Consider the following 144,179-nt stretch of genomic DNA (forward strand, 5'->3'; position numbering starts at 1 on the left):
GACATCTACACACCATTTGCCCTGGTTCTGTGAGAGCATATTTAGTGATCTATAGGCAAATAACTGTGCTGCTTTAGGACGGAGCCTCCAGAAAGAGTTAATCTTATGCAATCCCAGAAAGTGATGTCAAGTCTGCAGTTATCGTGGGTGGCAAAATGCCATAACCTAATGTTTATTGTAGCGGTGTGTCTGTGATGTTCACCGACTTACCTTGCAGGCTGCCTTTGATGCTTTTGAAATCAAACACTGGCATTGTCTATTGTGAGCGGGTGGAAGTAGAAACAGGATGAAAAGGTACTATTTGATCCAAGAGTGAGACTTTCAACTTCACACCTAATCAGTGTGAACACTCACATAATGGAATGTTGACCACGAGCTCTACAAAGTAAGTAATGGAGCAACACACAAAGGAGCTGCAGGAACAGCGAGTCGGGCAACATCTGTGGAGGATATTGAATAGTCAACATTTCGGGTCGAGACCCTTCATGATACTGGAAAGAAAGAGGGGAGATTAGCCAGTGTAAGAAGGTGGGGGGGGGGTGGGGACAAGAGCTGGGTGATAGATGGATCCAGGTGAGGGGGCGGGGGTGATAGGCAGGTTAGGGACAATGCAGAGTGGAAGCTGATAGGAGATGACAGTGGAACTTGGAATAAAGGGAAGGAGGTAGGGAGGGAGACCATTGGGAAGAAGAAAGCCCCTTTCTTCTCATGTTATGTTACCACTCGGTAAGTTGTAAACTTTTCTGAAGTAGGCAGATGTTGAAAGCTTGAAAAGCACAAAGAGCGTCAGACAGGTTTTGACCTTGGTTGTACCAAGTTTGGTTATGAATACTTGAACCTGTATACTGCAGGTAAGTTGCAGTGCAAGGTTTGACACAGCAAAGGGAGGACACTACATGTCTGGAACATATTGCAAAGAAAGAAAGAGGCTAACTTCAGCACTATCTGAATTCAAAGCATGCAAAACCTTCAGACAAAAAGATTTATGTTCTTCCTCTGTGTAAAACAAACTTCAATTTTGTTCCAACAGCTTCCACAAAAATAACATCAAAAGAAACATCATCTCAAATAACTTCAGATTCAAAGGAGATTGAAACAAATTTCCAAAACACAAATGGTATGGAAACACTTACAAAAACAAAGGGAGAAGGGACTAGAAGAGGAAAAGACCAAGGCCAAGTTCCAGCATGTAACAGACCAGTACATCAAAAACAAACATCCGCAAGTTCTCCAAGAACCACTGCAGCTAATACAACTTCGACAAGTTCCCCGGAAATAACTCGGGTAGAAAACGTACGAGACACCCAAGAAAAAGGTCCCTCAAATAACAAAAAGATCACTCCATCTCAAAAATCCACACCCTCCACAACTACACCCTCCACAACATCTACACCTTCCACAACTACACCTTCCACAACACCTACACCTTCCACAACTACACCTACACCTTCCACAACTACACCTACACCTTCCACAACATCTACACCTTCCACAACACCTACACCTTCCACAACAACACCTACACCTTCCAAAACATCTACACCTTCCAAAACATCTACACCTTCCAAAACAACTACACCTTCCATAACACCTACACCTCCCACAACACCTACACCTTCCACAACACCTACACCTTCCACAATAACAACTACATCTTCCACAACACCTACACCTTCCACAACATCTACACCTTCCACAACACCTACACCTTCCAAAACATCTACACCTTCCAAAACCACTACACCTTCCACAACACCTACACCTCCCACAACAACACCTACACCTTCCACAACAACACCTACCCCTTCCACAACACCTACACCTTCCACAACTACACCTTCCACAATAACATCTACACCTTCCACAACACCTACACCTTCCACAACAACATCTACACCTTCCACAACACCTACACCTTCCACAACTACACCTACACCTTCCACAACACCTACACCTTCCACAACTACACCTACACCTTCCACAACACCTACACCTTCCACAACTACACCTACACCTTCCACAACACCTACACCTTCCACAACTACACCTACACCTTCCACAACACCTACACCTTCCACAGCTACACTTACACCTTCCACAACAACATCTACATCTTCCACAACACCTACACCTTCCACAACACCTACACCTTCCACAACAACATCTACACCTTCCACAACACCCACACCTTCCACAACACCTACACCTTCCACAATAACATCTACACCTTCCACAACAACATCTACACCTTCCACAACAACACCTACACCTTCCACAACACCTACACCTTCCACAACACCTACACCTTCCACAACATCTACACCTTCCACAACTACACCTTCCACAACAACATCTACACCTTCCATAACTACACCTACACCTTCCACAACAACACGTGCACCTTCCACAACAAAATCTACACCCTCCACAACTATAGCTACACCCTCCATGACTTCATCTACACCCTCCCCAACTGTAGCTGAAACAACAGCTACAAGTTCCCCAAAAATAGTTGTGATAGAAAATGTACAAACCCAAGGACAGGCTCCAGCGTGTAGCATACCAGCACATCAACAGCAAACCACAAGTTCACCAACAACCACTGCAGCTGAAACAACAGCTACAAGTTCCCCAAAAATAGTTGTAATAGAAAATGTACAAACCCAAGGACAGGCTCCAGCGTGTAGCATACCAGCACATCAACAGCAAACCACAAGTTCACCAACAACCACTGCAGCTGAAACAACAACTACAAGTTCCCCAGAAATAATTGTGATAGAAAATGTACAAACACAAGGAAATGCTCCTTCAATTAACAAAACAAGCACCCAAACTTCTACACCCTCCCGAAGTACAACTGTAGCTGAAACGACGTCTACACCATCCACAACGTCTGCACCTTCCACAACAACTGCGGCTGAAACAATGTCTACAAGTTCCCCAGAAATAATTGTGATAGAAAATGTACAAACACAAGGAAACTCTCCTTCAATTAACAAAACAAGGACTCAAACATCCACAACCGTCCCAACAAATGTAGCTGAAAAAACATCCACAACATCTCCACCCTCCCCAACAACCACTGCAGCTGAAACAATGACTACAAGTTCCCCAGAAATAATTGTGATAGAGAATGTACAAACACAAGGACGGGCTCCAGCGTGTAACATACCAGCACATCAACAGCAAACCATAAGTTCACCAACAACCGCTGCAGCTCAAACAACATCTACTAGTTCCCCAGAAATAATTGTGATAGAAAATGTACAAACACAAGGAAACTCTCAATCAATTAACACAGCAAGCATTCATACTCAAACAATCACCCCAACCACAACCATAGCTGAAACAACGTCTACATCTTCTACAACAAATACACCTTCCACAACATCAATACGTTCCTCAACAACCATAGTTGTAACAACAACTACAAGTTCCCCAGAAATAATTGTGATAGAATATGTACAAACACAAGGACAGGCTCTAGCGTGTAACATACCAGCACATCAACAGCAAACCACAAGTTCACCAACAACCACTGCGGCTGAAACAATGTCTACAAGTTCCCCAGAAATAATTGTGATAGAAAATGTACAAACACAAGGAAACTCTCCTTCAATTAACAAAACAAGGACTCGAACATCCACAACCGTCCCAACAAATGTAGCTGAAAAAACATCCACAACATCTCCACCCTCCCCAACAACCACTGCAGCTGAAACAACGACTACAAGTTCCCCAGAAATAATTGTGATAGAGAATGTACAAAGACAAGGACAGGCTCCAGCGTGTAACATACCAGCACATCAACAGCAAACCACAAGTTCACCAACAACCACTGCAGCTCAAACAACATCTACTAGTTCCCCAGAAATAATTGTGATAGAAAATGTACAAACACAAGGAAACCCTCAATCAATTAACACAGCAAGCATTCATACTCAAACATTCACCCCAACTACAACCATAGCTGAAACAACATCTACATCTTCTACAACAAATACACCTTCCACAACATCAATACGTTCCTCAACAACCATAGTTGTAACAACAACTACAAGTTCCCCAGAAATAATTGTGATAGGAAATGTAGAAACCCAAGGAAGTGCTCCTTCAATTAACAAAACAAGCACTCAAACATCTACACCCTCCCCAAGTACAACTGTAGCTGAAACGACGTCCACACCATCCACAATGTCTGCACCTTCCACAACAACCGCGGCTGAAACAATGCCTACAAGTTCCCCAGAAATAATTGTGATAGAGAATGTACAAACTCAAGGACAGGCTCCAGCGTGTAACAGGCCAGCACATCAACAGCAAACCACAAGTTCACCAACAACCACTGCGGCTGAAACATTGGCTACAGGTTCACCAACTATAACTGTTGTGGGTAAGAAAAACAGTGCTGGGCACTTGTCTGTGGAGGATTGAGGATCAAGGTCTTTATGAATCATTACATGTTGATACTTATTACTCAGCAAGCAATCACAGCAGAGATTAGAACAAACATTATTATCAAAATAAACACGGGAAATGTCAGACACAGTGAGCAGGTTAGGCAGCATTGTGGAAAGAGGAACCGAGTAAATAACAAGGGTTGAAAACCCTTCATCAGAACTGGGAAAGTGAACACAAATGGTTAGTTGAAAGTTATAGAGTGGGTGGGGATTAGATGAATAGGGGAAAGGGAATAATTCTGATTGGGTGAGACCAGTGTGCTAACCTATTCCCTGTGGAACTTGCAGCACTCCACTCAGTAAGAACCTCCTTTAGTCTAGTTCCTTCCACTTCCAGTTGTGACATCTTTGATGCCCTCTGCCACATTAACAGTTTTTAGTTTCCTGGTCACAACTGGCTCATCCTCATTTTGACTTGCAGTCTTCTGCACCTACATCCCCACACCACCATCTGCTTCCTCCTTGAACAGATTTCCAACCAGCTCCTCTCCAATTATTCACCTGACTCAACTCTTTTGCACATCAGTCAACTTCTCCAACTCACTCACCTTCTCCAGATCAGAAGTCTGGAATACAAAGACGTGTCCACTGCTTACTGTGGTAGAGAGTTCCACAGGTTCACCGCCCACAGGGTGAAGGAATTTCTCCTGATCTCAGCTCTAATTGCCATACCCACCCTTGCTTCTTGACCGTCCAGCGATCAGAGACATCTGCCCTGTATTAGTCTGTCAGGTTTTGTTAGAATTTTGTCGGTTTCTATGCGATCTCCTCTCATTCCTCTAATCCCCAGTGACTGTAGACCTAATAGATCCAATCTCTGTTCATACATCAGTCCTGCCATCCCAGAAATCAGTCTTGTGAACCTTTGTTGTACTCCCTGCATGGCAAGAATGTCCTTCCTCAGAGGAGACCAAAACTGTATACAAAGGTCCAGATGTGGTCTCACCAAGGCCCTGCACAGCTGCAGGAACTTATCCTTCTTCCCGAAATCAGATCCTGCAACAAAGCCCAACATACTGTTTCCCACCCTAACAGCTTTCAACTACTGATGCACAAGTATTCCCAGGTCTCCTTGCACCTTCCCTTTCTCGATCTATCACAGAGCATCACGTTGTACTGTCAATGTCACTCCATGGCCCATTCTTCAGTCCGCACCAACTGCTCCCATTCCTACAGCACCTTCCCATGCAACCACGGGAGGTGTAGTACCTGGCCACGTAGCTCATCCTTTCCCACCAATGTGGGGACCCAAACAGTCCTTTCAGGTGAAGCAGACATTCACTTGCTTTGGATGTAAAGTGTGCTCACAACTGGTGGCACATTGTAGCTTTCAGAACTGAGTATTAGAACATAGAACATCGAACAGTACAGCACAGGAACAGATCCTTCAGCCCACAATGTCTGTGCCAACCATGATGCCAAATGAAACTAAACCCATCTGCCTGCACATGGTCTATATCCCTCCATTCCCTTCATGTTCATGTGCCTAAGAGCCTCTGAAACACCACTATTGTATCTGCTTCCACCACCTCCCCCGGCAGCCCGTTCCATGCACCTTCCGTTCTCTGTGTAAAAAACTTGCCCTGCACGTCTCCCTTAAACTTTCCCCCCTTATCTTCAAGCTATGCTCTCGAATATTTGACATTTAGCTAAGCCCAACAGTATTTGAATTTCAGATCACTTGCTTTCTCTCTCTGTATCAGCAATTGCCAATTTTTCCAAACCACAACACCCCACCACCCTTGTTTGATGATGATATCTGGGTTGATCCTTTGGGAGCTGAAAGCTGCAAGTTCAAGGGAGTCGGCTGGAGTAAGGGGAGTGGGAAAAGCGAGAAGGTCGATGAATAGAGTCTTGATGACTTCAGAGATCAAATACCTTTCGGACATTTTAACTTGTAAGACAGTCATAACAGTGGGAAATTATCAGTACCTCAGCAAATAATTCACAGTTTGCACCGTTGCTTTTAGTTACAGAGAAGCAAGCACTAAAATAAATTGGGAAGAATTTATTTAGCAGAGGATTCCATGTCTAGATTGGCCATCAAATTATGAGATTAAAAACAGGCTGACAGACACATAATTGGAGAGATAAACAGTCAGACAGACAGACTTTACAAAGCTCTAAGGAATTTGAATTCCAGTTGTCTTGGAATACATCCTTAATTGGCTGTGAGCATTTTAAGTTTGTTCAAATTATTGGAGATTTAAAGGGTTTTGGATTCTTTCAATAACATTTTCCAATTCTTTCTTTAAAATTTTCTTTACAAAGCCACCTATTGTTCCTGTACAAAATAAGCCCATCAGTCAAGAGAATGCAGATAATTCAGCTGCTGTGCTCCATTCACATCAAGTGTGGGCAGCTCCACAAGTTTAGAAACTTAAAGCATTTATAATTCACAAAGAAATGCTTAAAATAACAAGAATGGGTTATACGCCACCCACAATCATTACAATCATTACAGTGAGAGTGAGGTGAGAGATGATCTGCCACTCTGTGATTTATAGCTGTCAGTTTAGTAGAACATCAAACAGTACAGCACAGGTTTTTTGGCCCATGATGTCTGTGCCGAACACAGTCAGATTAGACTGAATCTTTTCTGCCTGCACCTGATTCCTCCATTCCCTGCATCTTCATGTACCTGTCTAAAAGCTTTTTAAACACCACCATCATATCTGCTTCCACTATTCCCGCTGGCAGTCCGTTGCAGGCACCCACCACTCGCTGTGTAAAAGCTTGCCCCGCACATCTCCTTTAAACCTTCCCCCTCTCACCTTAAATGCATGTCCTCTAGTACTTGACATTTCAACCCTGGGAGAGAGAATCTGACTGTCTGCCATGTCTCTGTCTCTCTATGAAGGGTAATCATGGAGTGATGAAGTAGAAGGAGAGTTTTTGATTCCAAAGAAAAGTTAATCAAAAGGGCAGCAAGCAGTGCACATCCTTGGCAAGTCCCAAACCACTTCACAACTATCTGAGCACTTCATGACATGCAGTCTCTGTCTTTAAAAGTTGAACTAAACAGCTCAGAAATTGGACTCCCCAGTCAAGTAAAAATCTGATGGACGAGAAATATGCAAAATGGGCCACCATTTCTGCCAGGTTTCTGTACCATAATTCATTTCAGGATCTGGTATCACTGCCAAGGCCAGCATTTATTGTCCATCCTAATGACCCTGGAGAAGGAGGTGGTGAGCTGCCCTCTTGAACCTCTGCAGTTCTCCTGGTGAAGGTGTTCCTACAGTGCTGTTGGGGAGGGAGTTCCAGGATTTAGACCCAGTGACAATGAGGGACCAGTGATATATTCCTCAGTCAGGATGTTGTGTGACTTGGAAGGGAGCCTGAAGGTGGTGGCATTCCCATGAACCTGTGGCCCTGGTCCTTCTCAGTGGTGGATGTCACACATTGCACCCACTGTGCACCACTGATGGATGGAACGAATGATAAGGGTGGTTGATGCAGTCCAAATCAAAGGGGCTGCTTTCTCCTGGAGGGTGTCTAGCTTCTTGAGTTGTTGGCATGGCACTCATCCAGGCACATGGAGAGCATTGCATCACACTCCAGACTGGTGCCTTGAGGATTGTGGAAGTCTATAGGGTGTGAGGGAGTGAATCACTTGCTGCAGGACACCTAACCTCTGATCTGTTCTTACAGCCACAGTATTTATGTAGCTAGTCCATTTGGATTTATGTTCAATGGTGACATCCAAGATATTGAGGGTGTAGTCCGAGCTACACTAATTCATTTGAATGTCAAAGTGGTCACTTGAACATGAAATAATCTGCTGTCTGATTCTTCAGAAATCCCTATGATTTGACATTTAGCTCACCTGATTTGTATGCTCCCTTTAATCTCACTGGATCCCTGTTACCCCCACTCTCGTTAAATGCCCCATTTCCTGTGCTCTCTTTCAATTCACCAGGCCCTGTTCCCATGCTCCTTTTAATCTCACCAGGACACCTTTCCCTCACTCCCTTTAACCTCACTGGGGCCCCATACAGGGTGCTCCCTGGACATTCAATCCCTGCTCTCACAATGCTTTCAAATTCAACAGGGCCCCTTCTCCTGCACTCCCTTACAGGGGCCCTACTCTGATACTCCCTTTAATGCCCAGAGAACATGAGAACATATACAAATTTGGGATAGCAGCATTTTTGAAGCTGCATTTTTGGTTATTTTCAGGGCCAAAATATCAACTAGCTTGAATTTCATAAAGGAAATTAAAAAAAAGTCCTTATGGTATCTCTGTTTTGATAAACAAGTCAAATGTAGTTCATATAATAACATTATCCCAGAAGTGGGGGGGAAGGAGAAATACTCGTCCAACTGCAGAGTATCCTGATCATCAGCTGACACTGACCATTTTCCAAACACAAATCCAAAGACACCCAGACAGGGTCTAGAGTCTGAGTGACGTCCATGGTACAGCATAAACAAAACTTTCCTTCAAATTTCTAAACGAAAAACAGCATGTTGTTAAAATTACGAAAATAAAAAGCCACCAGAATGAATGACGATAAGCTTCAAAAATTAGAATCTTGACAGGGAAATAAGAGAATTCATTAAGATGTGTGCCGACAAAAATGTTTATATTTATTCACAAACCAAATGCAGTTTTTGATGTCTACTCATGGCTAATGCCAAGAACGATCATTAAATAAGACAGGCAAAATTCAAATTAACAAATTTGGCAAATATTTGCACCAATACATTTGCACATTCATTTGTTGGTTCACGTGCCCAGAATTCCATCAATACAAAATAGATCTTGAAAAATGATAAAATTGTGGTAATTTCCAAGTACTAAATTGTGTCCTCTGTTTCTGCAGTTCCTGTCGAGGAAACAAATCCCATCAAATACAACCTGTCGTTCATTGTGAAAAATCCAACATTTGGAGAAATTAAATCAAACCCATCAAAACAGGCGAACATGATCTCAGCTGAGGTGAGAGAGTTGTACCAGTTAGTTTGCTGGTGATATATTACTTCATTGTTTCCTTTTTATTCCTCATTATGAGCCAATTTTGCTTTGCCCAACAGCTCAGAGACCTGTTCATGAACAGCAGGATCAATGCAACATTCATGAAATGCATCGTGCACACATACAGGTAAAAAATATTGACAATATATTTGTTTAAATTATTAAACAATCACTCTCCATAAGTCATTATGTAAGAGTACTGAGAAAGGTAAAAATTGAAAATCCCAAAATATTCAAAGGATATATCGCAACCATATCAGTGCAGGAATAATAAAACTTTAAGTTTCCTACAAAGTGTTAAATCAAATCCAGATATTAGACATCATCAAAATCTTGTTCTGGCAGAGAAGCAGCAACATTGATTTTGCACAAATATGTTAATCACTTTGGACAAACTTCTGTTGCTTTTCTGCAGAGAGGTAACGGTTGACAGCACCCGAGTGACAGCTAATTGTTCATTCAAAAATGAGTCTGCCATGGAAGGAATCGACAGAGAACTTGTTTATCAAGTATTTGAAGAGGAGACCAAAGATGTTTCCACACTTGGGCCATACGAATTGGAGAACCACAGCCTCTATGTAAATGGTACTTATCCACCCATTCCGTAATGTTTCCCCTTGTCTTCTGCTTCACCCAGTCTATAGTTCATGATGACATGTAGAGGTCACAGCACTACGATCAGGGGCAAGGCAACAAATCCACACAAGTCCTTCACCAGCTCAACAGCTGACTGTTCAGGCTCCCAGTGAAGCCCGGCAGGGCAGACATTTTAATTTACAGACAGCACAGCCGATGGTAAATGAAACAGAATGTGTGTCCAAGGCAACTTTTCATCAATCATGTAAAATTTCAGACAAATTAAGAGGAAAAACCAAAAAAGAATTACATGGCAGATCATGGAATATATAGAATAATTCATTGTTCAGAACAATTAAGAAGGCCTTTGAACTTTGATTATCACCTATTACTTGAGGGATTCATCAAGACCTTTGACACTATCCATAAAACAAGCCACATACAGGAAGACACATGCACACTATCAATATCTACCGACACATCAGCTTTACATTGAGCATGGAGTTATCCACAACACAGACTCACAGGTGCTTTCACAGTCCAATATACTGATCACCAATTATAAATTATATCCAGTGAAAATTTCTTTAAACCTTAATCAACTTAAAACTGTTATGGGCTTGTATATGAACATATCAGGAAGGACTACATACAAAATATCTTGCCCTTTTGCAAAACAAATCTTAAATTAATGCACAGACTTGCTCTTCATGGCTAGTCTTCACACTCACTCTCTGCTTCATTGGTTTGACAGCCCAGAATAGATTCTTACCTCCTGACAAGTGTATAACCTGCAAGTCATATACAAGTTGTTTTGATAAATGACAAAATGAACCTGCATGCTGTTGAACCATTGGAAATATCACGGTCCCGGATGTTGAACATTTAGGAGACTTCACATTTGGCACTCTATTTAAAATTAAATAGATAACATTACTTTCAGGTTGTTAAAACACTACAATAAACTGTAACAGTGTTTTCTGATGACTCAATCTTTGTTTGCAGATTACGTGGAGTTACCCACTGCCATTGGTGAGTATGGGTTTCTAATGCATTTTACTGGATATGTTTGCCCATTCTCTCATTCAAGATGACTGCAACTAACTTATTCTGCAAAATTATCATTGGGTACTCATGAAATGATGCCTTCTGTTTCATGGTAAATAGCTTTACCAGAAGTATTGAGTCCCAAGGCTGTTGAAGAAATGCATGAATGGAACACTTTACTTGCTGATGAAAAAAAACATGTTTTCATTTCTTAACAACACAAATGAAGTTTCAATGTCAATTTCTCATCACTGATGGCATGAATAATTGACAAATCCTCCTGCTGACATCTTGGTGCTGAATTCCACTGAACAAATGGAGCAAACATTTACATCAGATTACATTTGTATTTCTCGATCTGTTGTTGAAGCTGTACAGCATTCCAGCAATGGGAAACTGTTCTTAAAATACGCTACAGTTATGCTACTTTCCAGGTGATAAACTGTGTCCTCTGTTTCCGCAGTTCCAGTCGAGGAAACAAATCCTGTCATATACAACCTGTCGTTCATTGTGAAAAATCTGACATTTGAGGAAGTTATATCAAACCCATCAGAAAAGGAGAACATGATCTCAGCTGAGGTGAGAGAGTTGTACAAGTTAGTTTGCTGGTGATATATTACCTCATTATTTCCATTTTATTCCTCATTATGAGCCATTTTCACTTTGCCCAACAGCTCACGGACCTGTTCATGAACAGTAGCATCAATGCAACATTCATGAAATGCATCGTACACACATTCAGGTAACACATGTGAACATTTCTACTACATTATTAAACTTTCATTCTGCTTAAGTTATTATGTTAGAGTACTGAGATGGACAAAATTTGCCACATCCCAAAATATGCAAAGGACATTTCCCAACAATATCAGTGCAGAATAAGCAAAACTTTTAATCGAGGTTAGTACTGACCATTAATTCGACTCCTGAATTTAAACATCAGCAAAATTGTGTTCTGGCTTAGAAGCATCAACATTGATTTTGCACAAATATGTTAATCACTTTGGACAAACTTCTGTTGCTTTTCTGCAGAGAGGTAACGGATGACAGCACCCGAGTGACAGCTAATTGTTCATTCAAAAATGAGTCTGTCATGGAAGGAATCGACAGAGAACTTGTTTATCAAGTATTTGAAGAGGAGACCAAAGACTTTTCCACACTCGGGCCATACGAATTGGAGAACCACAGCCTCTATGTAAATGGTACTTATCCATCCATTCCGTAATGTTTCCCTTTGTCTTCTACTTCACCCAGTCTATAGTACGTGACGACTTACAGAGGTCACAGCACCACAATCAGGTGCAAGGCAACAAATCCACACAAATCCTTCACCAGGTCAACTGCTGACTGTTCAGGCTCCCAGTGAAGCCTGGCAGGGCAGGCATTTTAATTTACTGACAGCAGAGCCGATGGTAAATGAAAAGGAATGTGTATCCAAGACAACTTTTATCAAACTTGTAAAATTTGAGACAATAGGAAAAACCAGAAGAGAATTACATGGCAGATCATGGAATATATTGGATAATTCATAGTTCATAATGATTAAGAAGGCCTTTGAACTATCACCTATTACTTGAGAGATTCATCAACACCTTTGACGCTATCCATAAAATGAGCCACAAGCAGGAAGACACATGCACACTATCAATATCTACTGACACATCAGCTTTACATTAAGCATGGAGGTATCCACAACACAGACTCACAGGTGCTTTCACAGTCCAATATACTGATCACCAATTATAAATCACTTACATCGAAAATTTCTTTGAGTCTCGGTCAACATTAAACTGTTATGGGCTTGTATATGAACATATCAGGAAGGACTACATACAAAATATTGTGCCCTATTGCAAAACAAATATTAAATTAATATAGACTCTTGCTTTTCAGAGCCAGCCTTCACACAAACACTCTGCTTCATCAGTTAGACAGCTCAGAATAGATTCTCACCTCCTGACAAGTTTACAAGGTGCAGGTCAACAACAAATTCCTTTCATAAAATGACAAAATGAAGCTGCATGTTGTTGAATACATGGAGACATCACACACCGATGTTGAGTAACTAGAAGCCTTGATGATTGGCCCTCTATTTAAAATTAAATAAATAACATGACTTGCAGGTTGTTAAAACACAATAAAAAGGTGCAATACTCCTTTCTGATTACTCAATCTTTCTTTGATTTCAGATTACATGGAGTTACCCACTGCCATTGGTGAGTATGGATTTCTTTTGCATATGATTGGTCCAGGTTGCCCATGATCTGCATTGAAGACAGTGGCAAATAACTTTTTCTGCAAAATTATTATTTGATACTCGTGAAATGATGCCTTCTTTTTGGTACATAGCTTCACAAAAGGTACTGAGTCCTAAGGCTGTCCAAGAAACGAATGAATTGAAAATTTGCTTGCTGAAAGAAAAATATGTTTCTGTGTGTTAAAAGTCAAAGAAGTTTCGACATCTACTTCTCATCACTTATGGCAGGAACAATTGACAAACCCTTCTGCCGACATCTTGGTGCAGAATTCAACTGAACAAATGCAGCAAACATTTGCCCCAGATTACATTTGTCTTTGTCGATCTGTTGTTTAAGCTGTACAGCATTCCAGCAATGGGAAACTGTTCTTGAAATTCGGTACAGTCGTGCTACTTTCCAGGTGATAAATTGTGTCCTCTGTTTCCGCAGTTCCTGTTGAGGAAACAAATCCCATCAAATACAACCTGTCGTTCATTGTGAAAAATCCAACATTTGGAGAAATTAAATCAAACCCATCAAAACAGGCAAACATGATTGCAGCTGAGGTGAGAGAGTTGTACAAGTTAGTTTGCTGGTGATACGTTACTTCATTGCTTCCTTTTTATTCCTCATCATGAGTCATTTTTGCTTTGCCCAACAGCTCACAGACCTGTTCCTGAACAGCAGGATCAATGCAAAATTCATGAAATGCATCGTACACACATTCAGGTAACACGTGAACGTTTCTACTCAATTATTAAGCCTTCATTCTGCTTCAGTCATTACTGCATGTAAGAGTACTGAGATGGAAAAAAATTGCCACATCACTAAAAATTCAATAGATATTTTTTAACAATGTCAGTGCAGGAATAATGAATCTTCTAACACAGGTTTGTACCTACTGTTATTTCAACACTTTAATTTAAACATCATCTAAATCTTGTTCTTGCTTAGAAACATCAAAGTTCATTTTGCACAAATATGTTAATCACTTTGGACAAACTTCTTTTGCTTTTCTGCAGAGAGGTAACGGTTGACAGCACCCGAGTGACAGCTAATTGTTCATTCAAAAATGAGTCTGCCATGGAAGGAATCGACAGAGAACTTGTTTATCAAGTATTTGAAGAGGAGACCAAAGATGTTTCCACACTTGGGCCGTACGAATTGGAGAACCACAGCCTCTATGTAAATGGTACCTATCCACCCATTCCGTAATGTTTCCCCTTGTCTTCTGCTTCACCCAGTCTATAGTTCGTGATGACATGTAGAGGTCACAGCACTACGATCAGGGGCAAGGCAACAAATCCACACAAGTCCTTCACCAGCTCAACAGCTGACTGTTCAGGCTCCCAGTGAAGCCCGGCAGGGCAGACATTTTAATTTACAGACAGCACAGCCGATGGTAAATGAAACAGAATGTGTGTCCAAGGCAACTTTTCATCAATCATGTAAAATTTCAGACAAATTAAGAGGAAAAACCAAAAAAGAATTACATGGCAGATCATGGAATATATAGAATAATTCATTGTTCAGAACAATTAAGAAGGCCTTTGAACTTTGATTATCACCTATTACTTGAGGGATTCATCAAGACCTTTGACACTATCCATAAAACAAGCCACATACAGGAAGACACATGCACACTATCAATATCTACCGACACATCAGCTTTACATTGAGCATGGAGTTATCCACAACACAGACTCACAGGTGCTTTCACAGTCCAATATACTGATCACCAATTATAAATTATATCCAGTGAAAATTTCTTTAAACCTTAATCAACTTAAAACTGTTATGGGCTTGTATATGAACATATCAGGAAGGACTACATACAAAATATCTTGCCCTTTTGCAAAACAAATCTTAAATTAATGCACAGACTTGCTCTTCATGGCTAGTCTTCACACTCACTCTCTGCTTCATTGGTTTGACAGCCCAGAATAGATTCTTACCTCCTGACAAGTGTATAACCTGCAAGTCATATACAAGTTGTTTTGATAAATGACAAAATGAACCTGCATGCTGTTGAACCATTGGAAATATCACGGTCCCGGATGTTGAACATTTAGGAGACTTCACATTTGGCACTCTATTTAAAATTAAATAGATAACATTACTTTCAGGTTGTTAAAACACTACAATAAACTGTAACAGTGTTTTCTGATGACTCAATCTTTGTTTGCAGATTACGTGGAGTTACCCACTGCCATTGGTGAGTATGGGTTTCTAATGCATTTTACTGGATATGTTTGCCCATTCTCTCATTCAAGATGACTGCAACTAACTTATTCTGCAAAATTATCATTGGGTACTCATGAAATGATGCCTTCTGTTTCATGGTAAATAGCTTTACCAGAAGTATTGAGTCCCAAGGCTGTTGAAGAAATGCATGAATGGAACACTTTACTTGCTGATGAAAAAAAACATGTTTTCATTTCTTAACAACACAAATTAAGTTTCAATGTCAATTTCTCATCACTGATGGCATGAATAATTGACAAATCCTCCTGCCGACATCTTGGTGCTGAATTCCACTGAACAAATGGAGCAAACATTTGCATCAGATTACATTTGTATTTCTCCATAGAACCATAGAACACTACAGCACAGAAAACAGGCCCTTCGGCCCTTCTAGTCTGTGCCAAAACTTTATTTCACTAGTCCCATTGACCTGCACCCAGTGCATAACCCTCCAGACCTCTCCCATTTATGTCTCTATCCAATTTATTCTTAAAATTTGAGAGTGAGCCCACATTTACCACTTCAGATGGCAGCTCGTTCCATACTCCCACCACTCTCCAAGTGAAGAAGTTCCCCCTAATGTTCCCCCTAAACCATTCCCCTTTCACCCTAAAGCCATGTCCTCTCATACTCATCTCTCCTAATCTAGGCGGAAAGAGCCTACTCGCTTTAACTCTGTATATGCTCCTCATAATTTTGTAAACCTCTATCAAATCTCCCCTCATTCTTCTACGTTCCAAGGAATAAAGTCCTATTCCCCGTAACTCAACTCCTGAAGACCCAGCAACATTCTAGTAAATCTTCTCTCCACTCTTTCAACCTTACTGATATCCTTCCTATATTTAGGTGACCAGAACTGCACACAATACTCAAAATTTGGCCTCACCAATGTCTTATACAACCTCACCATAACATCTCAACTCCTATACTCAATACTTCGATTTATGAATGTCAGGATGCCAAAAGCTTCCTTTACAAACCTGTCTACCTGTGACGTCACTTTCAGGGAATTATGCATCTGAACTCACAGATCCCTTTGTTCCTCCGCACTCCTCAGGGCCCTACCATTTACTGTGTGTGTCCTACCTTGATTTGTCCTTCCAAAATGCAACACCTCACACTTGTCTGCATTAAATTCCATCTGCCATTTTCTGGCCCATTCTTCCAGTTGGTTCGGATCCCTCTGCAAGCTTTGAAAGCCTTCCTCGCTGTTCACTACGCCTCCAATCTTAGTGTCATCAGCAAACTTGCTGATCCAATTTACCACATTATCATCTAGATCATTGATATAGACAACAAACAAGAATGGCCCCAGCACAGATCCCTGAGGCACACCACTAGTCACAGGCCTCCAGTCTGAGAAACAATCATCCACTACCACTCTCTGTCTTCTCCCACACAGCCAATATCGAATCCAATTTACAACCTCTCCATGGACACCTAGTGTCTGAACCTTCTGAACTAACCTCCCATGTCGGACCTTGTCAAAGGCCTTACTAAAGTCCATGTAGACAACATCCACAGCCTTTCCTTCATCTACTTTCTTTGTAACCTCTTCGAAAAACTCTACAAGATTCATTAAACACGATCTACCATGCACAAAGGCATGCTGACTATCCTTAATCAGCCCTTGGCTGTCAAATACATGTATATCTGATCTCTCAGAACACCTTCCAATAATTTACCTACTATTGATGTTAGGCTCACCGGCCTGTAATTACCTGGTTTACTTTTAGAGCATTTTTTAAACAACAGAACAACATAAGCTACCCTCCAGTCCTCCGGCACCGCACCCATGGCTAAGGACATTTTAAATATATCTGCCAGGGCCCCTGCAATTTCTACACTAGTCTCTCTCATGGTCCGAGGAAATATCTTGTCAGACCCTGGGGATTTATCTACCTTTATTCGCTGTAAGGCAGCAAGCACCTCCTCCTCTTTAATCTCTATATGTTCCATGACACTATTGCCTGTTTCCCTTCCTTCCATATACACTATGCCAGTTTCCTGAGTAAATACTGATGCAAAAAAACTCTTTAAGATCTCCCCCATCTCCTGAGGCTCCACACATAGCCCACCATGCTGATCTTCTAGGGACCAATTTTGTCCTGTACTATCCTTTTACTCTTAATATACTTGTAGAAACCCTTCAGGTTTACCTTCAGATTACCTGCCACAGTAACTTCATGTCTTCTTTTTGCCTTCCAGATTTCCTTCTTTAGTATTTTCTTACTTTTTCTATACTCCTCAAGTACCTCATTTGTGCCTAGTTGCCTATACCTGCTATACACCTCTCTCTTTTTCTTAACCAGATTGGCAATATCCCGTGAAAACCAAGGTTCTCTATGCCGGTTAACTTTGCCTTTAATCCTGGCAGGAACGTGCAAACTCTGCACTCTCCAAAATCTGTTGTTTCAGCTGTACAGCATTCCAGCAATGGGAAACTGTTCTTGAAATATGGTACTGCCGTGCTACTTTCCAGATGATAAATTGTGTCCTCTGTTTCCGCAGTTCCTGTTGAGGAAACAAATCCCATCAAATACAACCTGTCGTTTGTTGTGAAAAATCCAACATTTGGAGAAATTAAATCAAACCCATCAAAACAGGCAAACATGATTGCAGCTGAGGTGAGAGAGTTGTACAAGTTAGTTTGCTGGTGATAACTTACCTTATTGTTTCCTTTTTATTCCTCATTATGAGCCATTTTTGCTTTGCCCAACAGCTCACAGACCTGTTCATGAACAGCAGGATCAAAGCAACATTCATGAAATGCATCGTACACACATTCAGGTAACACATACCAACATTTCTACTCAATTATTAAACCTTCATTCTGCTTAAGCCATTTTGTAAGAGTACTGAGATGGAAAAAATTTGCCAAATCACTAAAACTTCAAAAGATATTTCTCAACAATATCTGTGCATGAATAATGAACATTCGAACAGAGGTTTGTATCGACTGTTATTTCAACACTTCAATTTAAACATCATCAAAATCTTGTTCTGGCATAGAAGCATCAACATTGGTTTTGCACAAATATGTTAATCACTTTGGACAAACTTCTTTTGCTTTTCTGCAGAGAGGTGACGGATGACAGCACCCAAGTGACAGCTAATTGTTTATTCAAATATGAGTCTGCCGTGGCAGGAATCGACAGAGAACTTGTTTATCAAGTATTTGAAGAGGAGACCAAAGGCATTTCCACACTTGGGCCGTACGAATTGGAGAACCACAGCCTCTATGTAAATGGTACTTATCCACCCATTCCGTAATCTTTCCCCTTGTCTTCTACTTCACCCAGTCTATAGTACGTGATGACTTGCAAAAGGCACATCACCATAATCAGGGGCAAGGCAACAAATCCACACAAGTCCTTCACCAGCTCCCAGTGAAGCCCGGCAGGACAAACATTTTAATTTACTGACAGCACAGCTGATGGTAAATGAAAGGGAGTGTGTATCCAAGGCAACTTTTTGACAAACTTGTAAAATTTGAGACAATTTAATAGGAAAAACCAGAAGAGAATTACATGGCAGATCATAGAGTATATTGAATAATTCATTGTTCATAATGATTAAGAAGGCCTTTGAACTTTGATTATCACCTGTTACTTGAGAGATTCATCAATACCTTTGACACTATCCATAAAATGAGCCACATCCAGGAAGACACATACACACTATCAATATCTACTGACACATCAGCTTTGCATTGAGCATGGAGTTATCCACAACACAGACTCACAGGTGCTTTCACAGTCCAATATACTGATCACCAATTATAAATCACTTCCAGTGAAAAGTTCTTTAAGTCTCAGTCAATGTAAAACTGTTATGGGCTTGTATATGAACATATCAGGAATGACTACATGCAAAATATCGTGCCCTTTTGCAAAACAAATGTTAAGTTAATACACAGTCTTGCTCTTCAGAACCGGCCTTCACACTAACAATCCACTTCATCAGTGTGACAGTTCAGAATAGATTCTTACCTGCAAGGTGCAGGTCAAACACAAATTCCTTTTATCAAATGCAAATATAAAGCTGAATGTTGTTGAATTCATGGAAATACCACAGTCACCGCTGTTGAATTACTAGAAGCCTTGACGATTGGCACTCTATTTAAAATTAAATAGATTTCATGACTCTCAGGTTGTTAAGGCAGAATAAAAAGCTGCAATACTCCTTTCTGATTACTCAATCTTTCTTTGATTATAGATTACATGGAGTTACCCACTGCCATTGGTGAGTATGGGTTTCTTTTGCATTTGATTGGATACACTGGCCCATGCTCTGCATTCAAGAGAATTGCAAATAACTCATTCTGCAAAATTATCATTTGATGCTCGTGAAATGATGCCTTTTATTTGGTACATAGCTTCACAAAAAGAATTGAGTCCTAAGGCTGTCCAAGAACCAATGAATTGAAAGGTTTGCTTGCTGATAGAAAAAGATGTTTCCATTTGTCACCAAACCCAAAGCAGTTTCGACATCTACTCCTCATCACTTCTGGCAGGAGCAATTGACAAACACTCCTGCCCACAGCTTGGTGCGGAATTCCACTGAACAAATGCAGCAAACATTTGCCTCAGATTACATTTGTATTTCTCAATCTGTTGTTTAAACTGTACAGCATTCCAGCAATGGGAAACTGTTCATGAAATACGGTACAGTCGTGCTACTTTCCTGGTCATAAATTGTGTCCTCTGTTTCCGCAGTTCCTGTCGAGGAAACAAATCCCATCAAATACAACCTGTCGTTTGTTGTGAAAAATCCAACATTTGGAGAATTTAAATCAAACCCATCAAAACAGGCAAACATGATTGCAGCTGAGGTGAGAGAGTTGTACAAGTTAGTTTGCTGGTGATAACTTACCTTATTGTTTCCTTTTTATTCCTCATTATGAGCCATTTTTGCTTTGCCCAACAGCTCACAGACCTGTTCATGAACAGCAGGATCAAAGCAACATTCATGAAATGCATCGTACACACATTCAGGTAACACATACCAACATTTCTACTCAATTATTAAACCTTCATTCTGCTTAAGCCATTTTGTAAGAGTACTGAGATGGAAAAAATTTGCCAAATCACTAAAACTTCAAAAGATATTTCTCAACAATATCTGTGCATGAATAATGAACATTCGAACAGAGGTTTGTATCGACTGTTATTTCAACACTTCAATTTAAACATCATCAAAATCTTGTTCTGGCATAGAAGCATCAACATTGGTTTTGCACAAATATGTTAATCACTTTGGACAAACTTCTTTTGCTTTTCTGCAGAGAGGTGACGGATGACAGCACCCAAGTGACAGCTAATTGTTTATTCAAATATGAGTCTGCCGTGGCAGGAATCGACAGAGAACTTGTTTATCAAGTATTTGAAGAGGAGACCAAAGGCATTTCCACACTTGGGCCGTACGAATTGGAGAACCACAGCCTCTATGTAAATGGTACCTATCCACCCATTCCGTAATCTTTCCCCTTGTCTTCAGCTTCACCCAGTCTATAGTACGTGACGACTTGCAGAGGTCACATCACCACAATCATGGACAAGGGTATAAATCCACACAAGTCCTTCACCAGCTCCCAGTGAAGCCTGGCAGGACAAACATTTTAATTTACTGACAGCACAGCTGATGGTAAATGAAAGGGAGTGTGTATCCAAGGCAACTTTTTGACAAACTTGTAAAATTTGAGACAATTTAATAGGAAAAACCAGAAGAGAATACATGGCAGATCATGGAGTATATTGAATAATTCATTGTTCATAATGATTAAGAAGGCCTTTGAACTTTGTTTATCACCTGTTACTTGAGAGATTCATCAACACCTTTGACACTATCCATAAAATGAGCCACAAGCAGGAAGTCACGTACACACTATCAATATCTACTGACACATCAGCGTTACATTAAGCATGGAGTTATCCACAACACAGACTCACAGGTGCTTTCACAGTCCAATATACTGATCACCAATTTTAAATCACTTACATCGAAAATGTCTTTGAAGCTTTGTCAACATAAAACTGTTATGGTCTTGTACATGAACATATCAGGAAGGACTACATATAAAATATTGTGCCATTTTGCCAAACAGATATTAAATTAATATAGACTCTTGCTCTTCAGAGCCAGCCTTCACACTAACACTCTGCTTCATCAGTTAGACAACTCAAAATAGATTCTCGCCTCTTGACTAGTGCACAAGGTGCAGGTGAACAACAAATTCCTTTCATAAAATGACAAAATGAAGCTGCATGATGACCTGCAGAGGTCACAGCACCACAATCAGGGGCAAGGCAACAAATCCACACAAATCCTTCACCAGCTCAACAGCTGATGCTTTAGGCTACAAATGAGGCCTGGAAGGAACAGACATTTTTCTGTACTGACAGCACAGCCATGGGAGTATTGAATGTGTATCCATGGCTGCATGTTTTCAGTCATCTCAATTTTGAGATAAATTAATAGGAAAACCAAAAAGAATTACAAGGCATATCATGGAGTTATATTGAATTATTCATTGTTCATAGCCATTAAGAAAGACATTGAACCTTGAAAGATTCACCAATCAATTGATTGATACTATCCATGAAACAAGCCACCTCATGGAAGACACATATGCACACTTCCAATATTTAACATCACACTAGCTCTGCACTGAGCATACAGTTGTCCATGGACACCATCATGTGGTAATCCACTGACATAATTCCACACACATTCACAGGTTCATTCACCGATCAATATATATATGCCAATTGGAAATTACTCACAGTGAAAATTTCTTTAAACCTTAATCACCTGTTTCGGGTATCTACATGAATGGGTCAGGAAGGGATGCTCATGGAATATTCTACCATTTTTCAAAAAGAGTCTGAAACTAATTCTTGCTTTCTACGGCCAGCTTTCACACCAACACTCTGTGTCACTATGTTGATACCTAGAAATGTCTTTTACTTCCTGAAAAATGTCTAAGGTGCAATTGGAAAACAAATTCCTCTAAAAAAAATTTTAAAATGAAGCTGCCTGTTGTCAAATTGATGGATATCCCGCAGCCCCATATTCTGAAGATCCAAGGGGGTGACCACTGATTGCATTCTTGAAATTAAATAGGTAATAGTATTTCTGGTTAATAATGCAATAAGGCCTTCTGATAGCTCAATCTTTCTTTGCTTCCAGATTACAGCAAGGTACCCACTGTAATTGGTGAGTGTGGTTTTCTATTGTATTTTATAGTATATGTTTACCTATTCTCTGCATTCAAGATGATTGCAACTAATTTATTCTGCAAAATTATCATTTGATATTTGTGAAATGATGACTTCTCTTTTACGTAAATTCCTTTACAAAAGAGTTAAGGCTCAAGCTTGTTTGAGAAATGAATGAATTGAAAAATTTGCTTGCTGATAGAAAAATATGTTTTCGTTTGTTACCAAACACAAAGCAGTTTTGATATCTACTTCTTGTCACTTCTGGCAGGAACAATTGACAAACCCTCCTGCCGACATCTTGGTGCAGAATTCCATTGAACAAATGCAGCAAACATTTGCCCCAGATTACATTTGCATTTCTCGATCTGTTGTTTAAGCTGTACAGCATTCCAGCAATGGGAAACTGTTCTTGAAATAGGGTACAGTCGTGCTACTTTCCAGGTGATAAATTGTGTCCTCTGTTTCTGCAGTTCCAGTCGAGGAAACAAATCCCATCAAATACAACCTGTCGTTCATTGTGAAAAATCCAACATTTGGAGAAATTAAATCAAACCCATCAAAACAGGCGAACATGATTGCAGCTGAGGTGAGAGGGTTGTACAAGTTAGTTTGCTGGTGATATATTACTTCATTGTTTCCTTTTTATTCCTCATCATGAGCCATTTTTGCTTTGCCCAACAGCTCACAGACCTGTTCCTGAACAGCAGAATCAATGCAACGTTCATGAAATGTATCATACACACATTCAGGTAACACGTGAACATTTCTACTCAACTATTAAAAAATCATTCTGCTTTAGTCATTATGTAAAAGTACTGAGATAACATTTGCCACATCCTAAAAAATACAAAGGATACTTCTCAACAATATCAGTGCAGGAATAATAACACTTTTAATGGAAGATTGTACTGACCGATAATTCAGTTCCTGAATTTAAACATCTGCAAAAATTTGTTGTGGCATATAAATATGAAAGTTGATTTTGCACAAATACGGACAAACTTCTGTTGCTTTTCTGCAGAGAGGTAACGGATGACAGCACCCGAGTGACAGCTAATTGTTCATTCAAAAATGAGTCTGCCATGGAAGGCATCGACAGAGAACTTGTTTATCAAGTATTTGAAGAGGAGACCAAAGACTTTTCTACACTCGGGCCATACGAATTGGAGAAATACAGCCTCTATGTAAATGGTACTTATCCATCCATTCCTTAATGTTTCCCCTTGTCTTCTATTTCACGCAGTCTATAGTACATGGTGACTTGTAGAGGTCACAGCACCACACTGCTGACGGTTCAGGCTACTGGTGAGGTCTAGATGGAACAGACATTTTCTTTACTGACAGCACAGTTCATGGCAAATGAAACAGTAGAAATAGTGAATGTGTAGCCTTGGTAATGTGTTGTAAATCTTGTCAATTTCAAGACAAATTAATAGTAAAAACCAAAACAAATTACATGGCATATCATGGAGTTATATTGAATAATTCCTTGTTCGCAGCTGTTAAGAAGGAACTTGAACCTTGAAAGATTCACCAATCAATTGATTGATACTATCCATGAAACAAGCCACCTCATGGAAGACACATATATACACTCCCAATATTTACCTTCTAACTAGCTCTGCATTGAGCATTGTCCATTGACACCATCATGTGGCAATCCACTGACATATTTCCACACACACTCATGGGTTCATTCACAATCCAATAAGCACTTGGCCAATTCCAAATTACTCACAGTGAAAATTCCTTTCAACCTTAATCAAGTTGAAACTGGCACGGGCTTCTAGATGAACATTTCAGGAAGGACTGCTCGTCGAATATTGTGCCATTTTTCAAAACAAGTCTGAAACTAATTCTTGTTTTCTTTAGCTGGTCTTCACACCAACACTCTGCGTCACTAGTCTGATACCTCGAAAAGTTTTTGATGGAATGACAAGTTTTTAAGGCACAGATGAAAAACCAATTCCTTTAATAACATTTAAAAAGGAAGCTGTGTGTTGTCAAACTGAGGGAAATACCACAGTCCCTGATGCTGAATATCCAAAAGGTTGACAACTGACAGTGTACTTAAACATAAATAGATGATATTATGTCCGGTTATTAATGCAGTATGCTGAGTTGCAATAACGCTCGCTGACAACTCAATCTTTTTTTGTTTCCAGATTACAGGAAGATACCCACTATCATTGGTGAGTACGGGTTTTGACTGCACATTACAGGATATGCTTGCTATTCTCTATGTTTGTGACAGTTGTATATGCCTTAATCTGCAAGGATATCAGTTGATACTTGTGAACTGATTACTCATCTTTTAAGTAACCTTCACAGAAGACCTTAAGGCTCAAGGGTGTCCAAGAAATGAACAACCTGAAAACTTTGCTTGCTGACAGAAAAACATGTTTCCATTTGTCAACAAACCAAAATCTGTTTGATATCTACTTCTCATCACTTATTGCAGGAACAATTGAGAAACCCTCCTGCCCACATCTTGGTGCGGAATTCCACTGAACAAATGGAGCAAACATTTGCCTCAGATTACATTTGTATTTCTTGATCAGTTGTTTAAGCTGTACAGCATTCCAGCAATGGGAAACTATTCTTGAAATATGGTACAGTCATGCTACTTTCCAGGTGATAAATTGTGTCCTCTGTTTCCGCAGTTCCTGTTGAGGAAACAAATCCCATCAAATACAACCTGTCGTTCATTGTGAAAAATCCAACATTTGGAGAAATTAAATCAAACCCATCAAAACAGGCAAACATGATTGTGGCTGAGGTGAGAGAGTTGTACAAGTTAGTTTGCTGGTGATATGTTACTTCATCATTTCCTTTTTATTCCTCATTATGAGCCGTTTTTGCTTTGCCCAACAGCTCATGGACCTGTTCATGAACAGCAGGATTCATGCAACATTCATGAAATGCATCATATATATATTCAGGTAACACATATCAACATTTCTAAAAAATGATTAAACCTTCATTCTGCTTAAGTCATTATGTAAGAGTACTAAGATGGACAAAATTTGCCACATCCCAAAAAATTCAAAGGATATTTCCCAACAATATCAGTGCAGTAATAATGAACCTTCGAACAGAGGTTTGTTCCGACTGTTATTTCAACACTTCAATTTAAACCTCATCTAAATCTTGTTCTTGCTTAGAAACATCAAAATTCATTTTGCACAAATACATTAATCACTTTGGACAAACTTCTTTCGCTTTTCTGCAGAGAGGTAACGGATGACAGCACCCGAGTGACAGCTAATTGTTCATTCAAAAATGAGTCTGCCGTGAAAGGCATCGACAGAGAACTTGTTTATCAAGTATTTGAAGAGGAGACCAAAGACATTTCCACACTTGGGCCGTACGAATTGGAGAACCACAGCCTCTATGTAAATGGTACCTATCCACCCATTCCTTAATGTTTCCCTTTGTCTTCTACTTCATCCAGTCTATAGTACGTGATGACATGTAGAGGTCTCAGCACCATAATCAGGGGCAAGGCAACAAACCTCCCTGTACATGGACGACGTCACCGTCTTCTGCTCAGACCCAAGGTCAGTCGGCAGATTGATCAGCATCTGCGACCAGTTTGAGTTGGCATCAGGGGCCAGAGTCAACCACGCGAAGAGCAAGGCCATGCTCTTTGGCAAGTGGCCCGACTGATCCAACGCCCCCTTCACCGTCAGGCCTGACTATCTGAAGGTGCTGGGGATCTGGTTCGGAGGGGCCGGGGCGGGCAACAAAAATTGGCGGGAGCGGATTGGGAAGGTGAAGCAGAAACTGGGACTGTGGGAACGGCGCTCCCTATCAATAACTGGGAAGAACCTGGTCATCAGGTGTGAGGTGCTCTCAGGGCTGCTGTACTTGGCGCAGGTGTGGCCTGTTCCTCGCTCCTCCGGCTTGGAAATCACCCGCACCGTTTTCTGGTTCGTCTGGGGATCCAAGATGGAGCAGGTCTGATGGGTCACCGTGCACAAGTCCCTGGACAATGGGGGTAAAGGTGTCCCCAATGTCCCCCTCATGCTGATGACCACCTTCGTCTGTGGCTGCATCAGGCTGTGCGTGGAACCCAAGTACGTGGGCACCAAGTGTCACTACGTACCGAGGTTCTACCTGTCCCTGCTGTTGCGAAGGAAGGGCCTGGCCCCATGGCCACACGGCGTCCCAGTCAGCTGGAAATTGCCGCGCTACCTGTCCTTCATGGAAAAGTTCTTCCGGACCAATCCCTTGGACCATAAGTCCATCAGGAAGTGGTCAGCACGGAACATCCTGCAGACACTGCAGGAGAAGAACTCGATGGACACCGTGGGGTGGTTCCCTGAGCAGACTGTCCAGACCATCTGGCAGAATGCCTCATCGCCAGAACTCACCAACAAGCACCAAGACCTCGCTTGGCTGGCGGTGAGAGGGGCCCTCCCAGTAAGATCCATCCTGCACGGTTGGGGCATCACCCCCAGCGCGTGCTGCCCCCGGGAGGACTGCGCCGGGGACGAGGCGGTCACCCACATCTTTGTGAGCTGTGAGTTTGCGAGGAGGGTGTGGCGAAAGATGCAGGGGTCCTTGTCACATTTCATCCCCAGCAGCTGTGTAACAGAGAATTCTCTGATCAACGGGCTGCTTCCGGGGACACACACAGAGACGGACATCAACTGCTGCTGGAAGGTCATCAACTCGGTGAAAGACGCCCTTTGGGCTGCCCGAAAATTGTTGGTCTCCCAGCACTGCGAGATGTCCGTAGAGGAATGCTGCTGACTGGCACATTCCAGGCTGCAGGAGTACGTGCTGAGGGACGCACTGAAGCTGGGCGCAGCCAGCGCGAGGGTTCGGTGGGGAAGGACGACAGTTTAGGGTTCTTCTGCCACTGGAGAGGGAGGGGCGGGGTCAGGTGAGGAAGCCCCTCAAATGTTGTAAATATGGGATTGGGGTATCACCCCAGGGAGCCACATGAGTGGCATTGGTGCTGTGTTTTTTATATATAAAAAGGTAACACTAAGAATTGAACTGTACACAAATGTAAAGGTTTGAACTGTTTTATTATTGTATATAATGAATAAAGTTTATTTTGATAAAAAAAAATCCACACAAGTCCTTCACCAGCTCAACTGCTGACTGTTCAGGCTACTAGTGAGGCCTAGAAGGAACAGACATTTTTCTTCACTGACAGCACAGTCCATGGTAAATGAAACAGCAAAGGTAATGATAGTGTTGTCAAGGCAACATGCTGTCAGTATTGTAAATTTTGAGACAAATTAATGGGAAAACTGAAAAAATATATGGCAACTTCTAGAATTATATTGAATAATTCCATGTTTATAGACATGAGGAAAGACTTTTAACTTCGATTTTCATCTTGCACTTGAGAGATTAACCAATCACTTTGATTGACACTATCCATTAAACAAGCTGTCTCATGGAAGACACAAACACACTCCCAATATTTAGCATCTCACCAGCTCTTCACTGAGCGTGGAGTGGTCCACAGACACCATCATGCTGCAATCCACTGACATATTTCCACACACACTCACATGTTTAATATACACATTGCCAATTTCAAATTACTCACAGTGAAAGGTACTTTTTTTATAAAATAAGATATCTTTATTAGTCACATGTACATTGAAACACACAGTGAAGTGAATCTTTTTGTGTAGAGTGTTCTAGGAGCAGCCCGCAAGTATCACCACGCTCCCGGCGCCAACATAGCATGCTCACAACTTCCTAACCTGTATGCCTTTGGAATGTGGGAGGAAACCGGAGCACCCGGAGGAAACACACGCAGACACGGGGAGAATGTACAAACTCCTTATAGACAGTGGCCGGAATTGAACATGGGTCACTACACTACTGTTGAGGGCTTCTACATGAGCAGCACAAGGGGCACCACTAATGGAATATTGTGCCTCTTGAAAACAAATCCTAAATTAATTCACAATCTTGCTTTTTGGAGCCATCCTTCACACCAACACTCTGCTTCACTAGATTTGCAGCCCAGAAAATTTTTTTCTGCTTTTTGATGTGTTTAACTGCAGGACAAAAGCAAATTCCTTTAATAAAATGTAAAAATGAAACTGCGTGTTATTGAACTGATGAAATAACACAGACCCTGATGTTGAATAACTAAAGGCTTGATGACAGCCATTCTATATAAAATTAAATAGGTGACATGATTTCCAAGTTATTAATGCAGTACGTTGAATTGCAAATGTGTTTTCTGACAACTCAATCCTTCTTTGTTTCCAGATTACAGGAAGATTCCCACTTTCATTGGTGAGTATGAGTTTCTATTGTATATTATGGGATGTGGTTGCCTATTCTCTAAGTTTGGGACCGTTGCATCTACCTTACACTGCAAGATTTTCATTTGATGCTAGTGAAATGATAACTTGCCTTTTGAGTAAATAGCATCTAGAAAGCATTAAGCCTCAAGGGTATCTGAGCTATGAATGAATTGAAAACTTCACTAGCTGATAGAAAAACATGTTTCTTATTGGTGATCAAACCAAAAGCAGTTTTGATATCTGCTTCTCATCACTTCTGGCAGGAACAATTGACAAACCCTCCTGCCTACATCATAGTGCAGAATTCCATTGAACAAATGGAGCAAACATTTGCCTCAGATTACATTTGTATTTCATGATCTCTTCTTTAAGCTGTACTGTATTCCAGCAATGGGAAATGGTACATGCTTCTTTCCAGGTAATAAACTGTGTCCTCTCTTTCCACAGTTCCAGTCACGGAAACATATCCCTTTCATTACAATGTGACCTTCGTTGTAAACAATCTGAGATTTGAAGACATTCAATCAAACCCATCAGAAAAGACGAGCCTGATTGCAGCTGAGGTGAGAGAGTGTATGAGTTAGTTTTCTGGTGATATGTTTCCTCAACATTTATTTTTATGCCTTATTCTAATGCAATTTTTGTTATTGCCCACAGCTCACAGACCTGTTCAAGAACAGCAATATCAATACAATGTTCTTAAAATGTGCCGTAGAGTCTTTCAGGTAACATATTATCACATTAATATGAAATAATTAAAATTACATTCCACAGAAGTCCAATTGTAACAGCATTTCGATATGCAACACATGCAACATCCAAAAATCTCAAAATGGTATTTCCACCAATAAGATTGCAGAGTCAATATAAATTCCAATTTGTGTTGACCATTCCTTCAGCTCTTGAAGTTACCAACAACAACATTTTCATTGTGGTCTTACTAACCCTGAAATCAACTTTGCACTACAATTTTCAACATTTATCCTAAATTTCTTTTGTTTCTCTGCAGTGGGGTAACGGTTGACAGCACCAGAGTGACAGCTAATTGTTCATTCAAAAAGGAGTCTGCCATGGAAGGAATCGACAGAGAACTTGTTTATCAACTATTTGAAGAGGAGACCAAAGACATTTCCACACTTGGGCCGTACAAATTGGAGAACCACAGCCTCTATGTAAATGGTACTTATCCACCCATTCCTTAATCTTTCCCCTTGTTTTCAGCTTCACCCAGTCTATGGTACGTGATGACCTGCAGAGGTCACAGCACCAGAATCAGGGGCAAGGCAACAAATCCACACAAGTCCTTCACCAGCTCAACTGCTGACAGTTCAGTCTCCTAGGGAAGCCTGGAAGGAACAGACACTTTTCCTCACTTACAACACAGTTCATGGTAAAACAAACAGTGGAGATAACAACGTGTAGCCAAGACAACCGACTATCAATCTTGTAAATCTTAAAATAAATGAATAGGAAGAATGAAAAAAATATATGGCAACTTCAGGAGTCACTGCATTCCAAGTCCACAGGCATTATGAAAGACTTTTAATCTCGATCATCATCTTGCACTTGAGAGATTCAACAATCACTTTGATACTTTCCCGCTTTCCTTGAAACAAGGAAGACACAGACACACTCCCAATATTTACCATCACACCAGCTCTGTATTGAGAATAGAGTTGTCCATTGACATCATCACATGGCAATCGATTTACATATTTTCACACAGACTCACGGTTTATTCACTGTCCAATATACACATAATTGATTCCAAAAGACTCACATGAACATTTCTAAAAAGCTTAATCACTTTTAAACTGTTATGGGCTTCAAAATTAACAGATCAGGAAGGACTATAATTGGAATATTTTGTCTTTTGTAAACAAATCTGAAATTAATTCACAGTCTTCCTTTTTAGAGCCAGCCTTCAAACCAACAGTCTGCTTCATTCGTTTGATGACCGACAAGTTTTCTTTACTTTCTGACAAGTGTTTAAGCTGCAGGTTTATTAAAATGCAAAAATGAAGCTGCAAGTTGCTGAACTGATGAAATACCACAGTCCTCAATGTAGAAGGCTTGATGACTGCCATTCAATATGAAATAGGTTTCCTGATTTCCTAATGCAGTACGTTGAATAGCAATTGCATTTTCTGACAACTCAATCGTTCTTTATTTCCAGGATACACAGAGATATCCACTGTCATTGGTGAGTACGGGTTTCTATTCTATTTTATATGATGTGTTTGCTATTCTGCACGTTTGTGAGAGTTTCATCCCCCTTATTCTTCAAGTTAATCAGTTGATACTTGTGAAATGATGAATTTTCTTTTTAGTAAATAGCATAACAGAAGAAATTGAGGCTCAAGGTTGTCTGAGAAATGAATGAATTGAAAATTTGGCTTACTGACAGAAAACTGTGCTTCCATTGGTTAACAAACCAAAAGCAGTTTCAATATCTGCATCTCATCCTTTATGGCAGGAACAATTGACAAACCCTCCTGCAACATCTTGGTGCAGAATCCCACTAATCAAATGGAGCAAACATTTGCCTCAGATTACATTTGTATTTCTCGATCTGTTGTTTAAGCTGTACTGCATTCCAGCAATGGGAAACTGTTCTTGAAATACGGTTCAGTCGTGTTACTTTCCAGGTCATAAATTGTATCCTCTATTTCCGCAGTTCCACTGGAGGAACCAAATGCCATCACCTACAATGTGATATTCACTGTTAAAAATCGGACATCTGAAGTTTTATCAAACTCCTCAGAGAAGGCGAGCATGATTGCAGCTGAGGTGAGAAAGTTTAACAAGTTAGTTTTCTAGTGATATATTAACTCAGTGTTTCCTTTTCAATTCTAATCCTGACACAATTTTTGTTATTGCCCACAGCTCACAGACCTGTTCAAGAACAGCAAGATCAATGCAACGTTCTTAAAATGTGCAGTCGAGTCATTCAGGTAACACATTATCACATTAATATTAAATAATTAAAATTACATTCTGTGAAAGTCCGATGGTCTTTCCACCAATAACATTGCAGAGTCAATATAAATTCTAACTGAGGTTTGTGCTGAACATTCCTTCAGCTTTTGAAATTACCAACAACAACACTTTCTTGCTAACCCTCCAATCAACTTGGCACTGAAATGTTTGGCAACTATCCTAAACTTCTTTTGCTTCTCTGCAGTGAGGTAACAGTAGACAGCACCAGAGTGACAGCTAATTGTTCATTCAAAAATGAGTCTGCCATGGAAGGCATCGACAGAGAACTTGTTTATCAAGTATTTGAAGAGCAGACCAAAGACATTTCCACACTTGGGCCGTACGAATTGGAGAACCACAGCCTCTATGTAAATGGTACTTATCTACCCATTCCTTAATGTTTCCCCTTGTCCTCTACTTCATGCAGTCTATAGTACGTGATGACTTGTAGAGGTTACAGCTGCACAATCAGAGGCAAGGCAACAAATCCACACAAGTCCTTCACCAGCTCAACTGCTGACGGTTCTGGCTACTGGGGAGATGTGGAAAGAACAGGCATTTTCCCTACTGGGAGAACAGTCCACAGGGAAGCGAACTGTAGAAGTACTGAATGTGTATCCAAGGCAACATGTTTTCATTCTTGTAAATTTTGAGGCAAATTAATAGGAAGAGAGAAAAATTATTTGTCAAATCTAGGAGTTATATTGAACAAGTTAACGTTCACATCCATGATAAAGACTTTGAACCATGATGATCACTTTCTATATGAGGGATTGACCAGTCATTTAGATCGACACCATCCATGAAACTAGCCACCCAAAGGAAGGTACAGACACACTCCTAATATTTACCATCTCATCAGCTCTGCACTGAACATGGAGTTGCCCATTGACATCATCATGTGGCAATCCGCTTGACATATTTCCACTCATTCAAAGTCCAATATACACATGCCCGACTCCAAACTATTCACATTAAAAAGTTCATTAAACCTTAATAAACATTAAACTGTTCCGGGCTTCAACATGAACAGATCAGGAAGGACTACAAACAGAACATTGTGCCTTTTTTCAAAACCAACATGCAGCTAATTTTCAATCTTGCTTTCTACAGCCAGCCTTCACACCAACACACTGCTTCAGTAATCTGACACCCCAGAAAAATGTCTTACTTCCTGACAAGTGCTTCAGGTGCAGATGAAAAACAAATTCCTTCAGAAATGTAGAAATGAAGCTGCATGTATACTGGTGAACTGGGGAAATAAAACAGTCCTGCTTCAATAACTAAGTGCTTGGCCACTGGAATTTTATATTAAATTAAATAGGTGACATGATATTCTTGTTACTAATGCAGTAGGGTCAGTTGCAATATGGTTTTCTGACAACTCAATCTTTCTTCGTTTCCAGATTACGGGGAAATACCCACTGTCATCGGTGAGTATGGGATTCTGTTGTATTTTATGGGATATGTTTGCCTATTCCCTCTGCTACTGACAGTTGCATCTCCCTTATTCTTCAAAATTATCATTTGATGCATGAAATGATGATTTGCCTTCAGTGTAAATAGTGTTATAGAAAGAATGAAGATTGTGTGAAAAATGAATGAACTGAAAATGTTGCTTGTTGACAGAAAAACATGTTTCCAAATGTTAACAACCCAATAGCGGTTTCGATATCTACTCATTCCTTACAGCAGAAACAATTGACAAACCCTCCTGCTGACATCTTGGTGCTGAATTCCACTGAACAAATGGAGCAAACGTTTGCCTCAGATTACATTTGTATTTCTCGATCTGTTGTTTAAACTGTACAGCATTCCAGCAATGGGAAATAGTGCATGAAACACAGAACAATCATGCTAAATTTCAGGTGATAAATTGTGACCACTATTTCCACAGTTCCACTTGATGAAGCAAATGCCATCAGCTACAATGTGACGTTCATTGTAAACAATCTGACATCTGAAGATGTTGCTTCAAACTCCTCAGAAAAGGCAGGCATGATTGCAGCTGAGGTGAGAAAGTTTAACAAGTTTGTTTTCTAGTGATATATTACCTCAGCATTTCCTTTTCACTTCTCATTCTGACACAATTTTTGTTATTGCCCACAGCTCACAGACCTGTTCAAGAACAGCAATATCAATGCAACATTCTTAAAATGTGCAGTAGAGTCTTTCAGGTAACACATAAACATGTTAATATGAAATAATAAAAAATACATTCCACAAAAGTCCTACTGAAAAGACACTACGATATGCATCACATACAATATTCAACACTCTCAAAATGGTATTTCCCCCAGTCAGAGTCAATGCATTTTTGCAGAGTCAATATAAATTCTGACTGAGGTTTGTGCTGATCATTCCTTCAGCTCTTGAAATTACCAAATACAACATTTTCATTGCAATCTTGCTAACCCTGCAATCAACTTGGCACTAAAATGTTTAACATTTATCTTAAACTTCTTTTGCTTCTCTGCAGTGGGGTGACAGTTGACAGCACCAGAGTGACGGCTAATTGTTTATTCAAAAATGAGTCTGCCATGGAAGGCATCGACAGAGAACTTGTTTATCAAGTACTTGAAGAGGAGACCAAAGACATTTCCACACTTGGGCCGTACGATTTAGAGAACCACAGCCTCTATATAAATGGTACTTATCCACCCATTCCTTAATGTTTCCCCTTGTCTTCTACCTCACGCAGTCTAGATGGTGAAGACTTGTAGAGATCACAGCTACACGATCAGGTGCAAGGCAACAAATCCACACAAGTCCTTCACCAGCTCAACCGCTGACGGTTCTGGCTACTGGGGAGGTGTGGAAAGAACAGACATTTTCCCTACAGGCAGAACAGTCCACGGGGAAGCAAACTGCAGAAGTACTGAATGTGCATCCAAGGCAACATGTCTTCATTCTTGTAATTTTTGAGACAAATTAATAGGAAGAAAGAAAAATTATGTTTCATATACGGGAGATATATATTGAATAAATTCATGTTCATATCCATGATTAAGACTTTGAACCATGATGATCACTTCCTATATGAGAGATATGCCAGTCATTTAGATCAACTCTATCCATGAAACTAGCCACCTAATGGAAGACACAGACACACTCCCAATATTTACCGTCTCACCAGTTCTGCACTGAACATGGAGTTGCCCATTGACATCATCATGTGGCAATCTGCTTGACATATTTCCACTCATTTAAAGTCCAATATACACACGCCCGACTCCAAATTATTCACATTAAAAAGTTCATTAAACCTTAATAAACATCAAACTGTTAGGGGCTTCAACATGAACAGATCAGGAAGGACTACAAATAGAACATTGTGCCCTTTTTCAAAACCAACTTGCAGCTAATTTTCCATCTTGCTTTCTACAGCCAGCCTTCACACCAACACACTGCTTCAGTAATCTGACACCCCAGAAAAATGTCTTACTTCCTGACAAGTGCTTCAGGTGCAGATGAAAAACAATTTCCTTCAGAAATGTCGAAATGAAGCTGCATGTATACTGGTGAACTGGGGAAATAAAACAATCCCCATGTTCAATACCTAAGTGCTAGGCCACTGGAATTTTATATTAAATTAAATAGGTGACATGATATTCTTGTTACTAATGCAGTTGGGTCAGTTGCAATATGGTTTTCTGACAACTCAATCTTTCTTCGTTTCCAGATTACAGGGAAATACCCACTGTCATCGGTGAGTATGGGATTGTGTTGTATTTTATGGGATATGTTTGCCTATTCCCTCTGCTACTGACAGTTGCATCTCCCTTATTCTTCAAAATTATCATTTGATGCATAAGATGATGATTTGCCTTCAGTGTATACAGCATTACAGAAAGAATGTGTGAGAAATGAATGAATTGAAAACTTTGCTTGTTGACAGAAAAACATATTTCCAGTTGTTTATAAACAAAAGTGGTTTCGATATCTACGTCTAATAACTTATGACAGGAACAACTGACAAACCCTCGTGCCTACATCTTGGTGCAGTATTCCACTGAACAAATGGAGCAAACATTTGCCTCAGATTACATTTCCATTTCTTGATCTGTTGTTTGAGCTGTACAGCATTCCAGCAATGGGAAGCTGTTCTTGAAATATGGTACAGTCGTGCTACTTTCCAGGTCATAAATTGTGTCCTCTGTTTCCACAGTTCCACTTGAGGAACCAAATACCATCAGCTTCAATGTGACGTTCACTGCAAACAATCTGCCATCTCAGGAATTTGCATCAAACTCCTCAGAAAAGGCGAGCATGATTGCAGCTGAGGTGAGAAAGTTTACTAAGTTAGTTTTCTCATAACATTTTACCTCGGCATTTCCCTTTCACTTTCAATGCTGACACAATTTTTGTTATTGCCCACAGCTCACAGACCTGTTCAAGAACAGCAAGATCAATGCAACGTTCTTAAAATGTGCAGTACAGTCTTTCAGGTAACACATGATCATACTAATATTAAATAATTAAAATTGCATTCTGTGCAAGTCCAATTGTAACAACACTGTGATATGCAACACATGCAATACCCAAAAATCTCAAAATGGTATTTCCCCCAATAACATTGCAGAGTCAATATAGATTCTAACTGAGGTTTGTGTTGACCATTCATTCAGCTCTTCAAATTACCAACAATAACATCTTCATTGTGGTCTTGCTGACCCTGAAATGCACGAGAATGTTTAATATTTATTCTAAACTTCTTTTGCTTTTCTGCAGAGAGGTAATGGATGTCAGACCCAGAGTGACAGCTAATTGTTCATTCAAAAATGAGTCTGCCATGGAAGGCATTGACAGAGAACTTGTTTATCAAGTATTTGAAGAGGAGACCAAAGACATTTCCACACTTGGGCCATACGAATTGGAGAAATACAGCCTCTATGTAAATGGTATTTATCCACCCGTTTCTTCATTTCCCTTTATCTTCTACTTCACCCAGTCTATATATGTGATGACTTGTAGAGGTCACAGCACCACAATCAGGTGCAAGGCAACAAATCCACACAAATCCTTCACCAGCTCAACTGCTGACTGTTCAGGCTCCTCTTGAAGCCTGGAAGGAACAGGCAATTATCCTCACTTACAACATTGTTCATGGAAAACAAACAGTGGAGGTAATTAATGTGTAGTCAAGACAATCTTATAAATTTTGAGATAAATGGATAAGAAGAACTAAAAACAAAAATACATAAAAACTTCTGGAGATATATTGAATAATTCCAAGTTCATAAGCATCATGAAAGACTTTTAACCTACATCATTACCTCGCTCTTGAGTCACCAATAACTTTGATTGACACTTCCCATGAAACAAGCCACATCAAGGAAGACACAGACACACTTCCAATGTTTACCATCTCATCATCTCTGCATTGAGCATGGAGTTGTCCATTGTCACCATCACGTGGTAATCCACTGACATATTTCCACACACAGTCACAGGTTCATTCACCGTCCAATATACTGTACACATCACCGATTCCAAAAGACTCACAGTGAACATTTCTGTGAAGCTTAATCACTTTTAAACTGTTACAGGCTTCAAAATTAACAGCTCAGGAAGGATGACTTGTGAATATTTTCTCTTTTCAAAACAAATCTGAAATTAATTTACAGTCTTGCTTTCGATAGCCAGCCTTCACACCAACACTCTGCTTCACTAGTTTAACATCCTAGAAAAGATATTTTAAATTCCTGAAAAATGTTTAAACTGCAGGTCAAAAAAAATTTCTTTAATTGTTAAAATGAAACTGAGTGTTGTTGAACTGATGAAATACCACAGACCCCGATGTTGAATAACTAAAGGCTTGATGACAGCCATTCTATTAGAAATTAAATAAGTGACATGATTTCCAAGTTATTACTGCAGTATGTTGAATTGCAAATGTGTTTTCTGACAACTCAATCTTTCTTTGTTTGCAGATTATAGGAAGATTCCCACTTTCATTGGTGAGCATGGGTTTCTATTGCATTTTATGGGATAATTTTGGCTATTCTCTATGTTCAGGACTGTTGCAAGTTTATCATTTGATACATGCGAAATGATAACTTTTCTTTTGAGTAAATCGGTTAACAGAAGGCATTAAGGTGCAAGGTAGTCTGAAAAATGAATGAATTGCAAACTTTGCTAGCTGATAGAAAAACACGTTTCTGTTTGGTAACAAAACCAAAGCAGTTTCGATATCTACTTCTCATCACTTATGGCAGGAATAATTGACAAATTATCCTGGCGACATCTTGGTGCAGAATTCCACTGAAGAAATGCAGCAAACGTTTACCTCAGATTACATTTGTATTTCTCAATCTGTTCTTCAAGCTGTACAGCATTCCAGCAATGGGATACGGTACATGATTCTTGAAATACAGTATAATCCTGCTACCTTTCAGGTAACAAATTGTGTCCTCTACTTTCGTAGTTCCAGTCGAGGAACAGCATCCCATTCATTACAACTTGACCTTTGTTGTAAACGATCTGAGATTTGAAGACGTTCAATCATACCCATCAGGAAAGGCGAGCCTGATTGCAGCTGAGGTGAGAGAGTGTATGAGTTAGTTTTCCGGTGATATGTTACCTCAGTATTCAGTTTTTACAAATTATTCTGACATAATTTTTGTTATTGCCCACAGCTCACAGACCTGTTCAAGAACAGCAATATCAATGCAACATTCTTAAAATGTGCAGTAGAGTTATTCAGGTAACACATAATCACGTTAATATTAAGTAGTTAACTTGCATTCGACGAAACTCCTATTGTAAAGGTGTTGTGATATGCAACAAATGCAATATCCTAAAATCTCAAAATGGTATTTTCCCCAATAACATTGCAGAGTCAATATAAATTCTAACTGAGGTTTGTACTGACCATTCCTTCAGCTCTTGAAATTATCAACAACAACATTTTCATTGTGGTCTTGCTAATCCTGCAATCAATTTGGCAATAAAAATTTTAACATCTAATCTAAACTTCTTTTGTTTCTCTGCAGTGGGGTAACGGTTGACAGCACCAGAGTGACAACTAATTGTTTATTCAAAAATGAGTCTGCCGTGGCAGGAATCGACAGAGAACTTGTTTATCAAGTATTTGAAGAGGAGACCAAAGGCATTTCCACACTTGGGCCGTACGAACTGGAGAAATACAGCCTCTATGTAAATGGTACTTATCCACCCATTCCTTCATGTTTCTCCTAGTCTTCTATTTCACCCAGTCTATAGCACGTGATGAATTGCATAGATAACAGCACCACTTCAGGTGCAAGGCAACAAATGCACACAAGTCCTTCACCAGCTCAACCCCTGACAGTTCAGGCTCCCAGTGAGGCCTGGAAGGAACAGACATTTTCCCGTACTTACAACATAGTTCATGGAAAACAAACAGTGGAGGTAATTAATGTGTAGTCAAGACAATCAGCTGTCAATCTTATAAATTTTAACATAAATGAATAAGAAGAACCAAAGAAAATATATAACAACATCTGTAGTTTTATTGAATAATTCCAAGTTCATAAGCATTATGAAAGACTTTTAACCTAGATTATAATCTCGTTCTTGAGAGATTCATCAATAACTCTGACTGACACTATCCATGAAACAAGCCACATAAAGGAAGACACAGACACACTCCCAATATTTACCATCACACCAGCTCTGCACTGAGCAGGATTTGTCTATTGACACCATCATGTGACATATTTCCACACACACTCACAGGTTCATTCACTGTCCAATATACACATCGTCGATTCCAAAAGCCCCACACTGAACATTTCTATAAAACTTAAACACCTTTAAACTGTTCCAGGTTTCAAAATTAACAGGTCAGGAAGGATCACTTATGGAATATTGTGTCTTTTGTAATCAAATCTGAAATTTACTCAGAGCCATGCTTTTTAAAGCCAGCCTTCACACCAACACTTTGCTCCACTAGTATGACACCCCAGACAAGTTTTCTTTACTTCCCCTGACAAGTTTTTAAGACAGAGATGAAAAACAAATTCCTTTAATAAAATGAAAAAATAAAACTGTGTGTTGTTGAACTCATGAACTACCACAGTCCTCAATGTTGAATAGCTGAAGGCTTGACGACTGCCATTCTATATACAATAGGTGACCTGATTTCCTAGTTATTAATGTAGTACGTTGAATTGTAATTGCATTTTCTGATGATTAATCTTTCTTTGTGTCCAGGTTACAGGGAGATACCCACTATCATTGGTGAGTATGGGTTCCTGTTGTATTTTATGGGATACCTTTGCTACTCTGCACACTTGTGACAGTTGCATTTACCTTCTTCTTCACGTTCATTATTCGATACTTGTGAATTGATGACTTGTTTTTTAAGTAATTAGCATCATAGAAGTCATCAAGATTCCAGAGTGTCAGAAAAATGAATGACCTGAAAACCTTGCGTGCTGATACGGAAACATGCTTCTGTTTGTTAACAAACCAAAAGCAGTTTTGATATCTACTTCTGTTCATTGTGGAAGGAACAATTGACAAACCCTCCTGGTGACATCTTGGTGCAGAATTCCACTGAACAAATGGAGCAAACATTTGCCTCAGATTACATTTGTATTTCTCGATCTGTTGTTTAAGCTGTACAGCATTCCAGCAATGGGAAACTGTTCTTGAAATACGGTAGAGTCGTCTACTTTCCAGGTCATAAATTGTGTCCTATATTTCTACAGTTCCAGTCAAGGAAAGAAAACCTAATCATTACAACGTGACGTTCACTGTAAACAATCTGAAGTTTGAAGACATTCAATCAAATCCATCAGAAAAGGCGAGCATGATTGCAGCTGAGGTGAGAGAGTGTATGAGTTAGTTTTCTGGTGATATGTTACCTCAGCATTTAGATTTTAGACCTTATTCTGATGATTTTTTGTTTTTGCCCACAGCTCAAAGACCTGTTCAAGAACAGCAAGATCAATGCAACATTCTTAACATGTGTCATAGAGTCATTCAGGTAACATATAGTCACATTAATACTAAATGGTTAAAAATACATTTCACCGATGTCCTATTGTAACGGCACTGCAATATGCAACATATGCAACACATGGAACATCCTAAAATCTCAAAATGGTATTTCCCACAATAACATTGCAGAGTCAATATAAATTCTAACTGGCGTTGGTGCTGACCATTCCTTCAGCTTTTGAAATTATCAACAGCAATTTTCAGTCTCATCTTGCTAATCCTGCAACATACCTCACACGACAATGTTTATTTTTTATCCTAAACGTCTTTTGCTTTTCTGCAGTGGAGTAACAGTTGACAGCACCAGAGTGACAGCTAATTGTTCATTCAAAAATGAGTCTGCCATGGAAGGCATCGACAGAGAACTTCTTTATCAAGTATTTGAAGAGGAGACCAAAGACATTTCCACACTTGGGCCATACGATTTGGAGAACCACAGCCTCTATGTAAATGGTACTTATCTACCCATTCCCTAATGTTTCCCCTTGTCCTCTACTTCATGCAGTCTATAGTGCGTGATGTCTTGTAGAGGTCACAGCTGCAAGATTTGGTGCAAGACTACAAATCCACATAAGCCCTTCACCAGCTCAACTGCGGACGGTTCAGGATACTGGGGTGGTGTGGACATGTCTTCTTTCTTGTAAATTTTGAGACACATTAATAGGGAGAAATAAAAATTATGTGTCAAATCCAGGAGTTGTATCGGATAATTTGTTGTTCATATCCATGATAAAGACTTTGAACCTTGATGATCACTTCCTATATGAGAGATTCACCAGTCATTTCGATTGACACTATCCATGAAACTAGCCACCTAATGGAAGGCATAGATACACTCCCAAAATTTACGATCTCACCAGCTCTGCACTGAACATGGAGTTGCCCATTGACATCATCATGTGGCAATCTGCTTACAAACTTCCACTCATTCAAAGTCCAATATACACATGCCTGACTCCAAATTATTCACATTAAAAAAAGTAAATTAAACCTTAATAAACATTAAACTGTTCCGGGCTTCAACATGAACAGATCAGGAAGGACTGCAAACAGAACATTGTGCCCTTTGTCAAAACCAACGTGAAGCTAATTTTCAATCTTGCTTTCTACAGCCAGCCTTCACACCAACACACTGCTTCAGTAATCTGACACCCCAGAAAAATTTCTTACTTCCTGACAAGTGCTTCAGGTGCAGATGAAAAACAAATTCCTTCAGAAATGTGGAAATGAAGCTGCATGTATACTGGTGAACTGGGGAAATAAAACAGTCCCGGCTCAATAACTAAGTGCTTGGCCACTGGAATTTTATATTAAATTAAATAGGTGACATGATATTCTTGTTACTAATGCAGTAGGGTCAGGTGCAATATGGTTTTCTGACAACTCAATCTTTCTTCGTTTCCAGATTACAGGGAGATACCCACTGTCATCGGTGAGTATGGGATTCTGTTGTATTTTATGGGATATGTTTGCCTATTCCCTCTGCTACTGACAGTTGCATCTCCCTTATTCTTCAAAATTATCATTTGATACATAAGATGATGATTTGCCTTCAGTGTAAATAGTGTTATAGAAAGAATGAAGATTGTGTGAGATATGAATGAATTGAAAACTTTGCTTGCTGACAGAAAAACATGTTTCCGTTTGCTAAATAACCAACTGCAGTTTTGATATCTACTTCTCATTACTTATGGCAGGAACGATTGACAAACCCTCCTGCCAACATCTTGCTGCAGAATTCCACTGAACAAATGGAGCAAATATTTGCCTCAGATTACATTTGTATTTCTCGATCTGTTGTTTAAGCTGTACTGCATTCCAGCAATGGAAAACTGTTCTTGAAATACGGTACAGTCATGCTACTTTCCAGGTCATAAATTGTGTCCTCTGCTTCCACAGTTCCACTTGAGGAAGCAAATGCCATCAGCTACAATGTGACGTTCACTGTAAACAATCTGACATCTCAAGAAATTGCATCAAACTCTCCAGAAAAGGCGAGCATGATTGCAGCTGAGGTGAGAAAGTTTAACAAATTAGTTTTCTAGTGGAACATTACCTCAGTGTTTCCTTTTCACTTCTAATCCTGACACAATTTTTGTTGTTGCCCACAGCTCACAGACCTGTTCAAGAACAGCAAGATCAATGCAACGTTCTTAAAATGCGCAGTAGACTCATTCGGGTAACACATTATCACATTAATATGAAATAATTAAAATTACATTCCACAAAAGTCCAATTGTAGTAGTGTTATGTTATGCAACACATGCAATATCCGAAAATCTCAAAATGGTGTTTTACAGCAATAACATTGCAGAGTCAATATAAATTCCAACTGACGTTTGTGCTGAACATTCCTTCAGCTTTTGATATTACCAACAACAACATTTTTAATGTGGTTTTGCTAACCCTGCAATCAATTTAGCATTGAAATGTTTAACATTTATCCTAAACTTCTTTTGCTTCTCTGCAGTGGGGTTACAGTTGACAGCACCAGAGTGACGGCTAATTGTTCATTCAAAAATGAGTCTGCCATGGCAGGAATCGACAGAGAACTTGTTTATCAAGTACTTGAAGAGGAGACCAAAGACATTTCCACACTTGGGCCATACGAACTGGAGAACCACAGCCTCTATGTAAATGGTACTTATCCACCCGTTTCTTCATGTTTCCCTTTGTTTTCAGCTTCACCCAGTCTATAGTACGTGAAGACTTGCAGAGCTCACAGCACCAGAATCAGGGGCAAGGCAACAAATCCACACAAGTCCTTCACCAGTTCAACTGCTGATGGTTCAGGCTACTGGGGAGGTGTGGAAAGAACAGGCATTTTCCCTACAGGCAGAACAGTCCATGGGAAGCAAACTGCAGAAGTACTGAATGTGTATCCAAGGCAATATGTCTTCATTCTTGTAAATTTTGAGACAAATTAATAGGAAGAAAGAAAAATTGTTTCATATACAGGAGATATATATTGAATAAATTCATGTTGATAGCTATTAAGAAAGACTTTGAACCTTGATGATCATTTCCGATATGAGAGATATGCCAGTCATTTAGATCAACACTATCCATGAAACTAGCCACCCAAGGGAAGGTACAGACACACTCCTAATATTTACCCTCTCACCAGATCTGCTTTGAACATGGAGGTGCCCATTGACATCATCATGTTGCAATCTCTTTGACATATTTACACTCATTTGAACTCCAATATACACATGCCCAGCTCCAAATTATTCACATTAAAATGTTCATTAAATCTTAATAAACGTTAAACTGTTACAGGCTTCATCATGAACAGATCAGGAAGGACTACAAACAGAACATTGTGCCCTTTTTCAAAAGCAACATGAAGCTAATTTTCAATCTTGCTTTCTACAGCCAGCCTTCACACCAACACACTGCTTCAGTAATCTGACACCCCAGAAAAATGTCTTACTTCCTGACAAGTGCTTCAGGTGCAGATGAAAAACAAATTCCTTCAGAAATGTAGAAATGAAGCTGCATGTATACTGGTGAACTGGGGAAATAAAACAGTCCCGCTTCAATAACTAAGTGCTTGGCCACTGGAATTTTATATTATATTAAATAGGTGACATTAATTTCTGCTAATTTATGCAGTAGGGTCAGGTGCAATATGGTTTTCTGACAACTCAATCTTTCTTTGTTTCCAGATTACGGGGAGATACCCACTGTCATCGGTGAGTATGGGATTGTGTTGTATTTTATGGGATATGTTTGCCTATTCCCTCTGCTACTGACAGTTGCATCTCCCTTATTGTTCAAAATTATCATTTGATGCATGAAATGATGATTTGCCTTTAGTGTATACAGCATTACAGAAAGAATGTGTGAGAAATGAATGAATTGAAAATGTTGCTTGTTGATAGAAAAACATGTTTCTGGATGTTAACAACCCAATAGTAGTTTTGATATCTACTTCTCATTCCTTATGGCAGGAACATTTGACAAACCCTCCTGCCAACATCTTGGTGCTGAATTCCACTGAACAAATGGAGCAAATATTTGCTTCAGATTACATTTGTATCATTCGATCTGTTGTTTCAGCTGTATAGCATTCCAGCAATGGGAAACTGTTCTTGAAATACAGTACAATCGTGCTACTTTCCAGGTGATAAATTGTGTCCACTATTTCCACAGTTCCACTTGATGAAGCAAATGCCATCACCTACAACGTGACGTTCATTGTAAACAATCTTACATCTGAAGATGTTGCTTCAATCTCCCCAGAAAAGGCAGGCATGATTGCAGCTGAGGTGAGAAAGGTCTACATTAGTTTTCCAGTGATATGTTACCTCATCGTTTCCGTTTCACTTCTCATTCTGACACAATTTTTGTTATTGCCCACAGCTCACAGACCTGTTCAAGAACAGCAAGATCAATGCAACGTTCTTAAAATGTGCAGTACAGTCTTTCAGGTAACACATGATCATACTAATATTAAATAATTAAAATTGCATTCTGTGCAAGTCCAATTGTAACAACACTGTGATATGCAACACATGCAATACCCAAAAATCTCAAAATGGTATTTCCCCCAATAACATTGCAGAGTCAATATAGATTCTAACTGAGGTTTGTGTTGACCATTCATTCAGCTCTTCAAATTACCAACAATAACATCTTCATTGTGGTCTTGCTGACCCTGAAATGCACGAGAATGTTTAATATTTATTCTAAACTTCTTTTGCTTTTCTGCAGAGAGGTAATGGATGTCAGACCCAGAGTGACAGCTAATTGTTCATTCAAAAATGAGTCTGCCATGGAAGGCATTGACAGAGAACTTGTTTATCAAGTATTTGAAGAGGAGACCAAAGACATTTCCACACTTGGGCCATACGAATTGGAGAAATACAGCCTCTATGTAAATGGTATTTATCCACCCGTTTCTTCATTTCCCTTTATCTTCTACTTCACCCAGTCTATATATGTGATGACTTGTAGAGGTCACAGCACCACAATCAGGTGCAAGGCAACAAATCCACACAAATCCTTCACCAGCTCAACTGCTGACTGTTCAGGCTCCTCTTGAAGCCTGGAAGGAACAGGCAATTATCCTCACTTACAACATTGTTCATGGAAAACAAACAGTGGAGGTAATTAATGTGTAGTCAAGACAATCTTATAAATTTTGAGATAAATGGATAAGAAGAACTAAAAACAAAAATACATAAAAACTTCTGGAGATATATTGAATAATTCCAAGTTCATAAGCATCATGAAAGACTTTTAACCTACATCATTACCTCGCTCTTGAGTCACCAATAACTTTGATTGACACTTCCCATGAAACAAGCCACATCAAGGAAGACACAGACACACTTCCAATGTTTACCATCTCATCATCTCTGCATTGAGCATGGAGTTGTCCATTGTCACCATCACGTGGTAATCCACTGACATATTTCCACACACAGTCACAGGTTCATTCACCGTCCAATATACTGTACACATCACCGATTCCAAAAGACTCACAGTGAACATTTCTGTGAAGCTTAATCACTTTTAAACTGTTACAGGCTTCAAAATTAACAGCTCAGGAAGGATGACTTGTGAATATTTTCTCTTTTCAAAACAAATCTGAAATTAATTTACAGTCTTGCTTTCGATAGCCAGCCTTCACACCAACACTCTGCTTCACTAGTTTAACATCCTAGAAAAGATATTTTAAATTCCTGAAAAATGTTTAAACTGCAGGTCAAAAAAAATTTCTTTAATTGTTAAAATGAAACTGAGTGTTGTTGAACTGATGAAATACCACAGACCCCGATGTTGAATAACTAAAGGCTTGATGACAGCCATTCTATTAGAAATTAAATAAGTGACATGATTTCCAAGTTATTACTGCAGTATGTTGAATTGCAAATGTGTTTTCTGACAACTCAATCTTTCTTTGTTTGCAGATTATAGGAAGATTCCCACTTTCATTGGTGAGCATGGGTTTCTATTGCATTTTATGGGATAATTTTGGCTATTCTCTATGTTCAGGACTGTTGCAAGTTTATCATTTGATACATGCGAAATGATAACTTTTCTTTTGAGTAAATCGGTTAACAGAAGGCATTAAGGTGCAAGGTAGTCTGAAAAATGAATGAATTGCAAACTTTGCTAGCTGATAGAAAAACACGTTTCTGTTTGGTAACAAAACCAAAGCAGTTTCGATATCTACTTCTCATCACTTATGGCAGGAATAATTGACAAATTATCCTGGCGACATCTTGGTGCAGAATTCCACTGAAGAAATGCAGCAAACGTTTACCTCAGATTACATTTGTATTTCTCAATCTGTTCTTCAAGCTGTACAGCATTCCAGCAATGGGATACGGTACATGATTCTTGAAATACAGTATAATCCTGCTACCTTTCAGGTAACAAATTGTGTCCTCTACTTTCGTAGTTCCAGTCGAGGAACAGCATCCCATTCATTACAACTTGACCTTTGTTGTAAACGATCTGAGATTTGAAGACGTTCAATCATACCCATCAGGAAAGGCGAGCCTGATTGCAGCTGAGGTGAGAGAGTGTATGAGTTAGTTTTCCGGTGATATGTTACCTCAGTATTCAGTTTTTACAAATTATTCTGACATAATTTTTGTTATTGCCCACAGCTCACAGACCTGTTCAAGAACAGCAATATCAATGCAACATTCTTAAAATGTGCAGTAGAGTTATTCAGGTAACACATAATCACGTTAATATTAAGTAGTTAACTTGTATTCGACGAAACTCCTATTGTAAAGGTGTTGTGATATGCAACAAATGCAATATCCTAAAATCTCAAAATGGTATTTTCCCCAATAACATTGCAGAGTCAATATAAATTCTAACTGAGGTTTGTACTGACCATTCCTTCAGCTCTTGAAATTATCAACAACAACATTTTCATTGTGGTCTTGCTAATCCTGCAATCAATTTGGCAATAAAAATTTTAACATCTAATCTAAACTTCTTTTGTTTCTCTGCAGTGGGGTAACGGTTGACAGCACCAGAGTGACAACTAATTGTTTATTCAAAAATGAGTCTGCCGTGGCAGGAATCGACAGAGAACTTGTTTATCAAGTATTTGAAGAGGAGACCAAAGGCATTTCCACACTTGGGCCGTACGAACTGGAGAAATACAGCCTCTATGTAAATGGTACTTATCCACCCATTCCTTCATGTTTCTCCTAGTCTTCTATTTCACCCAGTCTATAGCACGTGATGAATTGCATAGATAACAGCACCACTTCAGGTGCAAGGCAACAAATGCACACAAGTCCTTCACCAGCTCAACCCCTGACAGTTCAGGCTCCCAGTGAGGCCTGGAAGGAACAGACATTTTCCCGTACTTACAACATAGTTCATGGAAAACAAACAGTGGAGGTAATTAATGTGTAGTCAAGACAATCAGCTGTCAATCTTATAAATTTTAACATAAATGAATAAGAAGAACCAAAGAAAATATATAACAACATCTGTAGTTTTATTGAATAATTCCAAGTTCATAAGCATTATGAAAGACTTTTAACCTAGATTATAATCTCGTTCTTGAGAGATTCATCAATAACTCTGACTGACACTATCCATGAAACAAGCCACATAAAGGAAGACACAGACACACTCCCAATATTTACCATCACACCAGCTCTGCACTGAGCAGGATTTGTCTATTGACACCATCATGTGACATATTTCCACACACACTCACAGGTTCATTCACTGTCCAATATACACATCGTCGATTCCAAAAGCCCCACACTGAACATTTCTATAAAACTTAAACACCTTTAAACTGTTCCAGGTTTCAAAATTAACAGGTCAGGAAGGATCACTTATGGAATATTGTGTCTTTTGTAATCAAATCTGAAATTTACTCAGAGCCATGCTTTTTAAAGCCAGCCTTCACACCAACACTTTGCTCCACTAGTATGACACCCCAGACAAGTTTTCTTTACTTCCCCTGACAAGTTTTTAAGACAGAGATGAAAAACAAATTCCTTTAATAAAATGAAAAAATAAAACTGTGTGTTGTTGAACTCATGAACTACCACAGTCCTCAATGTTGAATAGCTGAAGGCTTGACGACTGCCATTCTATATACAATAGGTGACCTGATTTCCTAGTTATTAATGTAGTACGTTGAATTGTAATTGCATTTTCTGATGATTAATCTTTCTTTGTGTCCAGGTTACAGGGAGATACCCACTATCATTGGTGAGTATGGGTTCCTGTTGTATTTTATGGGATACCTTTGCTACTCTGCACACTTGTGACAGTTGCATTTACCTTCTTCTTCACGTTCATTATTCGATACTTGTGAATTGATGACTTGTTTTTTAAGTAATTAGCATCATAGAAGTCATCAAGATTCCAGAGTGTCAGAAAAATGAATGACCTGAAAACCTTGCGTGCTGATACGGAAACATGCTTCTGTTTGTTAACAAACCAAAAGCAGTTTTGATATCTACTTCTGTTCATTGTGGAAGGAACAATTGACAAACCCTCCTGGTGACATCTTGGTGCAGAATTCCACTGAACAAATGGAGCAAACATTTGCCTCAGATTACATTTGTATTTCTCGATCTGTTGTTTAAGCTGTACAGCATTCCAGCAATGGGAAACTGTTCTTGAAATACGGTAGAGTCGTCTACTTTCCAGGTCATAAATTGTGTCCTATATTTCTACAGTTCCAGTCAAGGAAAGAAAACCTAATCATTACAACGTGACGTTCACTGTAAACAATCTGAAGTTTGAAGACATTCAATCAAATCCATCAGAAAAGGCGAGCATGATTGCAGCTGAGGTGAGAGAGTGTATGAGTTAGTTTTCTGGTGATATGTTACCTCAGCATTTAGATTTTAGACCTTATTCTGATGATTTTTTGTTTTTGCCCACAGCTCAAAGACCTGTTCAAGAACAGCAAGATCAATGCAACATTCTTAACATGTGTCATAGAGTCATTCAGGTAACATATAGTCACATTAATACTAAATGGTTAAAAATACATTTCACCGATGTCCTATTGTAACGGCACTGCAATATGCAACATATGCAACACATGGAACATCCTAAAATCTCAAAATGGTATTTCCCACAATAACATTGCAGAGTCAATATAAATTCTAACTGGCGTTGGTGCTGACCATTCCTTCAGCTTTTGAAATTATCAACAGCAATTTTCAGTCTCATCTTGCTAATCCTGCAACATACCTCACACGACAATGTTTATTTTTTATCCTAAACGTCTTTTGCTTTTCTGCAGTGGAGTAACAGTTGACAGCACCAGAGTGACAGCTAATTGTTCATTCAAAAATGAGTCTGCCATGGAAGGCATCGACAGAGAACTTCTTTATCAAGTATTTGAAGAGGAGACCAAAGACATTTCCACACTTGGGCCATACGATTTGGAGAACCACAGCCTCTATGTAAATGGTACTTATCTACCCATTCCCTAATGTTTCCCCTTGTCCTCTACTTCATGCAGTCTATAGTGCGTGATGTCTTGTAGAGGTCACAGCTGCAAGATTTGGTGCAAGACTACAAATCCACATAAGCCCTTCACCAGCTCAACTGCGGACGGTTCAGGATACTGGGGTGGTGTGGACATGTCTTCTTTCTTGTAAATTTTGAGACACATTAATAGGGAGAAATAAAAATTATGTGTCAAATCCAGGAGTTGTATCGGATAATTTGTTGTTCATATCCATGATAAAGACTTTGAACCTTGATGATCACTTCCTATATGAGAGATTCACCAGTCATTTCGATTGACACTATCCATGAAACTAGCCACCTAATGGAAGGCATAGATACACTCCCAAAATTTACGATCTCACCAGCTCTGCACTGAACATGGAGTTGCCCATTGACATCATCATGTGGCAATCTGCTTACAAACTTCCACTCATTCAAAGTCCAATATACACATGCCTGACTCCAAATTATTCACATTAAAAAAAGTAAATTAAACCTTAATAAACATTAAACTGTTCCGGGCTTCAACATGAACAGATCAGGAAGGACTGCAAACAGAACATTGTGCCCTTTGTCAAAACCAACGTGAAGCTAATTTTCAATCTTGCTTTCTACAGCCAGCCTTCACACCAACACACTGCTTCAGTAATCTGACACCCCAGAAAAATTTCTTACTTCCTGACAAGTGCTTCAGGTGCAGATGAAAAACAAATTCCTTCAGAAATGTGGAAATGAAGCTGCATGTATACTGGTGAACTGGGGAAATAAAACAGTCCCGGCTCAATAACTAAGTGCTTGGCCACTGGAATTTTATATTAAATTAAATAGGTGACATGATATTCTTGTTACTAATGCAGTAGGGTCAGGTGCAATATGGTTTTCTGACAACTCAATCTTTCTTCGTTTCCAGATTACAGGGAGATACCCACTGTCATCGGTGAGTATGGGATTCTGTTGTATTTTATGGGATATGTTTGCCTATTCCCTCTGCTACTGACAGTTGCATCTCCCTTATTCTTCAAAATTATCATTTGATACATAAGATGATGATTTGCCTTCAGTGTAAATAGTGTTATAGAAAGAATGAAGATTGTGTGAGATATGAATGAATTGAAAACTTTGCTTGCTGACAGAAAAACATGTTTCCGTTTGCTAAATAACCAACTGCAGTTTTGATATCTACTTCTCATTACTTATGGCAGGAACGATTGACAAACCCTCCTGCCAACATCTTGCTGCAGAATTCCACTGAACAAATGGAGCAAATATTTGCCTCAGATTACATTTGTATTTCTCGATCTGTTGTTTAAGCTGTACTGCATTCCAGCAATGGAAAACTGTTCTTGAAATACGGTACAGTCATGCTACTTTCCAGGTCATAAATTGTGTCCTCTGCTTCCACAGTTCCACTTGAGGAAGCAAATGCCATCAGCTACAATGTGACGTTCACTGTAAACAATCTGACATCTCAAGAAATTGCATCAAACTCTCCAGAAAAGGCGAGCATGATTGCAGCTGAGGTGAGAAAGTTTAACAAATTAGTTTTCTAGTGGAACATTACCTCAGTGTTTCCTTTTCACTTCTAATCCTGACACAATTTTTGTTGTTGCCCACAGCTCACAGACCTGTTCAAGAACAGCAAGATCAATGCAACGTTCTTAAAATGCGCAGTAGACTCATTCGGGTAACACATTATCACATTAATATGAAATAATTAAAATTACATTCCACAAAAGTCCAATTGTAGTAGTGTTATGTTATGCAACACATGCAATATCCGAAAATCTCAAAATGGTGTTTTACAGCAATAACATTGCAGAGTCAATATAAATTCCAACTGACGTTTGTGCTGAACATTCCTTCAGCTTTTGATATTACCAACAACAACATTTTTAATGTGGTTTTGCTAACCCTGCAATCAATTTAGCATTGAAATGTTTAACATTTATCCTAAACTTCTTTTGCTTCTCTGCAGTGGGGTTACAGTTGACAGCACCAGAGTGACGGCTAATTGTTCATTCAAAAATGAGTCTGCCATGGCAGGAATCGACAGAGAACTTGTTTATCAAGTACTTGAAGAGGAGACCAAAGACATTTCCACACTTGGGCCATACGAACTGGAGAACCACAGCCTCTATGTAAATGGTACTTATCCACCCGTTTCTTCATGTTTCCCTTTGTTTTCAGCTTCACCCAGTCTATAGTACGTGAAGACTTGCAGAGCTCACAGCACCAGAATCAGGGGCAAGGCAACAAATCCACACAAGTCCTTCACCAGTTCAACTGCTGATGGTTCAGGCTACTGGGGAGGTGTGGAAAGAACAGGCATTTTCCCTACAGGCAGAACAGTCCATGGGAAGCAAACTGCAGAAGTACTGAATGTGTATCCAAGGCAATATGTCTTCATTCTTGTAAATTTTGAGACAAATTAATAGGAAGAAAGAAAAATTGTTTCATATACAGGAGATATATATTGAATAAATTCATGTTGATAGCTATTAAGAAAGACTTTGAACCTTGATGATCATTTCCGATATGAGAGATATGCCAGTCATTTAGATCAACACTATCCATGAAACTAGCCACCCAAGGGAAGGTACAGACACACTCCTAATATTTACCCTCTCACCAGATCTGCTTTGAACATGGAGGTGCCCATTGACATCATCATGTTGCAATCTCTTTGACATATTTACACTCATTTGAACTCCAATATACACATGCCCAGCTCCAAATTATTCACATTAAAATGTTCATTAAATCTTAATAAACGTTAAACTGTTACAGGCTTCATCATGAACAGATCAGGAAGGACTACAAACAGAACATTGTGCCCTTTTTCAAAAGCAACATGAAGCTAATTTTCAATCTTGCTTTCTACAGCCAGCCTTCACACCAACACACTGCTTCAGTAATCTGACACCCCAGAAAAATGTCTTACTTCCTGACAAGTGCTTCAGGTGCAGATGAAAAACAAATTCCTTCAGAAATGTAGAAATGAAGCTGCATGTATACTGGTGAACTGGGGAAATAAAACAGTCCCGCTTCAATAACTAAGTGCTTGGCCACTGGAATTTTATATTATATTAAATAGGTGACATTAATTTCTGCTAATTTATGCAGTAGGGTCAGGTGCAATATGGTTTTCTGACAACTCAATCTTTCTTTGTTTCCAGATTACGGGGAGATACCCACTGTCATCGGTGAGTATGGGATTGTGTTGTATTTTATGGGATATGTTTGCCTATTCCCTCTGCTACTGACAGTTGCATCTCCCTTATTGTTCAAAATTATCATTTGATGCATGAAATGATGATTTGCCTTTAGTGTATACAGCATTACAGAAAGAATGTGTGAGAAATGAATGAATTGAAAATGTTGCTTGTTGATAGAAAAACATGTTTCTGGATGTTAACAACCCAATAGTAGTTTTGATATCTACTTCTCATTCCTTATGGCAGGAACATTTGACAAACCCTCCTGCCAACATCTTGGTGCTGAATTCCACTGAACAAATGGAGCAAATATTTGCTTCAGATTACATTTGTATCATTCGATCTGTTGTTTCAGCTGTATAGCATTCCAGCAATGGGAAACTGTTCTTGAAATACAGTACAATCGTGCTACTTTCCAGGTGATAAATTGTGTCCACTATTTCCACAGTTCCACTTGATGAAGCAAATGCCATCACCTACAACGTGACGTTCATTGTAAACAATCTTACATCTGAAGATGTTGCTTCAATCTCCCCAGAAAAGGCAGGCATGATTGCAGCTGAGGTGAGAAAGGTCTACATTAGTTTTCCAGTGATATGTTACCTCATCGTTTCCGTTTCACTTCTCATTCTGACACAATTTTTGTTATTGCCCACAGCTCACAGACCTGTTCAAGAACAGCAAGATCAATGCAACGTTCTTAAAATGTGCAGTCGACTCATTCAGGTAACACATTATCACGTTGATATGTAATAATAAAAAATACATCCGCAAAATTCATACTGAAAAGACACTACGATATGCATCACATACAATATTCAACACTCTCAAAATGGTATTTCCACCAATAACATTGCAGAGTCAATATAAATTCTAACTGAGGTTTGTGCTGATCATTCCTTCAGCTCTTGAAATTACCAAATACAACATTTTCATTGCAATCTTGCTAACCCTGCAATCAACTTGGCACTAAAATGTTTAATATTTATCCTAAACTTCTTTTGCTTCTCTGCAGTGAGGTAACAGTTGACAGCACCAGAGTGACAGCTAATTGTTCATTCAAAAATGAGTCTGCCATGGAAGGAATCGACAGAGAACTTCTTTATCAAGTATTTGAAGAGGAGACCAAAGACATTTCCACACTTGGGCCGTACGAATTGGAGAACCACAGTCTCTATATAAATGGTAATTATCCAACCATTCCTTAATGTTTCCCCTTGTCTTCTACCTCACGCAGTCTAGATGGTGATGACTTGTAGAGGTCACAGCTGCACGATCAGGTGCAAGGCAACAAATCCACACAAGTCCTTCACCAGCTCAATGCTGACAGTTCAGGCTACTGGGGAGGTGTGGAAAGAACAGACATTTTCCTCACTGGCAGAACAGTCCATGGGGAAACAATTTGTAGAAGTATTGAATGTGTATCCAAGGCAACATCTCTTCATTCTTGTAAATTTTGAGACAAATTAATAGGAAGAAAGAAAAATTATGTTTTATATCCAGGAGATACATATTGAATAAATTCCTGTTCATAGCTATTAAGAAAGACTTTGAATCTTGATGATCACTTCCTATATGAGGGATTGACCAGTCATTTAGATCGACGACGTCTATGAAACTAGGCACCCAATGGAAGGTACAGGCACACTCCCAATATTTACCGTCTCATCAGCTCTGCACTGAACGTGGAGTTGCCCATTGACATCATCATGTGGCAATCCGCTTGACATATTTCCACTCATTCAAAGTCCAATATACACATGCCCGACTCCAAATTATTCACATTAAAACGTTCTTGTACCTTTAATAATCATCAAACCGTTACGGGATTCAACATGAACAGATCAGGAAGGACTACAATCAGAACATTGTGCCCTTTTTCAACACCAACCTGAAGCTAATTTTCAATCTTGCTTCTATAGCCAGCCTTCACACCAACTCATTGATTCAATAATCTGACACCCCAGAAAAATTTCTTACTTCCTGACAAGTGCTTCAGGTGCAGATGAAAAACAAATTCCTTCGGAAATGTAGAAATGAAGCTGCATGTATACTGGTGAACTTGTGAAGCATAACAGTCCTGGTTCAATACCAAAGTGCTTGGCCACTGGAATTTTATATTAAATTAAATAGGTGACATGATATTCTTGTTACTAATGCAGTAGGGTCAGGTGCAATATGGTTTTCTGACAACTCAATCTTTCTTCGTTTCCAGATTACGGGGAAATACCCACTGTCATCGGTGAGTATGGGATTGTGTTGTATTTTATGGGATATGTTTGCCTATTCCCTCTGCTACTGACAGTTGCATCTCCCTTATTCTTCAAAATTATCATTTGATGCATGAAAAGATGATTTGCCTTTAGAGTAAATTGTTTCATTGAAAGAATCAGGATTGTGTGAGATATGAACGAATAAAAAAAGTTGCTAGCTGACAGAAAAACATGTTTCCATTTGTGATGAAACCAAAAGCAGTTTTGATATCTACTTCTCATTCCTTATGGCAGGGACAATTGACAAACCCTCTTGCAACATCTTGGTGCAGAATTCCACTGAACAAATGGAGCAAATATCTGCATCAGATTACATTTGTATTTCTTGATCTGTTCTTTAAGTTGTACAGCATTCCAGCAATGGGAAACAGTCATTGAAATACGGTACAGTCGTGCTACTTTCCAGGTCATAAATTGTGTCCTCTGTTTCCACAGTTCCACTTGAGGAACCAAATACCATCACCTACAACATGACGTTTATTGTAAACAATCTGACATCCCAAGAAATTGCATCAAACTCCTCAGAAGAGGTGACCATGATTGCTGCTGAGGTGGGAAAGTTTAACCGTTTAGCTTTCTAGTGATATATTACCTCAGCGTTTCTTTTCCACTTCTAATCCTGACACAATTTTTGTTATTGCCCACAGCTCACAGACCTGTTCAAGAAGAGCAATATCAATGCAACGTTCTTAAAATGTGCAGTACAGTCTTTCAGGTAACACATAATCATATTAATATTAAATAATTAAAATTACATTCTGTGAAAGTCCAATTGTAACAACACTGTGATATGCAACACATGCAATATCTGAAAATCTCAAAATGGTATTTCCCCCAATAACATTGCAGAGTCAATATAAATTCTAACTGAGGTTTGTGTTGACCATTCCTTCAGCTTTTGAAATTACCAACAACAACATTTTCATTGTGGTCTTGCTGCCCCTGAAATGCACGAGAATGTTTAATATTTATTCTAAACTTCTTTGCTTTTCTGCAGAGAGGTAATGGATGACAGAACCAGAGTGACAGCTAATTGTTCATTCAAAAATGAGTCTGCCATGGAAGGCATCGACAGAGAACTTGTTTATCAAGTATTTGAAGAGGAGACCAAAGGCATTTCCACACTTGGGCCGTACGAATTGGAGAAATACAGCCTCTATGTAAATGGTACTTATCCACCCGTTTCTTCATGTTTCTCCTAGTCCTCTACTTCACCCAGTCTAGATTACGTGATGACTTACAGAGGTCAAGGCACCACAATCAGGTGCAAAGCAAGAAATCCACATGTCCTTCACCAGCTCAACTGCTGACTGTTCATGATGCTAGGGAGGCCTGGAAGGAACAGACATTTTTCATTACTGACAACACAGTTCATGCTAAAACAAATAGTAGACGCATTGAATGTGTATCCAAAATGACATGATGTCAATCTTGTGAATGTCGAGATAAATTAATAGGAAGAACCAAAAAAAAATACAAGGCAGCTTCTCAAGACCGAATTCTCAAGATTGAATAATTCCAAGTTCATAAGCATATGAAAGACTTTTAACCTAAGTTATTACCTCGCTCTTGAGAGAGTCACCAATAACTTTGAAGTACATTATCCATGAAACAAGCCACATAAATGAAGACACAGACACACTCCCAATATTTACCATCTCACCATCTCTGCATTGAGCATGGAGTTGTCTATTGACACCATCATGTGGTAATGCACTGACATATTTCCACACACACTCACAGGTTCACTCACCATCCAATATACACATTGCCAATTCCGAAAGATTCACGGTGAACATTTCTATAAAGCTTAATTACTTTTAAACTGTTAAGGGATTTAAAAGTAACAGATCAGGAAGGACGACTTGTGAATATTTTCTCTTTTGAAAACAAATATGTAATTCATTTATAGTCTTGCTTTCGATAGCCAGCCTTCACACCAACACTCTGCTTCACTAGTTTGACACCCCAGAAAAGATTTTTTTAATTCCTGAGAAGTGTTTAAACTGCAGGTCAAAAAAAATTTCTTTAATAAATTGTTAAAATGAAACTGAGTGCTGTTGAACTGATGAAATACCACAGACCCCGATGTTGAATAACTAAAGGCTTGATGACAGCCATTCTATTAGAAATTAAATAAGTGACATGATTTCCAAGTTATTACTGCAGTACGTTGAATTGCAAATGTGTTTTCTGACAACTCAATCTTTCTTTGTTTGCAGATTACAGGAAGATTCCCACTTTCATTGGTGAGCATGGGTTTCTATAGCATTTTATGGGATGTGTTTGCCTATTCTCTGCATTCGGGACTGTTGCATCTACCTCATACTGCAAGTTAATCATTTGATACTTGTGAAATGATAACTTCTCTTTTGAGTAAATAGCTTCACAGGAGGCATTAAGCTGCAAGGTAGTCTGAAAAATGAATGAATTGAAAACTTTGCTAGCTGATAGAAAAATATGTTTCTGTTTGTTAACAAACCCAACAGCAGTTTCGATATCTACTTCTCATCACTTATGGCAGGAATAATTGACAAACCATCCTGGCGACATCTTGGTGCAGAATTCCACTGAAGAAATGCAGCAAACATTTACCTCAGATTACATTTGTATTTCTCGATCTGATCTTCAAGCTGTACAGCATTCCAGCAATGGGATACAGTACATGGTTCTTGAAATACAGTATAATCCTGCTACCTTTCAGGTATCAAATTGTGTCTTCTACTTTCGCAGTTCCAGTCGAGGAACAACATCCCATTCATTACAACTTGACCTTTGTTGTAAACGATCTGAGATTTGAAGATGTTCAATCAAACCCATCAGGAAAGGCAAGCCCGATTGCAGCTGAGGTGAGAGAGTGTATGAGTTAGTTTTCCAGTGATATGTTACCTCAGTGTTCAGTTTTTACAAATTATTCTGACATAATTTTTGTTATTGCCCACAGCTCACAGACCTGTTCAAGAACAGCAATATCAATGCAACGTTCTTAAAATGTGCAGTAGAGTCATTCAGGTAACATACGATCACATTAATATTAAATAATTAAAGGTATATTCTACAAAACTCCGATTGTAACTGTACTGTCATATGTAACACGTGCAATATCCTAAAATCTCAAAATGGAATTTCCACCAATAACATTGCAGAATCAATATAAATCCTAACTGAGGTTTGTGCTGATCATTCCTTCAGCTCTTGAAATTTTCAACAACAACATTTTCATTGCGATCTTGCTAACCCTGCACTCAACCTGGCACTAAAAAGTTTAACATCTATCCTAATCTTCTTTTGTTTCTCTGCAGTGAGGTAACAACTGAAAGCACCAGAGTGACAGCTAATTGTTCATTCAAAAATGAGTCTGCCATGGCAGGAATCGACAGAGAACTTGTTTATCAAGTATTTGAAGAGGAGACCGAAGACGTTTCCACACTTGGGCCATACGAATTGGAGAATTACAGCCTCTATGTAGATGGTACTGATCCACCCGTTCCTTCATTTCCCTTTAACTTCTACTTCCGCCAGTCTATAGTATGTGATGACCTGCAGAGGTCACAGCACCACAGTCAGGTGCAAGGCAACAAACGCACACAAGTCCTTCACCAGCTCAACCGCTGATGGTTCAGGCTACCAGTGAGGCCTGGAAGGACAGACATATTTCCTCATTTACAACACAGTTCATGGAAAATAAACAGTGGAGGTAATTAATGTGTGGTGAAGACAACTAGCTGTCAATCTTATAAATTTTGAGATAAACGAATAAGAAGAACTAAAAGTAAAAATACATAAAAACTTCTGGAGTTTCATTGAATAATTCCAAGTTCATAAGCATTATGAAAGACTTTTAACCTAGATTATCACCTCGCTCTTGAGAGATTCACCAATAACTTTGACACCTCAATGAAACAAGCCACATAAAGGAAGACACAGACACACTCCCAATATTTACCATCTCACCAGCTCTGCATTGAGCATGGAGTTGTCCATTGACACCATCATGTGGCAATCCACTAACGTATTTCCACACACACTCACAGGTTCATTCACTGTCCAATATACACATCGTCGATTCCAAAAGCCCCACACTGAACATTTCTATAAAACTTAAACACCTTTAAACTGTTCCAGGTTTCAAAATTAACAGGTCAGGAAGGATCACTTATGGAATATTGTGTCTTTTGTAATCAAATCTGAAATTTACTCAGAGCCATGCTTTTTAAAGCCAGCCTTCACACCAACACTTTGCTCCACTAGTATGACACCCCAGACAAGTTTTCTTTACTTCCTCTGACAAGTATTTAAGACAGAGATGAAAAACAAATTCCTTTAATAAAATGAAAAAATAAAACTGTGTGTTGTTGAACTCATGAACTACCACAGTCCTCAATGTTGAATAGCTGAAGGCTTGACGACTGCCATTCTATATACAATAGGTGACCTGATTTCCTAGTTATTAATGTAGTACGTTGAATTGTAATTGCATTTTCTGATGATTAATCTTTCTTTGTGTCCAGGTTACAGGGAGATACCCACTATCATTGGTGAGTATGGGTTCCTGTTGTATTTTATGGGATACCTTTGCTACTCTGCACACTTGTGACAGTTGCATTTACCTTCTTCTTCACGTTCATTATTCGATACTTGTGAATTGATGACTTGTTTTTTAAGTAATTAGCATCATAGAAGTCATCAAGATTCCAGAGTGTCAGAAAAATGAATGACCTGAAAACCTTGCGTGCTGATACGGAAACATGCTTCTGTTTGTTAACAAACCAAAAGCAGTTTTGATATCTACTTCTGTTCATTGTGGAAGGAACAATTGACAAACCCTCCTGGTGACATCTTGGTGCAGAATTCCACTGAACAAATGGAGCAAACATTTGCCTCAGATTACATTTGTATTTCTCGATCTGTTGTTTAAGCTGTACAGCATTCCAGCAATGGGAAACTGTTCTTGAAATACGGTAGAGTCGTCTACTTTCCAGGTCATAAATTGTGTCCTATATTTCTACAGTTCCAGTCAAGGAAAGAAAACCTAATCATTACAACGTGACGTTCACTGTAAACAATCTGAAGTTTGAAGACATTCAATCAAATCCATCAGAAAAGGCGAGCATGATTGCAGCTGAGGTGAGAGAGTGTATGAGTTAGTTTTCTGGTGATATGTTACCTCAGCATTTAGATTTTAGACCTTATTCTGATGATTTTTTGTTTTTGCCCACAGCTCAAAGACCTGTTCAAGAACAGCAAGATCAATGCAACATTCTTAACATGTGTCATAGAGTCATTCAGGTAACATATAGTCACATTAATACTAAATGGTTAAAAATACATTTCACCGATGTCCTATTGTAACGGCACTGCAATATGCAACATATGCAACACATGGAACATCCTAAAATCTCAAAATGGTATTTCCCACAATAACATTGCAGAGTCAATATAAATTCTAACTGGCGTTGGTGCTGACCATTCCTTCAGCTTTTGAAATTATCAACAGCAATTTTCAGTCTCATCTTGCTAATCCTGCAACATACCTCACACGACAATGTTTATTTTTTATCCTAAACGTCTTTTGCTTTTCTGCAGTGGAGTAACAGTTGACAGCACCAGAGTGACAGCTAATTGTTCATTCAAAAATGAGTCTGCCATGGAAGGCATCGACAGAGAACTTCTTTATCAAGTATTTGAAGAGGAGACCAAAGACATTTCCACACTTGGGCCATACGATTTGGAGAACCACAGCCTCTATGTAAATGGTACTTATCTACCCATTCCCTAATGTTTCCCCTTGTCCTCTACTTCATGCAGTCTATAGTGCGTGATGTCTTGTAGAGGTCACAGCTGCAAGATTTGGTGCAAGACTACAAATCCACATAAGCCCTTCACCAGCTCAACTGCGGACGGTTCAGGATACTGGGGTGGTGTGGACATGTCTTCTTTCTTGTAAATTTTGAGACACATTAATAGGGAGAAATAAAAATTATGTGTCAAATCCAGGAGTTGTATCGGATAATTTGTTGTTCATATCCATGATAAAGACTTTGAACCTTGATGATCACTTCCTATATGAGAGATTCACCAGTCATTTCGATTGACACTATCCATGAAACTAGCCACCTAATGGAAGGCATAGATACACTCCCAAAATTTACGATCTCACCAGCTCTGCACTGAACATGGAGTTGCCCATTGACATCATCATGTGGCAATCTGCTTACAAACTTCCACTCATTCAAAGTCCAATATACACATGCCTGACTCCAAATTATTCACATTAAAAAAAGTAAATTAAACCTTAATAAACATTAAACTGTTCCGGGCTTCAACATGAACAGATCAGGAAGGACTGCAAACAGAACATTGTGCCCTTTGTCAAAACCAACGTGAAGCTAATTTTCAATCTTGCTTTCTACAGCCAGCCTTCACACCAACACACTGCTTCAGTAATCTGACACCCCAGAAAAATTTCTTACTTCCTGACAAGTGCTTCAGGTGCAGATGAAAAACAAATTCCTTCAGAAATGTGGAAATGAAGCTGCATGTATACTGGTGAACTGGGGAAATAAAACAGTCCCGGCTCAATAACTAAGTGCTTGGCCACTGGAATTTTATATTAAATTAAATAGGTGACATGATATTCTTGTTACTAATGCAGTAGGGTCAGGTGCAATATGGTTTTCTGACAACTCAATCTTTCTTCGTTTCCAGATTACAGGGAGATACCCACTGTCATCGGTGAGTATGGGATTCTGTTGTATTTTATGGGATATGTTTGCCTATTCCCTCTGCTACTGACAGTTGCATCTCCCTTATTCTTCAAAATTATCATTTGATACATAAGATGATGATTTGCCTTCAGTGTAAATAGTGTTATAGAAAGAATGAAGATTGTGTGAGATATGAATGAATTGAAAACTTTGCTTGCTGACAGAAAAACATGTTTCCGTTTGCTAAATAACCAACTGCAGTTTTGATATCTACTTCTCATTACTTATGGCAGGAACGATTGACAAACCCTCCTGCCAACATCTTGCTGCAGAATTCCACTGAACAAATGGAGCAAATATTTGCCTCAGATTACATTTGTATTTCTCGATCTGTTGTTTAAGCTGTACTGCATTCCAGCAATGGAAAACTGTTCTTGAAATACGGTACAGTCATGCTACTTTCCAGGTCATAAATTGTGTCCTCTGCTTCCACAGTTCCACTTGAGGAAGCAAATGCCATCAGCTACAATGTGACGTTCACTGTAAACAATCTGACATCTCAAGAAATTGCATCAAACTCTCCAGAAAAGGCGAGCATGATTGCAGCTGAGGTGAGAAAGTTTAACAAATTAGTTTTCTAGTGGAACATTACCTCAGTGTTTCCTTTTCACTTCTAATCCTGACACAATTTTTGTTGTTGCCCACAGCTCACAGACCTGTTCAAGAACAGCAAGATCAATGCAACGTTCTTAAAATGCGCAGTAGACTCATTCGGGTAACACATTATCACATTAATATGAAATAATTAAAATTACATTCCACAAAAGTCCAATTGTAGTAGTGTTATGTTATGCAACACATGCAATATCCGAAAATCTCAAAATGGTGTTTTACAGCAATAACATTGCAGAGTCAATATAAATTCCAACTGACGTTTGTGCTGAACATTCCTTCAGCTTTTGATATTACCAACAACAACATTTTTAATGTGGTTTTGCTAACCCTGCAATCAATTTAGCATTGAAATGTTTAACATTTATCCTAAACTTCTTTTGCTTCTCTGCAGTGGGGTTACAGTTGACAGCACCAGAGTGACGGCTAATTGTTCATTCAAAAATGAGTCTGCCATGGCAGGAATCGACAGAGAACTTGTTTATCAAGTACTTGAAGAGGAGACCAAAGACATTTCCACACTTGGGCCATACGAACTGGAGAACCACAGCCTCTATGTAAATGGTACTTATCCACCCGTTTCTTCATGTTTCCCTTTGTTTTCAGCTTCACCCAGTCTATAGTACGTGAAGACTTGCAGAGCTCACAGCACCAGAATCAGGGGCAAGGCAACAAATCCACACAAGTCCTTCACCAGTTCAACTGCTGATGGTTCAGGCTACTGGGGAGGTGTGGAAAGAACAGGCATTTTCCCTACAGGCAGAACAGTCCGTGGGAAGCAAACTGCAGAAGTACTGAATGTGTATCCAAGGCAATATGTCTTCATTCTTGTAAATTTTGAGACAAATTAATAGGAAGAAAGAAAAATTGTTTCATATACAGGAGATATATATTGAATAAATTCATGTTGATAGCTATTAAGAAAGACTTTGAACCTTGATGATCATTTCCGATATGAGAGATATGCCAGTCATTTAGATCAACACTATCCATGAAACTAGCCACCCAAGGGAAGGTACAGACACACTCCTAATATTTACCCTCTCACCAGATCTGCTTTGAACATGGAGGTGCCCATTGACATCATCATGTTGCAATCTCTTTGACATATTTACACTCATTTGAACTCCAATATACACATGCCCAGCTCCAAATTATTCACATTAAAATGTTCATTAAATCTTAATAAACGTTAAACTGTTACAGGCTTCATCATGAACAGATCAGGAAGGACTACAAACAGAACATTGTGCCCTTTTTCAAAAGCAACATGAAGCTAATTTTCAATCTTGCTTTCTACAGCCAGCCTTCACACCAACACACTGCTTCAGTAATCTGACACCCCAGAAAAATGTCTTACTTCCTGACAAGTGCTTCAGGTGCAGATGAAAAACAAATTCCTTCAGAAATGTAGAAATGAAGCTGCATGTATACTGGTGAACTGGGGAAATAAAACAGTCCCGCTTCAATAACTAAGTGCTTGGCCACTGGAATTTTATATTATATTAAATAGGTGACATTAATTTCTGCTAATTTATGCAGTAGGGTCAGGTGCAATATGGTTTTCTGACAACTCAATCTTTCTTTGTTTCCAGATTACGGGGAGATACCCACTGTCATCGGTGAGTATGGGATTGTGTTGTATTTTATGGGATATGTTTGCCTATTCCCTCTGCTACTGACAGTTGCATCTCCCTTATTGTTCAAAATTATCATTTGATGCATGAAATGATGATTTGCCTTTAGTGTATACAGCATTACAGAAAGAATGTGTGAGAAATGAATGAATTGAAAATGTTGCTTGTTGATAGAAAAACATGTTTCTGGATGTTAACAACCCAATAGTAGTTTTGATATCTACTTCTCATTCCTTATGGCAGGAACATTTGACAAACCCTCCTGCCAACATCTTGGTGCTGAATTCCACTGAACAAATGGAGCAAATATTTGCTTCAGATTACATTTGTATCATTCGATCTGTTGTTTCAGCTGTATAGCATTCCAGCAATGGGAAACTGTTCTTGAAATACAGTACAATCGTGCTACTTTCCAGGTGATAAATTGTGTCCACTATTTCCACAGTTCCACTTGATGAAGCAAATGCCATCACCTACAACGTGACGTTCATTGTAAACAATCTTACATCTGAAGATGTTGCTTCAATCTCCCCAGAAAAGGCAGGCATGATTGCAGCTGAGGTGAGAAAGGTCTACATTAGTTTTCCAGTGATATGTTACCTCATCGTTTCCGTTTCACTTCTCATTCTGACACAATTTTTGTTATTGCCCACAGCTCACAGACCTGTTCAAGAACAGCAAGATCAATGCAACGTTCTTAAAATGTGCAGTCGACTCATTCAGGTAACACATTATCACGTTGATATGTAATAATAAAAAATACATCCGCAAAATTCATACTGAAAAGACACTACGATATGCATCACATACAATATTCAACACTCTCAAAATGGTATTTCCACCAATAACATTGCAGAGTCAATATAAATTCTAACTGAGGTTTGTGCTGATCATTCCTTCAGCTCTTGAAATTACCAAATACAACATTTTCATTGCAATCTTGCTAACCCTGCAATCAACTTGGCACTAAAATGTTTAATATTTATCCTAAACTTCTTTTGCTTCTCTGCAGTGAGGTAACAGTTGACAGCACCAGAGTGACAGCTAATTGTTCATTCAAAAATGAGTCTGCCATGGAAGGAATCGACAGAGAACTTCTTTATCAAGTATTTGAAGAGGAGACCAAAGACATTTCCACACTTGGGCCGTACGAATTGGAGAACCACAGTCTCTATATAAATGGTAATTATCCAACCATTCCTTAATGTTTCCCCTTGTCTTCTACCTCACGCAGTCTAGATGGTGATGACTTGTAGAGGTCACAGCTGCACGATCAGGTGCAAGGCAACAAATCCACACAAGTCCTTCACCAGCTCAATGCTGACAGTTCAGGCTACTGGGGAGGTGTGGAAAGAACAGACATTTTCCTCACTGGCAGAACAGTCCATGGGGAAACAATTTGTAGAAGTATTGAATGTGTATCCAAGGCAACATCTCTTCATTCTTGTAAATTTTGAGACAAATTAATAGGAAGAAAGAAAAATTATGTTTTATATCCAGGAGATACATATTGAATAAATTCCTGTTCATAGCTATTAAGAAAGACTTTGAATCTTGATGATCACTTCCTATATGAGGGATTGACCAGTCATTTAGATCGACGACGTCTATGAAACTAGGCACCCAATGGAAGGTACAGGCACACTCCCAATATTTACCGTCTCATCAGCTCTGCACTGAACGTGGAGTTGCCCATTGACATCATCATGTGGCAATCCGCTTGACATATTTCCACTCATTCAAAGTCCAATATACACATGCCCGACTCCAAATTATTCACATTAAAACGTTCTTGTACCTTTAATAATCATCAAACCGTTACGGGATTCAACATGAACAGATCAGGAAGGACTACAATCAGAACATTGTGCCCTTTTTCAACACCAACCTGAAGCTAATTTTCAATCTTGCTTCTATAGCCAGCCTTCACACCAACTCATTGATTCAATAATCTGACACCCCAGAAAAATTTCTTACTTCCTGACAAGTGCTTCAGGTGCAGATGAAAAACAAATTCCTTCGGAAATGTAGAAATGAAGCTGCATGTATACTGGTGAACTTGTGAAGCATAACAGTCCTGGTTCAATACCAAAGTGCTTGGCCACTGGAATTTTATATTAAATTAAATAGGTGACATGATATTCTTGTTACTAATGCAGTAGGGTCAGGTGCAATATGGTTTTCTGACAACTCAATCTTTCTTCGTTTCCAGATTACGGGGAAATACCCACTGTCATCGGTGAGTATGGGATTGTGTTGTATTTTATGGGATATGTTTGCCTATTCCCTCTGCTACTGACAGTTGCATCTCCCTTATTCTTCAAAATTATCATTTGATGCATGAAAAGATGATTTGCCTTTAGAGTAAATTGTTTCATTGAAAGAATCAGGATTGTGTGAGATATGAACGAATAAAAAAAGTTGCTAGCTGACAGAAAAACATGTTTCCATTTGTGATGAAACCAAAAGCAGTTTTGATATCTACTTCTCATTCCTTATGGCAGGGACAATTGACAAACCCTCTTGCAACATCTTGGTGCAGAATTCCACTGAACAAATGGAGCAAATATCTGCATCAGATTACATTTGTATTTCTTGATCTGTTCTTTAAGTTGTACAGCATTCCAGCAATGGGAAACAGTCATTGAAATACGGTACAGTCGTGCTACTTTCCAGGTCATAAATTGTGTCCTCTGTTTCCACAGTTCCACTTGAGGAACCAAATACCATCACCTACAACATGACGTTTATTGTAAACAATCTGACATCCCAAGAAATTGCATCAAACTCCTCAGAAGAGGTGACCATGATTGCTGCTGAGGTGGGAAAGTTTAACCGTTTAGCTTTCTAGTGATATATTACCTCAGCGTTTCTTTTCCACTTCTAATCCTGACACAATTTTTGTTATTGCCCACAGCTCACAGACCTGTTCAAGAAGAGCAATATCAATGCAACGTTCTTAAAATGTGCAGTACAGTCTTTCAGGTAACACATAATCATATTAATATTAAATAATTAAAATTACATTCTGTGAAAGTCCAATTGTAACAACACTGTGATATGCAACACATGCAATATCTGAAAATCTCAAAATGGTATTTCCCCCAATAACATTGCAGAGTCAATATAAATTCTAACTGAGGTTTGTGTTGACCATTCCTTCAGCTTTTGAAATTACCAACAACAACATTTTCATTGTGGTCTTGCTGCCCCTGAAATGCACGAGAATGTTTAATATTTATTCTAAACTTCTTTGCTTTTCTGCAGAGAGGTAATGGATGACAGAACCAGAGTGACAGCTAATTGTTCATTCAAAAATGAGTCTGCCATGGAAGGCATCGACAGAGAACTTGTTTATCAAGTATTTGAAGAGGAGACCAAAGGCATTTCCACACTTGGGCCGTACGAATTGGAGAAATACAGCCTCTATGTAAATGGTACTTATCCACCCGTTTCTTCATGTTTCTCCTAGTCCTCTACTTCACCCAGTCTAGATTACGTGATGACTTACAGAGGTCAAGGCACCACAATCAGGTGCAAAGCAAGAAATCCACACGTCCTTCACCAGCTCAACTGCTGACTGTTCATGATGCTAGGGAGGCCTGGAAGGAACAGACATTTTTCATTACTGACAACACAGTTCATGCTAAAACAAATAGTAGACGCATTGAATGTGTATCCAAAATGACATGATGTCAATCTTGTGAATGTCGAGATAAATTAATAGGAAGAACCAAAAAAAAATACAAGGCAGCTTCTCAAGACCGAATTCTCAAGATTGAATAATTCCAAGTTCATAAGCATATGAAAGACTTTTAACCTAAGTTATTACCTCGCTCTTGAGAGAGTCACCAATAACTTTGAAGTACATTATCCATGAAACAAGCCACATAAATGAAGACACAGACACACTCCCAATATTTACCATCTCACCATCTCTGCATTGAGCATGGAGTTGTCTATTGACACCATCATGTGGTAATGCACTGACATATTTCCACACACACTCACAGGTTCACTCACCATCCAATATACACATTGCCAATTCCGAAAGATTCACGGTGAACATTTCTATAAAGCTTAATTACTTTTAAACTGTTAAGGGATTTAAAAGTAACAGATCAGGAAGGACGACTTGTGAATATTTTCTCTTTTGAAAACAAATATGTAATTCATTTATAGTCTTGCTTTCGATAGCCAGCCTTCACACCAACACTCTGCTTCACTAGTTTGACACCCCAGAAAAGATTTTTTTAATTCCTGAGAAGTGTTTAAACTGCAGGTCAAAAAAAATTTCTTTAATAAATTGTTAAAATGAAACTGAGTGCTGTTGAACTGATGAAATACCACAGACCCCGATGTTGAATAACTAAAGGCTTGATGACAGCCATTCTATTAGAAATTAAATAAGTGACATGATTTCCAAGTTATTACTGCAGTACGTTGAATTGCAAATGTGTTTTCTGACAACTCAATCTTTCTTTGTTTGCAGATTACAGGAAGATTCCCACTTTCATTGGTGAGCATGGGTTTCTATAGCATTTTATGGGATGTGTTTGCCTATTCTCTGCATTCGGGACTGTTGCATCTACCTCATACTGCAAGTTAATCATTTGATACTTGTGAAATGATAACTTCTCTTTTGAGTAAATAGCTTCACAGGAGGCATTAAGCTGCAAGGTAGTCTGAAAAATGAATGAATTGAAAACTTTGCTAGCTGATAGAAAAATATGTTTCTGTTTGTTAACAAACCCAACAGCAGTTTCGATATCTACTTCTCATCACTTATGGCAGGAATAATTGACAAACCATCCTGGCGACATCTTGGTGCAGAATTCCACTGAAGAAATGCAGCAAACATTTACCTCAGATTACATTTGTATTTCTCGATCTGATCTTCAAGCTGTACAGCATTCCAGCAATGGGATACAGTACATGGTTCTTGAAATACAGTATAATCCTGCTACCTTTCAGGTATCAAATTGTGTCTTCTACTTTCGCAGTTCCAGTCGAGGAACAACATCCCATTCATTACAACTTGACCTTTGTTGTAAACGATCTGAGATTTGAAGATGTTCAATCAAACCCATCAGGAAAGGCAAGCCCGATTGCAGCTGAGGTGAGAGAGTGTATGAGTTAGTTTTCCAGTGATATGTTACCTCAGTGTTCAGTTTTTACAAATTATTCTGACATAATTTTTGTTATTGCCCACAGCTCACAGACCTGTTCAAGAACAGCAATATCAATGCAACGTTCTTAAAATGTGCAGTAGAGTCATTCAGGTAACATACGATCACATTAATATTAAATAATTAAAGGTATATTCTACAAAACTCCGATTGTAACTGTACTGTCATATGTAACACGTGCAATATCCTAAAATCTCAAAATGGAATTTCCACCAATAACATTGCAGAATCAATATAAATCCTAACTGAGGTTTGTGCTGATCATTCCTTCAGCTCTTGAAATTTTCAACAACAACATTTTCATTGCGATCTTGCTAACCCTGCACTCAACCTGGCACTAAAAAGTTTAACATCTATCCTAATCTTCTTTTGTTTCTCTGCAGTGAGGTAACAGCTGAAAGCACCAGAGTGACAGCTAATTGTTCATTCAAAAATGAGTCTGCCATGGCAGGAATCGACAGAGAACTTGTTTATCAAGTATTTGAAGAGGAGACCGAAGACGTTTCCACACTTGGGCCATACGAATTGGAGAATTACAGCCTCTATGTAGATGGTACTGATCCACCCGTTCCTTCATTTCCCTTTAACTTCTACTTCCGCCAGTCTATAGTATGTGATGACCTGCAGAGGTCACAGCACCACAGTCAGGTGCAAGGCAACAAACGCACACAAGTCCTTCACCAGCTCAACCGCTGATGGTTCAGGCTACCAGTGAGGCCTGGAAGGACAGACATATTTCCTCATTTACAACACAGTTCATGGAAAATAAACAGTGGAGGTAATTAATGTGTGGTGAAGACAACTAGCTGTCAATCTTATAAATTTTGAGATAAACGAATAAGAAGAACTAAAAGTAAAAATACATAAAAACTTCTGGAGTTTCATTGAATAATTCCAAGTTCATAAGCATTATGAAAGACTTTTAACCTAGATTATCACCTCGCTCTTGAGAGATTCACCAATAACTTTGACACCTCAATGAAACAAGCCACATAAAGGAAGACACAGACACACTCCCAATATTTACCATCTCACCAGCTCTGCATTGAGCATGGAGTTGTCCATTGACACCATCATGTGGCAATCCACTAACGTATTTCCACACACACTCACAGGTTCATTCACTGTCCAATATACACATCGTCGATTCCAAAAGCCCCACACTGAACATTTCTATAAAACTTAAACACCTTTAAACTGTTCCAGGTTTCAAAATTAACAGGTCAGGAAGGATCACTTATGGAATATTGTGTCTTTTGTAATCAAATCTGAAATTTACTCAGAGCCATGCTTTTTAAAGCCAGCCTTCACACCAACACTTTGCTCCACTAGTATGACACCCCAGACAAGTTTTCTTTACTTCCTCTGACAAGTATTTAAGACAGAGATGAAAAACAAATTCCTTTAATAAAATGAAAAAATAAAACTGTGTGTTGTTGAACTCATGAACTACCACAGTCCTCAATGTTGAATAGCTGAAGGCTTGACGACTGCCATTCTATATACAATAGGTGACCTGATTTCCTAGTTATTAATGTAGTACGTTGAATTGTAATTGCATTTTCTGATGATTAATCTTTCTTTGTGTCCAGGTTACAGGGAGATACCCACTATCATTGGTGAGTATGGGTTCCTGTTGTATTTTATGGGATACCTTTGCTACTCTGCACACTTGTGACAGTTGCATTTACCTTCTTCTTCACGTTCATTATTCGATACTTGTGAATTGATGACTTGTTTTTTTGAGTAAATAGCATCATAAAAGTCATTAAGACTCCAGGTTATCAGAGAAATGAATGTCCTGAAGACTTTGCTTGCTGATGGAGAAACGTGTTTCTGTTTGTTAACAAACCAAAAGCAGTTTCTACTCCTCAATACTTATGGAAGGAATAATAGACAAACCCTCCTGCCTTCATCTTGGTGCAGAATTCTACTGAACAGATGGTGCAAATATTTGCCTCCAATTATATTTGTATTTCTCGATCTGTTGTTTAAGCTGTACAGCATTCCAGCAATGGGAAACTGTTCTTGAAATATTATCCAATCGTGCTACTTCCCAGGTCATAATTTGTGTCCTCTATTTCCGCAGTCAAGGAAACAAATCCGATTCATTACAATGTGACATTCGTTGTAAACAATCTGATGTTTGAAGATGTTCAATCAAACCCATCAGAAAAGGCGAGCATGATTGGAGCTGAGGTGAGAGAGTTGTATGAGTTAGTTTTCTTGTGATATGTTACCTCAGCATTTAGATTTTAAGCCTTATTCTGATATAATTTTTGTTATTGCCCACAGCTCACAGACCTGTTCAAGAACAGCAATATCAATGCAACGTTCTTAAAATGTGCAGTAGAGTCATTCAGGTAACATGCGATCACATTAATATTAAATAATTAAAAATATATTCCACAAAAGTCCTATTGTAACGTCACTGCGATATGTAACACATGCGATATCGTAAAATCTCAAAATGGTATTTCCCCCAATAACATTACAGAGTCAATATAAATCCTAACTGAGGTTTGTGCTGACCATTCCTTCAGCTTTTGAAATTACCAACAACAACATCTTCATTGTGGTCTTGCTGACCCTTCGATCTATCTTACACTAAAATGTTTAATATTTATCCTAAACTATCTTTGTTTCTCTGCAGTGGGGTAACGGTTGACAGCACCAGAGTGACAGCTAATTGTTCATTCAAAAATGAGTCTGCCATGGAAGGCATCGACAGAGAACTTGTTTATCAAGTATTTGAAGAGGAAACCAAAGACATTTCCACACTTGGGCCATACGAATTGGAGAACCATAGCCTCTATGTAAATGGTACTGACCTATCCATTTCTTCATGTTTCCCTTTTTCTTCTACTTCACTAGTACGTGATGACTTGTAGAGGTCACAGCTGCACAATCAGGTGTGTGGCAACAAATCCACACAAATCCTTCTCCAGCTCAACTGCTGAGGGTTCAGTCTAGTAATGAGACTTGGTAGGAACAGACATTTTTCTTTACTGACAGCACAGTTCATGTTAAATGAAACAGTGGAATTACAAAAAGTGGATGTGGTGTACATGGATTTTCGTAAGGCATTTGACAAGGTTCCTTACGGAAGGCTCATCCAGAAAGTCAGGAGGCATGGGATCCATGGAAGCCTGCCTGTGTGGATTCAGTATTGGCTCGCCCATAGAAGACAGAGGGTGCTGGTAGGTGGAGTGTATTCTGCCTGAAGGTTGTTGATCAGAGGTGTTCCGTAGGGTTCTGTTCGGGGACCCCTGCTCTTTGTGATTTTCATAAATGACTTGGATGAGGATGTGGAAGGGTGGGTTAGTATGTTTGCTGATGACATGAAAGTTAGTGGTGTTGTGGATTGTGTGTAAAGTTGTCATAGGTTACAACAGTACATTGATAGGATGCAGTGCTGGCCTGAGAAGTGACAAATGGAGTTCAACCTGGATAAGTGTGAAGTGATACACTTCGGGAGATCAAATTCAAAGGCAGAATGCAAGGTCAATGGCAGGACTCTTAGCAGTGTGGAGGAACAGAGGGATCTTAGGGTCCACGTCCATAGATCCCTCAAGGTTGCCGCACAGGTTGATTGGATTGTTAAGAAGGTGTATGGTGTGTTGGACTTCATTAGTCAGGGTACTGAGTTCAAGAGCCATGAGGTAATGTTGCAGCTCTACAAAACTCTGGTTAGACCATACTTGGAGTATTGTGTTCAGTTCTGGTCGCCTCATTATTGGGAGGATGTAGAAGCTTTAGAGAGGGTGCAGAGGAGATTTACCAGTATGTTGCTTGGATTGGAGAGCATGTCTTATGAGTGAGCTCGGGCTTTTCTCTTTGGAACAAAGGAGGATGAGAGGTGACTTGATAGAGGTGTACAAGATGATAAGAGGCATGAATCGAGTGGACAGTCAGAGACTTTTTCCCAGGGTGAAAATGGCTAACATGAGGGGGCATAGTTTTAAGGTGATTGGAGGAAGGTACAGCGGGGATGTCAGAGGTAATTTTTTTACACAGAGAGTGGTGGGTGTGTGGAACGCACTGCCAGCAGAGGTTGTGGGAGCAGATACATTAGGGACATTCAAGAGAGTCTTAGATAGTCACATGAATTATGGAAAAATGGAGAGGTATGTGGGGGGGAGGGTTAGATAGATCTTAGAGCAGGATAAAATGTTGGCACAACATTGTGAGCCGAAAGGCCTGTACTGTGCTGTAGTGTTCTATGTTCTATGTATCCAAGGCAACATGTTATGAAACTTGTCAATTTCAAAACAAATTATTAGGAAGAACAAAATGAATATATGGCAACATCTTGAATTGAATTGAATAATTCAATGTTCATAACCGTTAAGAAAGACTTGAACCTTGATTATCACCTCCTACTTGAGAGATTAACGAATCCCTTTGATTGACACAAGCCACATAAAGGAACACTCCCAATATCTTCTGACACATTAGCTCTGCATTGAGAATGGAGTTGTCCATTGACACCATCATGTGGCCATCTACTGACATATTTCCACACACACTCACAGTTCATTCATCGTCCAAGATACACATCGCCGATTCTAAATTACTCACAGGGAAAATTTCTTTCAACCTTTATCACCTTTAATACATTACAGGCATCTAGATGAACAGAGCAGGAAGGGCTGTTTTTGCAATACTATGCCCTTTTGGAAACAAATCTTAAATTACTTCAATGTTTTGACTATGATGTACATAGAGAGTAGTTGGAGAGATCAGGATTGGCGAAGACAAAATCCTGTGCCCTTTTTGCATATCAATCACATATTAATTCAATGTCTTGCTATTTTGATCCAACCTCTCTAACAATTTGTTACTTCTTGGCAAACCTCCAGGCCAAATAAAATTTCCTTTTATAGTTTTTAAAATTTAAAACTTCATGTTTTCAAAATCTTGTGCAATGGCTTTAATCTTTCATCATCATATCCATTTCAGAAATTCACCAATCACCTTGGTTGGCAGAGGCTTTCTGTTTACTTGTAGCTGAATTTATAATCTTCCTCATGTTACCTTTTGGAATTTATAGAATATAGAACATTACAGCACAGCACAGGCCCTTCGGCCCACAATGTTGTGCCGACATTTTATCCGGCTCTAAGATCTATCTGACCCTTCCCTCCCGCATAGCCCTCCGTTTCTCTATCATTCATGCGCCTGTCCAAGAGTCTCTTAAATGTCCCTAATGTATCTGCCCCCACAACCTCGGTGTTCCACCCACCCACCACTCTCTGTGTAAAAAAACTTACCTCTAACATCCCCCTTATACCTTCCTCCAATCACCTTAAAATTACGCCCCCTCGTGTTAGCCATTGTCGCCCTGGGAAAAAAGTCTCTGACTGTCCACTCGATCTATGCCTGTTATCATCTTGTACACCTCTATCAAGTCACCTCTCATCCTCCTTCTCTCCAAAGAGAAACGCACTCGCTCACTCAACCTATTCTATTGTTGATCACTTTTTTGACAACTGCAAATATGTAGATAGTGGGATTGGATTCTCTACCTGCTGTAAACTCAGATCAACTCGTTTGCCTTCTGTCTGGACTAACATTTAGTTTTGCATTCTCCTTTGGCAGAATGTTTGCAATCACCCATTTTGCTTTGATCATTATAAAATTTAGAAATGTATAATCTTGAATACACAATAAATCCCTCTTCCAATACAAAGATGCCCTGAGAGATTTTGCCTTGATGAGACAGGGAACATGAATGGGTGGTTTGAAAAGAGGACTACCTGGTGACAATTATCTCTGATTCCACAATCTTTTTCCTATTTCCAGATTACAATGAATCACCTACGGGAAATGGTAAGTTTGTTTCTTTGCAGTTTACATCATATACAATTTCATTCTATTTACAGCTCAGCTGCAGGGCACCCATCCCGAAAAAACATTACGTCAATCTAATATTCTGTCATCCACTCTCCTCCCTTTTTCATCTTCCATCTGTTCCTTCTAATACAATTTGTGGGAGCTGGTTCTGCATTCTTCTCTCTCTGCTGCAATTTTCCCCCATAATCCTGTTTTCTATTTATTCATAACTATTATATTTTCTTCAGTTCTACTGCTCCGCAGGAATTCTGGAGCACCCAAACTGGTGCAACAGAAGGGCATGGCAGCGGCACACCACAATCGATCGGTTGTTGGTTTGCTGCTGCAAGTGTCACTTCTGCAACCAGTGTTGCACAGTTTCACCTGGAAAATGTGCTGCTCTGCACTCCCTTCGAGCAGTGTGGTCACAATGGTTGGCAGCCACAGGCCTAATAAAGCCCTGTGCTTCTGTTGGTGGGAGATATCAAGCAGGTAGTTTGAAAGGTGATGGTTGGTGTGTGCCACAGATCAAGGACTCAGGCAACCTTGAGTCAGGAATGCACTTTATGCCTTTTTTCCCCTTTGTTTTGCTTTTGTGTGGATCTGTAAACAAGATTATCCATGCAGCTGGTTGCTATATTTCATTATGCAATTCATTTCGTCTTGTTCCAAAAGCACCGACTGCAAACCCAACACCGGTTGAGTTTAACGTGACTTTCAGTATCACAAATTTGTCATTCATGGAAGGACTGCAGGACAACACAACCCTCTTGTACCAATCAGCATCATCTGTTATCACTCGAGAGGTAAACTATCCAAACAATATTTATTGAAATTATTTTGATAATCACAAAACATATTCATTTAACTGAAACAATAAATATCTTTTATGCAGCTCAATGCATTGTTTAACAGTGAAATAGAGACAGAATTTATTGACTGCAAAATGATCTCTTTAAGGTAAGAATTATTCATTATTTTCTTCATTCTTCAGGAATCTGATAACAGAAAGGTTCTATTTACGATTTATTTGGTATTTGTTGTATCCCTTCACCATTCCTTGCATCAAATGTTTACCTTATTTCTCTTAAAATGCTGACCTGCTTTAAACTCCGTAACTATGTGTGATATTGCCTCAAATGTTCCAATAACTTTACAATATAATTTTCCAGCCTGCTTCAAGTTCAAGTTTATTGTCATAAGTATACATACACAGGGAATAAATGCAATGAAATCAGCTTTTTGCAGTACCAGCACAGTACATTACAAGATGAAGACAAACATAAGTTAACATAAACTTAAATTAACATAAATTATACATAACTTGCATGACAAGAGAAGTTTGGTAGGTACATGGATGGGAAGGGTTTGGAGGGATATGGTCCGGGTGCAGGTAGATGGGACTGGGCAGAAGACCTGGTTGGCATGGACCAGATGGGCCGAAGGGCCTGTTTCTGTGTTGTAGTGCTCTATGACATTATAACAAAATAAACATAATGACACTATGGACATTGTCGACATTATGGATTCTACAATGATCAAGATTGCTTCCTGATTCTAATAATGAAACAGATCTTCTGTTGCCCAAGATTGCTGCCACTGTGCCACATTATTTTTTCCTGTGTGGTCCTGGGGCAGACTTCTGCTGAAGGCCTGCCTCTTGCCACCTAGTGTAGCAGACTGAGGTCAGATTGTCTCAGAGCAGGCATCTGGTTGCCTTGACAGCCTGTGAGGTCCCACAATTCACTCTCTGAGCTGTCACTGTTATTGAATATTTGTGAACCTGACATTCACAAACTTTAGAACATAGAACATAGAACATTACAGCACAATACAGGCCCTTTGGCCCACAATGTTGTGCCGAGATTTTATCCTGCTCTAAGATCTATCTAACCTTTCCCTCCCACAGAGCCCTCCATTTCTCTATCATTCATGTGGCTATCTAAGAGTCTCTTAAATGTCCCTAATGTATCTGCCCCCACAATCTCTGCCAGCAGTGCATTCCATGCACCCACCACTCTCTGTGTAAAAAAACAAACCTTACCCCTGACTTCCCCCTTAAAATCACCTTAAAATTATGTCCCCTCATGTTAGTCATTGTCACCCTGGGAATAAGTCTCTAAAACACTTTTGATTTATCAAAAATGTTGACACATTAACGTCAAAACATTACAAACACACATACTTCATTCCGTTCAGTGGAACAGTGTCAAAGCCTCCCTGTTCACGGTTTTTGTTCAGACCCACCGTTTGTCTGCAGAGTCATCAGCCTCAAACTGGCCTCAGGGGCCAAAGTCAATTGCAGAGTAAGAAAGGCCATGCTCTTTGGCAACTGGCCTGACCAATCCCCTGTCCCCTTCACTGTCTGATCCGAGTACCTGAAGGTGCTGGGAACCGAGTTTGTAGGGGCCACCACATGAAGCAAGAAGTGTCTGGAGCAAATAGACAAGGTGAAGCAGAAGTTGGGAATGTGGAGGCACCAATTCCTGTCAAGGGCAGGCAAGAACCTGATTATCACGTGAAGGTGCTCTTGTTGTAGCTATACCTGCCACAGGTGTGGCCTGTACTCTGCTCCTATGCTGATCTACGTATCTTCCATTTCGTCATGAATCATGAGCATCAGGACATGATGCCCAGAACTCAAGAGAAAGAGAGAAAAACAATCCTGATGTATCCCTCAATCTTATAGCCTCCACTGTGTGTGGCTGCGTCGAGCTGTGCAAAGAGCATGAGTTCACAAAGACCAAGCGTCACTATATGCTGAGGTTCTACCTGTCCCTTGTGTTGTGAAGAATGGGCCTGGCCTCATTCTTCACAACACCATTCCATTCAGTTGGACCATGCCACACTACCTGTCCCTCATACAAAATCTGTGCAGAGAAACACCTTTGACCATAGCACTTAGTCTGCACAGAACGTCCTGGAGACCAGTGGGAGAAGGAGACGGTGGATCCTGTGGGATAGTTTCCTGAGTAGAACTTCAAAGTTATTTGGCAGAATGCCTCATCACCAGCGCTCCCAAACAAGCACCTAAACCTCTCATGGCTGGTGGTGAAAGGGACCCGTCCAAACAGATCCTTCACACACTGTCGGAGTCTCACCTTGAGGTGGCTGTGGTGCAAGTGAGGCAGCTCACCTCCTCCTTGTAGACCGTGTGTTTGCCAAGTAGGTCTGGACAGGGATGCAATGGCCTTTCTCAAGCTCCTTCCCAAGTAGCTGCGTAATATGAGACTCCTTGGACTGCTCCCAGGATGCAGACCATCTGTTTCAATCATTATCTCCTTTTTTCATATTTGAAACATTTTTAATAACTATTGTTTAAGTGAAATTATGCATTTGGTTTCATTAATTTGAGCAGCAATATTCATTTGAATCAACTCCACTATTACTTCATTGTTCTGTGGTAATGGTTATATAATTATTATTATTTTGGTTTCTCGCAGTGTTATAAGTCAAAAGGCCAAAGTGTATGCAATCTGTACCTTCAAGAATTCTGCCACTAAACAGATTGACAGAGTTACTGTCTATCGATACTTCAGTGACAATACGGAGAACCTTACTGCATTGGGACCTTATTTGCTGGACCACAAAAGTCTCTATGTGGATGGTATGATTTGCTTATTCTTTTATATAATACTGTGAATTTATTTAGGAATTTCAAGAGTCTGTGTTCATAGCTATTGTGCAAACTGTGTTCCAATGTTGCTGCCCTTTCAACAAATGAAATTTTCTTGAATTTACCTTTCTCATTGGATAGTTACCATATATCAGGTGACTGGAATTGGAATTGGTTTATTATTGTCACATGTACTGAGGTACAGTAAAAAAAACTTGTCCTGCATACTGTTCATACAGATCAATTCATTACACAATGCATTGATGTGGTACAATAACAGAATGCAGAATAAAGTGTCACAGCTACAGAGAAAGTGCAGTACAAGCAGACAAGGTGCAAGGCCATAACAAGGTAGATTATGAGGTCAAGAGTCCATCTCATCGTACTAGGGAACCATTCAATAGTCTTATAACAGTGGGACAGAAGCTGTCCTTGAGCATGGTGGTATGTGCTTTCAAGCTTTTGTATCTTCTGCCCGATGGGAGGGGGGAGAAGCAAGAATGTCCAGGGTGGGAGGGTTGATTATGCTGGCTGCTTTACCGAGGCAGCGAGAAGTGTAGACAGAGTTCATGGAGGGGAGGCTGGTTTCGGTGATGTGCTGAGTTGTGTCCACAACTCTCTGCAGTTTCTTGGGGTCATGTTTTCTGCGGACGGCAGAATGTTCTAACTAATTAAACTTTGTCTTCACTTTTCAGACTACAATGAATCAACATCTCCAACCAGTGAGTATGATTTCTGTTGGTTTCAGTTGTTAATGACTCTACCTCTTAATCTACAATTTTGATTCTTTAAATGTTTTGCTTTCTTTATAATTCTGTAACTTGACTCTTAAGATTGTGCTCTTCACTTCCTGTGCCATTGGGACATTACATCCCTTTCTCAGCCCAGCTGTTGCTGAAGCTCCCAGGCAAGCCTGTGTTGGAACTATTCCAGTCTGACCCCACACCTCCTGGCCAGCCTCCCTTGTTCTAATCTCTGTAAAGGCAAGGTTTTCCAAACCCCTTCTGCCTCTGTCCAACTTCATGTCAGTGAGATCCACACTGCTGTTTCACCCACATTGGACCTTGCTAAATAACCCTTTGATTTTAATATTGCCACTTTGTTTTCTAAGCACTCCAAGATCTCCAGGGCTCCTCCTGCCCTCTAATCCTCCAAGATTTCTGCCCTCCTCTTATTCTGGATCATGACAGAATATGATTGTTCTCCTGATGTGGAAGGTCTTCACAGCAGAGTTCTGAAGTTCTGTAATTCCTCTCTATCTGCCTTAAAGGCACATCCTGTAACTACTTTTTACACCAAACTTTTGATTAATTACTTTAATATATTCTTATGGGGTTTATTGTCATTTTTTTCTTCAAACGATGCTCCTATAAAATGCTCTGGGACTTCTTGCAATAATAAATACAAACTATAAATAATTATCCATGTTGTCATGCTCCCTTTTAACATAAAGAAATCCTTCAGTTTAAGCAAAGCCTGTTATTCTCAATTAAATGATGGAAAATTTAGGCAGGGTTTTTTGTCTTTGTTTTATTTGTACATTCCTTGTAGAACTACGAGTAGATGAGCAATGCAGTTGAGTTGTTCATATAATTACTCATTTCCTTTTTCTTGGTAACCACAGAACCAATTGGAAAGCAAACAACTGGGTTTAATGTGACCTTCACCATAACAACTTTGACCAACTCTCCAGCTCTAAATGACCCCTCATCACTGTTGTATCAATCAGCTTCAGAATCTATTACTGGGCAGGTAGGTCATCAACGTATTATTTATCAGAATAATTTGACAATTACTTAATATAGTTTTATGACTGAAATATTGCAAACCCCTTCCTTGCAGCTCAATACCATGTTCCAAAACAGTGATATAAAGACAAAGTTTACAGGCTGTGAAGTAATCTTTTTGAGGTAAGAGTTGTTCAATGTTGCCCTTATTCTTCACATCAGCAATGAACTTGATAAACTTGGGTTCAAGACACTGGTGTTGCCTCCACCACAAAGTTATCAATTTTATTTCACTTCACTGATCTTGCCCAGTGTCTTGGAAGAATTTCCCTTCTCCCAAGGTGATTCTTTATATTTGCTTCAATGTCTGATGGCCTCAGAAGTAGGAGTCATTTTTGTTATTTCTTTCAATAGTCTAATGACCCAAGTTCTTTATATGTCTTCAAGTTGCTTCCTTTAATCCAGTTTGCAATATAGCTTTCCGTATTCCTCTCTGTTAATGAATCACCAACCACTGGATACTATCATCAATATTTGTCATTAATAACCTTGCAAAACTTCCACGAAGTAACTGCAACGATGCCAGAAATCTGAGCTAAACAGAACATAATGGAAACTCCCAACTGTTTGAGCTTGCTGAGTATTTATGACATTTTCTGCATTTATAATGAATATTTATTTTGCATGTGAAAATTAAAACATTGAAGGTTCTGAAAATGCAAAAGAAACACTGTTTGGGTTTGTTTTATGTGTTAATGCCAATAAATGTAGTCCAAGAAGTAGTGTTTGTATCAGTCTCACACAGAGTAGGTGGAAGATGATGCCATCTTTCATAACCACTAACAAATTATCAGCAAATTACTCTGTGACCACCCAGTTATCACATGTTAAGTAACAGCATTACATTTTCAGTGAAGTGAATCCTGAATTAAATCACCACTGCTCTTACAATTAGGGTTTATTTCTGCATATTGAGTCATAGACAAATATGATGTAACATTCATAACACACACGCACCACGGAACGACCATCTCCATCGAGAGGTTGTAACTACTTACCAGATATTCAACTGTGTTCTCAAGTCTGAATCCTCCTCCATCATCTCTTGCATGTCACCATTAACCAGAGACTTCAATGGAGCAAGCACTAGAGCTATGACACCAAGTCAGAAGTTAGATAGTCAGCATCAAGTTACGAAACTGCTGATTCCCCACGGCCTTTCCAATGTTCACAAGACATTTTTAAATTGTTACTGCTTATAATATTTCCACACTTTTAAAACTTCCAAAAGAAACTGTGACTATTGGGTGATAATTGCCAATAAATCTAATTTTTTTTTACTTCTATTTCTCTGAATAAGTACATTTTATAACAATGGAAGTGTTACAGTTATAATTATTCTTATATCTGTAAGATAGAATCAAATTCACATATTTCAAAACTATACCTGATGTAGGGAATGCCAGACTCAATTCTGGCATCTGCAGTCTCTTCTGTGTCTCCATAAACTCAGTGATATAGTTGATATGCCACTGCCAAGGATTTCATTTTTCCAAATAGAAGTTTCAAAAAGATTAGGTTGTATTATGCATAAAATATTTGAATCTTTTAATTCATCTTTAAAAGTACCACTTTAAGCAAAGGCTTGTCTCCTGACATTTTTAAGAATCAATTTATAAACTGTGGTGCATCCTCTACCTTTATGTCACTGTATCTATCATATTTCATGAACATGATCATTTTCTTGTTTGGCAGTGTTGCAAGAAGTCAGGGGACCAGTGTGTATGCAATCTGTTCTTTCAACAATACTTCTGCTGCAGAGAATGTGGATAGAGTTACTGTGTACCATCAGTTCAGTTACAACACAAAGAACATCAGGGAATTTGGACCTTATTTACTGGATGAAAATAGTCTCTACGTGGACGGTATGAACGGTCTAATATTATACATAATACTGCAGTACTCATACCAGAATCTGGTGAGCAGTTTGTGTTCATTTAATCTGCATTCTGATTTTGTAGTGTTATTTTCAAATCACCTTCCCCACTGGGGGTGTGGTACTGTATTTTGTAACAAGTGCACAAAGTTCTTCTTGATTCGATAGGGTTAGTACACCAAATATAGGAAGTATTTTCAATCAAGTTCAGGAAAGCTCCAACTAATTAATAACGTTATAATCTTTTCAGATTACCATGAATCAAAACATTCAAATGGTAAGCATGATTTTAGTTGTTCTTGTTTGTTAATTATCATTTAAATTAGCACTCCTGATTGTTTTCCCTTATACTTCCATAATTAATTGGATTTTCGTTATCTTGTATGTGGAAGAGTCATTTAGTTAGACCATAGTTTGGTTTTCAATTATTTTCGGTTTCCCTTTTATGTCCTCTCCTTCCCTTTGTTTTGCATGATTTTGCTGTATGTCAAATGGCACTGCCAAAAAAATCTGCACTGCAACAGGGTTGTTCATTTATTTTTTCTTTTTGGCAGAAGTACCAAACAAAAGCCAATCTCCTGCTGGATTTAATGTGACCTTCACTATAACAAATTTGCCATACTTGGAAGCACTTCATAACCAGACATCGCTGTTGTACCAATCAGCTTCACTAACAATTACTCGACAGGTAGATGATGACAGCAATATTCATTAAAATTATTGAATCATCATTTAATATATTCAGCTCACTGAAATTCTGAAAATATCTTTCTTGCAGCTCACTACCTTGTTTAATAACAGTGATATAAATGCAGAATTTATAGCCTGCAATACAGTGTCATTAAGGTGAGAATTATTCATCATTTTCCTCATTGTTCATTTAACCAATCTATCCAATATTCAGATCCATCGGGAAACTCATCCTTGCCTCAGTGTTTCCCTCTGCAGAAACATTATTTTGTTTCATTTCACTGACCTTATCCAATATGCTTGAACTGATTTCTGTTTCAAATGGTTAGCTACCTTCTTTGAAATGCCTGATCGCTTCAGAATCAATGATCACTTTCCTTCATTTTAAAACATAAAACTTAGAACTATTTCTCCAGCTGCTTCCTTTATGCATTTTCAAATGTTCTTACATTGGCACTTCTCGCTATTTGATTGCATGCTATTTGTCAATATTTACTCTTTCAGCCATCCAAAAACATTTAAAACCTCCACCAAGGACAAATGTTTTTAGGCAGTCTCTGCAACTTACTCCAACATCCTCCTCTTTCAGTTACTACACTCATTATTATTGCATGTAATTTAACAGACTACAAATTTCTGGTAATGATTATGGTTTTATCTGTGATCTTGTCTCTTAAATTAAAATTTTAACTCTGCTTTGTCTTTAAATTCACGTGTGCCATATCTGGGTTTCATTTACAAAATCGTCCAATTGCATTAATTGGTCTTGTTGTCACAGCACCTTTAAACCACGGCCCATGAAAATCAAAAACTCCAAATGTGGGAAATCTCAAATAAAAACAGAAAATGCTTAAACACTCAGCAGATCAGACAGCATCTCTGGAAAGAGAAAAGAAGGGTCTTTGACGTGAAGCTCCTTTTTTCTTTTTCTACAGTTGCTGTCTGACCTGCTGAGTGTTTCTAGCGTTTTTTGTGTTGTGTTTAACAACATAAACGTTTCTCATTATTGGGACTTTGTTGTCTCAGTCAGTATATGAGCTTTCCACAAAGCTGTCAAAAAACTGTGCACAAAATGGTTGAAGATTTAAGTTATGAAAGCCATCCTTAAGTAAAGACATATTTCAACCTCCAAACCACATGAATGAAATTAAGGAACAATATTCATTTCAATTGCCTTCAATGTTCACTCTACCACTTCCTATCATATTTCATTAATATCATAATTACCAGTTTTGATGAAGGGTATTTGACCAAAATTGCTGACGTTCTCTCCCCTCTGATGCTGCCTGACCTGCTGAGAGAGTGCAGCATTTTTTGTTTTATTTTTGTTTCCCAAAATCTGCAGGTTTTTGCTCCAATTATATTTTTCTTATTCGGCAGTGCTACAAGCAGTCATAAGACGAAAGTGTATGCAATCTGTTCCTTCAACGATACTTCTGCTGAAGAGAATGTGGATAGAGTTATTGTGTACAATCAGCTCAGTTACAAGACGAGGAACATCACAGTTTTGGGACCCTACTCTTTGGATAACAACTCTCTCTTTGTAAATGGTATGAAATACCTGCTCATTTTACATTATCTCCTAGAAACCATTTTGTAACCTCAGTGTGTCCCTGTGTTCATGTATGAATGGATTGAATAATCTTCCTCGGATATCTCCAAATGGAATTTTTCTTAAATTCTGCTTTCCCATTGAAAGTGCAAAGCTGTGTTATTGCCTTGCAGATAGGAACAGTGGAACAGAAGTAGCCCATTTTCCCCTGATCCTATTCTAACATTGAAAGAGATCTTAGCTGATCTGTGGCCTAACTCCAAGCCCCAATCCTAACTGCCCATGATGCTATCAATGTTAGACTATAAAGTTGACTAGGCCATTTGCAGTATAGGACCCCAGATTTTATTCTCACCGCAAGTTGAATTCTTTACTAGTTTCACTCCTGAAAGGGCTGGGTCCATTTTATAAACAGTGCCCCTTAATCCTAGACTTCATAACCAGTGAAAACATTTCCTGTCTATTCCATTAGTTCCTCCTACTCTCTTGAAAATGGCAATCAAATCAAAACTTAGCCTTTTAGTTTGTGTAATCTCTCTCTGTAAACTAACTCCAGGGGTCCAATATCATTCTTGTAAACCTATGTTATTCTCCCTCCAAAGCCAATGTATCTTTCCCAAGATGTCGTCCCTCGAACTGTAATCTTCGATTAGATTAGACTAGTTTATTGTCATATACACCAGGGTGCAATGAAGTTTCTTGCTCGGACGAAGCTAAGAGGAGCTGCACGCAAAATGTCTCCATTCTCTGGCACCATTAGTTTTCACAAAACTCAAGGCGTAATCTAACTGAGGATTTCCACAACTTCTATCCCTTGTTGCCTCGTTCTCTGCATATAAAAGTAGGTGCAACACTAGCCTTACCTATTTATTTTCTGTTCTTGTCCATAACATATGAAAGATCTTGATATATGAATACCAAGATGTTTTAGGACCTCCTGTAGAAAATTCTAGATAAAGTGCATTAAGCAAATAATGGAGCTAAAGGCTGACAGTTCCCTGGATCAGTATCTTGGGATCTGAAAGAAAGTGGTTACAGAGATAGGGGATGTAATGCTTATGATCTACCAAAATGTCCTGGATTTTGGTGAGGTCCCAGAGGATTGGAAATTAATGTCACTATTCAAGAAAGAAGGGAAACTGAAAGCAGGAAACTATAACCCTGTTGCCTTAACAACTGTCAAAGGGAAAATGCTGGAATCCATTATGAAGGAAAGAATGGTGTGATAGTTATAAAATCTACAGTGTTCTCTCTACTTCCTTTAAACTCTGAGATGGAAACCATCTGTTCTTCCTTCCTCCATAATTTCCTTCATCGCTATTATTTTGCTCTCAAAACAATAATTGAGGTTGTAGAATAATATGTTTTTTAAATGGGCCAAAGGAAAATATTCCTTCCTCCACTGAAAATATTAATGCAAAATAACCAGTGCATTTGTTCACCATGTTCTTATTGTTATTTACAATATCACTTATCAGAATCTGTTTTAGTTTTTGATTTTTAAAAAAAATTGTTGTTCCTTAAAAACAGTGATCCATGGCTTTTATCTGTTTTATTGAGCTTAAAGTTTTTCTGATTTCAGTAAAATTATTGCACCAAACATTATCCTTACATTTAATTCCATTTTACTGTTCTTTTTCAGACTACCATAAATCAGCCTTTCCCAGTAAGTATCAGTTTTTTTTTATATTTTACTATTTGAACATTATGCTTCACTTTCAATGCTTATCTAGGTTTAATTCCATAGCTTTTATTTAGTACATTGGATCCATCAGTGAAGGACACAGGAATCTATGTATATATGTAGGTTATTTAGTTCCTTGAGTCTATTCTGACATTCAGTGAGATTGTGGCTGATTTGAATCACAACCCTGTTTACAATAGTTCTTTATAGTCTTTCTTAATAGTTGTGTTTTAGAGAATTTGGGAGAATTAGTTTAGTGGGGTTCTTTATCATATTCTACCCCATTAGCATCTTTTTATATTTAACAATGATTATGTTTTGGCATGGTATAAGGAGACCTTCAAGGTGACAGGGAATGGTAACCCTTTATGTTGTGATGTTGTTGTACACTCAACTCTCCTTTCCTTAATTTCTGAAACACCTTGAACGGTGTGGTTTCTGTATGCTATGTCCCCTTGTGGCTTCCTAGTGTAGCAACTTGCGGAGTGTGCAGAGTAATGCAATAGCTCTGAAAGGTGATCAGCAGCAAGAGGGCAGCACTTAGGCTGCACACAGGGCACAATGGTAAAACATAAATAAATATTCTCACAAATTATCTCTCTTATTTACAAATACTGCAGTTTCCAGCCATTAAACCTAACAGAACGATAAATTGTTAAAACTTTTAAATTGTTGCACATTGAATGTTTGGTGTTTCTTCGTGATTTTGTGAGTACTTTTTATCTGCTTAAACTGTTCTTTGTCGACTGCCATATAACTCCACCACAAATGCATTATTCAATTTTGCTCCTTGAACTAGATGTTCTTAGTTTTAATTTTTATTTGCATGTGCATTCGTACATGTGCAGTTCATAGGAAGGTAAACTCCTCCCCGTTCCATTTGTCCACATCATCTGGTTTGCATATCGTTTGCTACACCCCTGTGGTAATCCACCGTTCTGCTTTCCAGTTTAGCTTGACTGAGAAGCTACTGCATCTAATTTGTTTTCTAAATTATCTAAGTTGCTATGCTATCTAAGTGAGCTATCTAAGCTATCTAATTCTAAGGTTCTAAGATATCTAATTTGCTTTCTACTTGACTGAGATGCTATCTATTTTGCTTTCTAATTTAGCTTGACTGAGAAGCTATCTAATATATTGTTATTTTCAGACAGAGCATAAAACATCTATATTTACCTTTTTAATGCTTCATACATTGCAGTAACACACCGGTGTTTATTAACCATATTTCAAAGGGGTTTTTATATTTTATAATAGGAACTTAGAACATAGAACATATAACATAGAAAAACTACAACACAATTCAGGCCCTTTGGCCCACAAAGCTGTGCCGAACTTTAAAAGTAACTGAGGAAGGAGAGGACCAAAGCAGGAAGTGAAAGTTAGAAAAGTAACGTGAAATAAATAGGCAGAGGAAACAAAGGCAGGCAGCAAATAGATCAAACAAGGGAAGACTCACAATCTACATCAACATATTTCAAATATTGTATTTCCAAATTCGCTGATGAAACTGCAATTACGTACAGTTTTGGTGAGACTGCTCCTGAAATTCTGTGTATGTACAAGTTTATCTTATGAGGAGAGATTGAGTAGATAAGCCCAGCATTCACTGTAGTTTAGAAGAAAGAGAGGTGATTACATTGAAACTTACAAAATTCTTACGAAGCTCAACTTAGTGAATGCAGGGAGGATGTTCCCCCAGACTGAAGAGTCTCGAACAAGGGGTCATGATTTCAGAATAAGGGGCAACCATTGAAGATGACTTAGTTGGGAAATTTCTTTACTCGGAAGGTGGTGAATCTTTGGCATTCTTTACCTGAGCGAGCTGTGCAGGCTCAGTCATTGATTTCTTGATATTAAGGGAATCAAAGGATATGGGGACAGTAGTACACACTGGAGCTGAAGTAGATCAGTCACGAATCCACAAGAGGACATAGGTTTAAGGTGCTGGGGAGTAGGTATAGAGGAGATGTCAGGGGTAAGTTTTTTACTCAGAGAGTGGCGAGTGTGTGGCATGGGCTGCCGGCAATGGTGGTGGAGGTGGATACAATCGGGTCTTTTAGGAGAATGTTGGATAGGTACATGGAGCTGAGAAAAGTAGAGGGCTATGGGTAAGCCTAGTAATTTCTAGGGTAGGGGCATGTTCGGCACAGTTTTGTGGGCCGAAGGGCCTGAATTGTGCTGTAGGTTTTTCTATGTTTCTATGGTCTTAAAGAATGGCAGAGCAGTCTTGAAGGATCACATGTCCTACTCCTAATATATACTGTATGTTCTTACGTTGGGGTTTTATACAAGTGAGGTCACCAGGGACACTGAAAAATAGCAGAGTATAATTCTTGGGTCCTGTCAATGCAGGTCAATACTCCTCAGAATTGGTTCTTGTTGTGCATATTGTACATCCATCATCTAATTATTCTGATGAACTTGCTAATATCGAGGAGACTGCTTTGTGAAAACGACCCACTGCTTCAGCAGTTTTAAGTTTACTTTTATAGTATTACTATTGCTTCAACATTACTGTAGAAACTTAATGAAGGTCAAATGTTTTAAAAATCTGCAGTAACTGTCTAAAATGTAATTGGAGAAATATATTTTCCAACATGTTTCCCAATGTTAGTGCATTTTGTCATGTTTAAGCAATGCCTTTCAATTATCTTTATTTTGTGACCGTGACAAAAAATAGTGAAACAGATTGGCTGTAAAGTAGCATTGTTTATTTGATCTGTTTTCCTTTCTAGATGAACCACCCATTGTAGCTGTAACTCAACAACCAAATTTGAGTCAGAAACCCCTGTGCTTTAATGTGTCTTTTATCATCACCAACCTACCAGTCAGTTCAGTTCTACTTGACCCAACCTCACAAGTTCATCAGTCCGCTTCACTTAATGTCATTCGTCAGGTACCTCTGAATATATTAAAAGAATAATTATTGAAATAGCTTACCTAGTAAGTGATAATGATAATTAAAAAATATATATTTCTTGCAGCTTAATGCCATGTTTCGTAACAGCAATGTACGTACAGTATTTTCAGAATGTACAGACATCTCCCTCAGGTAAAAATCCTTTATCAGCTCTTCCAGATTTGAGGACCTTGTAGACTTTTACTCCTCTATAGCTCTGAGTGCCAGGTTTAGTGCTAATACTTAAATGGTGTCTCAGTATCAATGTGATTGATGATATGTTTAATTTATTTGTTGGATTACAGTGGTTTTTTTATTTAGTATTGCCGTTTTACTCCACAGTATTATTCAATCTAGGTTATTAGGCAAGAGTTCCATGGTAAAAGAAATATCCTAGAATGTTTTGCTTTGTATCTTCGAAAAAGGGTTATTTATCATTGATTGGTAAATCTGGATATGCTTCATTGTGGCATTAGTACATTGTATTTCATCAGACTTAATTTCAGAGGCAGAGCACAGTGCCCCCATACATTCCACAGAGCATTTAACATTGTTGATTCAGGATGAATTTCAAGGCAATTATTTTGATAAAGATGAATAACAGTCATGTAAATTCAATATGACCTGATAAAATAAGTATTTATCAATAGAAATAAAAATATAGTTAAACTATGTGACAATGAAAGTTTTGATGCGATGAATGCAATAAGCTATCTGGGTCAGCCCAGTTTTACCTGATCAGACACATTCCCCCTCCCACCCTCCCTGAAGCTTAACAAGCTTCTTGTGTCTCCTTCCCGGTTATGACAAAAAGATGTTCAACCTGAAACATCAACTCTGTGTCTCTTCCCAAAGATGCAGCCTGACCTGCTGAGTATCTCCAACATTTTCTGTTTCTAATTTAAATTTTGAGCATCTGCAGTTTTTATTCTTTTTCACAGTACAGCTGGGTGAACCTGTGGCTATGTATAACCTGTCCACGTGTAACTGTGACAGGAGTTGGGTAATCAATGGAACTGATGTTTGGAGTTAGACTAAGCACCCGCTCCCCACTGCATACAGCATTCAGTCCTAAGGGCCAGAAACATATGTGACATAACAGGAGGGTGGGAGTGAGAACCAGACTGTATTAAGCTGGCTAAACTATCTTTAAAGATATGCAAGTTAGTGTTCTATAGAAACTAAGGGCATTATTTGTAAATAACATTTCATTTAATTTGTTTGACAGCATTACAAATGAGGGCTTTGTGCAAGTGCTTGCCGTCTGCTTTTTCAAGAATGATTCTCAGGAGGTTGATAATGTTATTGTGGGGCAAGCATTCAGAGACAGAAAATATAATGTCTCCAGCACCACAATTTATGGATTTAACGCTGATAGTCTTCAGATTACTGGTACTTACCTTATTTTATTCATATGCTGTATATATTTCAGTAAGTCCATACATATCAGCATGGATGTAGTTTCGAATTCATTCTCATATGCACTTACTCTTACTCTACCCATTGAATTGTATCCTTAACTATTGAATAGATAAAGTTTTCTGTGTGTCAAGATAAAATGTATTAGTTTATTTAATAAACTAAACATATACTAAATTTTATAGTACATTTTTGAAGGATACAATTCGGTGAAAGGCTTATTATTCTATTAGTTTAACATAGTGAATTACTAACTGACAAATATAAGAACCTAAGAAAGAGAAGCAGGAGGAGGCCATCCAATAATCTCACAGATGATCTTATACCTCTGCACCACTTTCCTGTGCTAACCTCATATCCCTTAAATCTAAAAATGCATCAATATCAGTTTTTGACTATTTAGATATTTATAACCTCTTGCTTAAATTAACTTTTGTGTCATTGCTGCTTTTTTTGTTTTGTTTTTTTTCGAGATAAGAGGTGTTAACAGTGAGGATTGTAAACATTAGATATCAATGTTATACTTGACTGTAATTGTTTCTGAATTAACTCCGGAGAAATATTAAAAATGTCTTATTTTAGGCTGCGAGGAACCAAAGTCTGCTGCCACAATTGCCACACCTTTAGAAGTGACTCTGCCATCAATTTCAGAGCGTCAAGGCGATCTCACTTTTGAAGTTAACTTCACAATAATAAATGTCAACTTTACAGACCAACTCCAAAATTTAACTTCCTCTGAATATACAACACTGAGAACCAATATTTTGACAAGGGTATTGATTTCTGCTTTTGTTAATTTCTTAGACATAAAAATATGTAAAAGTTCCTGTATTTTTAATGACAACATCTTGAAGAAAATATTTTATGTACTTGATCTATTTAATTTTAAAATAGTTTAAATGTGACAAACAGATGTGGTAAATTTATTTTGGTCCATTTCATTCCATTTTAGCCCAAATTCATTTAAATTATTATTTTACATGTTTAAAAAAGACTTGGCTAACATTTACTATAAATCTTTTACAGATGTTAGAGTTATTTACAAAAAGCAATCTGGAAGAAAGTTATAAATTCTGCCGTGTTACTGAATTAAGGTAAGGAAAATAATTTTGTAATTTATCATTTTGTAAAGGCATTTAGAAATCTATTTCATTATTAATAATTAGCCATTTCTTCAACTTTTCAAATAGTATTTATGGCAATTTTAGTTGTTCTTAAGTGTCACTGAATGTTCTAAACTATTAAACTATAAAAATGGCCTTGCAGGTTTTTTACTGGAGACAATGCTTGCTGTCAAAGGCTTGTCGGGGTGATTTGGGGACATTATCTCAGTGCAACTTCCCCTGAGACCCATTCGCTGCTGAGGTCTCACGAGGACTCACCTGATTCCTGGTGAATGCAGGGAGTCAGCTCAATCAACCCTCCACATCTGGGCTGGGTGATGAGTTCATGTAGTGAGTCTGGATGATGGGCCGAATCAAGTTCAATTCAGCCCTATCTTTTACATAAATTGAGTGTGGCAACTCGTTGCAAGCTGCTCTCTGCACATCTACCCGTTACTTCTATTATAATCGTTACACTTTATTCTGTATTCTGTTATTGCTTTTCCCTTGTACTACCTCAATGTACTGATATGATGAACTGATCTGTATGGATGGCACACAAAACAGTTTTTCTCTGTACTTTGGTACACGCGACAATAATAAACCAATTTAATTGGTGTTCAGGTTTAATATAATGCTAAAAGAGAAAGGATTTTGCATTCAGTGGAAACTTTTTGTTAGAATTGGACTTCCTTGTAGACTTTCTCTGGGTTTTCCCATGGTCAGTTCCATTCAGACCTTGACTCATAGAGCTCACTCCTCAGTTAGCATTATGGAATGTTAACCACTCTATATATGTGTGTTAGCATGTCATAATCTGCCTCCTCAGAGGAAATACAGCCCACTGATCCTGCCAGATATGCATTTAGAACTCATGATTGACAATGAATTTCCAGCCCATTTTATCAGCACTTCCGAACTGACTGGTCACCAAAAGCTGCACAGAGATTGAATGAGAAGTGTCAGTTATAGCATTTAATTCAATATCAAACCAGTTATAGGAAGTAAACTGGCAAGGGGGCAAGAAAGAGTGAATTTTGAAAGAGAAACAAGAGACATAAAGAAAAAATGACATTGTTTAAAAAAAACTCTAAAAATAAATTAAATCTGAAGTACAAGATTCTGCTTGTTAAGGTTAATTTTCAGAACCAGAAAGTTTGTTTGGCAACAGTTAAGACTGATCATGTCATTAAGAATTTACATATACTCTGAAGGCCATGTCTTAACATCTGCCAAATTCAGTTTGTATCTCAATGGTGAATCTTTTGGTGAGATATCATCTTTAAGCCATTTTTTCAAGAGCAGGGCACTTCCGAATTTATGTATTTAAATATGCGTGTGGTTACTGGGAACTGCCGTTCAATTTACAAGGTAAGAATGGTGAACATTGATATTCCTGCTGTGAAATCTGTTTTCTCCTACATTCCAAAGACATACGGATTAGGAAGTTGTGGGCATGCTATGTTGGCACCGGAAGCGTGGCGACACTTGCAGGCTGCCCCCAGAATACTCCACGCAAAAGATGTATTTCACAGTGTGTTGCAATGCATTTGCGACTAATAAAGATATCTTATCTTATCTTACAACATACTTTTAGTAAGAAATTTCTATTGACATTATCTTAAATTTTGATCTCCCCCAACAGCCCAGGATCAGTGAAAGTTTCCACTTCTTGCTTCTTTGACCCTGTTAGAGAAACTAGTAGAATCACTCAAGAGAGAATCAGATCAGAATTTGCAATGGGAACAGATGGGATAAGATGGCTTGGCCAATTTCAACTTCGACGAAGTAGTTTATCTGTGGGTACGTATTATTGCTACTTCTCTTTATCAATGTAGAATAAGTAAATATGTAAACCTATCTGCAATTGTTAATATAAGGCAGGACCAGGCAAAAATAGATTTGGAGCAGTTGCTTTCAGGTGAAACACCATCCCATAAGTGAGAGTCTTTTAAAAAGGGGATAGTGTGAGTTCAGGGTCAACATCGTCCCATGAGGGTGAAAGGTAAGGATGGCAGGATTAAGGATCATGGATCTTTTGCATCTTCGTTAGCCATGGATGAAGTACTGGATGACTGGTGAACAGAAAATGTGGTTCCTTTATTCAAAAAGAGCAGCAGGGGTAACCCAGATCATTATGGGCCAGTGAGTCTTATATCAGTGGCAGGAAAATGATTGGAAAATATTCGAAAGTAACAAGTAAACTCCCTCATCATGCTTCTGCACAATTACGTATTAAGGCATCAAAGGGTCAAACCAGATCTCATTTAACATGTCCATGAATACAAAACAACCCTTGTTACATTCTTAACATTTGCTCATCCCGTGTCTCGTATTCACAAGATCACAAGATCACAAGATCACAAGATAAGGGAGCAGAAGCAGGCCATTCGGCCCATCGAGTCTGCTCCAAGGAAAAGGGAAAAAGAAATGGGGTGGGAAAAAAAGAGAGAGAAAAAAAAACTATTCTAATCCCATTTGCCAGCCTTATCCCCATATCCCTTGATACCCTGACTATTTAGATATCTGTCTATCTCCTCCTTGAACACCCCCACTGATCTGGCCTCCACTGCTGTGCGTGGCAAGGAGTTCCACAATTTCACCACCCTCTGGGTAAAGAAACTTCTCCTCATCTCTGTCTTGAAACTGTACCCTCTAATTCTAAGATTGTGCCCTCTGGTCCTGGACACGCCCACCAAGGGAAACAGCCTAGCCACATCTACTCTATCCTTACCTGTCAACATTTTAAATGTCGCTACGAGGTCCCCTCTCATCCTTCTGTACTCCAGCGAGTACAGTCCAAGAGCCGACAAACGCTCATCATACTTAAGCCCTTTCATTCCTGGAATCATTCTCGTAAATCTCCTCTGAACCCTCTCCAACGTCAGCACATCCTTCCTAAGATGCGGGGCCCAAAACTGCGCACAGTATTCCAAATGAGGCCTCACTAGCGCCCCGTAGAGCCTCATCAACACTTCCTTACTTTTATACACTATACCTCTCGAGATGAATGCCAACATAGCATTCGCTTTCTTAACCACCGATCCAACCTGGTGGTTAACTTTTAAGGTATCTTGTATAAGTACCCCCAAGTCCCTTTGTACTACCGCACTATCAATCTTCTCTCCTTCTAGATAATAATCTACCCGCTTATTTCTGCTTCCAAAGTGTACAACTGCACATTTCTCAACATTGAATCTCATCTGCCATTTTCTTGCCCATTCTCCTAAACTGTCTAGGTCCCTCTGCATTCTTTCTATTTCCTCTATGCTCCCTACTCCTCCACTTATCTTGGTGTCATCCGCAAACTTAGCCACACAACCATTTATTCCATCATCCAAATCATTGATGTACAAGGTAAAAAGGAGAGGCCCCAACACCGACCCTTGCGGCACACCACTAGTAACCGGTAACCAACCAGAACGAGATCCTTTTATTTCCACCCTTTGCTTCCTGCCAACCAGCCAATTCTCCACCCATTTTGCTACCCTGCCCATAATTCCATGACCTCTCATCTTATTAATCAGTCTCTTGTGAGGCACCTTATCAAAGGCCTTTTGAAAGTCTAAATACACAACATCTACCGCCTCTCCCTTATCCACCCTACCTGTGATTTCTTCAAAAAACTCCAATAGGTTGGTCAGACAGGACCTCCCCTTCACAAAACCATGTTGACTAGGTCCTATCTTGCCTTGCGCCTCTAGGTATTCGGTAACCTCCTCCTTGAGGATAGACTCCAATAATTTTCCCACCACTGACGTCAGACTAATAGGTCTGTAATTGCCTTTGTGCTGCCTCCCACCTTTCTTATATAACGGAACTACATTCGCTACCCTCCAGTCCTCCGGAACCATGCCAGAATCTATCGATTCCTGAAAAATAATCGCCAACGCCTCCGCTATCTCCACAGCCACCTCCTTCAGAACCCGGGGATGCACCTCATCCGGTCCGGGAGACTTATCAGCCTTAAGCCCCTTTAGTTTTCCAAGCACCTTCTCCCTATTAATCTCAATTGAACTCAGCTCCAATTCGTGAGACTCCTGACTAATGGGCACATTGCTTATGTCCTCCACGGTGAAGACCGATGCAAAATATTCATTCAATTCCCTTGCCATCTCACTATCATCCATTATAATACCTCCTGCACCGTTATCAATTGGTCCTATGTCAACCCGTGTCTCTCTTTTATTCCTTATGTATTTAAAAAAACTCTTAGAATCCTTCCGAATGTTGTCCGCCAGCTTCCTTTCGTAACTCATCTTTGCTTTCCTAATGACCTTCTTAGTTTCTCTCTGCAGATTTTTAAAATCGTTCCAATCTTCTGTTTTCCCACTAATTTTTGCTACTTTGTACGCCGCCCCTTTTGCTTTTATTTTATCCTTCACCTCCCTCGTTATCCACATCTGTGCCTTTTTTCCATTCAAAACCTTCTTTTTTCTTGGAATATATCTGTCCTGCATTGTCCTTATTTCCTGTAGAAATTTCTTCCATTTTTCCTCTGCCGTCCCTCCAGCTAACTTACTCCTCCAATCAATTTGGGCCAACTCATCTCTCATACCTTTGTAATTTCCCTTATTCCACTGAAATATCGATACACCAGTTATCAGCTTCTCCTTCTCAAACTTGAAACTAAACTCAATCATATTGTGATCACTTGTTCCCAGTGGTTCCTTTACCTTTAGTTCCCTAATCACCTCGGGTTCACTACACAGCACCCAATCCAAAACAGCCGATCCCCTGGTGGGCTCCTCAATAAGTTGCTCCAGAAAAACATCCCTTAGACATTCCACAAACTCACTCTCCTGAGTACTACCGCCTTGCTGCATTTCCCAGTCCACCTTCATGTTAAAATCCCCCATAATTATCTTCACATTGTCACTCTGACATGCTTTTTCTATCTCAATCTGCAACTTATGGTCCACTTCCTGACTGCTGTTCGGGGGCCTATATATGACTGCTATTATTGTTCTTTTACCCTTGCTATTTCTCAGCTCCACCCATAAGGATTCCACCTCCTCTGACCCAATGTCCTTCCTTTCTATTGATTTTATATCGCTACTAACCATCATGGCCACACCTCCCCCTCTGCCTACCCTCCTATCCTTCCTATATACTGTATACCCCTTGACATTCAGTTCCCAATCACATCCATCATGAAGCCACGACTCAGTGATTGCAACGATGTCATATTTATTAACCTGTAGTTGTGCCACTAGGTCATCTACTTTATTCCTGATGCTACGTGCATTTAAATATAGTATGTTTAGACTGGTATCTGCTATTGATTTTATTGTACCTCTATTGATCAGCAGATTATCCTGACTTTCTACCTGTCCATCCTTCTTACTATCTTCGCTACCTACTATCTTAGACATGTTCGTGTAGACCTCATCCCCTATCCTAACATTCGGTATCCGAACATCCTCATCCCCGATCCTAACATTCTGTATCCTAACATCCGGATTTGTTGTACTTCTATTATTCAGTAAATTATCCTGACTTATCACCTGCCTGTCATTCTTGCCATCCTCAATGGATTCGTTTCTATACACTTTCTCCCTCACCTTAGCATCTTGTAACCTAGCATCCTGGTTACCATCCCCCTGCCAGATCAGTTTAAACCCTCCCCTACAACTAAATTAAACATTCCCGCCAGGATATTGGACCCTTTGGAGTTTAGATGCAACCCATCCTTAGCAAATAGGTCTTGCCTCCCCCAAAAAAGGTCCCAGGTATCCAAGAATCTCAAGCCCTGCCCCTTGCACCAGTCACTCAGCCACGCATTTAACTGCCAGAGCTTTCTATTCTTCCTGTCATTGATACGCGACACGGGTAGTAGTCCTGAGATTACTACCCTTGAGGTCCTACTTTTCAACCTTCTCCCTAATGCCTTGTATTCCTCCTTCAGGACCTCTTCTCTTTTCCTACCTACATCATTGGTACCTACATGTACCAAGATTTCTGGCTGCTCACCCTCCCCCCTCAGAATATTCTCGACACGGTCTGTGATATCCCGTACCCTGGCACCAGGGAGGCAACACACCATCTGAGACTCATTATCGCTATCGCAGAATCTCCTATCCGTACCCCTTACTATCGAATCCCCAATAACCACTGCATGTCTCTTCCTCTGCTGGACCACAGTATCAGACACGGTGCCAAGGTCCTGGCTGCTGAGGTCTTCCTCTATGAAGTCATCCTCTCCAACCGAATCTAAAATGAGATATCGGTTTTTGAGGGGGACTGCCACTGAGGTGCTGTCTACATAATCTTTATAACTCCTGTCTATCTCCTGCTCGCTCTCCCTAACCAACCGAAGGTCATCCAGCTGCTGCTCCAGACTCTCAATCCGTTCCTTGAGGAGCCGCATCTCGGTGCACTTTGCGCAGATGTAGTTATCAGGGAGTCTGGTCGTCTCCCAGGGGCCCCACATCTGACACTCCAAACACAACACTAATCCCAGATGCATACTGCTGAATATCACTGAGCTCAACACTAAACTAAACTAATAACTCACCCCTCTCTATAATCTCGCCTCTTTCCCGCCGAAGCCCGTTGAGCCAAAGCCCAACCCACTCTGCTCCCTCTCACTCCACTGCCCGCTCCGACGCTGCCCGCTAGATATGCTAGTCTGCTTTTTAAATCGCCCGCGCGCTTCCGGGTGACGTCACGCGCCTGCGCAGTCACTCGCCGCTGTCCCGAACGCTAGAAAGAGAAAAAAAAAACCTTGTTATTTTCCGGCAATCTCCGCTCTCTCGTCGCTGGAAAGAAACCCTACCCACCCAACCTTCTTGCCCATTCCGACCCACACTGGTTTCTGGATTACAGTGCATTAAATCTTAAATTGTTAACTTCTATTTCAAGTCAATCCTTGCTCTGACTCCACACTTTTGCATAACATATCCTCAAATAAGTAGAATGGTGTATTAACTGGATGATTACACCTAATAAGCCATAATTAAAATATTATGTTTTGTATAATTACACAGTTATAATTTGTTTATTTCCATGCAGCTGCTGTGTCACCTGTTACTTCCAACAGAACTGAATTGCCGTATTGGGCCATCATAGTTATAGTATTAGCCATTCTGCTGGCTTTGTTTTTCCTTATGATTTTGGGCTGTTTGGTAAGTACATTCAATTCTTGTACTGATATATCAACATGCCTGAAGCACTGTTACATTCAGCTGCTATAAGCTGCTCACTAATTACAGAATTCTTTGATAAAATTAAGCAAAATAGCTAAAAAGATAATTTCACACATTTACCCAATAACTGTTGTGTCAACTGATGGAAATGTTTGCCCAAGACGATTAGAACTAATCCCAGAATTGCACTCAAAATCAACAGTTTCTTCAAGGTGTAGTTTTGCCATGAGGTGTGGGAGCTGTATCCGATTGTTCCAAAACCAGAAATGATCTTGAGGGCATTTTAAAAAAATCATGATTTCCAGATCATTGTGTGTTTAACTTATTTCCGTAGATATCTTATTCTTTTAAAATGTGATTCCAATCAAGGATGGCATTCCCATTAAATAAAAGTAACAGTTTACTTACCTGCAAATGTAGGTTAGCGGGAATCAAAAATAAATAAAGTGCTGGAAACAGGCAGCATCTGTGGTACGAGAAACTGAAGTAACATTTCAGTTGTTGCTCTGACATCAAAAAGCATCTGCAGTATTTTGCTTTTCCAACTGTAGAAGAAGCATTGTCAGCAAAGGCAAAGACGAAGAAAAAATGGAGCTGGATTAGCACAGTGAGGTGCTGACATTTTCATATGCCATTGCAATTTGTTCCAATGACAAACTGGGTGTCACACAGCATCTCTGTGCACGGAAATTGAACACCAGACAAAAGGCTTTCAGTTTCTGGCATTTCCAGATAGTTTTACCCTCACCTGTAGAGCGCAACCTCAGGCAGAGCAACAATGAAATAACTGACACTGTAACAAGAAATACAATCAAATAATAAAATATTCTCACATAAAGAGAGCTTAAGCACAGTGGTGATGTGATTCAGGTTAAAGGTACATGCATCCATTCCCCTTTCATGCAACTTTGCATGGACGACAAGCTTAGGACATAAAATCCACCTGCTGAATCACCAGCTAAGACAACTGAACACCTGTTCATCACTCCAGTCTATAACATAAACCCAGGGGAAATCTGGTCATTCTGAAGCACCCCAGTCAACCCCAGAGTATCTCTGCCATTTGCAATGCCCCTTCACTATGTCACTCATACTTCATTTCCTGAAGAGATGACCATTCAACCTACTTTCTAAACAATGTTAGAAATATATAGAGCTGGATATATATTGATGAGTTTGTTTTCTTAGCATACACCACACATGGTTTAACTTTGTAGAATCTTTCCTAACAGAAAGAGCAGAGGATTCATCCTAATTTGTAGTTCAAAATGATCAATCAAATATCAATCAAGTTATTTCTGATTTTCTTTTCTTCCTACCTTGTTTCCATGAGCATGTAACTTGTAAACTTACCATGCTTAAATATTGTAATACTTCATGCATAACACTCTTCAAATAAACATTATCATTTCCTTCCAGATTGCATTATGTATAAAGAAGAAGTTCAGTGGCTTCTACAATATGTTACAAGATCCTTTTGGAATCTACTATTCTCATCTGGATGGAAGGAAGTAGTTCTTGCACTTGAAAGTTAATCTTTCTAATATGATCATTGTAATACTTAAGATTGTGGATAATGAAATTTTGTTGTAGTATATACACAGACAAAAACAGTTTAATATATTTTTTGACTAAATCACCTTGAGCAGCAATTTTGGCCAAAGTTTTATTCTTCTTTGATTTTGTTCGGAGAAAAGCAGTTGCCTGAATCACCTGGATATAAACATGCAATTCTTTTCTGAAAAGATCTTTAAAAACAAAGTTTGGAACTTTTCTCAAAGAGTGAAAATGCTGTTCACCCTTCACAGTTTCAAATATAAATGAGCTACTGCTGTTAAATTTCATTAGTCAAAGGATGCTATTTTTATATCTGTTCCTGCTACTGATTTGGTAACACATAAGTAGAGGGGGAATATTTAATAAATTTCTTGTAGTTAAAGGGAAATAAAATTGGTATATTGAAATAAACCTGTATTCACAAGCACATTTTGTATTTGGAAAATGATTTAAATTTCACCTCAAATTTTCACTTCTGTGCCACTGACACTGGATTCACAAAAGTAAGAGGGCCCCTGCCAACTCAGGTCAGCCTCTTCCATTTTGTCTTTTGCTCCTGACACCACCTCAAGCTGCAGCACCATCCAGAGCCGAGCTACGAGCCAATAGTATTTATCAGGTCCATCTGGTTAGTTACTGGAACAGTGCTCACAGTTCATCCATTTTATATAAACGAGGCTCTGTGCTGAATCGAGCTCACACCCCAGACAGCACAGAAATTCTTCATCAACTTGATGACCATTCTGGATGTGTTAATTTTGTTTCACAATCTCTCCATATGTAGGAGAGAGTTGACTGCAAACACATTAAGCAGCTATATACTGAGAACAATCAATATTTAAATAATCTGCACTTCATTTGATCGTAAATATGTACTTAAATGTAAACATTATGTCTGTGATTCTACTGTTCCATTATATATTTATGAGAAATTGTAGGGATGATTCTGCAGTTTACTGATGCCCTTGGAGAGGTGCTCAAAACAAATATGCCAGCAAAAGTGGGCATAAAGTTTTAAATTACAGAATCAGCCCTCAGAGAATTAAAAATGCATTAGTTTTGATAATCTAATAGTGGAAAGAATTTTACATAACTGCCATGTATCAGAGTTTTATAATTATTAATTTAAACAATATTATTGTATATTATTGTGAACATGTTGAGATTTCCTAACCCAATAAAAGCCATAAGTGTTTTAATGTCTGAGTAGTTCACAGTACTTTTAAAACAACACAAAAATATTTTGTTTTGTTCAGAGATTCTTTTACAGTTGGTGAAAAGATTTTCTTCTAAAACCTTGAGACTTCAGCTATTTGTAGGTTTGGCATTCACATTACAAATGGAATATTGAGGGTTTAGAAATGATGTGCAACAGAATCACCAGGAATTTGTCCAGTAATAGGAAAGACAAATGCAAACTGCAACTTCAATATTCTATCACATAGTGCTGTACTTCAATTGGTACATGAGCAAATAATAGAATTAAGACACTTATATCAAGTGAATGAGAGTTAATAACAAGTCAAGTCAAGTTTATTGTCATGTGCACAAGTACCGTGAGGTGCAGGGAGAATGACAAACTTGCTTGCAGCAGCATCACAGGCATATAGGTTCAAACAATACACAGAATATAAATTATACATAAATTATACAAGACAGTGAAGAGAAAAGAAAAGATTGCAAAACAAGGCAGTAGCCCAGACAAAGACACAATCAGAGACAAGTCCATAGTAGTGCAAGAGGAGTCCATAGTGTTCCATTGCTGAGGTAGGGTTAGGTTTGTGTGGGTTGGTTCAAGAGCCTGATGGTTGTCGGAAAGTAACTGTTCCTGAACCTGGTGGTGTGGGACTTCAGGCTTCTGTACCTTCTGCTCAATGGTAGAAGTGAGAAGAGGGCATGACCCGGATGGTGGGGATCCTTGATGACAGCATATATCATACTTAATGGAAAATATCTCCTGGCCCCTTCTGTGGAAGTGAAATATCAGGACGCGCAAAACACAGAGTAAGGACAGGTGATAAAAATCTCTGTCCAAGCCTGCCTTTTAAAATTATCCATGCCACGGATCCAGACACAACATAGGCCACCCACAGGAAAGAAGGTTTCGAAAGAAGCAACATGCACAGTATCTGTGCTTTTAAGGAGAAAAGAGCCAAGTTGTTGGAGAGTCCAGTATATGTTCCATAAGAGAGTGTTAAATGTGATGTGAGGAGTGTGGGTGAGTGCTGAGCATTACTTTCACTGTGTAGCTGCCTTGGGTGCTTACGTGATGGTCTGTTGCACAACTCGGAGCAGAAGGAGAGGGGTGGGCCTGAAGGGAACCAAGATGTGACAGGATACTCCAAAACCCAAGGAGAATAAGGCCTTTTGCCTGACAACAGCATTCCCAAATGGGGAATGATGTTGCTACAATCAACACTCCAGGAAACAACAGGTTGAGGAGTTGACTATCTGGCCCTTCTGGCATTCATCAAGATCATGCCTGATCTTCTGTCTCAGGTCTACTTTCCTGCACTAAATTGGTAATTGGTTTATTATTGTCACATGTACCGAGGTACAGTGAAAACCTTGTCTTGCATACCGTCCACACAGATAATTTCATTATATCAGTGCAACAAGGTAGTATGAGGTAAAACAATAACAGAATGCAGAATAAAGTGTTACAGTGACAGAGAAAGTGCAATGCAGGTAGACAATAAGGTGCAAGGTCATAACGAGGTAGATTGTGAGGTCAAGATAACATAAGAGTCCATCTTGTCATACTAGGGAACCATTCAGTAGTCTTATAACAGAGGGATAGAAGCTGTCCTTGAGCCTGGTGGTACGTGCTTTCAGACTTTTGTATCTTCTGCCCAATGGGAGGGGAGAGAAGAGAGAATATCCAGGGTAGGTGGGGTCTTTGATTATGCCAGCTACTTTACTGAGGTAGTGAGAAGTAACTTGGAGGGGAGGCTGGTTTCTGTGATGTGCTGAGCTGTGTCCACTACTCTCTGCAGTTTCCTGCGGTCACAGGCAGAGCAGTTGCCATACCAAGCCATGATGCATCTTGATAGGGTGCTTTCTATAGTGCATCGACAAAAATTTCTTGAGCCTCCTGAGGAAGTAGAGGAGCTGGTGAGCTTTCTTGGCTGCAGCGTCAAAGTAGTTGGACCAGGACAGGCTGTTGGTGATGTTCATCCCAGGAACTTGAAGCTCTCAACCCTCTTGACCTCAGAACTGTTGATGTAAAAAGGAGCATGTGCACCGCCCTCCTTCCTGAAGTCAATGGCCAGTTCTTTTGTTTTGCTGACGTTGAGGGAAAGGTTGTTGCCATGACACCATGTAACTAGGCTCTCTATCTCCTTCCTGTACTCCGACTCATTGTTATTTGAGATACGGCCCACTACGGTGGTGTCATCTGTAAACTATGCTCGCATCTCTTGATTCCTTTAATATCTAAAAATCTATTGATCTCCATTTTGAATGAACTCAATGACTGAACGTCCACAGCCCTCTTGAGTGAAGAATTTCAAAGATTCACCACCCTCTGATCCAAAACAGTTCCGTTCATCTCAGTCCCTTATTCTGAGACTGAGACCCCTGGTTCTAGGCTCCTGGACCAGGGGAAACATCTTTCCTACATTCACCCTCCAGTTCCATAACAATTTTGCACATTTCAATAAGGTCACCTCTCATCTGTCTGAACTCCAGCAAGTACAAATCTTCTCTACTCAATCTCTCCCCATATAGCAAACATGTTGTCCTTGGAAGCAGAGGGACAAACATTCAAGGCATTCTCACAATGCCAAATTTATCCTTTTTAGATTAAAAAAACACACCCTACACAATATTCCGGATGCCAAACCCTTTTATAATTCCAGTGAGGCATCTGTATCTCTGTACTCAATCCTCTCCTGTAAAGGGCAACATACTAGCTGCATACGACCTCCAAAATAAGAAAGATGCAATCACACTGAGGGGATTATACTACAGACCCCCCAGTAGCCACCAGGACATTGAGGAATAGATATGCAGGCAGATTAGAGAAAGGCATAAAATTAATAGGGTTATTGTCATGGGGAACTTCAACTTCCATAATATAAACTGGGACCTCCTTAGTACAGGTTTAGATGGGGCAGAATTTGTTAGGTGTATCCAGGAGGGTTTCTTAAATCAATATGTAGATAGTCCAAAAAGAGGAGGATCCGTACTGGACCTGGCATTGGGTAATGAGCTTTCAGTGGGAGAACAGTTAGGGAACAGTGATCACAACTCCTTAAGTTTTAAGACAGTTATAGATAAGGATAAGTATGGACCTTGTGGGAGAGTATTAAATTGGAGATGGGCAAATTACGGGAGCATTAGGCAGGAACTAGGGAGAGTTAATTGGGAACAGCTGTTTTTGGGCAAGTCCACATCTGACATATGGAGGGTGTTTAAAGACCAAATGCACAGAGTACAGGACAGGGATGTTCCAGTAAGAAGGAAGGATAAGGATGGCAAGGTAAGGGAACCTCGATGTCAAAGGAGGCGTCTTACTAACTTGATCAAGTTTTTTGAGGAGGTGATGAGGGTGATTGATGAAGGTAGAGCTGTGGATGTTGTCTACATGGATTTTAGTAAGGAGTTTGACAAGGAAGATAGGGGGTAATGGTTGATGGGACTTATTCTAGCTGGAGATCTGTGACCAGTGGTGTTCCTCAGGGATCCGTACTGGGACCTCTGCTGTTTGTGAATGTATATAAATGACCTGGATGAAAACATTCATGGGTGGGTTAGTAAGTTTGTAGATGATACGAAGATTGGTGGTGTTGTGGGTGGTGTAGGAGACTGGCAAAGGATACAGTGGGATATAGATCAATTGCAGATACAGGCGGAGAAATGGCAGATGGAGTTCAACCCGGCCAAGTGCGAAGTATTGCACCTTAGGAGATCAAATATAAAGAGACAGTACACAGTTAACGGCAGGACCCTTAACAGTGTTGATGAGCAGAGGGATCTCGGGGTCCAAGTTCATAGCTCACTGAAAGTGACGACACGGGTTGATAGGGCAATAAAGAAGGCACATAGCCATGCTTGCCTTCACTAGTTGAGGCACTGAGTTCAAGAGTCAGGAAATTATGCTGCAGCTTTATAAAACTCTGGTTAGGCTGCATCTGGAGTATTGCATTCAGTTCTGGTTGCCACATTATAGGAGGGAATTCAAGGCTTTGGAGAAGGTGCAGAAGAGGTTTACCAAGATGCTGCCTGGATTAGAGGACATGTGCTATAAGGAGAGGTTGGACAAACTTGGGTTGTTTTCTGGAGCGGCGGAGGCTGAGGGGAGACCTGATAGAGGTTTGTAATATTATGGGAGGCATAGATAGAGTAGACAGCCAGTATCTTTTTCCCAGGAATGAAATGTCTAATACCAGAGGGCATGCATTTAAGGTGAGAGGGGGCAAGTTCAAAGGAGATGTGCGGGACAAGTTTTTTAAAAAGAGAGTGATGGGTGCCTGGAATGTGTTGCGTGGGGTGGTGGTGGAGGCAAATACGATAGGGGCGTTCAAGAGGCTCTTGGATAGGCATATACATGTGAGGGAAATGTAAGGATATGGATATTTAGGCAGAAGGGATTAGTTTAGTTGGGCATTTGATTACTAACTTAATTTGATTGGCACAACATTGTGGGCTGAAGGGCCTGTTCCATACTGCACTGTTCTATGTTCTATGTTCTAATACCAATCAATTGATGCATCTGCATGTTAGTCTCCAGTGACTTGTACAAAGACCCCCATTTACAATAATGTCTCCCAATCTCTCTCCACTTAGAAAATACCCTTCTAGTAAGTTCAACAGAGTGGATGACCTCACATTTTTCCACATTATGTTCCACCTGCCATATTCACACCTAGTCACATTGTGCATCTGTAATCCCTTGACACCTCTTTAATCCTCATCCCCAGCTACAAACCACCTAACTTTGAATTATTGTTAAACTTGGAAACATCACAGTTACATTACTGATGTGAATTGTGAATAACTGGGGCCCAAACTCCAATCCCTACAATACCGAACAAGTCACAGCCTACCAACCTTGAAAGGATTTATTTCTGAATATGAACTTATTCTCAGTCCATGCCAGTACATTACCCATAACTCCATGTGCTCTAACCTTGTTCACCAATCTCCTGTGGGGACCTCATCAAATGCCTTCTGAAAAATTAAGTACAACACATCCACCAGTTCCTCCTTTTCTATTCCACTGGTCACATCCTCAGAGAACTCCAATAGGTTCATCAAACATGATTTCTCTTCCATAACTCCATGCTGAGACTGCTCAACCCTATTAATCTTTTCCAGGGGTTCTATTATCACATCTTTTATTTCAGATTCCAGAATTTTACCTACTACTGATGTCAGGCTAACAGGGCAGTAGTTCACTGCTTTCTCTCTCCCTCTGTTCTTAAATAGTGGGGTCGCATTTGCTACCCACCAATCTCCAGGAACATGGCACTGAGGGTAGAGAACGTCACATCTTCTGCAGGCAGATCTCCAGCGACAAACTTGTGCCTGAGCCCTGCTACCTGTGGTGGTGGTGCTCAATGTCACCTTAAACTTCTCAACCCTGGATCATTTCCAGTGGCAGTGGATGAGTGTGCAGCTTTGAACACAACACTGTCGAAGGGATAACATTGATGCTCAGGACTCCTCTCTTTCTCCATGAGCTGAAACAGCAGATGTTGCGGACATGTAGATTTGCCATGATAGCAGGCTTCCCGAAGGATCTGGGAGTGACAGTCTGCACTCATGTGCTGATGCTGGCTAAGGGCTGTATCCTGAACTCACAAATTCTCTGTAATCACAAAATGAGATTCATCATGGTCAATATTGTGTATCCAGAGAGTTCATCATCCTCAGGCAACTATCGTGTGGCATTTCATGCTCCTCGTTACTGAGGATTACTGAGTGTTAACCAGGGCTTCTACTGTACACATTAGTCTTGATCCCATCTAAAAGTGTTTGCAGAAAATCTGAAATAAAAGCAGAAAATGCTGGAAACACTCAGTCTGATGAAAGGTCATCAAACTGAAAAGGTTTCTCTCTCCACAGATGCTGCTTGACCTGTTGAGTGTTTCCAGCATTTTCTGCTTTTATTTTGGCTTTTGTTCCTCTGTTGCCTTGCCTCAATAATCCCCTTCAGTACATGAAACCAGAAGTAAAGGAGTTAATTTTCAGCAATATGTTTTCAGCAGAACATTCACAGCACCATCATAATAATGAAACATGAACTGATCACTCGTAAGCCATGTTTTGTGCCTGCCTTCTAATTGTCATTGCCTTCAATGCAGAGCTCCCCTGTGGTTACAGCCGAACTGGTGGAACACATAACGGACTGCAGAAAGCTGCATGAAGATGTCCAGAATGAGGAATTTAAAAAAAACACTTTGTGGCTGTCTTTACAAGAGAGGCAAACATGCTGCCTGAAATACCTGAAGTCCTAGCATAATAAGTCCAGGCAATAACCTAACTGGAACAGCCAAATAAATACAAGAGCAGGTCAGAGGTTGGGTGTCCTGTGGTGAGTGACTCACCTGCTGACACTGCAAATCAAAGTACTGCCCACCAAAATGTGTTGCTGCAGAAGAAAGTTGGTTACCCCCAGGGCTGCCTGCTCAGTCGATAGAAGCTAGTGGTGGCAGGAGAGTTACCTTCACTTCCCTACCCTTCCTAGTGTTCTGCGCTCTGCTCTCCTGGAAGGACGGAAACAAGAGACCACAAGATGTGTCGAAGTACATCATTTGTTGGTGGTCGTGAGAGAGCAATGGCATTATATAAATATGAAGTAGAAGATCAGAGAGTCATAAAGTTGTACAGCACAGAAACAGGCCCTTTGACCCACCACAGTCAGGCTGAACATTTTATGCATCTACACTCAGCACTTTAGGTCCTCACTGCCCTCATTAGGTCCATATCCTTCCATGCCTTGTCTGTTCACCTGCCTGTTTAAATGTCTCTTACATGTAGTAATTGTTTCTGAAGGTGGGGTTGTAGAGGCAAAAGTCCATGGAAGTGCCAAAACTCAGAGGAATGTGGGCACCTGTCAGGCCCATCCATATGAGAAGTCACATGCTGGAGTTGAGCTAAAGGTTTAAAATGGGAAAGGGAGGATGTTGGTGAATGTGTCACCATGGTCATCTTTCCTTGCTTCGTGTAATTGAAATGATTGTGGCATTGAATGCAGAAAGCCAAGGACCAATCCTCCATCCCTGATTTCCCCAGCTACCTGCAGCTGCAGATTCCTCCCTGTGCCCTTAGTGTTGCCCAGATGGTATCGAGTGAACCATTGGTGAAGCAGAAGAAAACACTGACATGTACTTTGTCATTTTCTTTTCTTTGGTGGCAGTGCAGCCACTACAGGAGAAATAAAACCTTTTGCTTCCAAAGTCCCTGAAATTAATGTGGGCATTTTGACATCACACCTGTTCTCAGGAGGGTGAGAAATTCAGTGCGCACAGGTTAATAGCACTATTGAGTTAAAGCTGCTCCATCAAACATTCTGCAAAACAATTCAGCATGCCTATTCCAATGTATTGGAAGTTCAAACCCCTTTATCCTCCCTCAGGGGATAGCAACATGCAGTTATATACCCAGTCTTCACCTGCCTTGTAATGTTTTCCTCAGCTGCACTAAAACAGAACTATTCACTTTCGACACTAAGAAATGCTATGCAGTCACATTTGATTTTCTGAATACTCCTTCAAGCAGCTGCACACTGACTCATCAACCATTAGCCTGACCTCACACAATGGGAAGAATGCACCTTCAAGACATCCACTTAAAACCATGCTGTGAAAGACGCCTCTTACCTACATACTTGACCACTAATCAGCTGCTCATCATGGCTGTCCACTTAGGATACTCAATCCCATTTTCTATTTCTGCTTTAGTTAAAATTAATGTTTTATTTTTCATTCCTTCAAATATTTACAAATCTTTCATAACTTTGTCATCCTAACCCCTGTATAATAACAAGTTGCGTTTAAATAATGTTTAAACATGCAAAATTCCCAAAACTCTGTGGTGAAATGGAAAGCAGAAATGACTGCAGAGCAAGAGAGAAGAGTTAAGGATTGAGCACCGAGGGGATTTGACAAAGTTTCTTTTGTAAGAGAAAAGCAAAATGGAGTGACACAGCAATTTATGAGGGAGTTCCAGAAACTCAGGGTTGTGACAGTAGGATTGAAGCAAAGGGAGTGGGAGATGTTCAGAAGGCCAGAACAGGAAGTACAAAGTGGAAGACATATGGCAAATCTCGAGCTGGTTTTAGAATGGGTCTTTGGGACACCTCATGATGAGGATGAGAATTTTAAATTAAATGTACCAAGTACCATTGGGACTAGCTGGGTGGACACCATGGTGTGCATGGACTCATTGGGCCGAAGGGCCTGTATCCGTGCTGTATTGCTCTATAACTCTACCAGAGCCACTATTAATCCACAGGGTTCAGGTGCTGGGCAGAGAGCACCATGAGAATTTTGTGGAAGTGAGAAGAACACTGGTGAGCAGAACATTGAAATAACTAAGTTCCTGGCTGACTAAAGGTGAGGATAAGGATTTCTGCAACAGCGGGCAAAGGATAACATGAGGAATTGTTTGTAATATACAGCAGAATGGCTCCACACAATATGCATTTCTTGAAGTAAACAATCTGATCCTGATCCTGATGCCCTCCATGTCCACAGGACAGCTGTAGCTGTGGATGGCTTTGACATGGCTAGGATGTACTTAATAAAAATTTGAGACTTGACCTCACAATCTACCTCACTATGGCCTTGGACCCTATTGTCTGCCTGCAATGCACTTCCTCTGTAACTGTAACACTTTATTCTGCATTATTGTTTTACCTTGTACTACCTCAATGCACTGTTGCAATGAAATACTCCATATGGATGATATACAAAACAAGTTTTTCACTGTACCTCGGCACATGTGACAATAATAAACCAATTCCAATAATAAATTTTTGAAGACCAGTAATTTGTCAACAGAGGGAAGTGAATTAAATCTGTTCCTCTCAGCATTTCCTCAGCTCTTCACATCATGAGGTGCTACTGAGATCTTGAATTCTTCTTTACCTTTTAATGAAGTACTAAGAACATTCAAAATAAAAATGGGAAGTGCCAGAAATACTCAGCAAGTCAGGCAGCATCTGGGGAGAGAGAATTTGAGTCAGCATTTCAGGTTCATGACCTTTCATCTGGTGCTCTGATGATAAAAGGTTTTCAACCTGAAACATTAAACCTGTATCTCTTTCCACAGATGCTGCCTGACCTGCTGAGTGTTTCCTGCATTTTGTGTTGTTATTTCAGTTTACTGCATTTAAAATAAAAACAGATTATCTTAAATGCCAATATCATTGAATTTTTGGATTATTTCACATATCCCAGGATTAGGCATTGGGAATGACGTCATGAATTAACTGTGCATCATTCATCAGAATCTAATTCATATTTTTGATTTAACCATCTGAGGTCAGTGTGTGAGCAAAGGACCTAGAACCAAAGTTTGGACACATCTCTTGTGGAGAGAATCTGGCTCTATGTCAGAGTGTATTGGCAGTATGTAAAGCAGGGAAGATCAGTGCCCACAAAAGAGGTGAAAAGATCTTCACATTCCCGTGCACAGCTGACAGCAAAGCTGTCAAAGATACTGAGGTTTTAGAAACCCCCTTCACTTTTAACTGCATACTGAAGGATTGTTTTGCCCAAGGAACGAACACCTCAGTTTGCTCACTGCACACTTTCTTTTGCCTTCTGTACAGGTCTGAGGAGCTTAGGGGAAGGGAAAACTGGGCTCAGAGGCATGATCAGGGTCTGGCTGGTTGGGGAAGAAGGGGTGAAGGAATGGAGGTAGATATTGACTGGACATTGGGAGCTTTGGAGGGGCTAGAACTGTGCACAGTGGAAGGCATTACGGCAGCCAAGTGCAACACTTTTTATGACTCTGCTGGCAATGGGACCTCAATAAGTCAGGAAATAGTTCACCACATAATCAGCAACAGGAAATATTTCCATAAATATTATGCAATGGGATCATCAACTAATTGCAGGTTGGCCGACGATTGATTTCATTTAACTGTATTTAGTACCTGTTTGAATTTGCTCAAGACAATGGGGAATTATATGTCAGGAACAGAAGGCATTTATCTTTATTTCAATGCATTGGCAATAATCAATTCCTCCCAGGCCTGCTTTTGTGGCAGTTCCCTGAGGAGTACATCAAATTCCTGGATGTTTGTGAGACCCTGCAAATTGGTATTGGTATTGGTATTGGTATTGACAGAATCTGAGTTTTCACTGCAGCACACAGATGTTGAATGGTTTCCATGTGCTGAAGGGCAGCTGATATATTGGTCATTAGATATCCCATGATGATTGGGTGTTAAAAGAATTGTCCACCATTTCCACCATGAGATGAATAGGTTGCATGCACCAAGGAGTGTCCTGGACAAAGAGAGTGCTGGACCTCTCCGTGCTTCTTTAAATGGCACATGACCTATTGGTAACCCTGCCAATACACCAAGTATTTCATTATCCACACTCATCACCCTTCACTTGGAGGCTGCCCAATGAAGTCTTCATCTGAATCCTCTGTGGATCTTGCCCTCCAGAGGGTGGAAACCAGTCTCCATCCCCTGCGCAGCTGAAGGTTTCTTATGGCCAGTTCCTCATCACTCTGTCCTCTGCAGCAGAAGGGGTCAGAATGTGACATGATGGCAAGTGCCTTTTCCTTTACTTTTAAAGTGTTCAGCAGATAGCCCAGATGAGTGCGAATTCTTGTAAATTGAAAAAGAAAGGTAAAAGGTCAGGGTCAAGGTGAGAGGAGGCAAGAAAGAAGGGCATGTTTACACCTTACAATGGCAAAAATACAAATTAAGACCAGGAATAGGCCACTCAGCCCATCAAGCCTTCCTATCATTTACCAAGATCCTGGCTGATCTGATTTCAATTCCTGCCTACCCCCATAACCTTTCACCCTCTTGCTTATCAAGAATCAATCTACTTCTGCCTTAATACTATTCAAAGACTATGCTTTGAGGGAGAAAGGTCCAAAGATGCACAACCCTCTGAGAAATAATTTCACCTCATCTCTGAATTAAATACATGACCCTTTGTTTTTAAACCATGCCCCCTAATTCTAAATGCTCTCCACATCCACCCTGACAAGGCTCTCTGGATCTTTTATGATGCAATCAAATCCCCTCCTGTTCTTCTGAACCACAAGCCTAGTCTCACCAACCTTTCTTCATAAGGCAACCTGCCAATTCCATGTTTTAGTCCACCAAATATCTCCAAAATAATAACGCCCATCCTTAAAGAAGTTCATAGAACATAGAACATAGAGAAACTACAGCACAATTCAGGCCCTTTGGCCCACAAAGCTGTGCCAAACATGTCCCTACCCTAGAAGTTACTAGGCTTACCCATAGCCCTCTACTTTATTCAGCTCCATGTACCTATCTAACAGTCTTTTGAAAGACCTTATCGTATCCGCCTCCACCACCGTTGCCGGCAGCCCATTCCACGCACTCACCACTCTCTGAGTAAAAAATTTACCCCTGACATCTCCTGTATATCTACTCCCCAGCACCTTAAACCTATGTCCTCTTGTGGCCACCATTTCAGCCCTGCGGAAAAGCCTCTGACTATCTACCTGATCAATACCTCTCATCATCTTATACACCTCTATCAGGTCCCCCCTCATCCTCCGTCTCTCCAAGGAGAAAAGGCCGAGTTCCCTCAACCTGCTTTCATAAGGCATGCTCCGCATTCCAGGCAGCATCCTTGTAAATCTGCTCTGTACCCGCTCTATGGCTTCCACATCTTTCCTGTAGTGAGGCGACCAGAACTGAGCACAATATTCCAAGTGGGGTCTGACCAGGGACCTATATAGCTGCAACAATACCTCTCCACTCCTAAATTCAATTCCCCAATTGATGAAGGACAATACACCATATGCCTTCTTAACCACAGAGTCAACCTGCACAGCCGCTTTGAGCGTCCTATGGACTCGGACCCCAAGATCCCTCTGATCCTCCACACTGCTAAGAGAACCTACCATTAAGACTATATTCCACCAACATAGTTGACCTACCAAAATGAACCACTTCACACTTATCTGGGTTGAACTGCATCTGCCACTTCTCAGCCCAACTTTGCATCCTATCAATGTCCCTCTGTAACCTCTGACAGCCCTCCAAACTATCCACAACACCCCCAACCTTCGTGTCATCCGCAAACTTACTAACCAACCCCTCCACTTCCTCATCCAGGTCATTTATAAAAATCACAAAGAGCAAGGGTCCCAGTACACACCCCTGAGGTACACCACTGGTCACCGACCTCCACTCAGAATACGACCCTTTAAAAACCACTCTGCCTTCTGTGGGCCAGCCAGTTCTGGATCCACACTGCAATGCCCCCTTGGATCCCACGTCTCCTCACCTTCTCCATGAGCTTTGCATGGGGTACCTTATCAAATGCCTTGCTGAAATCCATATACACTACATATACTGCTCTCCCTTCATCGATATGCTTAGTCACATCCTCAAAAAAATTCAATCAGGTTCGTAAGGCAGGACCTTCCCTTAACAAAGCCATGCTGACTATTCCTAATCATATTATACCTCTCCAAATGTTCATAAATCCTGCCTCTCAGGATCTTCTCCATTAGCTTACCAACCACTGAGGTAAGACTCACTGGTCTATAATTTCCTGGGCTATCCCTACTCCCTTTCTTGAATAAGGGAACAACATCCTCAACCCTCCAATCTTCCAGAATCTCTCCCGTCTCCATCGACGACGCAAAGATCATCGTTAGAGTCTCCGCAATCTCCTCCCTCGCCTCCCACAGTAACCTGGGGCATATCTCATCCGGTCCAGGCGACTTATCTAACTTGATGTTTTCCAAAAGTTTCAGCACCACCTCTTTTCTAATATCTACATGCTCAAGCTTTTCAGGCCACTGCATGTCCCTACTACAATCCCCCAGATCCTTTTCCGTAGTGAATACTGACGTAAAGTATTCATTAAGTACCTCCACTATTTCTTCCGGATCCATACACACTTTCACACTGCTGCACTTGATAGGCCCTATCCTTTCGCATCTCATCTTCTTACTCTTCACATACTTGTAGAACACCTTGGGGTTTTCCTTAATCCTGCCCGCCAAGGCCTTCTCATGTCCCCTTCTGGCTCTCCTAATCTCCTTCTTAAGTTCCTTCCTTTTAGCCTTGTACTCTTCCAGATCTCTAACGTTACCTAGCTCTCTTTACCTTTTGTATGCTTTTCTTTTCCTTTTGACTAGATTTATTATAGCCTTCGTACACCACAGTTCCTGTATCCTCTCATGACTCCCCTGTCTCATCGGAACATGCCTATGCAGAACTCCACACAAATACCCCCTGAATATTTGCCACATTTCTTCCATACTTTTCCCAGAGAACATCTGTTCCTAATTTAATCTTCCAGTTTCCTGCCTGAGAGCCTCATAATTCCCTTTACTCCAAGTAAACGCCTTTCTAGTCTGTCTGTTCCTATCTCTCTACAGTGCTAATGTAAAGGAGATAGAATTATGATCACTATCACCAAAATGTTCAGCCACTGAGAGATCTGACACCTGACCAGGTTCATTTCCCAATATCAAATCAAGCACAGCCTATCCTCTTGTAGGTCTATCTACATACTGTGTCAAGAACCCTTCCTGAACACACCTAACAAACTCTATCCCATCTAAACCCCTCACTGTCTGGAGATGCCAATCGATGTTTGGGAAATTAAAATCTCTCATCACAACAACTCCCAGTTTTTTTCCATTTTTTTATTTTCTTCTGCCTAACTGGACAGTTGCACTTTTTCCAACATTCTGCTTCGGTTGCCAGATCTTTACCTAGTCACTTAAGCTATCAATAATATCCTTGAGCCCTCTTCAAACTTACTTTCCCACCTATCTTTGTGTCATAAGCAAATTTACCAACGTTTGCTTTCATCCAAGTCACATATATATTGTAAAAAGTTGAAGACCCAGCACTGATCACAGTGGCATACCACTTGTTACAGCTTGCCAACCAGAGAAAGAAAAATCTATGCCTACTCTTGTGTTTTCTGTAAGGCAGCCAACCTTCTATGTACGTCAGAAAAGATTATGGGATGAGAGAGATGTGGGATGCTAGGTCACCACTCAAATACTAGTGAGCACTCTCTCCTCTAGGCTATTGAACCATGTGTGAGGGCTGTAGAAAGAATTTTCTCATGATGACAGGAGCAATGAACTAGAGCTCACTCACTGTTAGGAAAATAAAAACCATGTCAGCCAGGCTTTGAAAAAATAAGTAGATGCAAACTTGCGGGGAAGTAATTTCCAGCATTAAGTAAGATCTGGTGGGTTGCTCTACTGGAGACCAGCGAAGAAACAATGGGCTGGATGAACTCCTTCTGTCGTAGAATGATTGGATTCTAAGATTCAAGAAATCTTGATCAATAGTGATTTGTAAAAGGTGTGAGCCAGGAGTGTTTTGTATGAACTAGTGAGACAGTTGCTGAGAGGTGAGATTTATAATATCTTCATTGACCTTGGCTATGCATGTGAGATCATCACATCTTATTACTGCTCTGCATGTCTGAACTTCACTGCCATCGGTTACCCTGCTTCTTTCCATTGTTACATATTACTGACTTGCTTGGCTTCCTGCTCCCCTGGGGTCACTGTCCTTGCCACATCATCCAATTTGACACCCAGATCCACATTAGAAACCGGGTTGCTTGTTTTCTACCCTGATCCACCGTGGCTTCCAGCAGACCTCCGATAGCTGTGGAAGACTTCTGGTTGCGATCGGAGATAATGACTACAACCATTCCAGACCTATAGGCATGGCTCCCATCAACCAATTGGCTTCCACTGGGGCTGGGCACTCATGACTAATCCTGGTGGATTAGTCTTAATGTAGGAAACAGTGAGTTGATGTTGACTGGAGACTAGGATCGTCATAATGAGATGGGAGCACAGATTTGCTGCACATTTCCTAGCACTATCCAATTACATCCTTGTTTCTTGAGGTTCCAAGTTCCAGTTTTAGGTTTCAGTCCTGATGAAGTTTTTTCAGCTCAAAATGCCAACTGTTTATTTTCCTCCAGAGATGCTGCCTGATCTGCTGAGTTCCTCCAGCATTTTGTGTGTGTTGCTCCAGATTCCAGCATCTGCAGAATCTCTTGTGTCTCCCATTATATTATTCTTTCAATTATGAGGCTTTACAAGACTCTTTTCTAAACCAGGCAGTATTTCTGATGTAAATGAGGCATGCATTATTTTCACAGATTTTGTTGATTAGCAATAACAACTGGTTAAAGACAGAGTTAAAGGTTCAGAACGTGTGGACAGTGATAAGCTCAATCTGTCCTACGCAGCATCCATTTTTACTTCCTTAGGTAAAGCTGCTGGATGAAGGCTCCACCCTCACTAACGTGAGATAGCCGTCACATTATACACCAAGAACAATGCTGTCAAAAGAACTTACTAATGACATTTCGAGACATTCAAAAACATGCATACTAAAAGCAATTATAACATTAGAACAAAAACAAATAGAACTTAAACAGAGATTAACTTGATCCCTCACAGGAGTTCCCCTTCACTCCTTTGCTGCCACTCCCACTTCTCCTCCCCTACAACGTATGAGCTCCATCTCCTTCACACCCAAGGCATTCATCCACCACCAATCATCCCACTCCCAATGCTCCATCAGCAACAGTTCCCTGGCCTCTGGTCTTCCCTCCTGGCTGTACCAGACCAGAATAATATTTGGCACACAATATCTGCATCATTTTGACATACCCTAGTAGAACTTCTTGGCAAGTGTGCTACAGATGACACCTGAGTACCCCTGTTGTGAGATCCCAGTCTAATGGCCCCAACTTCCTAAAGAAATAAGTATCATACTGGATGGTCCAGTCTGTGTATGACCAAATACATTATATATTGTCAGAATTTTTATACGTGACACATTCATGGTCAGGAATTTTGCCTTCCATGTCCTATATCTGCTACAACAGATAAAGGCTACACAAAGAGTGTTGAGTACAGCAGATAAGAAGGATAAAAGTAGGCGTAAGCATCTACCCTTCATGAAGAGAAGCACCCTTGTTACCTTGATATGTCTTAAGCTTCTCTATGTTCTGGATGGTATGACCCTAGTGGCTCTAATCTGATGTGCCTCACACATCATCAATGTTCTTTGGGAGGTGGGGTCCTACTTGATTTGGGGATAGAAAGGCATTAAAAAAAAATCAAGTGAAGGTCTCTTCATTGATGACTACGAGGAACATCAGACCATTCCCTACAATGGAGTGTTTCTATTTGTTAAAATAACCACCAGTACAGTACTAATCATAGAAACATCATTGTACTGTTGAAAGTATCCTGACTGGTTGCATCGTGGTCTGGTATGGCAATTCGAATACGCAAGAATGTAAGAAACTGCAGAGAGTAGTGGACTCTGCCCAATACATCTCAGGCACATCCCTCCCCACCATCGGTAATATCTCCAGGAGGTGCTGCCTCAAGAAGGCAACATCCATCATCAAAGTTCCCCACCATCTGGGCCATGCCATCTTCTCGCAGCTACTGTTGGACAGGAGGTACAGAAGCCTGAAGTCCCACACCACCAAGTTCTTGAACAGCTACTTCCCTTCAACCATTTTGTTCTTGAATCAACTGGCACAACCCTAATTACTACAGTTTAGCAACACTATGACCACATTGATTACTTTATACTAAAATGGACTTTTTTTGTTCTAATTGTGTTCTTTCTTGTAAACATTGTGTATAATTTGTTTAATTTATGTTCTCCGTGTGAATGCTGCTTAGATGATGCTATATGCCTGTGATGCTGCTGCAAGTAAGTTTTTCATTACACCTGTGCCTGCCTGTATCTGTGCCTATGACAATAAACTTGACTTTGACTTTGAAATCAAACTGACATCTTTCGTGTGATAGGTTAGAATTAATTAGTTCACATTCTATTCACCAGTGTAACTTTAGGTTGATGCAGTTGGATGTGGTGTTTTGGAAATTTGCTAAACTCAAACATAATCAATGGTCAAGACAAGAAGATTACGAAAAGTGATTCAAAATTCCAAACTACTCACAATAAAGGAACCAAAATATAGTTGACAAGATAGAGTAGGGTGGAGCAATTTTACCAATTCATCATTGCTTGTGGCTATAGTCACATAATTATTGTACCTCACTATTGTACATGTCATGAGCAAAATAAGGTGTGGTCATTCAAAATGTCACACATACCAACATACTTTTGTTATTATTACAGAATGAATTTGTGAACTCAATATGTGTATAGAAAGGTTTAAACAAAATGGTGAAACATACTCCAAATTTCTATGTTGCCTTGGATTCCTCTCAGACACAATGGTACTGCTAGTGGTCGTATCTACAATACCCCATAAAGTAATCCAGGACTTGGCAATGGAATTTTGTTGATCTGAATTGGATATTATGTTCTTCAATATTAACCTTCAATATTTATTGAAAATGAGAAAGCATTATATAAGATGTTTGCTTGTTATAACTGAGTCAAAGAGTTATTGTCACACAGTACAGAAACAGGCCATTCAGCCCAACATGCCCACACCAACCAGTGGGCACGCATCCATATTAATTCCATCTCCCAGCTCATGGCGCATAGCCTTCTATACCCAGGCAATTCAAGTCCTTGTCTAAACACTTCTTGAATGCTGTCAGTGACTCTGCTTCCATGACTCTCTCGGGCAGTGCATACCAGGTACTCACCACTCTCTGGGTGAAGAAGGTCCCCCTCAGATCCCCTCTGAATCACTTCCCCCTTACCCTAAATCTATGTCCTCTAGTTTTATCTACCTCTGATAAAGGGAAAGGTATGGATAAGGTAGATGAAGTCTACCTTATCTATACCCCTCATAATTTTATATATCTCAAACATGTCCCCTCTTAACCTCCACCACTCCAGGGAGAACAGACCCAACCTCTCCAAACTCTCCTCGTAACTGAACTGTCCCATCCCAGGCAACATCCTGGTGAATCTCCTCTGCACACTTGCCAGCACTATCATATCTTTCCAATAGTGTAGTGACCAGAGCTTCATGCAGTACTTCAGCTGAGGTCAGACCAATGTTTTGTAAAGCTGGAGCTTAACCTCGCTGCACTTATATTTAATGCCCAGAATAATGAAGGCCAGTGTCCAATATGCCTTCCTAATCACATTACCTACCTGAGCTGCCACCAACAAGGATCTTTGTACTTGTACACCAAGGTCCCTCTGTTTCTCAAAACTCCCTGGGACCCCACCATTCATGGTACACATCCGAGCTTCATTCGTACTCTCAAAATACATCACCTCACATTTTTCTGGATTAAACTCTATCAGCCATTTCTCAGCCCATTTCCCCAACATACTGATATCACCTGTAGCCTCAGACTACCATCCAACAACAAAATAAATGAAACTTCATCTTGAGTTGGTTCTACTGACCACACTGAACTCTCCCTCTGAAATTCAATGCCATTAGAAGTAATGTACAGTAAACAGGGGAGTGTTTAGAAATATCAATGGGGAATTAAATTCCACTCCAAGTAATTTATCTCACAGACACCAATGGAAAATGCAGAAGACAATTTATGATATGATTCATTTTATTCAACCAAGAGAAATTGTTTTTACAAAATAATGAATTGCAATACTTCCTCACGTCAACACATTTACCCGCCTGGGTTAAGCTAGATAGCAACCAAATCAGAGAACCATGATCATGTTGCAAGATTAATTCTTTTGGATTTGGCTTAGCTGATGTCATGATGTTAAGGTGACCATAACTCCTTGACATTTACCATAACCTTGGAGAAGGATAGGTTCAGACGATATGGGAAAGTATTTAATTGGGGGAGGGGGAATTATGATGCTATTAGGCAGGAACTTGAGAACGTAAACTGGGAACAGATGTTCTTGCGGAAGTGCACAACGGAAATGCGGAGTTTGCACAGGAAGTGCTTGCATGCAGTTCTGGATAGGTTTGTCCCATTGAGGCAGGGTAAGGATGGTAGAGTGAAGGAACCGTGGTTGACAGGACAAGTAGAATATTTTGTCAAGAGGAAGAAAGAAGCTTACCTAAGGTTTAGAAAGCAAGGATCAGACAGGACTCTGGAGAGTTACAAGGTAGCCAGGAGTAGCTTAAGAATGGACTTAGGAGAGCTAGAAGGGGGCATGAGAAGGCCTTGGTGAGTAGGATTTAGGAAAATCCCAAGGCGTTCTACATGTACATGAAGAATAGGAGAATGACTAGAGTGAGGGTAGGACCGATCTGGAATAAAGGAGGACACATGTTCCTGGAGTCAGAGGAGGTAGGGGAGGTCCTTATTGAATACATTGCTTCAGTATTCACCAGTGAGAGAGACGTTTGTGAGGATGGTGTACAACAAGCTGATATGCTAGGGCATGTCGATGTGAGGAAAGAGGATATGCTGGAACTGCCAGACGGGATATATCCAAGGTTATTACGGGAAGCGAGGGAAGAGATTGCTGCACCTTTGGCAATGATCTTCACATCCTCACTGGCCACAGGAGTAGTGCCAGATGATTGGAGGGTGGCAAATCTTGTTCCTTTGTTCAAGAAAGGGAGTAGGAATAACTCTGGGAATTACAGACCAGTGAGTCTTACTTCAGTGGTGGGCAAATTACTGCAGAAGATTCTTAGAGACTGGATTTATGGGCATTTGGAGAAGCATAGGCTGATTAGGGACAGTCATTTGTGAGGGGCAGGCCATGCCTCATGAGCCTGATTGAATTATTTGAGGACGTGTCAAAGCACATTGATGAAGGTAGAGCAGTGGATGTGGTGTACATGGATTTTAGTAAGGCATTTGATAAGGTTCCTCATGGAAGGCTCATACAGAAAGGCATGGGATCCAGGGAAACTTGGCTGTGTGGATTCAGAATTGGGTCACCCATAGAAGACAGAGGGTGGTTGTAGATGGAGCGTATTCTGCCTGGAGGTCGATGACCAGTGGTGTTCCACAGGGATCTGTTCTGGGACCCCTGCTTTTTATGGTTTTTATAAATGACTTGGATAAGGATGTGGAAGGGTGGGTTAGTAAGTTTGCAGATGACACAAGGTTGATGATGTTGTGGATAGTGTAGAAGGTTACAACAGAATATTGATAGGATGCAGAGCTGGGCTTAGAAATGGCAGATGGAGTTCAACCTGGAAAAGTGTGAAGTGATACACTTTGGAAGATCGAATTTGAAGGTAGAATACAAGGTTAATGGGAGGACTCTTTGCAGTGTGGAGGAATGGAGGGATCTTGGGGTCCACATCCATAGATCCCTCAAGGTTGCTGTGCAGGTTTATAGGGTTGTTGAGAAGATGTATGGTGTATTGGCCTTCATTATTCGGGGTATTGAGTTCAAGAGCCACGAGGTAATGTTGCAGCTCTGTAGAACTCTGGTTAAACCACACTTGGAGTATTGTGTTCAGTTCTGGTTGCCTCATTATAGGAAGGATGTGGAAGCTTTAGAGAGGGTGCAGAGGAGATTTACCAGGATGCTGCCTGGATTGGAGAGCATGTCTTATGAGGATAGGTTGAGCAAGCTCAGGCTTTTCACTTTGGAGCAAAGGAGGATGAGAGGTGACTTGATGGAGGTGTACAAGATGAAAAGAGGTATAGAAAAAGTGGACTTTTTCCGAGGGTGAAAATGGCTAACATGGTGCCATAATTTTAAGGAGATTGGAGGAAGGTACAGCAGGAATGTCAGAGGTAAGTTATTTAAACAGTGAATGGTGGGTGTGTGGAACGCACTGCCGGCAGAGGTTGTGGGGGCAGATACATTGGGGACATTTAAGAAACTCTTAGATAGCCACATGAATGATAGGAAAATGGAGAGCTATGTGGGGGGGAAAGGTTAGATAGATCTTAGAGCAGGATAAAATGTTGGCACAACAATTATTCCATAGAATCCTGAGTTGTAATGTCAAACTCGTGCTGCCGTCAAAGTTCCAATGTGATTTGTGTCCAGCTTAACTGTGTGAAAGACTACAAGGTAGGTGCATCAAGGGTGCAGCAGGTTCTGACAGTATTCCAGAAATTTATTCTGACTGGGGAAATATTGAAGATTAGCATAATTTGAAACAGAGCAGGCTCCAACAGGGCAATGGAGACTTGGAGACCTTGGCGCCTGAGTTGGAGAGACAGAGGGAGTGATAACTTCTATCTCTAGGGACAGGAGTCCCTCCAAACTCTGTAGGCAGTGGAGGGGTGATTGCCTCCACCAGGTGTGACAACCAACATCAAGAATCAAGCTGTGAGGAACCGGATGCAATGCCACAATGATCTCAGGCAAGCACTCAACAGAAGTGAATGCACCTTCAAATGCTGTTTCTGCAACTGCAAGTGCAGACAGTGTTTGATGCAACATCCCCCATCACTCACTCACAAATAATGCCTATCGTTCAGTAATCAGACCTCACGTTCACAGGTTTACCTTGCTATCACACACAAAGCACAGCTGCAGGCCTCACAACTACGTCTCTCAGTTTGCACATCCTGCCAATTAAACAGATAGTGAGAGGGACAACACTGACCAGCACACTTCTCTCTCTTGGAGGACAAGATAACTCATTCATGAAATACCAGCGGCTAGTAAGTGGGGACAGGTAAGGTACAGAATCTGTCTCAGTGCATGGGCCAGAGCTTACCATCAATGAACTGGCCTCTGTTCCATTGGTAGAACATAACAATATCCCTCCATCTACTCCTTTCTGCTCTCAATCCACTTAACCAACTTAGATTTATGTGACAATGATCTAACCAGGATCCAGTTGTTGTCCTTGCCACAATGCTATCCTTATGCTTTTTCCCCTCTGGCTGATTTTTACATCTCCAAGCCCTTAGTGGACTATTCCAGATCAGGAGTACATTCATGATATTCCCAGCCTGAGGACAAGGCCAACTCTACAGACACTTCAAATGGCTCTGAAGGTTTAGTCTTTCTCCTCCTCAGGGGATGCATACACCCATATTAGTACCATCTTCCAGAAACTATATTTAAGTTTAGACAGATGGAAAGTTTTTTTAAATATATGAGTCCTAGATATCACCACACCTGACAGAGTACAGAGAAGAGGTTCAATAGTAGATTCAGAATAATTGAACAGATTATGTAACAGGTAAAGAAGACTTACTGAACAAATAATGTAACCAGCAGCTCATGACTTCTGACAACCACAGTCCTTAGTTTATAAAAGTACAATCTTACTATTAGCTGAGTATCTGTAATTTCCTTAATTAAATCACAAATTCTTCAATGCCTAAATCATTACTTAAGGTAAAGAATACAATATCTTGAGTTCATCAGAGATCTTGGAATTACTTAGATATGAAATTTTAAGACAGGATATCCATCAACTAATTGGGATAAATTTTCTCTTAATGCCCCAAGGGGGATCTTGGAGATACATGCACAGCTGAGAAGTGCTTCAGCCTTTCGTAGTTTGAAAACCCTGGGCTGATTGTGTGTTTTTATACTATTTTTCATCCGTTTAACGAATGTTGATATCTTGTTTGAGAACTTAACTAAATGTAATACTTTTCAGCTGAACAAATTGCCTCACGGCATAGAATCATCGAATTATACAACACAGAAATGGGCCCTTACAGCTCCCGCTGTTTACATGGACCATGATGCCTTCCTGCACTGATCCCATTTACCTGTATTAGGTCATATCCCTCTCTGTCCTTCCTATCCAAGTACCTATCCAAATGCCTTTTAAATGTTGTAATTTTATCTGCCTTTACCACCTCCTCTGGCAATGTTCCAGATAACCACTAACCCCGAAGCTCTCCTTTAAATTTCTCTCCTCTTACCTTCACCCTCTTGTCCTGGACTCCTCTGCACTGGGAAAAAAGACACTGAGTACCTACCCTATCTGTGTCCCTCATAATTTTATAGATGTATGTAAGGTCACCCCACAGCCTCCCATGTACCAATGAGAATAAAATCAACCTATCCAACTACAATATGGGAAAACAACTCCCTTAGATTGGGATATGACTGTTTTTCAAGTTATCTGTAGGCTGAATCAAATGATCCCTCATCCCATGCTTACTTAGCTGTTGCTTATTATGATCTTGTGGTTTCAAGCAACTGTTGTCGAGTGAAGTCCACCATTGCTATCACTATTATACATTTATTTGACCTAGTTTCCTAAATACCTTAAGGTTTTGATGAGTCAAGCTCCCTTAAACAATTATTGCAAAGATTTCCTGTTGTAATCCTGCAATATTCTCACATTCTGCTAATATTCCTAACAATTTTTTATTAGCTTAAGGTGATCCATGTGATATATTTCAATTTCACATCCATATAATTCATAAAGTCTTAATTTTCAGATCCCTTCACAACTTGAAGTTTGTGGAGGGGCAGGAAAACACTGATGAAGAAACACGAACTCTCACTTTTACAAAATGTTAATGACTTTTGGTCAAACAGTAGAAATCTTTATGTTATACAAGATATAACTAATAGTCTTTGCTTTTCTATATCAGTGGGTTGTTTTGCAATGATATAAACAAAATGACAAATTGTATGAATAAAGAAAATACTGGAAATAACCAGGAGGTCAGGCAGCATCAGGAGGGAAAGTCACAGAGTCAATACTTCAGGCCTAACTGCGCAAAGTGAAAAAACAAATTTGTTTTCAGATGCCTGGAATGATGAAGGATGGAGAGAACAAAGCAAATGACAGTGACAGGGTGGAGACCAACGGAGACTGCATTGTGAATGTTAGTGGTGCAGCTGAGGGAGGGTGGGGAAGGATTACAGCTGAACTGTCAGGAGGAAACAGAAAAAGAAGGAGATGAATGAGAACAGAGAGAGAAAAATAAAAGGAAGTAACAGCTGGAGTCTGGCCAGTAGGGCAGATGTTGTTCAACCCAGATAAGTGTGAAGTGGTTCATTTTGGTAGGTCAAATATGATGGCAGAATATAGTCTTAATGGTAGGACTCTTGGCAGTGTGGAGGATCAGAGGAATCTTGGGGTCCGAGTCCATAGGACGCTCAAAGCGGCTGTGCAGGTTGACTCTGTGGTTAAGGCGGCATATGGCGTATTGTCCGTCATCAATTGTGGAATTGAATTTCGGAGCTGAGAGGTAATGTTGCAGCTCTATAGGTCTCTGGTCAGACCCCACTTGCTCAGTTGTGGTCGCCTCACTACAGGAAGGATGTGGAAGCCATAGAGAGGGTGCAGAGGAGATTTACAAGGTTGTTGCCTGGATTGGGGAGCATGCCTTATGAAAACAGGTTGAGTGAACTTGGCCCTTTCTCCTTGGAGCGACAGAGGAAGAGAGGTGACCTGATAGAGGTGTATAAGATGATGAGAGGCATTGATCGGGGTGGATAGTCAGAGGCTTTTCCCCAGGGCTGAAATGGTTGCCACAAGAGGACACAGGTTTAAGGTGCTGGGGAGTAGGTACAAAAGAGATGTCAGGGGTAAGTTTTTTACTCAGAGAGTGGTGAGTGTGTGGAATGGGCTGCCGGCAACGGTGGTGGAGGCGGATACGATAGTGTTTTTTAAGAGACTTTTGGATAGGTACATGGAGCTGAGAAAAATAGAGGGCTATGGGTAAGCCTAGTAATTTCTAAGGTAGAGACATGTTTGGCACAACTTTGTGGGCTGAAGGGCCTGTATGTGCTGTAGGTTTTCTATGCTTCTATGAACAGGGTGTTGATCAGTGTATGAGAGTACAATATTGTTGCTATCACAGTGACATGGCTGTAAGGGCAGAAGTGATATTCCAGGGTATAGAGTGTTCTGGTGTGACAGGGGAGATGTAAAAGAGGAGATGGTATTGCAGTATTGAATAAGGAGTCCACCACCGTGGTAATGAGGGAGGATACTCTAGAAGGATCTTTAAATTAGGCCTTACATGTACTGCTTAGGAACAAAAAGGGGACAATCACTTCGCTGGAGGAACTTTACAGACATCTTAATAATTAGCAAGAGATGGAGGAACGGATATGTAGACAAAATGCAGAGAGGCTTAGAAACAATATTGCTATTGGTCTTGGTTTGTTGTTGTCACTTGTACTGAGGTACAGTGAAAAGCTTGTCTTACAAACCAATCGTACAGGTCAATTCATTACACAGTGCAGTTACATTGAGTTAGTACAAAGTGCATTGATGTAGTACAGGTAAAAACAGTAACAGTACAGAGTAAAGTGTCACAGCTGCAGAGAAAGTGCAGTGCAATAAGGTGCAAGGTCACAACAAGGTAGATCGTGAGGTTATAGTCCATCTCATTGTATAAGGGAACTGTTCAATAGTCTTATCACAGTGGGGTAGAAGCTGTCCTTAAGTCTGGTGGTACGTGCCCTCAGGCACCTGTACCTTCTACTCAATGGAAGAGGAGAGAAGAGAGAATGTCCCAGGTGGGTGGGGTCTTTGATTATGTTGGCTGCTACACCAAGACAATGAGAGGTAAAGACAGAGTCCAAGGAGGGGAGGCTGGTGTCCGTGATGCGCTGGGCTGTGTCCACAACTCTCTGCAGTTTCTTGTGGTCCTGGGCAGAGCAGTTGCCATACCAAGCCGTGATACATCCAGACAGGATGCTTTCTATGGTGCTTCGGTAAAATTTGCTGAGAGTCAAAGGGGACAAACCAAATTTCTTTAGCCTCCTGAGGAAGTAGAGGTGCTGGTGAGCTTTCTTGGCCATGGCATCTATGTGATTTGACCAGGACAGGCTGTTGATGATGTTCACTCCCAGGAACTTGAAGCTCTCAACCCTCTCGACCTCAGCACCATTGATGTAGACAGGTGCATGTACACCGCCCCCTTTCCTGAAGTCAATGACCAGCTGTTTTGTTTTGTTGACATTGAGGGAAAGGTTGTTGTCATGACACGATTCCACTAAGCTCTCTATCTCCTTCCTGTACTCCGACTCATCGCTGTTTGAGATACTGCCTACAACGGTGGTATCATCTGCAAACTTGTAGATGGAGTTAGAGCAGAATCTGGCTGTAGTAGTAGAGGATTTCAACTTCCCCAGTATTAATTGGGATCACTTTCATGTAAAAGACTTGATTGAGGAGTCCCTCACCACAACATTGAGGGAGGATATTCTAGAAGTCTCTTTAAGTTGGGCCTTATAGGTAGAGTGTAGGAGGAATTTTTAAAGTGCATCCAGGAGAGCCTTTTGAGCCTGTATGTAGATAGTCCAACTAGAAAAGGGCAGTACTGGACCTAGGAATGTAATGGTTGCAGTATCAGTGGGAGAGTGTTTCGCAGTTGGTAACCCTAACTCTGTAAGGTCATTATGGAAAGAGATAAGGATGGTCTGGAAATTAAAGTCATGGATTTGGGGGAAGGCTGATTTCAACACCATAAGGTAGGACCTGGTGAAGGTAGACCAGGAGCAGCTACTCGCTGGTTGGTTGATATCTGACAAGTGGGAGTCATTCAAAAGTGGAATAAAGAGAGTTAAGATCAATGTGTTCCTCACAGGGTGAAGGGCAAGTCCAAGGAAGCCTGGGTGGCAAGAGATGGATAAAGGCAAAAATGGAAGCACATGACAGAAGACCCTTCAGGAGTATGGAAGTTGAAGGAAATCAGAGAGCACAGAGGAGACATAAAATACATGCAGATACAATTAAGGAAATTCACAAAGCATTTTATATATTAAGAACAAAAGAGTAGCTGAGGAAGGAGTTAGGTCCCCTTTGGTATGAAGTGGACAATCTGTGTGTGGACCAGAGACTGTTGAGGTTTTAAATGAATATTTCTCATCTTTATTCACTCAGGAGTAAGCAGAATTCAGGGAGGAGGAAGAGTGAAATTCTTGAACATATCTTCAGATGACTGAGCAGGCATGAAAGTGGATACATCCTGAGGGCCCAATGAGATGTTTTCCAGGTTGCTATGGGAAGAGGTTGCTGGGGTTGTGACAGAGATTTTTATATTTTTGTTGGCCAGATGATTGGACAACAGCAAACTTATTCAGGGATGGTGGGAGGGATAAGCCAAGTAATTGCACAGCTGCAACAACCATCAACAAAGCTTGACAGCATACAGGACATAGCAGCCCACTTGACAGGCACCCCATCCACTCACTCCACCACCGACGCACAGCAGCAGCAGTTTGTACTATCTACAGAATGCACTGCAGTAACTCACCCAGACCCCTCAAACGGCACCTTCCAAACCCACAACCTCCACCAGCTAGAAGGACAAGGGCAGCAAAAGCCCGGGGAACACGTGCCCTCCAAGCCACACATCATCCTGACAGAAATATATCGCAGTTCCTTCACCGTCGCTGGGTCAAAATCCTGGAACCCCCTCCCTAACAGCACTGTGGGTACACCCACACCTCAAGGACTGCAACGATTCAAGAAGGCAGCTCCCCACGACTTCTCAAGGGCAACTAGGAATGGGCAATTAAATGCTGGCTCAGCCTGCAATGCCCACAGCCCTTGAATACATATATAAAAAATAACTGCAGGCCTGAGAGTCTAACATTAGTGGTAGGGAGTTATTAGAAATAATTCTGAGGGACAGGATTAACCTGAACTTGGAAAAGCAGGGATTTATCAAAAATAATCAAGATGGCTTTGTTAGCAAGAGATCCTGGCTGACTAATGACATTGAGCGTTTTGAAGAGGTTGCAAAATGTATTGTGAGGGTAATGTGGTTGATGTAGTCCACATGGACTTCAGGAAGGCCTTTTATAAGATCTCACATGAGAAACCGGAAAAGGTGAGAGCCCATGGGATTCAAGGCAAGTTGACAAATTGAATCCAAAATTGGCTTGCTAAATAAATGGGGGCAGAGGGTGATAGTGCAGGGTTGTTTTTGTGACTGGAAGCCTGTGACTAACGGTGTCCAATGGGATTGATGCTGGGATCCTTACTGTTTGTTGTACACATAAGGATATGAAATTAGGAGGAACAATTCGTAAGCTAGCAGATGACATGGAATTGGTGGTGTTGTTCAAAGTAAGGAGGATAACTATAGGTTACAGGATAATACTGATCAGTTGATAAGATGGGCAGAGAAATAGCAGATGAAATTTAATCATGAGTGGTGTGAGGAGATGCATTTTGCAAGGAAAAGGTAAGATAAGATATCTTTATTCGTCACATGTACATCGAAACACACAGTGAAATACATCTTTTTGTGTAGTGTTCTGGGGGCAGCCCGCAAGTGTCACCACGTTTCCGGCACCAACATAGCATGCCTAAACAATTAAGCATCTGTTTAATTGAAGAACAATTAAGGGTGCAACTCTTGAGAGAATTGAGGAACAGAAGGACTGTGAAATACAAATTCAAGGTCCCTTGAAGACAGCGGCACAGGTGGATAAGGTGGTGAAGACATGAAGAATGCTTATCTTCATTAGCTAGGACATTGAATATAATAGCTGGGAGGTTATGGCACAATTACATTAAAATATTGTTTAGACTACATCTGGAATATTGTATGCATTTCTGTCCTCCACACCAGAGGAAGGATGTGATTGCACTGGAGAGAGTGCAGTGGACAGTCATCTGGATATTGCCTGGCATAGACTGCTTATGAGGAGAGACTGAATAGGCTAGGTTTGTTTTCCTTGGAGTGGAGGAGACTGAGGGGTAACTTGATTGAGGTATGTAAAACTAAGAGAGTCATAGATATGGTAGGTAGTAGAAAACCTTTCCCCATAGCAAAGGTGTCTTAAACGAGAGGACACAGATTTAGCATGAGTGGTAAGAAGGTTGGAGGGGATCTGAGGAGGAAATTTTTAATATACAGACTGCTTGTTATCTGCAACGTACCTTCTGAGGGGTTGGTGGAAGCAGAGACTCTCACAAGATTTAGAAAGTGTCAAACAAGCACTTGAGTCACCAAGGCATCGAAGGTTACGGACCCAGTGATAATAAATGGAATTAGTGGAGATGGTACTTGATGGTTGGCATGGACTTGATCAGCCGAAAGATCTGTTTCTGTGCTGCACGTCTCTATGACTCTGAATTGACCACTACCAATTCACAGAGGTGGTGTATTTCACTGAGAGGTTTATCCTAAGATATGGGAAGTGATGCATGTTCTCCAGGGTTGTATCATGGATGATGTGTGGGGGGAGGGGTGGAGTGGAGTGATATTGGATTGCAGGGGCAAGTCAGTTGAAGACTTTTGTCTTCCATGTGTTTCGTACAAGGCCCTTGCTCTGACATATTATGCTGAATGAATTAATGAAGACTTGAAGTTTGGCCTCTGAGTGTGCACATTCACAAGCACTATCTCTGACTGCGGCTCACTGACTGAGTTGTAGTGATCTTGCTTTGAGATGGAGGAGACAAATCACTCATATAGTTCACTCCAGCAGGGAGCATGTAGGAGGTGAGATGTAGTATTGTCACAAGGAAGATTGAGAAGGATAGAAACACTCAACAGGTCAGGCAGCAACTGTGGAAAGAGAAACAGAGTTAAGATCTTAGATTGAAGACCCTTCACCTGAAACATTACTCTGTTTCTCTCTCCACAGACGCTGCTGGCCTGCTGCGAGTTTCCAGCATTTTCTGTTTTTATTTCAGATTTCCAGCATCTGCAGTTTTTTTTGATTTTGAGGATTGAGAAGAGGGTTTGAATGATGACACAGTCTGGTGTTGACACTATCTGTCCTAGGCTTGGCTCTGTGGTGCTTCTGTTGACGAGGATCAGGGTTTGCATATCATCATGTAGATAATGGAGAGGAATTTCTGAGGGCAGGCAAATCTGAGAAAGATTCTGAACAATCAGAGACCTTAACCCATCAATCTATATCCTGCACTTATGGCCTCACCCCTTCTCCTTGTGGCCAGAGCAGCATAGAGTCCCCCTGGTTCTCTCCTTCCACCCGAACAGCCTCCACATTCAACAGATCATTCCCACGTTGCCCTTATCCTTCTAAGTGGTAGAGGTTGTGGGTTTGGGAGGTTCTATTAAAGAAGGGTGGTGCAGTCTCTGTGCGTATGTTCACCTGGAGTTAACTGGTATTACAGGTTCTTGATGATGATTAAAAACGACTATTGGGAGTAGACCAAGTTAGCAACTGCTTAAGAACTCTTGTACATAGCAACAATCTCTCCTTGTTAAGTCATTACCTTCTGAAATTAACAACAACAATTTTGATTTCTTGTTTCTATTTATTTCCTCTTTAACTATTTTATAATTCATTTTGTCTTATGGCAAGTATTATATCCAAAGTGCAAATATTCAGAATGTGATATACTCTCAAAGGAAACATAAATTGATGAGTGTCCAGACAAACCACAATGTTGTGTAATGATGGAGTTCAGTGATAGTTGGAGCAGTCTCAGGAGGTGTGAGAAGACGGGCTCAGTCTTTTAATTGCCGTGGGAGTTTACGTGGGATAAACACATCACATCAACAACTCTATTTTTGAAACCATCACCAATTTTAAGTTTGCAGTAATGTTTAAATTACCTTACATGCAAACCTCAGGTGACTGGCATTTCTCTGGTCAAATAATCTTACAGTAATTTGGATTTCTAAATTTGTTAAAAAAAACTTTAAAGAATAAACTCAACTAGCATCGAGAAGAAATTCAGTCCCCTTGGTGAGACTTCCTTTTCTTTTCCTCTGGTCCAAATATGATTTCTTTATTGCTTTCTTTTCATCCTTAGAAATAAAAATAGATATTGCAGAGATAAGAAAAAGCACAAATTAATATCTCATTTCAATTAACAGTGATAAATGCTCTCGATGTTGATAAATACTTGCTTAACAGCATGTTTCAAATTATAATTGCACATTTTCTCAATTTACCACATAATTTTGTTTGATAAAAATAAAATATTAATGATAAAAACTGGGGAGATTTATATTGGACTTGTAGGCTTAGAAATTCCCTCACATTATTGCATGTGGTTTATGCATTATGCTTTTGATTGCAAGTCTAAGTGCAATCACTAAATGAGATAACATTTTCCTAGGAGAATGCATAGTGGTTACTGGGTACAAACCAGTCATTTTAATTGACACCCTTATTGTTGCTGCTGCAGCCTGTGCTTCAGAAATGGCAAGCGATTCACCTGGAGGTGCAGCTGCCGGGAAATTATGGAGGATCATTCTTGATCACTGTCCTCCATCTGCATTTGAAAGCCCCTGCCATATTTGTGTGGACTTAAATGCCATCTATAAATTCACTGTTGACACCACTGTTGTTGGTAGAACCTCAGATTGTGTACAGAAGTGAGATACATCGGCTGGTTGAGTGGTGTCGCAACAACAACCTTGCACCTAATGTCAGCAAGACCAAGGAACTGATTGTGGACTTTAGGAAAGGGAAGTCCGGAGCACACACACCTGTCCTCATTGAGGGGTCAGTGGTGGAAAGGGTGAGCATCTTTAAGTTCCTGGGTGTCAACATCTCCGAGGATCTATCCTGGGCCCAACATGTTGATGCAATCATGAAGAAGGCATGCCAGGGGCTCTACTTCATTAGGAGTTTGAGGAGATTTGGTACGTCAACAAAGACTCTTACAAATTTCTATAGATGTACTGTGGAGAACATTCTGACTGGTTGCATCACCGCCTGGTATAGAGGCTCCAATGCACAGGATTGCAAGAGGCTGCAGAGGGTTGTAGACTCAGCCAGCTCCATCATGGGCACAACCCTCTCCACACTACTGAGGATATCTTCAGGAGACAGTACCTCAAGAAGGCAGTAGCCATCATTAAGGATCCTCATCATCCAGGACAAGCCATCTTCTCCTTGCTACCATTGGGGAGGAGGTACAGGAGCCTGAAGACCCACACTCAATGATTTAGGAACAGCTTCTTCGCCTCCACTGTCAGATTTCTGAATGGTCCATGAACACTACTTCATTATTCCTTTTTTTGCATTATTTATTTTGTAATTTATTGTAATTTTTCATGTCTTGCTCTGTACTGCTGTTGCAAAACAACAAATTTCACCTCATATGTCAGTGATAATAAATCTGATTCTGATTCTGAATGGTCACCAATCCCACAGAAGATTAGTGTCAATGTTATAACACCAGCCAGTCTCTGACCCATCCACTTCCTAATGTGCCACTAGTCTTCACATATCACCCCTCCCCCATTTGTAGTGTCAGTCTCCAATTTCTCTTCCACACCATCCTATCTCCAATCCCCATCTACTTCCCAATGTAAGGTTGGTTGCCAATTCCCCTGATCTCTACTCTTTGCCTATTTGCTGGTTTCCCAACATCCTCTCCCCACTTCTCCCCAAAGTACTACTGGCCTCCCAAATCCACCCTCCCCCATTATACTGCAATTCCTTGAATGCCCCCCCGCCCCAGTTATACTGAAGATATCCAATTGCCTGACTCAATTTTCCCTCCTACCTGATGCAGTTGGTCCCGTTTCTCCACCTACTCCAGCAATGCAACCTGTGAAAACATGCATCTTTTGCTTGGTTGCAACTGAAGTTTGCTATTATTGTCTAATGATGAAAACAGTCCTTGGGACCCTGCAACTGGACCATTCCAGAGTAATTTAATGGGTGCACCAGAATTTCTAGCCCATTGGAATTCCTCCGGCACAGCTTTGTGGGCCGAAAGGCCTGAATTGTGCTGTAATTGTTCTATGTTCTATGTTCTGTATTCCTGGTGTGTGATATTGGATCCACACTCCCTCTCCCACCTCCCCACATCCAGCATTCACCATCACCCTCCTCCTTCACTTCACCATCCTTCTCCAACACACCTCCATAATGGGGAAACAGAAGCCAGAACAGTAAATATCTGGAATGTAATAATTAAGCAGCAGGAAAATCACATAAAACTGCTCAGTCAATGAAGTGTTTTCACAGGAGCCATGGACAATATCAGAACAAGGTGCTGTGGGACGAGAAACGTTGCTTTTTCCCATTCAAAGATATAATGAGTTGAACTGCCTGGAGCAGGAATCATCAGAATGAAAATGTTGCACAGAAGGTTACTTATTTTTCACCAGGCAAAGTTGCACTGCATGTCAATATAAATTCAGACAATGAAGTCAGTATCATATTTGTTTTCTTAATCTTTTATATTCTGAACAAGAGAGGAAAAACTGGAAAATGGAAATGTGCCTACTTTACACCTGTACCACACAATCATTTTTATTGACATGTTTGGATGCACCCAATCACGCGGTGTGAAGCTGCCCCTTTTCTCCATTTTAAGTATATAAAATTCCGCACAACTTTAATGGCAGGTTATCAAAAATTACAAGGGGATCTTGATCAGCCTATGTAAGTGGACCGAGGAATGGCAAACGGTGTTGAATCTAGATAAGTGCGAGGAGTTGCATTTTGGGAAGTCAAAGCAGGTTAGGACTTTCACAGTGAACTGTAGGGCCATGGGGACTGTTGTAGAAGAGAGGGACCTGGTTCCCTGAGAATGTCAACACAGGAAGACAGGGTGGTGAAGGCAGCGTTTGGCAAGCTGGCCTTCATCAGTCAGGGGACTGAGTATAGGAGTTGGGACGTTATGTTGCAGTTGTACAAGACGTTGGTGAAACCACACTTGGAGTATTGTGTACAGTTTTGGTCACCCAGTTATAGGAAAGATATCATTTAACTGGGAAGAGTGCCAAGAAGATTTATGAGACCGTTGCCAGAACTCGAGGGCCTGAGTTATAGGGAGAGGTTGGGCAGGCTGGGACTTTATTCCTTGGAACATAGGAGACTGAGGGGTCACCTTATAGAGGTGTATAAAATCATAAGGGGCATAGATAGGGTGAATGCGCACAGTCTTTTTCCCAGGGAAAGGGGATGAAGAACAAGAGGGCATACGTTTGAGAGAGGGGAAAGATTTAAAAGGGACCTGAGGGGCAACTTCTTCACGCAGAGGGTGGTGGGTGTATGGAATGAGCTGCCAGAGGAAATGGTTGAGGCAGGTAAGATAACAACATTTAAAAGACACTTTGACAGTTAACCTGGATAGGAAAGGTTTAGAGGGATATTGGCCAAACACAGGCAAAAGGGACTAGCTCAGATGGGCATCTTGGTCGGCATGGATGAGTTGGGCAGAGGGGCCTGTTTCCATACTGTATTACTCTATTACTATATGACAGCAGAAACCCTCAACCTGTTTTATTTTGGGATGATGAATTCAGTATTTATACAAAAACAGAAAATGCTGGAAAAATTCAGCAGGTCAGGCAGCATCTGTGCAAAGAGAAACAGTGAACGTTTCAGACCCAGGACCATTCAATGCTGTCTATTGTGTGCAATTCTGGTCACCCCATTACATGAAGAATGTGGAGGCTTTGGAAAGGGTGCAGAAGAGGTTTAACAGGATTAGAAGGTATGAGCTATAAGGAGATGTTGGACAAACTTAGGTTGTTTTCTCTGGAGTGTTGGAGGCTGAAGAGAGACCTGACAGAAGTTTATAAAATTATGAGAGGCACAGATAGAGTAGATAGAGTCTTTTTCCCAGGGTAGAAATGTCAAGTACTAGAGGACATGCATTTCAGGTGGGGGGGGGAAGTCTAAAGATTTGCGGGGCAAGTATTTTTTACACAGAGAGCAGTAGGTGCTCGGAACAGGTTGTGTAGTGAACAGAATGAGGTAGCGGTGGAGGCAGGGTTAGGGTTAGTGGCGTTTAAGAGGCTGTTAGATGGACTCATGAATATGCAGAGAATGGAGGGATATGGATCATGGGCAGGCAGAAGAGATTTAGTTTAATTCAGCTTCGTGTTCGGCACAGGCCCAAGGGCCTGTTCCTGTGCTGTACTGCTCCATGTTCACTATCACTACACTACAGTTATCAACACTATGACCACTTTGATCACTTTGCACTAAAATTGACTGTTTTTTGTTTGAATTGTCTTTCTTGTAAAAAATGTAAATAATTTGTTTTTCCTGTGTATACTGCTTATATGATGCTCTGTGTCTGTGATGCTGCTGCAAGTAAGTTTTTCATTGCACCTGTGGATACATGGATTTGTTAACATGACAATAAACTCGACTTTGACCTTGTTCTATATTCTATGTCTGCTTTGCTGAGTTCTTCCAGCATTTGTTTAAATTCAGAATTCCAGCAGCTACAGTTTTTTTGGTTTTCTTTTCTTGCAGCATTTAGAGAAATGTCTGTGTTATTTCCTGGAATATGGAGTGTGAGACAATCCAGCCTAAAAAAAAGAATCATACCTAAAATGATTTGGGTGGGGAAGTTCTTTCTTTGGTCATTATAATGATTACACACTTATATTCCTTGCTTAACCAATCTTTCATTGACAAAGAAAGGTGTGGTATGTGGACGTCAGATCCAGCTGAACACTTGAAACAGGGGAGGTTTAAAATACTCCTGAGCAATTTTTCTTGAGACAGTGCAGATTTGTTACCTGCAACTTTCAGACTTCGACTTTTGGGAAAATGGATCATAGAAAGTTCACGTTGATGATATTATTCTGGCATGTAATTATATGCAGCATCTACCCTGCAGGTAAGAAATTTTGGAACAGATTGTGCTGATTCTGGCAATGTACAGAGTGATTATTACAGTTATGTGAAAACTTGTTAACTTTAATGACAAAAGAAAAAAATCAATTTAATATAAATATAAAAGAAACAATAACTGCTTAAATCTTATTACATTTTCACCCTCAACCTTTATAATTGAAGTGAGGGTGATAGAGATTTTCTTTGTTTGAGGAATGTGGGCAATATCCACTCTTTTGTCAGAGGCATGGTCCAAATCTGATGGAACAACTGGAAATTTAGGTCAATACCATAATTTGAAGTCTGCACTCAGTTCAACATTTTCATTTTGTATTAAAGAGTAGAAAATATTGACAATAATATTAGCATTTGGTTTAAAAACATTAAACCAGAGATTAATTTTCAGGAACAGAAACTTATAACAAAGTAAGATATGTGCTAAGTGTTAGAGAAGATAATAAGCTTGACAGAAATATCTGTCATGGATGTGTAGCCTGAATCTCACTTGATCTATTTCATACTGACAGCATGTTTACGTAGATAATTTGTTCTTAATTGTTTACATCAATGTGATCAAAAGCACAAAAGCTCAAAAAAATCAAGTAAATTATATTTAGTTAAAACGGATGCTCCTAAACTCAGCTATTTAATATAACTAATGAAGTAAATGGTCAAAAGAATTATGCAGGATGTTTTTAAAGTTTTGTTTAAATTCCACAAAGAATATAAACAATGATCAGCACTGTTTTACTTAATAGTATAAAGAAATTACCATGTCTTAAAGTTGCTGTGAAAAGGCAGTTGTTTTATCAACAATAATGTGTTATCTTCAAACAACTTTTCTTCTATAACTATCATTGAATTCATTTCCGATTAACTGTATGTTTGTATTCAACACTTACATAATGTTTTGTTTCAGTCAGTAAAATTGATGTGCACATGGGAGATGAGTTAAGATAATGATCTCTGACATAGTCGGGCTAGTTTGGGGTAATTTTTAAGGTCAAATCAGTAGCGAGGATAAAGTGAACATGGAATCTATGGATCATTTAAATGTAACCAAAGTGCACCATGATTGGAATTGGTACTTGAGATATTAGTCAGACAAGAAAACGTAAGGCAGCTGGTAAATACTTGAAAGGAAGAGATTAATTGTGAGCAATGACAAGCTGCAAGAAATGGTTTAGTTTGCTGCAATATTATTCAGAGATTTACCAGCATTCTGTTTTGGTAGTGAACAACTGCAATGTACACTTGCATTGTCAGACTGTAAATCAGGCTAGATCTCTGCTGCAGTTATGATTATTTACATTAAAACTAAGTTAGACCAGTCTCCATTAAAATTATATTGAGATGTATGTTTTTGTGAGTACAGCAAGTTTAAGTACAGAGAGAGCTCAAGTAGAGAGAAACCTGATTGTTTGGTGAGGGATGTTCATTCTGTGCCAAAGGTGTGGTGTGCCAAAAACAATTATAAATCTGTCTCTTCACATTTGGTTTGTCATATTCGTCAGAATGAGAATTTTTTTTTAAGGGAGCAACATTTTACCTCTGTACAGTTTTCTATTTGAAGAAGATGCAAATGCAATCAGAGTAATAATGACTGAAACCCTATTGGTTTTTAACCAAGTAAATTCTTCAGGTTTCTGTATTGTGGCATCTCTTTAGGAATTCATCATGCAGTGAGTTAACAGTGTTTTTGGAAGGATCACATTATTGCATCTGTACAAGAATTTTGCAAGATTGTAATGTAATGCTGGAATACACTGGTGTTTTCTCATTGCCCTGAAGGAAATTAAGTTTTTCTCAAGACTTTTCTGCAGTGGCCAGGTTTCAGACCCAACTGACCTTTCATACAATAACATAAGGTGCTTGAGGACCCAATGGACATCTGCAGGGTAGACTCCCAAATAATGTGGCATGGCCAACTCAAAGCTTCCCTCTCACATGATCACTAGCTATGTGTCTGGAAACCAACCAAAGAAATGACACTGAACGCTGTGAAGCCCGGATTAAAGGTTTTAACGGACTGGGTCCAGTGTGATCTTCTCTGTCTTGGTAAACTAGAGCAAACCTATGATCAAGTTTTAATTCTCCCTTCTCACATTGATCATAAGAAAAGCTGTCTGTTACCCCAGGTACACAGGACTCCCCTACATCTGCTCATGAACTTTAATGTGGATTGTCCTGGATTATTGCGTGAGAGATTAAAAGGTATTGTCACATGCACAGACAGCAACTGGCCCTATGAAACTAAGACCCTCATCTTTTTTAATGATACTGGGATAAGATATTCTAGCAGTGCAGAGAAACTCAAGAAGTTGTGATTGTGTTCCTAAGAATAACAATGCTGAAGGGAAGATTTAGTAGAAGTGTTCAAAATTGTAAGGAATTTTCAGAGGTAGGTGTAGAAACTGCTTCCATCAGCCGAAGTTCAGTACACAGAAGTACCAGACTCTCAGAAAAGTCAGAGGAGAGATTGGGGGAAATACTTTTATAGAGTAAGTTGTTCTTGTGTGAATTCACTGCTGAGGCTGGTGGAACCACATCAATATTGAATCAAAATAGGAGTAGGACATTAAATTGAAAGGGAAACTCAAAAAGCTTTGAGGAAACTGGGGGGGCATTCGGACTAATTAGATATATCTTCAAAGAGTTATTACAGAAATGCAAAATGAAACATATCCTTTTGAAATGAATTATTCTGTCACTTGAGTGTCATGCACTTAATGGAATTGACATCCATCAAACGATATCTAACTTAATTCCAGGGCTAATTTTGAGATCTTTGACAAAAGTAAATGTTGCTTTATCTCCCTCGTAAAAACTAAAGCAAACAAGTGGGCATCACCTGAGAATAAGAAATCAAGAATATTAAATAGAACAGGATACACAGGCATTTAAAACAGACTCAGATGAGAGAATTAGTAGACCACTCAAACCCTCAAAGTCTGAAGATTTACAAGACAAATTTTTTACATAGAGAATGGTAGGTGCCTGGAACATGCTGCAAGGGGAACTGGTGGAAGCAGATACAACAGCAATGTTTAAGGGGCATTAGACAGACACGTGAACAGGCAGGAAATGGAGGATATAGATCTGATGCAGGGTTTCAACCCGAAACATTGACAATTCCTTTCCTTCCACAGATGCTGCTCGACCTGCTGAGTTCCTCCAGCAGATTCCAGCATCTGCAGTCTCTTGCATCTCCTGCAGGATATAGCCCATGTGCAGGCAGATGGATTTGTTTGAATTGGCATCATGGTCGGCACTGACATGATGGGCCAAAGGGCCTGTCCTTGTGCTGTACTGTTCTATGTTCTTGGTCCAGATGGGCAATAGTGCCAGCGGACTGGTGAACAGTTAACGTTGTTCCCATATCAAAGATTGAACAAATCTGGGAACCAACATCCAGTTAGCTTAATATCAGTGGTGGAGAGATACTGAAACCTTTATTTAAATAACTAATAGAAAAATATCAAGAAACAGGAAGAAAAGATAAAGACTGATCTGCCGAATTTCCCAAAGGAAGATGATGCTTTATGACATATAGTGAATCCTTTGTAGTTGATAAAGAGTGGATTGGGGAATGCAGTGTTGTTTGATATGTAAACCTTCAAGAGGGCTTTGACATACCATAGAACCATACAGCACAAAACAGGCCCTTCGGCCCACCATGTTGTGCCGTCCATCAAGCCACCCTCACACTACCTAACCCCTTCCTCCCGCATATCCCCCCATCCCACACTCCTCCATATGCCTATCCAACAAGCTCTTGAACCTGTCCAATGTGTCAGCCTCCACCACCACCCCAGGCAGTGCATTCCATGCACCAACCTCTCTCTGGGTGAAAAACCTCCCCCTGACATCTCCCCTGAACCTCCCACCCGTAACCTTAAAGCCATGCCCTCTCGTCTTGAGCATTGGTGCCCTGGGAAGGAGGCGCTGACTGTCTACTCTATCTATTCCTCTCAGTGTTTTATATACCTCTATCATGTCTCCTCTCATCCTCCTCCTTTCCAGTGAATAAAGCCCTAGCACCTTAAGCCTCTCCTCATATTCAATACCCTCTAATCCAGGCAGCATCCTGGTAAATCTCCTCTGTACCCTCTCCAATGCCTCCACATCCTTCCTATAATGCGGCGACCAGAACTGAACACAGTACTCTAAGTGTGGCCTAACTAGAGTTTTGTAAAGCTGCATCATCACCTCGCGGCTCTTAAACTCAATCCCACGACTTATGAAAGCCAACATCCCATTGGCCTTCTTAACTGCTCTTTCCACCTGTGAGGCAACTTTCAATGAACTGTGAATATGAACCCCCAGATCCCTCTGCTCCTCCACACTGCCAAGTACCTTGCCATTTACCCAGTACTCTGCCCTGGAGTTTGTCCTTCCAAAGTGTACCACCTCACACTTCTCCGGATTGAACTCCATCTGCCACCTATCAGCCCAGCTCTGCATCCTATCAATATCCCTCTGTAAGCTCCGACAGCCCTCCGCACTATCCACAACACCACTGATCTTAGTGTCATCCACAAACTTACTAACCCAGCCCTCCACCCCCTCATCTAAGTCATCTATAAATATTACAAAAAGTAGAGGTCCCAGAATCGATCCCTGTGGGACACCACTAGTCACTGCCTTCCAATCCGAGGGCACTCCTTCCACCACAACCCTCTGCTTTCTACATGCAAGCCAATTCCTAATCCACACAGCCAAGCTTCCCTGGATCCCTTGGCCTCTGACCTTCTGAAGAAGCCTACCATGAGGAACCTTATCAAACGCCTTACTAAAATCCATGTAAACCACATCCACCACCCTGCCCTCATCAATCTTCCTGGTCACCTCCTCAAAGAACTCTATCAGGCTTGTGAGGCAAGATCTTCCCTTCACAAAGCCATGCTGGCTGTCCCTAATCAGTCCATGATTCTCTAATTCTCTACATGCTGCTGTACAACACATTTGTGACTAAGCCCAAGGTAGGGTAGCAAAATGAACAGCAGGTTACAACTTTTACAGAAAATAGTAAGTTGAGATTAAAGAGTTAAGACCAAAGTGGTCTTCCATAGGGACCGATGAAGTGACCATTGTTATTAACAATTTACATAAACATTTTGTGCTTGGGAATTAGTAAAATACATTTGCAAATTATCATAAATTGGGGGATATGAGATTCTGAGGGTGTTTCACAGAGTTTGTGGTGAGGGGTTATATCCTCTTGTAAGGGACCGAGAATGAAGAGCACAGTTTGGGAGTTAGAGGTTGCTCACTTAAGACAGAAAATAAGGAACTTCTTCACTGTGAAAGTCATGAATCTTTGGAATTCTAAACAGCAGGTAGCTGTGGGAGCTGAGTTATTGAATAAGTTCACAACTGGTGTGGAGAGATTTTTAGATAATGGGGGAGTCAAGGATACGAGGAACAGGCAGGGAAGTGAATTTGAGGCCAAGATTTGATCAGCCAAGATTTTACTGAATGATGGACTGGTTCAAAGGGCCAAATGGCCTCTTTCCTACAAACTTAAATATAGTTAAGAATCACTTTGACAAAATAAAATAAAAAGTTCATAAACTTACAGAACAGGGATGGAAATGAATATCTTAATTTTACAACAGGTGTGAGTCTTGCATTTTGGGAAGTGAAATACAGAGAGCACATAGTCCTTGGGAAATGTGATACAGGCACAAAGGAATCAGAAGACCAGATACACCAATCAATGAAAACAGCTTTACAATTTCACAAAGGCATATAAAGGGAAAAGCCCTGGTGTTCAACCAGAACAGAGATGATAAGTGAAACTTATGTAGGGTTATAATTCGGCCATACACGGAGAAGTGCATACCATTCTGTTCTCCAGAAAACAAAAAAATATAGAAACAGTGCTGAAAGCCCAACAGAGATTTACATGGACAATATGAGAACAAAGAAGGGGAGGGGAAATCATTTCCTCACTTGCTGCCACAGCCATAGATTTTGTGCAGCTGATCCAGTTTCTGATCAATGGAGTTTTCAGTGAGAGTGATGCTTTTGAGTGTCGGGGTAGAAGATAGTCAATGCCTGCCACTAGTGTGGCATCAACATTACTGGTCAAATTATAAGTCCTGCAGCTCTGAAGACTGACATGCAACAACCAAAATCAACTTTCTTTATGTGAGGTATGACTCAGACCAGTGGCGGGTGTTCCTCTGAACTCGCACTGACTTCAGGTGTACCACAGCTCCTTAATATCACACACAGCTACATGTTGTCTTGATGCTGAGGGTAGATATTTCATTTCTGGAATTCAGCTCTCAGGTCCATGTTTGGACCAAGG

At 40.0% G+C, this 144,179-nt stretch overlaps 1 protein-coding gene across 50 annotated transcripts; it reads left to right on the top strand.

Moving 5' to 3' along the window:
- Positions 1 to 9,900: 9,900 nt before the first annotated feature.
- On the top strand, positions 9,901 to 102,550 carry LOC127582580 (mucin-16-like). 50 transcript variants are annotated; one of them, XM_052037952.1, is made up of 122 exons: positions 9,901 to 10,026; positions 11,023 to 11,049; positions 11,528 to 11,643; positions 11,739 to 11,806; positions 12,097 to 12,266; positions 13,254 to 13,280; positions 13,752 to 13,867; positions 18,268 to 18,335; positions 18,626 to 18,795; positions 19,764 to 19,790; positions 20,264 to 20,379; positions 20,475 to 20,542; positions 20,833 to 21,002; positions 22,737 to 22,763; positions 23,239 to 23,354; positions 23,450 to 23,517; positions 23,790 to 23,959; positions 24,934 to 24,960; positions 25,432 to 25,547; positions 25,643 to 25,710; positions 26,001 to 26,170; positions 29,018 to 29,044; positions 29,503 to 29,618; positions 29,713 to 29,780; positions 30,065 to 30,234; positions 31,232 to 31,258; positions 31,733 to 31,845; positions 31,942 to 32,009; positions 32,240 to 32,409; positions 33,441 to 33,467; positions 33,932 to 34,047; positions 34,144 to 34,211; positions 34,514 to 34,683; positions 35,717 to 35,743; positions 36,203 to 36,318; positions 36,415 to 36,482; positions 36,766 to 36,935; positions 37,968 to 37,994; positions 38,462 to 38,577; positions 38,673 to 38,740; positions 39,030 to 39,199; positions 40,231 to 40,257; positions 40,731 to 40,846; positions 40,941 to 41,008; positions 41,306 to 41,475; positions 42,428 to 42,454; positions 42,922 to 43,037; positions 43,134 to 43,201; positions 43,493 to 43,662; positions 44,694 to 44,720; positions 45,181 to 45,296; positions 45,391 to 45,458; positions 45,742 to 45,911; positions 46,944 to 46,970; positions 47,438 to 47,553; positions 47,649 to 47,716; positions 48,006 to 48,175; positions 49,207 to 49,233; positions 49,707 to 49,822; positions 49,917 to 49,984; positions 50,282 to 50,451; positions 51,404 to 51,430; positions 51,898 to 52,013; positions 52,110 to 52,177; positions 52,469 to 52,638; positions 53,670 to 53,696; positions 54,157 to 54,272; positions 54,367 to 54,434; positions 54,724 to 54,893; positions 55,924 to 55,950; positions 56,417 to 56,532; positions 56,629 to 56,696; positions 56,979 to 57,148; positions 58,204 to 58,230; positions 58,715 to 58,830; positions 58,926 to 58,993; positions 59,284 to 59,453; positions 60,493 to 60,519; positions 60,993 to 61,108; positions 61,203 to 61,270; positions 61,568 to 61,737; positions 62,690 to 62,716; positions 63,184 to 63,299; positions 63,396 to 63,463; positions 63,755 to 63,924; positions 64,956 to 64,982; positions 65,443 to 65,558; positions 65,653 to 65,720; positions 66,010 to 66,179; positions 67,210 to 67,236; positions 67,703 to 67,818; positions 67,915 to 67,982; positions 68,265 to 68,434; positions 69,490 to 69,516; positions 70,001 to 70,116; positions 70,212 to 70,279; positions 70,570 to 70,739; positions 71,779 to 71,805; positions 72,276 to 72,385; positions 72,482 to 72,549; positions 72,840 to 73,009; positions 75,992 to 76,018; positions 76,697 to 76,827; positions 76,917 to 76,981; positions 79,465 to 79,628; positions 80,333 to 80,359; positions 81,262 to 81,389; positions 81,480 to 81,547; positions 83,120 to 83,289; positions 83,551 to 83,577; positions 83,855 to 83,988; positions 84,079 to 84,146; positions 85,371 to 85,540; positions 87,185 to 87,208; positions 89,965 to 90,125; positions 90,214 to 90,281; positions 91,357 to 91,520; positions 92,130 to 92,320; positions 92,574 to 92,641; positions 94,296 to 94,453; positions 99,665 to 99,777; positions 101,218 to 102,550. In XM_052037952.1, the coding sequence occupies exons 1-122, from the start codon at positions 9,918 to 9,920 to the stop codon at positions 101,311 to 101,313; spliced, it is 11,847 nt and encodes a 3,948-aa protein (XP_051893912.1). In that variant the 5' UTR covers positions 9,901 to 9,917; the 3' UTR covers positions 101,314 to 102,550. The 50 variants fall into 50 exon arrangements, with proteins under 50 accessions (XP_051893912.1, XP_051893913.1, XP_051893922.1 ...); XM_052037953.1 differs by lacking the exon at positions 83,551 to 83,577; XM_052037962.1 differs by lacking the exons at positions 18,268 to 18,335; positions 18,626 to 18,795; positions 19,764 to 19,790; ... (2 more) ...; positions 20,833 to 21,002; positions 22,737 to 22,763 and adding exons at positions 13,963 to 14,030; positions 14,324 to 14,493; positions 15,490 to 15,516.
- The last annotated feature ends 41,629 nt before the right edge of the window (positions 102,551 to 144,179 follow it).

This window comes from Pristis pectinata, chromosome 24 (assembly GCF_009764475.1).
Source record: "Pristis pectinata isolate sPriPec2 chromosome 24, sPriPec2.1.pri, whole genome shotgun sequence".
Taxonomy (NCBI): Eukaryota; Metazoa; Chordata; class Chondrichthyes; order Rhinopristiformes; family Pristidae; genus Pristis; species Pristis pectinata.

Bases quoted from the DNA above. Each gene is read 5' to 3' on its own strand.
- LOC127582580 (XM_052037952.1), top strand. From the start codon at position 9,918: ATGGAAGGAATCGACAGAGAACTTGTTTATCAAGTATTTGAAGAGGAG. The intron at 33,468-33,931 runs GTGAGTATGGGA...CTATTTCCACAG, and splicing joins GGAAATACCCACTGTCATCG to TTCCACTTGATGAAGCAAAT. The intron at 62,717-63,183 runs GTGAGTATGGGA...CTGCTTCCACAG, and splicing joins GGAGATACCCACTGTCATCG to TTCCACTTGAGGAAGCAAAT.